The following is a 144,179-nucleotide window of genomic DNA, read 5'->3' on the forward strand; positions in this document are numbered from 1 at the left end:
ATACCACGGGAAGGAACACTCAGGTGCAAAACCCTTCAGACACTAAAAAGGATGCCTGGGATGGGGATGGGGGGTAGGAACTGGAGGGTCGGTGTCCAGCGTTACAGGCAATTCCAGGCCTGGGTTGGTCCAGTATAGCTCGATTTGCTCAGTGATGTTCATAGATTTTCCAGTGCTCTCGATAGGTAGAGAGACAGGTAGGTAGGTGGGTAGATAGGTAGATAGATAGACAAATATATATAGCTATTTTAGATAGGAAATCTAATTATTAGACAATAATTATAATTACCATACACTGTCTAGCTCTTTACTGCCTTTTTCCCATGGAAATGATTGATCTTGACACGTAATTTCTGAAAACGACAATGTTCCCAGGAACCTCACAGTCAAGCAGTAATAAGGTGATTCCTTTCAGGAAGCCATACGGTGGCTGTTCAAGCCTCTCTATCTCATGAAGGCTTAGCATTTTCTTCTTGAGTCCTCTAGAACTTTCCAGTTCAAATAATCACAGTACTTACGGTCTGTGACACCTAGTCCTTGCAGCCCCAGAAGTCCAAGGTAGAAACAGCTGGGCTAAGAGGTGGTTTCTCTCCTGACTCACGCATCTAAGTGACTCAGTCCCAGGAAGTTTGGCACAAAACTTGGTCAACGCAAATCATCCCAGCATACGTTCTTCCTTTAGTCCCCTCAGTGTTTTAGGGAGAAACCCACGGCCCCTCAGGGAGGTCACTGACACTGTGGCCTGAAGTGAGTACCATCCAGATGAGTTGGTGCATGGATTACAGGATTGCCACGAAATCTTGGGGTTTCAGAGCACACCTGAGGGTTTGATAACAGAAAAGGAAAGTGAACAGCACTGGGAGATAGCCAAGGGGCTGGAAATTCCATGAGCAAAACCAGGGGAGACCAGGTGGTGGTGAGTGGTTTTTATGGGACTCCGGGATGGGGCTGAGTTCATACCTGGGTCACTGTATCCCACATAACAGCACGGGGTTTGCTCAGGAACTACGAAGAAAGGATGTTGATAAAGGGAAGCAGACGGATGGGTTTGGGGAGCAGAGGACAGAGAAGCCTCTGCAAAACTCCAGAACCTTGGGGGCGGGAGCACCTGTCACAGCTACTAGGAGTGGCTTCCTGCAGCCAGATGTGCACCATCTGCCCTCGTGTCTGCCCGTGACGAGTGCAGCAGAGTAAGGACTTCACCGCCTCTTCCACCTCCAGGCCTCCCGTAGGCATCCTGGCTCCTCACAGTGGCCTCGCTTACGTGGCCCCACTTGGAAACAGCTGGAGGCTGAGCAAAGACAAGAGGGGGTGGTGAAGATGCTGAATTGTCACCAGTCCACACAGAGGGCACAGTGAGGTGACCCACAAATTGGAGAAACAGAGAGGGAGTTTGGAGCAAGATGACACAAGACAGCACCCACACCCCCCTTGCCCCCTGGGGATCTGCGGAAATTTCAAGTGCAGGGTGATGCTCATCTAGATCTTACCATGCAGGAAGTCTGCAGCTAGGGAAGCCCATTGCAAGGGTTAGCTAATGATTCTTCCACTGTTGAAGAGTTGTGTAAACTTACCCACATTTCCAGTCGATGAGACTATCTTCTTGGTCTATGGAATAGCACACAGGGAGTAAAATATTCTTGCTTAAATGAAAAACAGGCACAAATATGAACGCAAGACAAATGAAAGAACACGAGTGGCACTAACTAGCTTCCAAACACCTATGTGATGTGATTCCCCAGATCATGATCTAGCATGTCTGGGTTCTGGAAGGCCATGGAATACAGCCCCACAAGGCAGCATACCTGAATGTAAGACTAGAGATGGATCCATTAACTCCAGAGACAAGGCAACAGATTTCACACCACAGTATTCGAGCGAAAGCAGTGGAAATTTATGAACATGCAGCTATTTACAGATATTCACAGATTTTACTGAATGTAAATGTTTCTAAATTTCCTATTTCATAATATACCACAGAATAGGAAGAAATATTTTTAGCTGAAGGAGAAATTTTTAATTGAGATGGTTGTTATATGACCAAGAAAGCAACACGCAGACTAACTCAGTGAATCTAATTCGAAGAAATTGCACAAAGGCCTCTGTTTTTTGAAAGATGCGCATAGAAAGGAAGGGTCCAGAAACTGCCTGGTGCAACGTACTAACGTACATTTATCCTGCCTCTGTCTCAGCATCTACTAGGCTAGGAAGAAAGGCTTGAACCAGGTGCAGGGGTTAGAAGCAGTGTGGTCTGAAAGTCCAGGCTGGTGAGGGTTGTGCTGGAGAGCAGTGTAGCCTGGGGTCAGCCCCCTCAGTCAGTGAGCCTCAGGGGTCTCAGCTATAGAAAGAGGGGCGGGACAAGATGCCACCAGAGAGATCTTCCACTGTTGACATTTTTGTAACTGCCTGTAGACTGAAGGCCCTGCCCTCTGAGCAACCCCTCCTCCCCATCCCAGTATCTCTTTCACTCAAGGACGTAAGATGGAGCAAAGCCAGAGGACGGCAAACAGGCAAGTCTGTCCTTAACCCCAGGCAAGAATTAATGATATGGTTTTAGGGGATTTTCTTTCAATTTAGCAAAAAAAAGACTCTCCCACAGCTTATGACTAATGAGACGCAAGCAATGTTTTTCAGAGTAGGGGAACCCTGGCTGGCCCTTGGAAGCAGAAAAGACAGTCACCTGGGAAGCTTTGTAAACCACGTGGGTATCTGCAGCATGCTGCTAACAGAGGCCTCTAGCCTGGGGAAACCCTCTTAGTAGCTGCCCCTCCAACCTCCCCTCTGCTTCCTTCCACTGGTGGTTGAAAACTGCAGATACCTCGGGGCACAGAGGTAACCAAGTCCTGTCCCCTCCTCCATAGCTTATTTGGAGAGAGCTAAGGCATTTTCTATAAAATGTGGTATGAAGATAGAGGAACCCAGATGAGCCCCCAACCCTGTATGCGAGGCAACAAAGTCTTCTGGTTTGGACCTCAAATTGGTCAATGGCCTTCCAACTTGACCCAGCCCCCAACATCCTGTCCTGACGTTGGCCTATTCCTGTCCCTCAGACTGAACTTTGACATGGCTTTCCTCAGAATCGACATGTCCATTCCTCTGACAATCCCTGCCTTGGCTCCACCTGCTCTGGCTTCAACTCGGAATCCCAGCTCCCATCCTCTCGCCGGTCTGCCCAGCAGGCACACTGGCCTCCCACCAAGTGAGTCTGTACATGGATTATCAGGCTGAGAGATGAGAGGCCAGCTCCTTCTGGCTTCCTCTGGGATGTCAGAGGATCCTGCGAGCTGGGATCACCATAAGCTATGAAGTTGGCTGGTTTCTACACAAAGCATGAGAAAGTGGCCTTACTCAAGTAAGATTAGGCTCTGGAGGGCTGAACCCAATGGACACTCCTGCTAGGGCCTGGCGTCCATGCCTCTTTGCTGCCCACAAGTTCATGCCTTCACTCCTCCATAAGACACTCAAGGGAGAAGCACAGATGTCAGCACCCATCAGGGAGATGATAATCTGAGGGTGTGTGTGTATGTGTGCATAACTATGGTTTCTTTAATTATGTCTGTTTATGGAACCATTTATATCTGTTTAAGTAGAACAAATGAATGTGGGGAATTATGAGTAAGTTAGGAACCATACTGCGACAGACATTAAGTAACTAGTACTCACCAGCATCTGGTTCTCCTCTTCTTCATGGACATCCAAAAGAATAGTCACACGAGGTGGGTCAATTTGACTACTTCCTACCAACAAGTGTAACTGGAAATGACATGTGCCACTTTTGGGCCAAAATCCTTAAGAGCCAGATGCATTTCTCAGCTCTTCCCTTGTCTTAACTCTGAGAAGGCTGAAATATTCTGTATGGTGAGAGCTACTCTCCACATTTTTTGAGAACCCATAAATACTGGGATTCATTTCTTAGATGATTCTAGCATGTCTGCTCAAGAGAAAACTGCCAAGAATACCCTCTCTGCTCCCTCCCACCTAACCACTAGTCCCAAACTATCAAGACAAAGCTTTCTCTGAGAATGCCCCATTTTTGTTTTTGTTGGCAACATTCTAATGTCTGTTCTCTCTCCTATATGAAAATTCATAGTGTGCAAATAAAGGTCTCTCAAGTAATTCTTCAGAGAAAAGCATACAAATTAGGAACAACTGAGACTAAAAGTAGCAACAGTTGCTCAGATACTGAGTTCTTAAAATGTTGATTCAAGTGGAATTTCTGTAACCTACCATTTTAATTTTAATCATAAGAAAAACCAGCTAAGGCTGGCTCACTTGGTGGAGCGTGTGACTCTTGATCTAGGGGTGAGTTCAAGCCCCACATCGAGTGTAGAGGCTGCTTAGAAAAATAAAATCTTTAAAAAGAGAAAGAAGAAAAACTAGCTAAGTGTGAAGGGGAAGCACATTCTCCCCGCCTAGCCAGCCACATCTTGTCTACGTTGTACACGCAGGAGCACATCCTTGGGGCAAGCATGCAGATGGAATACTGAGAGTCTACAGAGAAGCAGTCTGCTTCTAGATGCATGCCTTGTAAACGCATGGCCCTTCTGCAGAAGCAAATGCCACATGGGTTTTTGCCAAAATCTCACTGGAAACATTTCTATTTATTTTAATGCTTACATTTGAGGCTAAAGAGCAAAATTCAGGATGTGGAAATATGAAATCACTGAATGGATCTTGCCAGTGTGGTCCCACTGGCCATTCAGAGAGCAGAGGGCACATGGCAGAATCCAGACGGCAGGGAGTTTTCTTCTTCCTGTACTGGAAACCTGAAGCTGGAGCACCTTTATGTGAGTATCTTTCATCATTACTTAGTCTGGCAACTTTTGATACAGGTGTACATTCTCCAAACGTTGGGTGGAAATGGACTGTCCTTTATTTCTAAATCTAATTTCTGAAGACCTCTCAATAGTGGGAATTTCATATTTTCTCTATTTAAAGCAGGCTTCATGTTGGGCAGTTCTTCATTAGGGCAGAAATGTCCTCCTGTACAAGGTGACTGCTCACACTATGAGGATGCCTGGCACTGTCACACCAAGTACAAACTAATTTTAGACAGGAAACTGTGACATCTTAGGAGATGCTAAAAACCACTCCTCTGCTGCAGAGTAAAACTTGATGACAGAGCTTCTTTAAAAACCTGCATTTTTTAGCACAGTCACATCACCTGAATAGCCACAGTTGAAAGACTTTAAAAACTAATAGCCACTCCAGCCCGCACTGCTCTATTCTCTGAAACCCCAAACTAAAGTAAGCATCAAGAGCTAGGAAAACAAACCAAAAAACTTTATTTACAAAAGTAAATTTTAACTCACTTTTATATATCATATAATGTTAATGCCAACAGCAACAGAGCCTCTGGAACACTGAAAACACTTGAATTTTAAAATACACTAAGGTTTGTGCGGCTCATTTCCCCCTAGTTAGATTATAAAACTTATAAACATTTCATCAGCTTTGTTGTTTGGTCGTGTTTCTGAGCAGAAGTCACGTTTCGGGGTAGGTTTACCACCAGACACGATCACATAACCATTGGCTGTGGATTTCCAAGAAGCAAAGGAGCCAATCTTAGCAAAGCTCGCACTGGCATTTTCAGATGTTGAAACTTGAAGAGGAGTTCAGCAAAGCTTGTGCTCCCTAAAGAAATGGAAATGGGGGGAAAGTCACTCCACTAAATAAATTCAGCAGTATACCCTTTTGAGGAAGCTTCAGACACAATCACATTTAAAGCTGGCATTCTTCCCTTTGAAAATAAGTCCCCAAAGACACTAAGTTATGAATTTCCCAAATCAAAATATAATTTGATGTAACTTTGAATTTATCCATCCTGTATTTCAGAAAGTGACCTGAGCTACATTTGAAACTATTACTATTATTTAATTATATATTACTTAAATATAATTAATAAATAGGCCTATCTACTTTCAACTACCATAATCTATGTCCTCAGTATGTACCTGAAAAAAGAACACAGGCTTAAAAGGAGTCACAGAGAAGTTTGATTTAATGCCTCAACCTCCAAGAAGCAATGGTTCTCAACCTTGGCTTCACAGAGATTCCAACGTCATTCACGTGGAATGCAGCCTGAACATCTGGAGATTTGAAAGCTGCCCAGGTAATTTTGATGCACAGCCACGGTCAAGAACCACTGTTCTAAAGGAAGTAGGAAGTGAATTACCTAAAACTCCTATTAAGCATCATCTTCCTTGCTGCCTCTATCCCACCAAATGTAACTGTCCACTACTCTTCTCCTAGCCCCAGAATATACAAATATATGATCCCTGCAACTTGAGGCCACAGCAAGCAACCTAGCAGACAGCAGAGGGGACAGGATCACAGGATCTCATGAAGATGGACAGGGAAAAGTCTCACAATATGATCAAGAGGCTTTCTGACTAAAGACATGACTAACACAAGAAAGAGTTCTGCTACACAGGATATGAGAAAGGCAACTACTTCTCCTATTTACTTCGATTGATTGGCCTCTGCCAATCAGCTGAATTAAATGTTTTTAATAAAGCTCTACAGTAATTAAGGTAAATTTCCTATTTAATTGTTACTCTAGGGGCGCCTGGGTGGCTCAGTTGAGCATCCGACTTCAGCTCAGGTCATGATCTCACAGTTTGTGGGATCGGGCCCCATGTCAGGCTTTGTGCTGACAGCTAGCTCGGAGCCTGGAGCCTGCTTCTGATTCTGTGTCTCCCTCTCTCTCTGATCCTCTCACGCTGTCTCTATCTCTCTCAGAAATAAAATAATAATAATAATAATAATTGTTACTCTATGGTGTTCCCCACACTTTGCTAAAACCCAAGCACAGAGAGTAAAGACATAGAGGAAGATATGAAACAACTCCAAAATACTGATACACTATGGAATCTAACAGACCATTTACATTTATTGTGATATTGAAATGGTTGGGTTTAAACATATCATCTTGCTATGTGTTTTCTATTTGTTCCATCTCTTCTCTGTTCCCCACTGTCCTCTTTTGGATGGAGTATTTTCTATGATTTTTTTGATTCCATTATAGCTCCTTTGTTGCATTAAGTTCTGACTCTGTTTTCTTACATTAGTAATTGCTTTGTGACTTACAGCATATACCTTTAAATTATCAAAGATTACCTTCAAGTGAGATTATACCACTTCACATATCAGCCTTCCAAGAGTACGTTCATTTCTCCCTTCCCAGGCTTTGAGCCACTGTTGTCACACTTTTCATGTTTTATAAACCCCATAGTACATTGTTATTATTTTCATTTTGTTCTTTTAAAAAGTTTTAAAAGAAATAAACCTTGCCTATTTACCCATGTAGTTACCATTTCCAAAGTTCTGCATTCCTTTGTGTAGACCCCTATTTCCAGCTGATATTATTTTCCCTCAGCCCAAAGGACTTAGTAGACAACATGTCCAGTAGTGTGGATCTGCTGGATTCTTTCAGCTTTTGTATGTCTGAAAAAGCTTTATTTCATAGTCATTTTTTTTGAAAGATATTTTTGCTAGGTGTAAAATTCTAAGAAGACTTATTTTTTCCTGAGTCAGTTACTCCACTAATTTATCACTTACACTGCTTCCTACAAGAAATACATAGTCACTCTTATTTTATCTGTGTATAACATGTCTTTTTCCTTCTAGCTGCTGTTTAGACTGTTTTTTTAATTTTTTTTTTAAATGTTTATTTTTGAGAGAGACAGATAGAGTGTGAGTGGGGGAGAAGCAGAAAGAGAGGGAGACACAGAATTTGAAGCAGGCTCCAGGCTCTGAGCTGTCCACACAGAGTGTGACACGGGGCTCAAACCCACAAACCGTGAGATCATGAACTGAGCTGAAGTCAGACACTCAACTGACTGAGCCACCCAGGTGCCTCAAGACTTTTTCATCACCAGCCTTGGGCAATCTGGTTATGATGTACCTTAGTGTAATTTTATTCATATTTCTCATGCTTGGGATTCACTGAATTTCTTGAATCTGTGGATTTATAGTTTTCACCAATTTGGAAAATTTCCAGCTATTATTTCTGCAAATATTTTTTCTGTCACCCCGCCTCTGCAATTTCTCTCATCTTCAGGGACTCCAATCACATTTAAATTAGGCCTTAAGTTCCACAGTTTACTTCATATTTAATACTTTGTTTCTTCGTTTTCTTTTTTTTCTTCTTTTACGTTTGCATTTAATTTTGGACAGTTTCTACTGCTATGTCTTCAAGCTTGCTAATTTATTATATGGAATGTCTAATCTGCCCATTAAACCCATTCAATGTACTCTTCATCTTAAAAAGTTCAGTTACAGTCTTTTATATCTTCTATGTCTCTCAATGTTCTGAAATACAGAATAGTTATAAAAACTGTTCTAATGCCCTTGTTTGCTAATTAGAACATCTGGGTCAATTCTAGGTCAGTTGTAATTGATTTTTCATCTCATTATATAGGTCCTATTTTCCTGTTTCTTTGTATACCAGATATTGTGAATTTACCTTCTTGGGTACTGGTTATTTTTGCATTTCCATATTCTTGAGCCTTGCTTTAGAACTACATTTCTTCAAAAACAGTTTAATCCTTTTAAGATTTATTAGGTGGGACCAAATACAATCAGGTCTACTTAGTCTAGGGCTTCCCATTACTAGAGCAAGACCCTTCTGAGTATCTATGGCCCCTTAAATTATGAAGTTGTGGGAACAGGCACTGTTCCTGAACCTGTGTAAGCAACTGGTAATCCATGCAGACAATTCTTCTTCCAGTCTCAAATAATTTCTTCACATGCATGTGCTGACCAGTAAGTCCTCTTCTGAGAGTTGAGGGGGATCCTCTGCAGATATCTGGCACGCTTTGTGTAGCTCTCACCTCTCTAGCACTCCATCTTGTAAACTCTAGCTCCCTGGGTCTCCCTGTATTCTCAGATCTGTCACCTCACTTCTAGGCTCAGGGTGCCTGGGTGGCTCAGTGATTAAGGGTCCGACTCTTGATATTGGCCTGGGTCATGATCTCAAAATTTGTGAAATCAAGCCCCGTGTCGGTCTCTGCACTGACAGCGTGAAGACTGCTTGGGATTCTCTCATTCTCTCTCTCTTCTCTCTGCCCCTCCCCTGCTTGTTCTTGTGCTCGCTCACTGTCTCGCTCTCTCTCTCTCTCTCTCAAAATAAACATTTAAAAAAATTTTTTTAAAGAAGACTTCTAGGCTCCACCTGGGTTCTTGCTCCCTCCCCACAGTCTGGGACAATCATAGGGATTATTTCATTGTTTCTCATCTCTCAGGGATCACTGTTCTTGATTGCCTGATATACAAAGCACCAAAAGCCATTGCTTCATATGCACTGTCCAGGTTTTTGGTTCCTGCCTGCAGAGTAAATCAAATTCCTGTTATCCCATCCTGGCTGGAAACGAAAGTCTATGCTTCAAATCTTTTTCCTATTTTTAGTAGTTTGACTATTATGTGACGAGGTGTGGTCTTCTACATATCTGTCCTGCTTACAATTCACTGTAAGTTGATGTCCATTATCCATTTTTCAAAACCCTTAGCCTTAGTGTCTGCAGCTGTTGCTGAAATCTTTGTCCACATTTTTAGCCTCCTAGCTTCTTCCAGATTTCTTAAAAGTCTTATCCTGTGCACGTGCAGGTTAAGATTTGCTAAGTGTCTCAAGGAAAAGAGTACGTCCAGTTTTTGAGTTATTATTCCTGTTGTTCCCTCCTACCTGGGATTTAACTCCTCAAGTTCTAGGTTCTCATGCAATTGTTAACCCAAGCTCTGTCCTCTGCCCAGCAGCACTGCTGGGACTCTACTTCTTGTACTATGAACTGGCAAATGCCTTTCAGAGAAAGCCAGAGTAAACGCGCAGTTTCTTCATTTTGCTTCCCTTCTCTCGGGGACTGTGGCCCCTCAATCAAGTCTGGCCACCATGACTGCTACTAGTTCTTTTAAATAGCTATCTTAGGGGCACCTGGGTGGCTCAGTCGGTTAAGCATCTGACTTTGGCTCAGGCCACAATCTCAGTAAGTTAGAGCCCCACGCCGGGCTCTGTGCTGACAGCTCGGAGCCTGGAGCCTGCTTCAGATTCTGTGTCTCCCTCTCTATCTGCCTCTCCCCAGCTCACACTTTGTCTCTCTCTCTTTAAAATGAATAAACTTCAAAATAAAAAAATGTTTTTAATAAATAGCTGTTTTATATGGTCTGTCAAGTTTTATACTTGTTTCTGTGGGAAAATCAACCCAATATAAGCAATTCCCTCATGGCTATAACTAGAAGTCTCCAGACAGTACATTTTTATCTGAGGTCTTCAAAACAGCAATAAACTAGTAATGTTATTAACTTTTAAATGATTAAATGAAGCAATCTTTGCTCTTCTTAAAACAATTTTTAGGGTGTCTGGGTGGCTTCAGTTAACGGTTAAGTGTTCAACTTCAGCTCAGGTCATGATCTCACAGTTCGTGAGTTCAAACCCTGCATTGGGCCCTGTGCTGTCAGCTCAGAGCCTAGAGCCTACTTTGGATCCTGTGTCTCCCTCTTTCTCTCTGCCCCTCACCTGCTCTCTCTCTGTCTCAAAATGATAAATAAAACATTAAAAAAAATTTTAACAATTTTTGAATCCTCAATTAGTAAGCAGAAATTTGAAAGTAATATAAATAAAGGTACTCAGAATTAATTATATTTTATGATTCAGATTACTAGGAAAACTCTATATGTGATTACATATGCTAAAAAATACAGTGAGATGCCAATATCTTAAAACTCTGTACTATAAAAACATTAAAATTCATACAAAATCAGGTACCTGGTCATTTTAAAGCTTTATAATATTAGAAATAAATATTATGTAATTAAAAAGAAACATCCAAACTAAAAACCCAAAAAATAAGAAAAATAACTTTAATAAAATTCAAGTAAGAGAAAAATAATATATCCTTTTGATGATTTAGTAGTATATACTGGTGTTTGGGGCTCTTTGAAGAAGAATCCATCCTCTTCTAAATGTAAATAAAAGCTTATGCATGTGTAAAGTTCAGATATCTTTTTAGAAAAAGCTCCTAACACCAAACATGAATGAAGACCAAAGCCTAACTAGAGAAAGTAACTCACTAGAAATGCCTCCTACCAAGAAACTTAAAAACTAAATGAGTCACTAAGATAGGTACTGAAGGGGGGTTAGGTCTGCAATTACCTTCCAGTCCTACAGATGGCAGGTGCCATGGCGCTGGTACCGAGTGGTAGACGAGGAAACAGGCCAGCATGCTCAGCTGAGACTCCTCAAAGGGCTGCCCGTGGAGGTAAGCGTGCACACACACGTCACCCCCGGCTGTGAGAGAAGCACAAATGGAACTAAAGCAACTGATGGCAGAACTGAGAGGCTAAGGAGTGCCTTCCTTTTATTATTTTGTCATCCAGAACTCATGAAGCACTTACCATGCACTAGCTGGGCATTAGAGCTCCAGTGGTAAAGCAGTTAGAGGGCATGTCACCACAGAGTTTGGAGGGTTGTAAGGGACAGTGACATTTACACAAATAATGATACAAATAAATGTGCAATGAGAAATTGGGATGAGTGCTATAAAGATGTAGTGGTCACTGAGGTTGTCTCTCCAAACACCCATCTTACAGCCCTTCCCTCCAGAATACATTTGCGGGGACTGACTTCAGCTCCAGAACGGGTCAGATTTCTCAAACTCTGAATGCACCAGAATCACGTGGAGGGCTGATTAAAACGCAGATGAGTGGGCCTCATCCCCAAAGTTTCTTAGATGGGGTCAGAAAAATTACATTTCTAACAAGCTGTCAGGTGACGCTGCCACGGCTCCAGAGACCACACTTTGAGAACCACTGGTCTTGGTCCACAAGGCAATCCCACTCTTAACACAGTGATTGATTGGTTTAGGGACCAGCAGACCTAAGCTTTCCAGCAAGACACATTCTTTTCCACAGGGACTGACTGCGGAATGTGCATGAGCTCCAATTCAAGCCAGAGACCGAGGAGATGCTTGACAATATGTCTGCTAGAGGCTTTTGGGAAAGTGATTTCCTCATTGTTATGGCAAAGCTCCCAGAAGGAATTCTATTCCTCCTCTGTGCAAAATACTGACCTTGAGGCAAGAAACAGCCATTTTATTACTATAAGAAAAAGCACCCAGAGGATAAAGCCATGGCACAGAGTATAAATAATGGAACCTCAGAGAAATGGAGCTGAAGCACTAGCATTAGATGACCCTTAGCCCACCTTACTTGTGGATTTCCAATAACAAAAGCTTATATGTGTCCTTACTGTTTAAGCCAGGTTGAGTTAGGCCTTCTGTTACTTATAGACAAAGGCATTTTGATACATAAAGAAAAGGAGGAGGAAGAGGGGGGAAGGGAGGAAAGAACAGGGTGTGGGAGGGAGGGAGGAAAGGAGAGAGAAAAAGAGAGAGAAATAAAGATGGCAGGAAAGCTGCCTAAAGTAGTATGGTCTTAGAAGGCCTACGTGAAAGGGGCACTTATATTGAGGCTATAAGAATAAATGTAAGTTGAGTAGGCACAGAATAAAAGAAAGCAGCATATTTAACAGATCTATGCAAAAGAAAAAACCATAAGAGACTACTATGAGTAACTACATGCCAACAAATTAGACAACCTAGAAGAAATGGATAAAGGGCAAAGTCCTAGAAACATGGGTCTTTTAAGACTGAAACCTGAAGAAATAGAAAATCTGAATAGACTGATTATTGGTAAGGAGAATGAATCGGTAATCTAAAACCTCCCAGCAAGTAAAAGTTCAGGACCAGATGGCTTCCCTGGTGGATTTTACCAAACATTCAAACAAAATTCAACACATATTGTTCTCAAACCCTTCCAAAAAACTGGAGAAGGGAATGCTTCCAAACTCATTTTACATGGCCAGAATTAACTCAACATCAAAACCAAACAAGGACACCACAAAAAAAGAAAATTACAAACCAATTATCCCTAATGAACACAGATGCAAAAATCTGCAACAAAATATTAGCCAACTGAAGTCAACAATACATTAAAAGGGGTCCCCACCACACCTATGGCCAAAGTTTCAACAGACCTCACCAAAATGCTATCTCAAATGGAATATGCCATGGAAACCATGATGTTCAGGTTTCACAAGTTTGCTGGGGACAAAGGCAAAGGAGGACCTGAAAGTACTCATGGAAAACGAGTTCTCTGGATTTTTGGAAAATCAGAAAGACCTTCTGGTGATGGACAAATTAATGAAGGATGTGGACCAGTGTTGGGATGGTAAGGTAGGCTTCTAGGGCTTCTTTTCGCTGACTGCTGGGCTCACCATCACATGCAATGAGTATTCCATGGTATACGTGAAGCAGAAAGGAAAGAAGCAGGTAGCGTGAGCAGCCTGATGAGAGTTCTCTTAAAGGGTCTCTTAAGGAATCTGCCCCACAGCTTCCCCTTGTATAAGGGATTCCGTGAGCAGATCAGGACCCTCAGAAACTATACAAGCAAAATCCAACCCTCATTTGACAAGCAGTGAAAGAAAAGTCAGTGAAAGCTAGATAAGGTTTTGATTTTTATATTGTTTATGTACAATATATACAATCTTACCCTCAATAAACAAATTCCTTTTTAGTTCCTCAAACACAACAACGACAACAACAACAACAAAAACAAAATACAATACTTTGGAAGTATCACATATATACTTTATATATGATCCTTTGGAAGGATCATATACACCACAATCAAGTGGGATTTATTCCAGGAATGCAAGGATGGTCCAACATCTACAAATCAGAGTGATATAGCATATTAACAAAATAAAGGATAAAAATCACATGATCTCAATAGATGTCAAAAAAGCATTTAACAAAATTCAGCATCCATTTATGACAAAAACACTAAGTGGCTAAAAAGAAATGTACCTTAACATAATAAAGGCCATATATGACAAAGCCATAGTTAACACCATACTCAACACTGAAAAGCAAACAGCTTTTCATTTAAGATAAGGAACAAGACAAGGACGCCCACTCTTGCCACTTTTTATTCAACACAGTAGTAGAGGTTCTACCCATAGCAATTAGGCAAGAAGAAATAAAAGGCATCCAACCTGGAAAGGAAGATTTAAAACTATACTACAAAACTACAGCAATCTAATAGTTCGTATTAGATGCATAAAAGCACACAGATCAACAGAACTGAGAGCCCCAAAATAAACACATACATATAAGGTTAATTAATTTACAACAAGAGAGTCAAGAATATACAATGGAGGGGTGCCTGGGTGGCTTAGTCGGTTAAGTGTCCGACTTTGGCTCAGGTCATGATCTCACGGTTCATGGGTTCCAGCCCCACATCAGGCTCTGTGCTAACAGCCAGCTCAGAGCCTGGAGCCTGTTTCGGATTCTGTGTCTCCCTCTCTCTCTGACCCTCCCCTGCTCACGCTGTCTCTCTCTCTCTCCTAGAAATAAATAAAACATTAAAAAAAAATTTAAAAAAAAAAAAAAAAAAGAATATACAATGGAGTAAGGATCCTCTCTTCATTAAAGTGGTGATAGGGAAAATGGATAGCCACATGCCAAAAACCGAAAATGGACCATTTTACACTATAAACAAAAACTAACTCAAAATGTGTTAAAGACCTAAATGTGAGACCTGAAACTATAATACTCCTAGAAGAAAACATAGGTAGTAAGATCCTTGACATTATTCTTTGGTGTTGAATTTTTGGAATGACTCCAAAAACAAAGGCAACAAAAGCAAAAATAAACAAGTGGGACTATCTCAACTAAAAAACTTCTGCACAGCAAAGGAAACCATCAACAAAATGAAAAGGCAATTTCCTAAATGGAAAAACGTATCTGCAAATCATATACCCAATAAGGGGTTAATACCCAAAATATACGAAAAACAAAACATCCTCAACAGCAAAAAAAAAAAAAAAAAAAAAATCCAATTAATGTGCAGGGGATCTAAATAGACATTTTTTCCCAAGAACACATACAGAAGGCTAACAGATTCATGAAAGATGTTCAACATCACTATTAGAGATATGTAAACCACAATGAAGTATCACCCCACACCTGTTGGAATGGCCATTATGAAAAAGACAGGAAATAATAAATGTTGGAGAGAATATGGAAAACAGGGAACCCTCTTGTACTGTTGGTAGGAATGCAAACTGGTGCAGCCACTATGGAAAACAGTATGGAGGTTCCTCAAAACATTAAAAAAAGATCTATCATGTGATCCAGCAATCCCACCGTGGGTATTTATCCAAAGAAAACAGAACCACTAAACCAAAAAGACACTCAGTTCATTGCAGCATTATTTACCATAGCCAAGATATGGAGGCAACCTAAGAGTCCATCAACGGATAAAGATGTGGTATATATACACAAGGGAATATTACTCCGCCATACAAAAAAAAAAAAAAAAAGAAATCTTGCCATCTGCAACAACATGGATGGACCTTGAGGGTGTTATACGAAGTGAAATAAGTCGGATAAAGAAGGACAAATACACAGATTTCATGTATATGTGGAACCTAAAAAACAAAACAAAACTCGTATGCACAGAGAACAGAGTGGTGGTTATCACAGGGGAAGGGGGTTGTGAGATAGGTAAAAAGGGTGAAAGGTGTCAACTAGTACACTCGACTTACTATGGTGATCACTTTGCTGTATATACAAATATCTGATTATTATGCTGTACACCTGAAACTAATATAATGCATTCTATTGAAACCAATACAAAATTGGAATCAATTTTACCTCAATTTATAAAGTGACGGTTCTTCACTAAAAAAATAAATGCACATTTTTGGCAATCATAGTGGCAAGTCAAATTTGGTAAAGAACAGTGTTGTAAACCACCAAATGCCCTAAAAGAGCAATAAGAAAAAAAGGAATTCAGGGCACTATTTTAGAAAGTGCTCTAGTCACTGCCAAAGTTTCATTACTGACACAAAATGTGCAAATTAGACAATCTGAAAAGGTTAAAAGACATACTTCTTAGCAAGAGCAAAGGTCTGCTATGGGTGATCAAATGCTGAGCTGAATACAAAATGTCAAAACCTATATAATAATGTGTAATTTTCCCCCCAAAAATGAGATTTTTTAAAAGTTTAAAACTACATGACCTTTTGAATTCAGAGAGAACGTGATAGAACAATGTAGGTATTAAACAAACACTTGGAGTGTGAAATTGTCGTTTTCCATGTATATCCCTCACAATCTGGTTTACAAATTTTTTTCCAGAAATGTATTTCCAATATTACAGTAGATAGTTTGTATCTTAATTATATTCAAGCACAGTTAATATAACAACTGTCAAGATAGTAATCTACTGGTTACTAACAGCTTTAAAACATCAAGAATTGTTACTACTTATGTTACCACAGTTAGTATTTACCCAAAACTGGATGCTGTCAGATATGTATCAGAAGGTATCTGAATGAACTGAAAGAGTAAAAAAGACCAAGGAGTTGACTAAAAATCAATTTCAGACATCTATCACACACCAGACAGGTCTCCACAAATCAGAAGGCCATCACTTGCCTCATATGTGGTACAATTACTTCTACATTATTAGGAGTAACTTCACCATTCCCCTGCAGTCACAAGTCTGTACTTCTAAACCCAGTCACCTGATGTCCCAGGTTCCCACTGACTGACTCACAGAGCTGGTAAAACAAACATTCACTCTAAGCACATATCAAGTTTTCAGTGTACATACAGTGGAGGTACAAGAAAGGGAAGAAAACAGCTACTGATTTCACAAGTAGGTGACAGGCTACACCCCTAAGAAAGCAGAGAGAGGCGCTGGAAAAGAAACAAGATCTGATGCTAGAAAAGCTAAAACAAGTTTCTAAGTGTCAAGTGGTATTTAAAACACTATATATATATATATATCAATCACACACACATACATACACATGCACGTGCATGTGTAATATATATGTGTGTGTATAATAGACACGCACGTGTGTGTGTGTGTGTGTGTGTTTCCTCAATGGTGTATTAAGCAGAGTTAAATATACTTTTTAAAGAAGCTGCAGTAAATAATCAGAGTCCAATTCATGACTGAAAACATTAAATCTATAACCGTTCTAGCTTATACTCAGATTTATCTTACTTACCAACAAAAGAAAATGTCACAACAGAAAAGCCTGAGTCCAGATGTATCTTAAAAGCACAGGGCACAATGCTATTATTACCTTGTAGCCACTGGTCCAGAGTATTATCAATAGTGCACTTTACAACCGGGAGGAACTCAGAGTTCATAAAGAGCCCCCGCTTAGGGTGGTTCTGCAGCCGCTCCTGATGGCTCCTGGAGCTGAAAAACTCTAACACCAACTTTATCTGCCAAAGTTCAGATGTCTCAGACATCTCTCTTCTTCCTAGTCTTCTCATAGCCTTGAAGACACAAAAGGAAAAGCAGTCCACTTCTTGTAAGAAAGAGTGCAGGAGTCCTGCCTCTTCCTCAGAGTTGTATGACAGTATTTTTTAAATGTGGCTCCTAGATCAATAAGGGGTAGAGGGGAATCCATTTCATGCTTTGATGCCATCTGCCCCACAGAAGAGCCCTCCACTGGGTGCAGATACACGTCTACTCTCTTCAATACAATCCCCACATAAATAGCTTTCAGGTAAAAGCAACAATGGAAAATGAGCTCATTTTTGCCTCAATAGCTCTGAAAAATGAAAAGCCCCCAGGTCTGCTGCCAGTGGGTACAATGACTTGGCCAGGATCAGGTCAGGGATCCCAGGGCTCAGAAGGCAAACCCACTACTACGAATAATACTGCTCTTGGGACCCATCTGCAAAGCCACCATGGCTGCAAGCAGCAGAGATCTGTAGATACCTGCCCACGACTGTGAATGGATAACGGTTCAGAGCATAAAAAGGGAATGCACAACTCATTACTTGGCTGCTATACACAGAGGTGCTGTGAGAAAGCAGTGTCAGTGTGGGTATCATATAATCATACTTTTCAATTAAAAAATGTGGACAGACACCAGACAATAATGTCATTCTGGGCCCATCTGGTTATATTAGAAGGTGCCTTTTAATTAAGAATATTACTTAACAGAATGTGATTTGCAGGTTTTAGGGAATTATCCCCTGCCTAGATGTCAGTTTCCCTAAATGTATTTTGTCGTTACAGATTATTTCCTTTGGCTTTAAACACTGAGTCCCAAATACTTATCTGTGAATTCATCACATCATATTCACTTAAAGAATTGTTTAAAAACACAGACCTGGACCTCATCCCAGAAATTCTGATTCAGTAGATGACATAGAATGGGATTTGAAGATCTGTATTTTTAAGATTCCTCATATGAATTTAAGCCAAGTTAAAAAAAAAAAAAAAAAAAAAACTACTGGCTTAGCTTAACTGTAATTTTGGGTCTGAAAGTCATATGACATAAGTAACCTAAACTGATAAATTGGTCTGATCGTTTAGGGACATTATTAAGCATTGTTTTCTACATTACAACTTTTAGGCTCTTTTAAAACAGCAGTAACACAAAAGAAAGTTAAAAGTGAACTCCAGTTTCCTAAATTACTACATACTGATCCCATAACCTCTTGCAAGGTGAATCACCCAGGCATAATTTCACATTACTGCCATCACTAGGGCATTATTTGTTCACTTCCTGTTCACTGGCATATTCTTTCCATGAAGAGGCTTTGTGAGGAAGGAGGTAAGAGACCACCCAAGGATGCTGGGGGAGAAAGCGGGGAAATGTTCTCTTCCCCTGCTAATCAGGGGAAGAGGAAAAAAGGGAAGAACGAGGACCGAAGAGTAAGACAGCCCACTAAGGGGCATTTCTGTCATCAATTCTAAGCTTTGTTTGCTATATATAGAGCTTTCAAATTTTATAGGGCTTCCCTTTTGTGAATTTCTAAAAGCAAATGAGAAACCAAAAAGATGGGACACATAGGGAACCTTACCTCGTTCTTCAGTTATGTTACTTACAATACAGTATAAATCTCACCAGAATTAGAACGTATTTTGGCCATACCTGATCCATTGCTATGTATGCAGGCAACATCTCTGGGGTCTCCTGAGTGACACACTCATAGAGTACTGAAGAAAACAGATCCAGAATTTCCTGTTTCTGTGGAAAATCAGAAACGTTTTAGAGCACATCAAGGTACATTCCAAAATCAATTCAAGATTGTATCCCAACTACTATGGCCCATTCTTCAGCGCTGCAGTCAATGACATAGGATAAAAGAGCTATCTCTTTATAAAATCATAGTGAATGCAACACTAAACACCAATAAAATACAATAAAGTCCCAAAGGACAGTTATGGATATAAGTACTGTGAGGAGAGGAAGGATCAGCAGGGGTAAATGAGCAAACAGGAAACCATGGAGAGACGCCCTGGGTTAGGCTGGCAAGAGCAAGATCCAGAAAGAAAACCCAGCATCCACAGATGCAGCAGAAACACTGAGCAGAACAGGCATGGAACAAGCCACGGCCAAATCCACCCAGGCTCAAGGGCAAGCACAGACTTCCAGCAGAGTCCTGTGGCCTCGAGTGCATGCCCAGCCCTTCCTAGCTGTGTGGTCTCGGGCATGTGAGATCTCTGAGTGGGATTTCTTCATCTGTAAACCAGGAATGATAAAGTACCTACCCTCAGAGTCAGAAAAATGAGAAAGTTACATAAAGTACTGAGCAAAGTATCCAGTAAATAGTACAGACTCAATATGTTAAAGAGATTTAAGTTATCTCATTTGACCCTCAAATCAACAATGTAAGGTCGGTTCTACCATAATCCTACTTTTTGAAATGAGGAAACTGCATCTTGGAAGGTTAAAAATTTTCCCAGAGCCACATGCACTTATAGGCAACAGGCCACCAGTCCCAGATAGCAAATTCCTACATCCAAGCTTTGCCATCTGCAATGAAAGATTAAATAACATATCCACTGGGCACCTTTGAATTCCTAAGAGAACAACAGTTTTCTGACCAACAGAAAAACGTGTCATAAAATACAGAGGAATAATAAGAATATGTAAGAGAAAGGTAAGAAACACTGAAAATAGCAATCAGTACAAGAATGCACGTAAGAAAATATCACCTATTGAAATTACTGTCTTAGAAATTTTAAGTTGCTTTACTTACACACACACACACACACACACACACACACACACAGAGGAATATTATTCAGCCATCAAAAAGAATGAAGTCTTGCCATTTGCAATGACATGGATGGAGCTAATTGTACTATGCTAAGCGATATAAGTCAATCAAAGACAAATACCATATGATTTCACTCATATGTGGAATTTAAGAAACAAAACAGATGAACATATGGGAAAGGGGAGAAAAAAGAAGAAAAAGGAAACAAACACAAGACACCCTTAACAACAGAGAACAAACTGAGCGTTGATGGAGGGAGGTGGGTGGGAACAGGCGAGGAGGGTGATGGGTATTAAGGAGGGTACTGGTGATGATGTACGTAGTGATGAATCACTGAATTCTACTCCTGAAACTAATATTGCACTGTATGTTAACTAAAATTTAGATAGAAAATTTTTTTAAATAAAAGAAAATTAAAAAAGGAAAAAAAAGAAATTTTATGTTGTTTCTTCTATCAAGGTGGGAAATTACCGAATTTAATAGTTTTAGTCTATGAAAAAATGCGTATTTGCCAAGCAAAAATCATCCAACGTACCTGAGGTATATCATCAATCCCAAAGACAGGTCCAGATGTTACAGAGCTTTACAGTGGTGTCCTCAAACAGTGACAAATTACAGTCTAACAGCTAAGCAAAACATATGATACATACCTGACCCATGTTCACAGTTGGTTTGCAGAAATATTCAGCAAATGACAGAAGTGCTGGATCAGAAGTGAATGCTGAAATTGTTTCTGGCTAAAAAACAAACAGCAACAAATATAAGTGAGATATCAGAGGTTATTTTCCTTACTGCTCAAATTGTAATATATGCAGCTGTAAGAAATCTACCTCATTGTTTTCACACAATGTTCCCATAAAGCCCAAGGCTGTATAAACTTGATAGAGCTTCACCAACCTATTCTGCTAAGAAGTTACAAGAAGCTTTTCTGCACAAGCCAAATATGAGCTACTGATTTATCAAAGGCCAATAATAAATAAGTCTTTCTCACAAAATTTGCCCCAAAAAGGCTCTCCGCTCTCCTTCATTAACTAACTGAAAAACAAATAAGAAAGTAGAACTGTTACTGAAAAGGTAAGGACAAAAGACTACCACTCAAGCCACTTACAAATAGGTAAAGACTGGATACTTCCACTTATATGAGGATCCTAGAATAATCAAATTCGGAAACAGAAAGCAGAATGGCAGGTGCCTGGGGCCGGGAAGAAGGAACAAGGAGCTGGGGTTCAATGGGTACAGAGGTTCAGTTTACACAATCAGAGAGCCCTGCAGACAGATGGTAGTGGTGACTGCACGACAGAGTGAATGGACCGATACTACTGAACTATATACACTTTAAAAAAGGCTGTGATACAAATTTTATTTGTATTTTACCACAAAAAAAAAAATTGGACAAAAAAAGAATATCACTCCTGGTTCAAGACTGAAAATGGAATATAAAAGTATTAAGAAGTATTACCATTTCCCATTGAGGTTTATATTTTACTTCTGAATTCCCAGCAAGCAGGAAATTGAGATGTCTTTCAATATGTAATTTCCCAATTCAAAATCAAGTGTAAACTTATCTATTTTCTTTATAAATTAGAGTCTTTTAGATGGGCTCTAATTTATATAAACAATAGTGCTTAAGTTAAACAGCATTCAAAAATCCTTCAAAACTATTTCATAGACAACCCAGCAAATCCTGCCGAACAAAATACACTGATGTCAACTACATGTATTTAAACCCTAGGAACTATCATAAAGGCTCGGTCATAAGTAACTGGCTCAAAATGAACTGTGTGTTCAATTAAAATAAACACTATCTCCTTATGAGGGAACACAAAGAATGCTAATCCAGTCCTCAGATCACCACTCAGACAGTACGCCAGCCACATTTCTGCCTCTACAACTACCCTCCAGGGGTCCCAATTGCTTTAAACAGCCACTCGATAGATCTTCAGCAGGAACACATTTGCTCAGGGAATTCCTGAAAACTACAGTTAAGCTGAGACATTTATTTCACTGTTAGATGGCAGAGCACATTTCTAGCATGGGGAACTTATCTGAGGTCTGGAGTGTAGAGTAAAATATGCACTGACCACTAAGGCAATGAGATTAACTACTTTTTCATTCTAAATACACTTGAATTAGCAGTCAAGTACTATGAGAATCATAGAGCAAACTGATAAAATAAAGCTGTCATCACTTTATCGTCACCAAGATTTAAGCAACAAACAGGGGATGCGAGTTAAAAATGAAACTAGTGCTACCTTACAAAAAAATTTCTCTCTTTCTGCCATGAATTAGGCAAGTCTTAACAATGTGAAGATTAATAAGTAAAACTATTAAACTAAACATTTTTATAGTGTTGAGATATACTGTCCCTGCTGCTAAATGTAAAGCATCCTTAGAGTCCTGGCAGGTGGCCCACATTGTACCGCGGTTGCCACACGAAACAACAGACCCACGGCCGTTCAGTCTTGACAATCTGCAGCAACGAGACAGAGCAGATTCGCCTGAACGGTACCATAACTGTCATCACACTAGTACATGCTTTGGGTGGAGAAGTGGGATTTGTAATTATTCCCTCTCACGCTTGAGCTTTTAGGCAATCAATACTACCTTGAAGGCTCGAGCTTCAGAGTTCCTGTTAGCGACAGTCTGGGCCAACAAACTTTGCCACCCCATTGGATCTTCCTTATAGGAGAGCTGACCCGCTCTGAGCTTAACATACAGAACCCCATCCTTAGAAAGGATTGATCTGAAAGAAAACAAGAATAAATTTTATAGGACATATTATTTACAGTTCTCAGCTGGAAACACCATGTCTCCCCACACCATGGTCAGAGGAGAGGACGTCTTTATCATTTTCCAGTAAGGTATATGATTATTTACTGTGTCTAAGGCAAATGAGTCCCTACGAGAAAGCCAAAATAAAGTTCTACTTTTCTTTGGTGTTGAGGTTCATGGAACTTGTTCAGTAAGAAGGGGCTCTGCTCAAGCGTGAACTTCAAAGGCAGTATTTTATCTGACACCTCTTCATATTCCCTTTACTCTCTAGCACTATGAGTGGGGCACTGGAAGTACTAAGTATCTGTTGACTGGTTTGCAGCAGGAAAAAAAAATGCTGCAAACCTGAAAAGAACAATATAGAAAACAGCTAACATATTGATAGTTTAAGGGAAAAATAAGTTGGGCCCAAACCATAACAATTTTTATGGGCCTGTTAAACTTTCTGGAAGTTTAAACCCCTAACTTATATGCTACTTGATACACAATATTAACACTCTGTTCATTAAATTACTTACATATGACTATTTCCACCCAAAAGCAATCTATCATAATTTTAATTTTATGAGAACAATCCAACAAAAGAATGGTAAAAAGATGCAAAAGATGTGGTCTGACAAACATCAATGGCTATAAATTCCTTTTGTAGAAAATGACACACATGCCAGCCTTATTTTTTTTTCTAGCCTTACTTTCTTACACTGATTCCCTCTCATTACTGCTACAACGGACAATTCCATTACCGTACTAACTTACGTCACTTCAAGTTTCTCACTGAGTAAACATAACTGTTTTCTAAACTTCATCTCCTAATACAAACTCTGTTTCAAAGTTAGAGACCACTTTATTCAAAATATACTCTACATACTGTCCTGAACGAGATCAAAGGGTGACAAGGACCATTCCAGGAAATAATCTGCAATTTCTGCCTTCCCAGATACTTCTATTCACTTCACAGATACATCTAAGAAATTCAATATACTTACTTCAAGTGTTGTGTTCCCTTGCTTAAATCTATGAGCAGTTCCCAGTATCGTGGCCCTTTTACTTTAATCTGCCAAGACAAATGTGAACACAGTCAATCCAAAGCTAAAAAAGTGCCAGTTTGACAAAATGAAACCCATGTTTCTCAGAGGAGAGAAAACAACTAGGCTAGAAAGAGTCACTGAAAAGTTAACAAGATCCATGTCCAGACATAAGTGTCTGGGAATCCAGTTCTGAGGCCATCTAACCTAGCAGTAAAGACCTCCAAGTAAAGACTTTCTCTCTTCCTCATGACAACTCCTGGGGCTGCTTTCCGATTTCCTACAGAAGATGGAGAAAGCAGAGGCTTTTCTTAGCTACCTCTGATGCTCTACTGTTCTAGCTGAACTGATCCCTTGCATACATCTCCCTAAATCACATCGCACTTACCTGCTTTAAAAGGTGGAGTTCTGGAAGAAGGGTAGGGGCCATCAATTCTTCTTTGGTTTGTTCATACCACTGAGTACCCTTTACAAATGTAAAAGAACAGCTACAGTTCACTATGTAGTTATGGGAAGCTACAAAGAAACAGCATCTCCACTCTGTCCTTCTTCCCCACAGTTTGTACAGATTGTCAAATGGCATAAAATGCCGTAAGATATCAAGTCTTAAAGGGCTAAGTGTACAATCCTTTGCCGGACCTGTATCACCTTATATCAACCACTTCGAACTTTGCACTTTACATGCTAGCAGTGCACTTCTGAGGCCTCTGGGCTTTTGTACACGTTGTCTTCCCTACTGGGAACATGCCCCTGCTCAGGTGGCCCAAGCACTGTGTCTACCATGACAACTTCCCCAATCCTCAACAGCTGGATGGGTCATTTCTCCTCTGCTCCCCCTGCATTCTACACATACCCCCAATTACCACTCTCTATTCTTACTGCATCCATGCCTGGCCACCCAATGGGCAGAAGTTCCGGAAGGAATATGACAATTTAATTTTTGCACCCCAGAGCCTAGCATAGTTTTGATACACAGAAAGTACTTAATAATATCCTGAATGAAGGAAGGACAGATACATGACTTACTTATATAATCTGTGTATCTAAATCAAAGATCTCTCACCAACTATATGATCTTGGGCTTTAAAACACCCTGCAAACAAATCTAAGAATAGTTCTAATTAACTCTTCTTTAGAACACGGACATTTCCAAACGCCAGGCTGTACGGACAAAAGAGCAACTGATGACCTCTAAAATATCACTCTCTGAGACTATAAATAAGCCCAAATGGCCCGGCAGGATGTACACAAATTTTAGAAGCTTCAATTTTCATAAGAGGTTAATTCAGTACTGCCATCTTTCAAAGGACAACATATTTGAAATATTTTGAGTTGCAAAGCTGTATCAGTGGTAGCAAAATTACAAATAAATGCAAGGAGGAAGAATTACCTTATAGGTCACTTCTAAGAGGGCATAGCAGGGCATGTTTGTATCCACATCCACAGGCACCAGGAGCCTGGGTTCAGCAGCCAGCACGTACAGGTGCCGCAGAGCCTGGAGATGATACCTACCCACAGAAAGCACAGGGAGGAGGTAACAAGCAGGGGACAACAGTGTGAGCTCTACGACCTGCTGCTGTGACTCCCCCCCCACAAACCATAACAGAAGCTGGGGTACTATCTTCCCATGACAGCAATCCTAAAGGACGACAAGATTCAGTTAAAAAGTAAGGGACAGATTCTCTTTAAAAAATTACAAACACACGATCTTTGGTCCCAGAATTCCTTACATGCAGTTTCACAACTGAGACATTTTATAGATAAGGAGGTAAAAATTCTCTTAACATGAAAATAATTCATCACTTATAAAATGTCTCAAATAATCCTTTTCTGCCCCACACAGGCATCTTTTTACCTTCCAAGGGACTTATTTCTAGCTATTTGGTTTTCTGGCTTCAGGATTGGTAGAAGAGGGAGAAGGAAGGCTCTTCTACATACATATACTTGTACACAAATGCATACAGGAATCTAGGACACCAAAACTAACGGGTGAGATTACGATAATATTTCTCCTTCTGTGTGCTTTTCTGAGTTTTTAAAAATATTTTTTTAAACTTTAAAATTTATATTTCAGCATTCAGACAGAAAAAAGGTTTTAAGATGGCATTTTAAGATGCCGTAAAAGGATAAACTGAGACTTCAAATTTTTCTTTTTAAATTTTAGTTACAACAATAGCCTCCCTCTTCTCACCCAAACCTACACTTTCCTATAAATTGATAAGAATTGAAAGCAACTCAAAGCCAGAAAAAAATGATTATTTATCAGTTACATAAAAGCTCCTGGTGCTTATCACTAACTTGCTTTGTTTAAAATAGCTAAACTTAACATGGATGGAACTTGAGGGTGTTATGCTGAGCGAAGTAAGTCAGGCAGAGAAGGACAGATACCATATGTTTGCACATATAGGTGGATTAGGAGGAACTTAACAGAGGACCATGAGGGAGAAGAAGGGGAAAAACAGTTGGGGAGAGGGAGGGAGGCAAACCATGAGAGACTCTTGAATGCTGAGAACAAACTGAGGGCTGATGGGGGTGGGAAGGAGGGAGGATGATGGGCATGGGGGAGGGCACTTGTTGGGATGAGCAATAAGTTAGAAACCAACTTGACAATAAACTAAGAAATAAAATAAAATAATAAAATAAAATAAAATAAAATAGCTAAACCGGGGGTGCATGGGTAGCTCAGCTGGTTAAGCATCAGACTTCGGCTCAGGTCATGATCTCACAGTTCCTGAGTTCAAGCCCCACGTCAGGCTCTGTGCTAACAGCTCAGAGCCTGGAGCCTGCTTCTGATTCTGTGTCTCCCTCTCTCTCTGCCCCTCCTCTGCTCCCACTTTGTCTCTGTCTCTCTCCCCAAAATAAACATACATTAAAAAATTTTTTTGTTTAAATAGCTACACGAAATTATTCTCTGACCAGCAATATAGGAGGATAGCTCTCTGTTGTACCCTAACCAATAACTGGCTTTAACAATCCAAAAAGTCTTTCCTAAGTTGACCAGCAACTACTTGTCAGAGTTGCATTATTTTAACAAGAACATTCTTGTGCTCTACCTATCATCAAAGTTTGGACCTCAGATCAGCCCACTTATAAAATAGCTAACCTTCATTTATCACTGCAAACTACGTTACGCTATAGTTTGACTGTTTAGTTACTACAATTAATGTTCCATCTCTTGAAGCTTTTCTTGGCAGATGAGCTAAATACACTGGTCACTGCAGACGTCTCTGGAATATAAGGAGCTATTTTCTTCCCTTCCTCCATATCCAGTGGAAACCAGCTATGCCTGAAACTTCTGGGAAAAACTGAAGTGCTGTTGATGGTTCTTTGTCCTCTAAAATGCAGAACTTCTGTATTATCAGACCTTTTCTATGTGTGTGAGGTCCTACGTACGGCTCAATGCCACTTCTAATTTGTTTCTGATTCTTTGCTGCATTTTGCTTTTCATGTCCCTTCTATTTCATTCATACAAAACTTCTCAGCATGCAAGGTGCCTAGATGGACTAGTCAGTTAAGCGTCTGCCCCTGATTTCAGCTCAGGTCATGATCTCATGGTTCGTGAGAATGAACCCTGAGTCAGGCTCTGCACTGACAGCATGAAGCCTGCTTGGGATTCTTTCCCCCTCCCCTACACTTCTGCCCTTCTCCGCTTCCACTCACTGTCTCTGTCTCAAAATAAATAAAATTAAAAAAAAATTCTCAGCATTCATGTAAAAGAGGGAAAAAAAAGAGATTCATATAGACAGTGGACAGTGCCACTAAATCAGACCAATTGCTCTCTTGGAATTAAACAATTACAGCACAAGATAGCACAGGACAGAAGCCTTCAGCTTCTGTTGACTACTATCTTTTGCTTAATGAATTTTTCCCTAAAGATAAGTTTGTTTGGCCCACTTCTTGGTTTACAGCCATTCTACTGATTAAAGAATGGTGTAAGACTGATGGATCAGTCCAGCAGCTGTCCAAAGTTCTCTTTTGGTCTAATATTTACAGAAACTTTTAAAAAGATTTAGTCAGGAAGATAAAGAAGTTGAAAAAGAAAATAAAGTAATTTGGAAATGAGTCCATGGAACCAAAGCACAAATTATCCCTTGGAGAACTTTGGAAAGATCACAGTGAAGACAGAATCCCTAGACTCACCGGTTGTCAGTGCTGTGCGCTGGGAAGTGTGGGTAAAGGGCACAGAGGAGAGCAGCAATGGAAGAGTTTGATGTACTTAACGAGTACCTGCAAAACAAAGGCCAGAGTGAAGGACATTATTAATTATACTGTGCCAACTTCCAAGGCCTTCTTGAGAATCAGTACAGTAGAGCACCGTGGCCAGGCATGCTGACAAAATGCCTCGATAAATACAAGTGTGTCAATGCTCTGTACATCTCACTTTTCAGTTAGTCTTTAAGCCATTTCAAGACCATCTACTATTGAAAGCAAAAGCAACATCTCACAAATGTTAACTTTCAAAACCTGGATTAATAGGCATGGTTTCTGAACATAAAATACCACCGTACCAAGGACCATTAATGCAATCCTAGAGATTACAGACACTGAAAAAGTCACAAATGAAGGACACCACTTCTTCTCCAGTTCTACAATTACCTGCTTAAAGAATAATAAACATGATTTTTAAAAATACAGGGTCTCAAACTTTTTTTCTGTTTCTGTAAAGCCTGAGCATTTCCTTAGAATGAAAGACAAAATGAAAAAGGCAAAAGTTATCATAGGAAGTTACAATGAATAGTATAAACAAGTATTCCTCAAAGTACAAATAGCTTTTTTTCTTATCAATACTATAAACTTACTTTTATAAAGGCCACATACTCTTAAATTTTTTTGAAATTTTCCTTATATTATTTTACTGTTGCTCAAACTCTGCATGGCAAACAGGCAGATCAGCCTAAAGTTCTAAAGTTTTTCTTACAAATATTTTGAAATAAAGATGGTACATCGGACATCATATAAAACCACTGCTATGGATAGAACTAAAGGGTATCATGCTAAGTTAAATTTATCAGTCAGAGAAAGACAAGTATCATATGATTTCACTCATATGAGGGCTTTAAGATACGAAACAGATGAACATAAGGGAAGGGAAGCAAAAATAATATAAAAAAGGGAGGGGGACAAAAACATATGAGATTCATAAATATGGAGAACAAACAGAGGGTTACTAGAGGGGTTGTAGGATGGGGGATGGGCTAAATGGGTAAGGGGCATTAAGGAATCTACTCTTGAAATCACTGTTGCACTATATGCTAACTAATTTGGATGTAAATAAAAATATTAATTAAAAAAAAAGCAATGTTGGGGGCCTCTGGTTGGCTCAGTCAGTTGAGCATCAGACTTCGGCTCAGGTCATGATCTCTCAGTTTGAGTTCAAGCCCCACATCAGGCTCTATGCTGTGAGCTCAGAGCCTGAAGCCTGTTTCGGATTCTGTGCCTCCCTCTCTCTCTGCCCCTCTCTCAATCATGCTCTGTGACTCTCTCTCAAACATAAACATTAAAAAAAAATGCTGTTTCAGATAATATACATATATATTTTATTATGTGGCTCAGTCTGTTAAGCATCCAACTTCAGCTTAGGTTATGATCTCACAGTTTGCAAGTTTGAGTCCCAAACTGGGTTCTGTGTCATCGGCACAGAGTCAGCTTGGAGCTTACTTCAGATGCTTTGTCTCCCTCTCTCTCTGTCCCTCCCTTGGTAGCACACACATACACATGCTCTCCCTCTCTCCCAAAAATAAACATTTAAAAAAAGAGAGAATGAGGGGCACCTGGGTGGCTCAGTCAGTTGAGCATCCAACTTCGGCTCTGGTCATGATCTCACCACTAGTGGGTTCAAACCCCGCGTCGGGCTCTATGTTCACAGCTAGAGCCTGGAGCCTGCTTCGAATTCTGTGTCTCCCCCTCTCTCTGCCCCTCCCGTGCTCACACTCTGTCTCTCTCTGTTTCTCAATAATAAATACATGTTTAAAAAAATGTTTTTTTAAAAAGAAAGAATGAGAGATGCAGGGGGTTACTTTGGAAGGAAATTAAGTTTACAAAAACCATAAAATAAAAAGAATTTTCACAGTAATACGGGGGAAGGGAAAAACAAGGAACTGTTGTTTAAACGGGACAAGGCTTCAGTTCTGTGAGGTGAAAAAGCTCTGAAGATTGGTTATACAACAATGTGAATGCACTACTATTGAACTGTACATTCAGAAATGGGTAAAAAGATAAATTTTATGTTATGTGTATTTTACCACAAATAAAAATTTTAAAATAAATGCATAACCCAATATGAAAATGGGTAGAGGAGACTTAGACATCACAAAAGAGTTCCAGTTAGCCATTAAAGATATAAAGGGTGCTAAATACCATTATTCAGAGAAATGGAAATTAAAACCACAACTACTACCGGATGGCTAAAATTAAAAAGACTAACATTACCCAAGTGTTGGAAAGGATGGGGAGCTGGAACATCACACAACACTGACGGGTATATAAAATGGTACAACCACTTTGGAGCACTGACGGCATTATCTACCAAAGTTAAGCATATAAATACACTCATAGGTCTACTCACAGATCCATACACAGCAAAATCAAAGACATGTAAAACAATATTCCTAAGAGCCTCAAGCCAGAAACAACACATCCATCAAGAGCAGAGTAGATCAATAACTGCGGAATAATCATACAATGGAATTAAACAGCACAGAAACATGAATAAACCACTGCTACATGCAACACGGAAGAATCTCACAAACAATTTTGAGCTAAAGAGATACAGTTGATCCTTGAACGATATGAGGATTAGGGGTACCAACTCTCCCCACATAGTCAAAAATTCATAAATAACTTATAACTTCCCCAAAGCTTAACAAAGTGCCAACTGTTGACTAGAAGCCTTATTGATAACATAAACAGTCAATTAACACATATTTTATGTGTTATTCATATTGCATGCTGTAATCTTATAATAAAGTAAGCTACAGAAAAGAAAACATTAGGAAAACCATAAGGAAGAGAAAATACATCTATAGTACTGTACTGTATTTATCCAATAAATTTTGAATTTAAAAATTTTGAATTTCAAAAACAGGCAAAGCCAGTTTAAGGTGTTACAAGACTAAATAGTGATTATCTTTGGGTAGAAGTAAAGTAATAGTTAACAGGAAAGGCAGAGCAGGGCAGAAACAGGGATTCTGAGTTCTATCTTGATCTACATGGTAGTCTACGGGGAAGACTTATAAAAAGATGAGGAGGTCAGGAATGACAGATGCTGGAAAAGGAGCATGGAAGGTAAAAACTAAGAAAAAGAAACTCTAATAGGACTTGGTGACCGAACCGTTCCTGACCTTTCAGCTCAGGAGAAGGGTAAAGTCATTAAACAGTGGGGAACGGGAGGTGGCACACTGAAGAATTGAGTACCGACTCTCCTGAGAATGTAGAGTGAGGATGGTCACTACTGAGTAGGGCATAAAATGAGGACTACACTACAGAAGGGCCCTTTTAAAGTGTAATTATGCCCCAGGATAAGCTAACAGCTAGTCAGGATCCAAAATTTTCATGCATCTTCAAAACCAAAGTAAGTCACTCTAATTCTTGCTCACGAGATCTTTTCATTAAGGAAAAAATACATATTCATTTACCTTCCTCCTCCCAGAAAGAGAAGTCCAAGGGCCATGTGATGGGCTAAGTGGAAACCATAGTTCATTTCACCACCTGTTTTCATGTGCAGGAAGCGACAGAGCTGCAAAACTTTTAGGTTCCCCGAGCCGGCCATCACCATGGCGAGAGACAGCAGCACCACACTCAGGCAGGTCTCCAGGTTGTACGGCCCTGTCTGGGAATGCAAAACGACGGCATACTACAACCCTTGTGCTTACATGTCTTTATTATCAATCTAAATTGGCCATTGTTAAACAGACTACAAATATTTATTAGTTTAAAAAATCTGCAAAACCAAATTATTTTCTCTATGAAATTCAAGTTCAGGGTAGAAAATTCAAAAATTAAAGTATCAAAAAGGAAATAATAATCCCTTGGTCTGCTAAGAGCCAAAGAGAACTGCAATAAATATTTTGGCCTTTTCCCCAAATCTTTTCCTGTATCTATGGATTTTTTTCCAAATGAAATGGGGGTGTTACTATACATGATATTGACTTATAAAAAATTCTTAGAGAACATGAGTTTGACAGCTCCATCATACAACAACATACAGATACACCACAACGAAATTTACCTAACTACTTTTGGACTTTTTGATTTTCAAGTTTTCTCATATTATACATAATGTTGCATAAATCTGTGTGGCGTTTATCAGAAAATAAAATCTAAATCTTATTCTCTTCTGTTACTACAGAAACAATGTCTCGAAACCAAGTACATTTTTAATAAGCACTAATTTTTTAAAAAAATAGTTACCAATATTCAGTCCTGAGACAGGATGGCATAACATATAATAATCCGTGAAGGATATGGTTTTTGCGCTCACAAGAATATGATACCATGTACATCCTTCAAGGATCATCATACTTGTCCCTAATTAATATCCCAGAACACAAATACAAAGATGAGTCAAAACCTCAAATCCCTCATTCTAAACTCGAAGAAGTTGCAGAGATACTTGACAACACATAAGTAATTGAATTATCAGTGACTTTTCTTCAACTTCAATTTTATTCCCAAGGAGAATGATCACTTATGATAAAAAGACTTACTACAGAAGCATTAGGTGCAGACAAATAAGTCATAAAATCTTTTGCAAATTTATGCTGGAAAACAAAAGAAAAAATCTAAAGTTAAAAGAAGCATATCAACACATTGTTTAAAAAGAAAACAGAACAAAGTAAACTAAGATATTTCTTACCAAACAGTTAAACGCTGATAAGTTTTCAGAGCCCGCAAATCGAAAACCCAGAGACAAGCAGGCTCCTGCAATTATGTAGACATGTGCCTGCCTGGAAACAGATTACAAGAAATTTAATACTACCTTTATTTTGCTTTAAAATTCATTATATCTATTATCTTGGGGTAAAAATAATAAATATTCCTGCTCTCTAAACTAGTTTTCATTCTTCTGGGAACGCTCAATTGTGCCTCTACTCAATCAACAGATTTCTTTAACAGAAGGACCATATGGCCCTTACTGATTAAAGTGTGCCTCTTGTCTATGTATTTCTCACACAGCTAAGAAGATAAATTTTTAAAACAACTGCCAGATTTTTTTAATGTAAAGGGTAAAAGAGGAATAAGTTAAATCTCTGATGTTGTTTTTTGAGGGCAAGAGCTCTATACTTGAGAGACCTAAACAAACAACTAAGAAAAAATCAACTCTGAACATCTGATAAGTGACAGTTAGAAACATGGAGGATTCAGAATTATTCCAATCAAGGAGAACATGTCTCCTACACAGTATACTTCTATTTATTTATGAGATGCTAGGGGAGTTCGTTTGATTTACACATTTCATGACTTACGACAAAGTTTCCAAATTCAAGTCCTCTGAGCAAGGCAATTCAATTTCACTGAGAGAGATACTATTTTCTCTTATAATCTGTCAAGACAGAAAGCAAGAATACCTGTACATTAATATTCAAGTTACAAATATTAAATGATTTGAAAACTGACATACCAGCGCCTAAGTGGCTCAGCCAGTTGAGCATCCAACTTTGGCTCAGGTCATGATTTAGGAGTTCATGAGTTCAAGCCCCATATCAGGCTTTGTGCTGACAGCTCAGGGCCTGGAGCCTGTTTCATCTTCTGTGTCTCCCTCTCTCTCTGCCCCCCCATCCAACTCACTCACTTGCATGTACCCGCTCTCTCTCTCTCTCAAAAATAAACATTAAAAAAATGTTTTAATCTTCTGCTTATCAAAAATAACTAAGAAAATGAATAGACCACCACAGACTGGGAGGAATATTTGCAAAACATATTTTTGGGGGGGGGGGGGGGGGGGTTTCCAGAAAAACTTCTAGCAGTTCAATAAAAAGATCAGCACCACAAATTTTAAATGAGCAAATGATATGAAAAGACACTTCACAAAAAAAGATACACGAAGGAGCAATAAACAAATGAAAAGGTGCTATCATTATTAGCCAGCAGGGAAATGCAATATGAGAATAAGATATTATTACATATTTAACAATACAGCTAAAATTAAGAAAACTAATACCACCAAATACTGACAAGATATGCAGTAGCTAGATTTTTATAAATTGTTGGACAAAGTGTAAAATGGTACAAACTCTCTAGAAAAAGGTCTATCAGTTCTTATTAAACTAAATATATCATCTACTCTATACCTCAATAATTCCAAAAGAAATTAAAACAAGTCCACAAAAATATCTGTGTAAGAATATTTATAGTAGCTTGATTCATAATAGCTAAAACCTGAAACCAACCCAGGTATCCAACATAAGAGAACAGAAAAAGAAACAATGGACTACTCACAGAATGTAATACTACTTAACAATAAAAAGGATGAGCTACTGCTACACTCCAAATCAGGCTGAGTGAAAGAAGTCTCATACGAAAGGATATATACCGTACGTGATTCCACTAACATAAAATTCTACATCAAGCAAACTAATTTATTTTGAGAAAATATCAGAAAATTAGCTGCTCTGGGGGTAGGAGGTGAGTGTAGATTGAGGGGGCAGGGAAGGAGGGCACTTCTGGTCATTCTGAGAGAGATTTGTTTCCATGAACTTATGCATTAGTCAAACCTTATCAAATAGTATATTTAAGATTTATGGATTTCACATATAAAATTTTATCTTAAAAGGAAGAAAATGTAAACAAATACTGAATTCTAGTTAATGATACATATGCTGAAATATGTAAAGAAAAGTATACTACTGTCTGCAACTAACTTTGAAATTCATCAAAAAATGATGGATTTGATAGAGGATAAAGGCGATAGATGATTAAACAAGTTCATATAGTAAAATACTAACTGTAAAATCCAACTGGTGATATTGATGTTCTACAAAGTTCTTTGAACCTATATTTTGAAATTTTTCTTATTAAGATACTGGAAGAAACACTACAATGTTCTTGAAGATTAACAGATTTATTTTATAAATAAAAACAAACTGGGGCACCTGGGTAGCTCAGTCAGTTAAGCATCCAACTTTGACTTAGGTTATAATCTCATAGTTCGTGAGTTCAAGCTCCTGAGCCTACTTCAGATTCTGTGTCTCCATCTCTCTGCCCCACCCCCCACTTGCACTCTGTTGCTCACAAAAAAAAAAAATAAACATTAAAAAAATTTAAAAAAAAAAAAAGAAAGGAACTGAGATCATCAGACATGGACAGTTGATTAAAGGGCAATATTTAGTTACAGTACCTGATTTAGAATTTTAAAAAATATTTTTATAATGTATTTAGTAATTTACAACCAAGTTAGTTAGCATGTAGTACAATGATTTCAGGAGCAGATTCCTTAATGCCCCTTACCCATTTAGCCCATCCCCCCTCCCTCAATCCCTCCCCCCCCCAAATTTTTAATGTTTATTTTTAAGAAAGAGACAGAGTGCAAGTGGGGGAGGGACAAAGAGCAAGAGAGAGAGACACAGAATCTGAAACAGGCTCCAGGCTCTGAGCTGTCAGCACAGAGCCCAACGGAGGGCTCAAACTCATGAACTGTGAGATCACAACCTGAGCCAAAGCTGGACATTAACTGACTGAGCCACACAGGCACCCCTGATTTGGAATTCTAAATAGGAGTCTGCTTATTTTTAACTGTTTGGCTTATTAAATAAATATGCTATAAAGTAATTAAAACTAGTTATTATATACAATATCTAAATAAACTTGCCACAAAGTAAAACAGCATCTTAAATAAATGTGTGCTTAATTAGGGTAAAAATGTCAAAAGTACTTTCTTAGGTTTCTTTTGTATATTTCATTTTTAATACCATAATTTCTTGGGATCTAGGGCCACAGCTGGGGTCTATGGTCAGCACACAATCTTAAGCTGAAAGTTCCTGTTTTCAAAAATACTATAAATAATCATCAATATTGCTTTTATTTTAAAAAGTATTTTATAGGGTTTTGGAAAATCCCACAGGAAATCATAACTTATGCTATTAACAATGACAATATTTACTATATATATATATATATACTCACTTGAGGAACATTGCTGTCAACCCACTTGGAATTTGGTAAAATATCATCCCACAGAATCAGGCATCGAGCAAGTGTCTTAAAAATGTAACAGATAAAATTAATCAGAGTAGGCAAAGTTCATGGATTATATATAACAATGATAATATTAATGTAAAAATCAGTTCCCATTTGATGGCAATTTTGCAAAAAAGACAGTACTCAATATCAACTTAAGCTAAATTCATTAAAATAAATTGAAGATTTAGATTTTAACATAGAAAAAACTAAAACTGAGTTGATTATTATCAAAGTTTAGAGAACTTTTTAAAAAGCATGTTTTTAACTTGCTTCATAAAAGAAAAATCAGAAAGAAAAGAATCTTAGCACTTTCTATATAACTTAAAGGCTTTCATATGCTAAAAACATACACGTTTAAACATTAAAGAATAAAGGGAAAACTGTAAGCAATTATGTTAAACAGTTACAGTCATTAGTTTTACCCTTAACAGTAATGCTGCATCCTTAATAATAAAATATAAAATAAAACAGTAACGAAGCCCCAGTCACTTATTGCTTGTTGAATAATGTAAGAAACTGAAAATGTCAACTCTTAGTATAATATATCAACATGGTTGTGTTTCCTGGCATTCCTACAAGGTACATTTGGGAAATTACAAAAGAAAACTATCAATTACATATACATGATGGATTAACAGTAAACGGGCTCCCTTGTAGAAACATCTATATTCACAAGCTACACTTGAGAACCACAAATAGACTCCTCGTGTTAGCAGAAATAAAAAGTACAAAGTACCATACCCGAAGCAAGAGGAACTCGGGTTTCACGAAGTCCAGCAAATACATGGTGTCAGGAGCTCGAAGCCAATCTGCAATGGATCTGTGGGTGGCGGGGAGAAGAAGGCGTTACTGCTCACGTAGAGGGCAACATAACAGGAATCCCAAGACAGACTTCAAACCCTTCTCCGCACTCCTTCCACTACCCTATTTGTTTTCCATAGTACTTTATACCTTCTAATACAGTATTTGTTATGTATGTCTGTCCTACTATGAAATAAGCTTCACGAGAACATATTTGTAGTTTTGTTTTGTTCACTGAAATATCTTTAGTCCCAAGAAAGCACTGACTTCATCCAAATAGATGAATATGTATGTTTTTAAAAAAATTTTTTTACATTTATTTATTTTTTTTAATGTTTTTTATTTATTTCTGAGAGAGAGAGAGACAGTGTGAGCAGGGGAGGATCAGAGAGAGAGGGAGATACAGAATCCAAAGCAGGTTCCAAGCTCTGAGCTAACTGTCAGCACACAGCCCGACATGGGGCTTGAACCCACGAATTGTAGGATCATGACTTGAGCCAAAGTTGGACGCTCAACCAACTGAGCCACCCAGGCGCCCCAACATTTATTTATTTTTGAGAGACAGAGAGATGCAGAGCACAAGTGGGGGGGGGGGGGGCGGCGGGAAGAGAAAGGGAGACACAGATCCAAAGCAGGCTCTAGGCTCTGAGCTGTCAGCACAGATCCTGACACAGGGCTTGAACCCACAAACCACAAGATCATGACCTGAGCCAAAGTCCGACGCCCAACCAACTGAGCCACCCAGGAGCCCCTGAATGTGTATGTTTTTAACCACTTTGTTAATTTTGCATACATTCACTTTTTCTAACAGGAGAAATTTACAACTCTGAAAAATTTCTTGAATCTTAAGATATTTTTTAACTTTATTAAAAGACTTAAAATTTTAAATATGGTTTAATGTCTCCTACCCAACTTTCCTATGTAAAATGTAAAAAAATAAATGCTAACTGTCTACTTTCAACTATCAGCACTAATTACTGGGGGTGATGGAAAGGTAGATAGTATGATTATTAGGAAAGTTCTTGAAATAAACAGAAATCAGGCTTACAAATGGTAACCAAGAATAGAATAATGCTAAGGTTTTCTGGCTTAACCAATCCTCAAACAACATGCAAAATTAATGAAAAGGAATTTGGGCATCTGTTGACTAGTGACATCAACTATAAAACAAAAATAAAACTGGTAATTATGTTGCCCCAAGATTAAAATAGCAAAATATATTGATTCTAGATAAAAATCTACGTAACTTGTAGTACTGGAGAGAATTAAAATCAGGCAAATCTATACAAGGAAAATAAACTCATTAATCTAGTTTTACTACTGAGGTCAGAAAAGAAGTCACATCATGGCAAGGAATGGAGTCAGGGAATGTGATACCTGTTGTTGGTTTTTAAGTAGATCATGGCCAAAGCTAGAGTGGCACCTGGACAAGTTACATCAACATTTATGGTATCGCCTTCCTATCAAAAAAAAAAAATTATTCATGTAAAAGAGTTCTGAATTATTACAAATTCATTTTCTAGCTTATGCTTAAAATTAACAGATTTACATATGTTGGTAAGAAAAATACTATTTGCAAATTCACTTCTTAGCTTCCAGAATTTTGATCTGTTGCTTTAACATGGACTTACTTTGATTTGATAACTTGGAGATTTATGCTTCTCCCTGTGCATTCCTGCTTGAAAGCGCCTATGGCCTCCAACCATGTACTGATAAAGCTGCTCAGGAACATTGAGATCAGACATACCTATCAAATTACTGCCATGCTGGAAAAGGAAATAACAAACATGTGAGAAGAAATTTTATGGAGTAAGATCCATAACATATACTCATTGACAAATAAAAGAATGAACTAACTTCAAAGCAGTGTATTTTGGTTTTTTTTTAATTAAAATAATGACTACTCATAACTACTACTACTTAATATTCAATCAAGCTCTTAATTACTCAGATTAAGAATTACAATACTTAATATATTTAAGTTAATACTTTCATTTCACAAAATAAAGGCTTTAAAATACAGTTAATTATACTAACAATAAAAGAAAATATTAGGTATGTAAATGAAACCTGAATAATGAGCACCTGAGTCCTTTCATTATTGTGCTTATGACCTCTGACAGCAACAATAACTATAATAATAAACTACTGGATACTTTCTCTGTTCCAGGTACTATTCTGATGTTTAACATGGATTAAGTTAATACAACAATTCTACCAAAGAGCTACCATTTTATAGATGAGGAAAGTGAGGCACCAACATATTAAGCCCAAAGTTACACAGCTAGTAACTGGCAGGATTAGATATAAACAAGGATGTAAAACAATCCATGGAGTTGCTTAACCAAACAACAATACTCTAGTTAAATGACATAACTCACTGGTCAGGACCAAATCAAGATCCCAATTCCCAGTATGTTGCTTTTCCACTGTACCATCTGCCTCCTTAGTTCATGTGTCAAATGTGAAGAATCAAAAGCCTAATAGCGAACTTTTCTTTATATAATTTAGTTTCAGTATAACACTGTACTGGTGGTTCTTAAGGAACCCACATTCTAGATGACAGTCATTTGATGAAATGTTTCTGATAATTCTACACTGTGTCTCATGCATGTGGTTAAAGATGGATCAAAGTGATACTACATTGCCACAAAGCAAATACTATGGTGGCAACACTCTGAGATCCCAGTGAATACCAGGGTGCCAAAAGAAGGTCATGGTTTTCTCTAGCAACTACTATAGACTCTTAAAGCTTCCCATTACACACACACATTTCCACAATTTTCTTTTTTTCTGTCTGAGGGGGCTATCATTTCATTTTCTGTCCTAAATTCCTGGAGATATTTTATTCCCTTAGTTCATTCATGCACATTTACATCTAAGCCAGGGGGATAGAAACCTTAAAGCCCCACTTTTCAATACAATTTCTCTCCATTTCCAAATCTAGCACTTTGAAAAATATCCAGAAAGGAAAACAGAGCTAAGAATCAGGTCAAGTCAGAGTAAGGCAAAGTGGTAATCAGAGTTAAGTATCAAGATCATTTGTCACAACATGCAGATATTATAACTGAAGCATCTGAAGACATAGAGTGCTTACCCCCAAGCAAACCATGCCCAGGGCCAGGCCAGCAGCTAAGGAGTAGGACTCTCTGTCAGTGCAGTATTCCATTTCAGGGCCTGGGGGTCGTCCTGTAAAAGAAAATAACACGGTTCAAGCTGGCCTCTTAAAATTCTATCATAATTCTTAGAATTAACTTTCTAGTAAGCTGCATAAGAAGCATGAATTCAATATAACTTCACTCAAAAAGATACGACACTATCACAAATGGTATCCACAATTGTCAGTTCATTACAAAATAAAGCCCAAAATGGTTCTTTTAATATACCAATTTGAAAGCAATGACTTTCAGACACTGTGAAACCTTGGGTTTTACTTTTTTTTTTTTTTTATCAAGAAGTAGAAAAAGTTGGGGCACCTGGGTGGCTCAGTCGGTTAAATGCCCGACTTCGGCTCGGGTCATAATCTCACCGTTCGTGGGTTCGAGCCCCGCGTCAGGCTCTGTGCTGACAGCTAGCTCAGAGCCGGGAGCCTGTCTTCAGATTCTGTGTCTCCCTCTCTCTCTGACCCTACCCTGCTCATGCTATCTCTATCTCTCTCTCAAAAATAAATAAAACATTAAAATATATATATATATATTTTTTTTTTTTTAAAGTAGATAAAGTTCTTAAAGGGAAGGGTGCTCAAAAACATTTCATTTTTAATTTCTTGCGTTTTGTTTTTGTTTTGCTATTTCCAATCCACTCATTAGAAAGCTAAAAATGTGTTCAAATAATAATGATGGACAAGAGGACGCTATGTTTTGAAGCTAAATATTTGAGGGCACTGGGGTGGCTCAGTTGGTTGAGCATCTGACTTCAACTCAGGTCATGATCTCACAGTTTGTGAGTTCGAGCCCCATATCAAGGTTCTGTGCTGACAGTTCGAGCCCCATATCAAGGTTCTGTGCTGACAGTTCAGAGCCTGGAGCCTGCTTCAGATTCTGTGTGTCTCTCTATCTGCCCCTCCCTCTCTTGCATTCTCTCTCTTTCAAAGATAAATATTAAAAAAAATTGTTTATGTTTTTAAGCTAAATATCATATTTCTAGACACTTATTTTGATTCTATATGATAGTGAGCCCTACTGTGGTAGAAGTCCTGTGTATGGATCCTAAAAGTTTGGCTGGATCCAAAATTCATACTTTTAGGGGTGCCTGGGTGATTTGGTTAGTTAAATCAAGTTAACTCTTGATTTCAGCTCAGGTCATGATCTTTTGATTCATGAGTTTGAGCCCCAAGTCAGGCTCTGCACTGACAGTGTGGAGTCTGCTTGGGATTCTCTCTCCGACTCTCTCTGCATCTCCCCGACTCGTGCAAGCACACGCACGCACATTCTCTCTCAAAATAACTAAATAAACTTAAGACAAAAAGTACTAAGGGAAAAATAAAAGACTAAAGGTTGCCTCATTAAATATTTTCTGGAGCTCAACAATAGGCTGGCCAAATAAACATGAAAATTAATAATCTGTGCACTAATACCAGCCTTGGAAAATATTCCTTATTTTTTTTTATTACTTAGCATGAGAACATTCTATCTAACAAAAGCTACTATTTTTCCCTTAATTTTTATGATTTTACTGTCAGTTTTACTTTGGTTTCTGTGGAGTGGGCAATGTAGGCTTATGAAGACACAGCACTATTAATACTGTACCGATCTCAGCCAATAGGACTTCTGCAGTGTGCCTGTGAGCTGTCCCCTGATATACAAGGCCAATGCCAACCACTGCAGCCACTTGCACATTGTGAGGAACATCAAGTTCTGTCGACGTTGGGGGTAAAAGGGCAGGAATGTGAATGCTAAGAAGCCGAGTAATTGACATATCCATGGTGCCCAGTTTAGCAGCAGAAACACCAAGGAGCAGTCCAATGCTTGTCATTTCATGACCCTAAAGTAGAAAACAGAATGAAATTTAAGTGACTACCAAAACAAATATGTAGCCTTAAATACAGTACTGCCCGCCAGTACTTTCAGCAAGCACTCTGATTGACAGGCACAGTCAAAAGCGCCAAGAATACAACAGCAAACTAAACAGACACAGTTCTTTCTCTCATGATGCTAGCGCCCTAATGGAGGAAAAAAAGTGTTTAATTAAAATAACAAATATATTACTTAAAAAGCAGTATACTGAAAAGGTACAAAATAATATGAAATAGTATTTTTAAAAAGCCTAATTTAGATTAGGAGGAGCTGGAGAATTATTAGGGATCTCTGAAGAGGTGAAATTTACAATAGGACCAGATGGATTAGTACAAATTAGCCAGGAAAAGTGGTAGAAAGGGAGGCAGTTAGTTTTAGAAAGTAAGAGAAAATGAGGTCAGGCAAGAGAACATGTAAATGGTTCTGATGTGATCCAGAAAATAAAGCTTCACATCAACAGTCAAGTGACCACAGGATGCCATGACGATTCAATGAGAAACAAAAAGTCTTTTCAAAAAATGGTGATCATTGTAGACCACATGCAAAAGAATAAAGTTGGACCCCTTCCTTGTATCATTCACAAAAATTAACTTAACATGGATCACAAAACTAAATGTAAGAGCTAAAGCCATAAAACTCCTAGAGGAAAACACAGATATAAATGCATTAGGACCACAGGTTAGACAATGAAATATGATACCAAACCACAGCAACTAAAAAAATAGATGAGGGGCGCCTGGGTGGCTCAGTTGGTTAGGCATCCAACTTCTGCTCAGGTCATGATCTCACATGCGTGTGAATTCGAGCCCTGCCTCAGTCTTTGTGCTGACAGCTCAGAGCCTGGATCCTGTTTCAGATTCTGTATCTCCCGCTCTCTCTCTGCCCTTTCCCTGCTTGTACTCTCTCTCTCTCTCAAAAATTTAAAAAAAAAAAAATTCTTTAAGAGTTTTTTAAATAAAAAATTTAAAAACAGATGAACTGGGCTTTAAGAAGGGGGGAAAATAGTGGGTGAGAGGGAGGGAGGCAAACCATGAGAGACTCTTGAATGCTGAGAACAAACTGAGGACTGATGGGGGTGGGGGGGAGGGGATGGGGGGTGATGGGCATGGAGGAGGGCACTTGTGGGGATGAGCACTGGGTGTTATAAGGAAACCAACTTGACAATAAACTATTAAAAAAATAAAAATTAAAATTAAATAAAATGAAAAACTTTTGTGCTTCAAGGATATCATCAGAAAGTGAAAAGTCAGCCCACAGAATGGGAGAAAATTTTTGCAAAGCACTTAACTGTTAATGAACTTAGTATCTGGAATATATAAAGAATACAACTCAGTAAGACAACCCAATTTTAAAATAAATAAAAGATCTAAATAGACATTTCTCCAAAGAAGACTTACAAATGGTGTATAGGCACGTGAAAAGATGCTCTACGTCATTAGCCATCAGGGAAATACAAACCAAAACAATGAGATATTACTTCACACCTACTAGGATGACTATAATGAAAAAGACAGACAAGTGTTGGCAAGAAATGTGGAGAAACTAGAAACCTGACCTATTGCTGGTGGAATGGTAAAAAGGTACAGGCCTCTGGGAAACAGTTTGGTAGTTCCTCAGAAATTTAAACAAACATTTGCCATATGACCCACCAATTCTACTCCTAGAAATATATCCAAGAGAAATGAAAACATATGTCCACACAAAAACATGTATGTGTTTATAGCACCACTACTCCTAATAGTTAAAAAGTAGAAATAACACAAATGTCCACTAACTGATGAATGGATAAATACAGTACATCCATACATGGAATATCTATTGACCAATAAAAAGGAATAAAGTGCTAATACATGATACAACATGAACAAACCTTGAAAACATTATGGTAAGACAAAGAAGCCAGTCATACAAGACCACCTATTGTATGATTCCATTTATATGAAAGGTCCAGAATCAGTAAATCCATAGAGACAGAAAGTAGATCTGTGGTTGCCAGAGGTTAGAGGGAAATGGGAATGGGATTACTGCTATTGGCTATGAGGTTCCTTTATGGACTGATGAAAATGTTCCAAAATTAACAGCAGTAATGGATACACAATTCTTTGAATATACTAAAAACCACTGAATTCTATACTTTCAATGGATGAATTTTTATGACTTAAAAATGGAAGAGTTTAGGGGCACCTGGGTGGCTCAGTCGGTTAAGCGTCCGACTTCAGCTCAGGTCATGATCTCACGGTTCGTGGGTTTGTGCCCCGCGTCAGGCTCTGTGCTGACAGCTAGCTCAGAGCCTGGAGCCTGCTTCAGACTCTGTTATCTCCCTCTCTCTCTGACCCTCCCCTGCTCACACTGTCTCTCTCTCTGTCTCAGAAATAAATAAAACATTAAAAAAAAAATGGAAGAGTTTACACCAACATAAAGAGTTTGGTCTGCCAAACTCTGAAGTGAAAAAATTTGGTTTACCAAGAAGGTAAAGTGGTCAGTCCCTATGGTTGGAATGTGGAGAGCAAGGGAATGAATGATACAAAGCAAGGTTGCACAAGCAGGATCACACAGGCTCCTGGAATGTGTATCAAGAGCAATGGAAGATCTTTAAAGAGTGTTGACATGGGAAGTCTTTAGAAAGATCACTCTGCCAGCTATGAGATCAATAGATTTAGAAGAACAAGAATAAAGAAGGAAGAGCAAACAGAACAATTAGGACCTACTGAATGGCCTAGGAGCAGAGAGTCTCACCTTGGTCAAGTAGTCATGGATATTGAGAGTAGCCAGCTTGGTAAGGTGGCCATTCAGACCCAGGGCCATGAGGAAGCCAGCATATTCATTGGCTAACTCAGCATGCTTGGGCTTATTATAAACAATCCAAGCTGAGTCGATCTGGGACGCGGGGGCTATCTTCAGGCCAGCAGCCACACCATTATGGAAGCTGGCCCAGCTCGTCATGTTAGGAGGCACATCGATGTTTCCACTGTTAAGGTCTACTGTTGTGTTCCGAGGAGGGGCCCGTCCTATTCAGGCAAACAAATTTAAAATTGAGACAGTAATAATAATTCAAAAATCCACAATTAATCCATTTAGATTTTTGAAAACAGATAATACTTTTTCTACATTAGAAACCCTTAACCCCGTAATACTTAGAATGATATTAGGTTACTATGAGTACTTAAATTTTACATATGTACATCAAACCTTATTCAAGGTAGAAAAACACTAGTTGTCTAAAATAATTCATTATCTGAAACTGGACCACTTTTTTACATCATGTACAAAGATAGATGCCAAAGCATTAAAGACATAAATGTGAGATGTGAAACGAAAAAACTCCTAGAAGAGAACATAGGCAGTAATTTCTTTGATATCAGCCAAAGCAACATTATTCTAGATACATCACCTAAAGCAAGGGAAACAAAAGCAAAAATAAACTATTGGGACGACATCAAAATAAAATGCTCTGCACAGCAAAAGAGGAAACCATCAACAAAACAAACAGGCAACTTACTGAATGGGAGAAGATATTTGAAAATCATGTATATGATAAAAGGTTAATATTCAACTTATACAACTCAACATCAAAAAAAATCTAAGTAAAAACAGGCAGATAACCTGAATAGACATTTTTCCAAAGAAGACATATAGATGGTTAACAGATATATGAGAAGACACTCAACATTGCCAATCATCTGGGAAATGCAAATCAAACCCACAGTGAAATATCACTTTACACCTGTCAAAGTGGTTACAATCAAAAAGAATTAACAAATGTTATTAGCAAGGATGTGGAGAAAAAGGAACCCTTGTGCAGTGTTGGTGAGAATGTAAATGTGGAATACAGTATAGAGGTTCTTCAAAAATTTAAAAACAGAAACCCCATTTCATCCAATAATTCTACTACTGGGTATTTATTTACTACCCCTCAAAAACAAAAGCATTAATTTGAAAAGATACATTCACTTCTATGCTTACTGTAGTATTATGTACAATAGCCAAGATATGAAAGCAGCTCAAACATCCATCAACAGATGAATAAAGATGTAGCATGTGTGCCCGCGCGCGCGCGCGCGCACACACACACACACACACACACACAAAGAACATTGCTCAGCCATTAAAAGGTATGAGATTTTGCCATTTACAACAACATGAATGAACCTAGAAGGTATTATGCTAAGTGAAATAAGTCAAAAAGAGAAAGACAAATACCATATAATCTCACTTATATGTGGAATCTAAAAAACAAAAGAAATAAACAAAGAGCAGAATCAGACCTATAAATACAGAGAATAAAATGATGATTACTAGAGAGGAGAGTAGGGTGATGGGCAAAATGGGTAGAGAGTGGGAGGGAGATATAGGCTTCCAATTATGGAATGCATTAAGTGATGGAAATAAAACGTGCAGCATTGGGAATATATATAATCAATGGAATTATAACAACATTCTATGGTGACAGATGGTAGCTACACTTGTGGTGAGCATAACACAGTTATTGAATCACTATGCTGTACATGTGCAACTAATGTAACACTGTATGTCAACTACACTCAAAACAGTAAAATAATAATTTTAAAAATAAAATAATTCATCAACCTTTTGCTAAAATACATGATGCTATAATAAGATAACCGATGCCAATTTAACTTTATACAGATCTGATTAGGATACCTACTGCTTTGAAATCTTTCTTTCAAACAGAAAAGAGCTTAGTAGAAAATAAAACAAAGAGGCACCTTGGTGGCTCAGTCGGTTAAGGGTCCAACTCTTGATTTCAGCTCAGGTCACGATCTCATAGTTTTTGAGTTCGAGCCCTGTACTGAGCTCCATGCTGACCGTGCAGATCCAGTTTGGGATTGTTTCTCTCCCTCTCTCTCTCTGCCCCTTTACAACGTGCTTGCGGACACACATTCTCTTTCTCTCTCTCAAAATAAATAAGTTAAAAAAAGAAAAAGATCTAAAGGTACCTGGATGGCTCAGTTGGTTAAGCATCCAACTTCAGCTCAGGTCACAATCTCACGGTTCATAAGCTCAAACCCCGCGTACAGCTCTGTGTTGACAGCTCAGAGCCTGGAGCCTGCTTCAGATTCTGTGTCTCCCTCTCTCTCTGCCCCTCCCCTGCTCGCACTCTGTCTCTCTTTCTCAAACTAAACATTTAAAAAAAATAAATTTAAAAAGAATTCATGATGCTATGCTCTCTCTGAATTCCTTTTCTTGAGTCTTTTGGTTTTGATCTACACTGTGTACAGGCAAACACAAATTCTTTTTACACTTTTAACGTTCTGTATTGAGTCAGACCATGGATGAATGTTTAAAATTAGTATTCCAGATACTGCATAAAATTGCACAGTTCACTAAAAGTCTGAAAATATGGTTTTAAAGGAGTTCTAAAGTTATGTAAATTAAATTTTAAAAAGATGCACAATGTCTTAACTGGAGATGGCATATACATACACACAAAGTGAAATATACTTGTTTTTACCATTTGCTTTATGCACCTGAGAGCAAACTCAAATGCTGGTGCATGACAGCACCACACAGGGTGACAAGTTCATGAAAGGCAGAGAGACTAATAACGAAAAAACTCACTTTCTAAGACAACTGATTATATGCATAAGACACTATACACAAGAGAAAATGACAGGCAAAGGATAAAACAAATTTTCTTCAACAAGAATAACAATATACAAAAGTACAAACAGGGTATATCAGTGTGAGTTAAGGAGCTATTTATTCTAAGAATGTATCTTTTCCTAAATTAACTTATTATTAAAACAAGGTTTTTGGTGGGGGGAAGCTTGCCAAAATGGCTGAAAGAATGAAAGCTTGGATGAATATCAGAATTTGCAAGTCTGAATGTGCAAATTTAACTAAATGTATTCAGAAAACAAAAAAGACAACTCAGGTATTTATTTTTCAACACCCACCCAAGAATCACTGCCCAGATTTAATACATTTTAACATTTGCTAACTTTGCGTGTAATTATTTTCTTTTTAAACCAAATTCTTTATATGAAAACTTTCAAACAGTTGAAAGACTCATAGAATGAACACCTATATACCCTGCTCTCCATGAAGATTCAGTAATTATTCAAATTTTGTCATATTGCTTCATCTCTAAGAGAGAGAGAACAATTCAAATACTGAAGGTAATTCTGCTCACTATGTCTCTAAATAAGATTAGGGCTCCAGAACCGGTATAATAAGATGAAAATGTGTTCTTCACTCAGCTAATCTCATTTTCTGTATGCTATTAAAAGTATAAGATCTTCACATATCTAAGTGGGATTCTGTATTTTATTAAATTGTGCAACTTAAAACATTGTGGAATTATATTTGTATATATTATATACATTACTACATGTATGATATATACATTTTGTAGAGGTCTCATGAAACCACACATATTATACTTCAGGAATTTTCAATGTTATTTTCGACGTACACAATCGTCACCTTTAGAACATATTCAAACTAGCATTAGGTGAATGCGCACTATAAAACCTACTGTAACCAATAATATTGAGAAATGAACACACTGCCATCTTACAGAAGTAAAAATCCACACAACCCAACAAAATGATAATTCAATGTTACATCGAAGCCTTAAAATCTTACTGTCCTAGGAATTCTACTTTTAAAGCAATTAACAACTAAATAAATGACTATACCCTGACAACATGTTTATAAGAGCAAAAAAATAATTTCCAACAGAATCAGGTTATTTACATAAACTATATTCCATTAAATAAACTACTCTGGAGCAAATAAAAATAAAGTTGTTGATTAAAACTATGTGTATAGAATACCTATCTACCTACACATATATACAATATAACTGTACACCTATGTTTGGTAGATATGAAAGGATGCACACTCTACAGTAAATTTTAAAACAATTTCTAAAACAGATTCAAATTTGCTGATAATTAAGCACGTATAAAATTATAAAATAGAAAAATTGGAAACCATTCATACCAAAATGTTAACACTAGTGAACTCTACCAAATGAGTCTACTATACTTGAGCATTTACATATTCTACTTCAAGATTATTTAAAGTTCAATAACCTCACCATTATCAGTATCTTTCTAAACTTTCCCAAGTGCCTTTTTATATTATGAAATGGTCTCATTAAAAGCAAAACTTAGTTAACAGGCTACATGCCACGTCAATGTTTACTGTGCTTTGCTATTTGAGCTTTGACAACCACTAGAGTAGCTATTAATAATATATGAAATCACTGGGGATAGAAAGAGCATTTCTTTGTTTTTAACTAAAACAATTCAATAACTCCACTAAAGGGGCGCCTGGGTGGCTTAGTCGGTTGAGCTTCCGACTTTCACTTAGGTCATGATCTCGCGGTTCGTGGGTTCGGGCCCCGCGTCGGGCTCTGTGCTGACTGCCAGCTCAGAGCCTGGAGCCTGTTTCAGTCTGTGACTCCCTCTCTCTCTGACCCTCCCCTGCTCACGCTGTCTCTCTCTCTCCTAGAAATAAATTTAAAAAAAAAAAAAAAATTAAAAAAAATATATAAAAAAAATAACTCCACTAAAAATGTACTTAATCATTTTCCTTTCTCGCTCAACCCAGAATTTAACATACCAGTCAAATTCAATTTAGGAATAGGCAGTGGTTCCGTTGGAACAGGATGGTATGAAAACAAGGTAAACATTCCCCGTCCTACGGGAAGGGCCATAGTTCGCTGACACAACTGGAGCAATCTATAATTAAAATCAAAACCAAAATGTGAGAAATCTTTAAGCACAAAGAAACTGGAGTGTAATCTGTAGGAAATTATTCCAAAAGAAGAAGTTCTGGTAAGATGAAATCACATCAAAGTAAATCCAAACAAAGCTGTGGATGAATCATCCAAACATGGTTATTCTCATTTTAATACTCTTGTTCCCCTTAGAAATTCTAAGAGAGAGATACATTTCCTTTCTTTTCATATTTGCTTTGAGTAAAAACCAGCTGGTCTATAAACCAAGCCAACCCTCCCTGGGCATCCACAAAGAGAAATCTAAAATTCTATGCTGGTGCTAACCTGTTCATAGGAATATGTTACTATATGTTTTGGGTTTCTTCATTTTGTCATTTTCAGACTAGCTGCCTTTAGTATGCCTGGGATCCTCCTCCCAGCCTTTCAGCCACCATAGCCTCAGAAGTGCTACCTCTGTGGCCTATACACAGGAAAGGAAAGAAATTCCCTATATTGGAAGCCAGTGGATTTCACGGTGTCTCCAGGGCAAAAAGAATTAGTTTCACTTACACAATGGCTAAGATTTATAGGATTAATGGCACTATAAATCAATTATATTCAAAGTTAAAATGGCTTCAGTGAGTTCTATTTTGAAACTAATACACTACTCTTAACTTGTTTCTATATTAAATCACGTTCCATATAGCCCCTTAAAAAAAAAATCAAACAGAAATTGTGGCAGTAGGGACATTTATAATCAGGAAACAAACACTTAACCTAAGTTATATCTGAAGACACAAAAACATCCCTTCAGAGGCTAACATTTTCTCTGCAGACAAAAGCAGAGAAGTGCTATTCATGAGCACGTTCTCTATCTGTATACACATACGGCTGCTTTTCTCGTTTTTGGTGAGGAAAATTTGCAGTCCTAAGATTCGTTAGGAATACTGCCCTACACTAATTTAGAATCAGAAAAATTCAAGGCAATCCCATAGAACTTTTTTAGCAGAAATCTTAAATATAATACACAAAACTGTAATAATAGAAACAATAATACTATAATCCTTTCTATTTGTCACTGATTATAATGAGATACTAAGAAAAAATATTGCCAACTAAACTATAACACCTATTGTGTTATATTCTGATTTCAGAGATATTAAAAGGTAAAGAAAAAAAAACTAGCATCATAGTATCAATGAACTCAGTTAATAATCATGGCTGACTGCATTGAGGTTTACTACATACTGGCATACTGGGAAGTGTTCTAAGCACTATGTAGAAATAACTCGCTGTACACCCAGAGCAACCTTGTGAGGAACAAATGCTACAATTATGCCCATTCTTATAGTTGAGGCAACAAGAAGTTAAGTAGTTCATCCAAAGATACCCAGAGGATAGTGGCCAAGCTAGGCTTCCACACAACATCTCTGTCACTCAATCTCCTCAGATCTAGGTGACTATTACCTAGGTATATATGGAGAGGAAACTGTGAGAGGAAGATTATGACTAATTCAGGTCTTCAACACCCTGCAGCTAAGTGTGGTTGGTCCTTCCCTTTAAAGCAGTTCCACGGTAAGCAAAACAAGGAGAACCAGAAAATCGTAGTGGAAAAATTATAGGGGATGGATACAAGGCAGGTTAACAGTACAGGAAAGAATTTTAAAATAGAAGTTGAACTGTTCCAAGGCAATGACCCTGAAATGTCACAGAATGGGTACTAATGAGTCTTACAATTACTGGGGATATGATATATGTTAGAGAGTGGCAGCCCAGAAGTTTGATAGAGTATTATCTAGCAGATCAGGAAAAAAAAAAAAAAAAAAAACACTGGTATAAGTTTAAACTATACTAAAACTTATAAATATATTTATATAATACATACAAATTTTCTCATCAAGATATAAAAGAATGAGTTCAGTGTTTTGCTTTGTAAACTCTTAAGGTTAACTAAGCAAAATGATTTAGGGTCACCTTTGCTAAACAGCACACAGCTGTTCGAGAGGAGGGTCACTTATGTCATCAGATACTCTTATGTTATCAAATGCCAAACACTCTGAAAAACTGTTACAGTTTACCAAGTTTGAGCAGATACTTAAAACACATGGCACTTTTAACTCTGAAGTATCTTTTCAGGGTTTTAAAGCATAAAAAACACTGGCAAGAGGGGTGCCTTGGTGGTTCAGTCCATTAAGTGTCCGACTCTTGATCTCGGCTCAGGTCATGATTTCTTAACTCATGGGATCGAGCCCCGTGTCATGCTCTGCTCTGACAATGCGAAGCCTGCTGGGGATTCTTTCTCCCCCTCTCTCTCTGCCTCTCCCCTACGTGCACACTCTTTCTCTCACAAAATAAATAAACTCTAAAAAAAAAAAAAATACTGACAAGAGATAATGACATGTTTCCTTTACCTGTTTTCTTTTTCCTCAATAAACTCGTGGTCACTGAGCTCTGGATACTGTACTACATTGACACGGACAGGGTGCGCACTTTGAAGAAGCCTTCGTACGTCCTGTACTCTTAAATCTTCACTCCATATTAATGACATAACCTCCTGATTCATGTCATTCATGCCATCATCTTCCTCCTCAGTTTCTGTTCCTGAAGGAACATCTGATGAGAGCACCTGAGTAACAGACTTGATTGTAATAATAATTTAAAAACCAACCACCATGCACTCACTGAACACAAAGATATATAGGATGATGCACCATAACTCTATCAGTACAGAGAAAATATGTATTCCACAGCAAAGCTGGTTTGGGTACCCAGTATATACTGGGACTTCAATCTAGAAGTCTTTTTGAAAAGTACAATCATACTGCCCACTTGGGAAAATTATTTATTGAGCCCAGGGAAAAAACATTAGATTTAGGACAACAGTTAGGAAGCTGATTCCGTTAGAGAAACATTCAAATTACTAAAAGTGGAATATGAAACTCACTCACTATTACCAAAGAAGCACACTAACTTAAATAATATCTTTGATTAACATAAGCAGAAGAAAACAACCTGCAACGACATACAGCAAGGACTAGAGGAAGTTAACAGTACTTTCTTACTTTAGTACTTAAATGGATCATAACTGATTTTCACTTTTTTATAAGGATGTTTCTTAACTTTCTTAATCGGACTGCAGCAAAACAAACGAGGAAGGTTAATCCCTTGATTATCATTCTTTCTCAGAAGCTCAGCATGTGCTTTCATATGAGCCTTCCCCGTCTAAATCAATCACACTTCAACCTAGATGTGAACAGCATGAAATGTTCTCAATTTTCTCTCAAGAATTTTATACTCCTTTAACAAAAAATTAATTCCATTTAAAATGCTAAAGTTTCACAACATTTAATGTGCAAGCAACATTAGCCTGAAAATAAATAATAGCAGATATGACCAACTAATCCCTCTTACTTAGTTCATAAATATTCATTATGGCTCCTATGGAACAACTAATTTTAAAAGAAACTATATTCTAATGGGTGAGTTAGCTATAAAATATAGACCCAAATGGCAAATAAACTGAAAATAGATTAGTTATAAAAGGTAGCCTCAGGTAACTGAACAAATTGAATTTAGACAGAATTACTTAAGATCATACTGAATACAAATCAAAGATTATCAATATCATTTGGTTTTAGTGCTAATGATGTTAAACTGCTCTCACTAATAGTAGCAAAACAGGTCTAAATGCTAAAATTTATCTTGGGAGGGGCACCTGGGTAGCTCGGTTGAGCGTCCGACTTCGGCTCAGGTCATGATCTCACGGTTCGTGGGTTGGAGCCCAGCGTTGGGCTCTGTGCTGACAGTCAGCTCAGAGCCTGGAGCCTGTTTCAGATTCTGTGTCTCCTTCTCTCTCTGACCCTCCCCTGCCCTCTCTCTCTCTCTCTCTCTTTCTCTCTAAGAAATAAAGCATTTTTTAAAAATAAATAAATAAATAAATAATAAAAATAAAATAAAATTTATCTTGGGAAAGGATCACCATATTATTAGCAAAAAAAAAAAAAAAAAAGATTGGTTTTCTGTTTAGAACAGGACAAATAGTAATTCAACTAAGAAATGTTACACAAGTATAGATAAAAAGCCAGATATGCTGGGCCAGCGCTGCTGGAGAAGGGATCCCATGGGAACAGCTTCTGTCATAGACCCAGCAGGCAAGTTGTGACACAGACTCTGAAGCTCCAAAGAAGCATTAATAGCTTAAGACCTAATGTGGATTATAAATAGTTACATTTTCATTAATATGTTCAAAAGCTAGTAAGTGATGAGGCACATTTGTGCTATTCTCTTAGGGATATAAACAAAGTAGAAGAGTCACCTGGAGTGGAAAAACCATCCCAGAATCCTTTCTGGGTACCCTCGGGGTAACGCAATGCTGTTTGTTTGTTTGTTTTTTTTAAGCTAAATAGAATTCTAGAAGAAGTAGCAGAAATTCCATTTTTAAGTTCTAAAAGAGACTGAATTTAAAAAGAGAGATCATTAGAGAGCAATGATATATTTCATTTTCTGTTGGTAGTCTTCTCAGAACCCATTCTTTATAAAAGCAAACTAGGGGCGCCTGGGTGGCTCAGCTGGTTAAGCGTTCAACTCTAGGATTTGGCCCAGGTCATGATCACACAGTTCCGTTGGTGAGTTCAAGACCCGCGTTAGGGTCCACGCTAACAGCACAGAGCCTGCTTGATTCTTTGTCTCTCCCTCTGTCTCTGCCCCTCCCTCACATGCAGGTGTACGTGCGTACACTTTCTCTCTAAAAGTAAATATATAAAATTTATTTAAATAAAGTAAAAGCAGATTGGAAGACTGACAAAGGACAGAATTCCAGGAAGGATAATCTAAGACATCTTCTAAACAACTTTAGTGTCTCCTATCCCAGCACCCAAAAAACCCTTTCCTGGTGCTTCAGTTTTATGGGATTAAACAGATGTATTTATATCTATTTAAAAGGTTAAATTCAAGAAATTCAACACATCAAAAAAAGTAGAAAAGAGAAAATAGTTACATATTCATATTGAGGCTATTAACTAACAAAGTAGTTAATTACCAATTTCTCTCCCAACAAGTAGAGAAGAGGCACAGTACTGGATGTACACGCTCACCGCTTATCCTAACTCAAAGCAAAGTCAGGCAAAACACGGTCTTCACAAAATCTCTGTTCCCATGTCAATTTATAAATAAGAATACCTGCCCAATTATAAACCCCATGGCATAAAACATAAAAGACAAACTGATATATACACTTAGAAAAAGACTTAAGAGAAAAATGAAGATTTCTACTTTGATTCTGAGACTAAACCTGAACTTTTAACTTTCTATATTGATACTCACAGATTTCCCTTTGGGTAAGTTTCCTTCGCAGGCCTGCTTGGACAGATCCTGCCTTCCAATCAAGAGACAGACAGCTTCTGGCCAGTCGGAAGCAGGCTGTTCACGACAATGGTAAATTGCATCTCTGATGGGAAGAGCAATTCCAAAGGGAAGAGTTTCCAAGTCTCTTAAAGTGAAACCTTGTGATGAAAGGAAAGGAGAACATTTTTCAATCAGACCTGCCACTGTCCCAATTATCCTCTGACTGAAGTTAATCAATATCTATCCTGACAAATAAAAGAGAAATCGATTTCATTCACCTTACTACCAGACTAGTGTCTTAACATCAGGTATTAGTATAAAAGGTCTCTTTAAAAGAACTAAAAACCTTCAGAAAAAGAGAAACAACCCAACAGAAAGGAAGAACAAAAAGACATTTCTCAAAAAATAAACACAAACGGTCAATAAACATATGAAAGATGTTCTATTTCCTGAGTGATCAGGAAAAGTTCAAATTAAAACTACTAAATATATAGTTTCACACTCACTTGAGAGACAAATATTAAAGTAAATCAACACCAAGTGTTGGCAACTATGTAGAATAATAGTAATTCCCATCCACAGCTGGTAGTGGTACAATCACTTTGGAAAACACGCAGCATATACACATAGGTCCACCCTTTATGGTCCATTAAGAACTATACAGAAATTTGCGTACATGTGCACCAGGACACAAGTATTAAAATATTGATTAGCAACACTATTCACTCACTATCATGAAAAAAGGATAGGGAGGGAACAGCCCAACTGCTATCAACAGAATAAACTGGGATATATTCAAACAAGAGAGTATATAGCAGTGAAAATGAATGATCTACTGCTACCTGAGTTAATACGGATGAATTGAGTGAAAAAATAATTTATATCTATATTCATTTATATGAAGTTCAAAGACCTATAACACCAAGCAATAGATAAAGATGATAAAACTATTAAAGTAATGAGGGAATGAGGCACCTAGGTGGCTCAGTCAGTTAAGCAACCGACTTTGGCTCAGGTCATGATCTTGCAGTTCATGAGTTTGAGCCCCACATCACACCTTGTGCTGACAGCTCAGGGCCTGGAGTCTGCTTCAGATGCTGTGTCTTCCTCTCTCTCTGCCCCTTCCCCCTTCTCTCTCTCTCAAAAATAAATATTAAAAAAAAAAAAAAAAAAGAATGAGGGGAAGAAATGAAAAACTTAGGTAGGGCCGTGGTTACCTGCACAGTAGGCTGTGTGAGAGAAAGATACCACATGAAGCAGACATGCAAACCTCTTCTACTACACTAGCAATGCTCTACTTATAATGGTAGGTGACCAGCGCACAACAATGTTCACTTTATTATTATTCTCTAAACATACACATTTTATATATTCTTTTATAAATAGTTCATATTTAAAATTTTAAAGTCCTCAGTATTATTAAAATTTATATTTTCTATAAAGATTTTCTAACTTTTATACTATTATATATTATTTATATTGGAAGTTGATTAACTATTGAGGTAAAAATGTTTCCTTCTATGAGAATAACGCTTTTATTAAATAACATATGACATACAAATGGACGGAACTAACTCATCTAATATTTTTCAGCACAGGCATCTTATCTGTAATACTATACAATAATATTGTAATTTTCAAGGGAGCATTAAAAAACAGTAAAAAACTAAGTCCTTCAGAATATTCTTTAAGAACTCAGATATCCTGTAATTTTCATTACACCATTATTTATATTACCCTATAACACTGTCATAATTTAAAATTTTTTTAGTTCTTCATTTTCAAAAAAAATAGTCTTTAGTATTTTACTCCATTTAAACCCTAAGAGCACTGGCTTCAGGAAAAGAACAGGAAACTCCTTTCCTCCCCTTCCCTCTTTCCAGCTATCTCCTCATCTTGGAGCCTAAGTCACTAACCTATACTCTTCAAAAGCACACCCTGAAATGTTTGTACAATTACTTTTACAACTGGGCACAAATACTCCCTTCTGATATCGGAGTATTACAATGGCTTCAAGTCTGTATGTGTAATGATTACAGTTCTCCATTCTGAGCCCAGTCCACATAGCCACAGCTTCAAGTGACCTAAGGTGAATGGCAAACAAACATTTCTTACCCATCAAGAGAGAAAGAGCTGGTATTATTATATGAAAGGTATGACATGGTCAGGGAAAGGAAGTGAGGCTTGATGGGCCATAACACTCGTCCTGCAGGACCCTTTCACAGAGCGAGAGCCCCTCTCTTCTCCTGCTTCCCAGGTCTAGCTCGCTGTGAAGTGGCACGGCCTACTGAGGAAGGAGGTGTCTGGGGAAAGCAGGGGGTTCTCACCAGCATCTCAAAGACACATAAAAAGTAACAGAGATTACCTTACCTACATCAGTCATCCAGACAACTAATCGTTCAGCTAGACTAGAAACTGATGTAGAATGCCTAAAACTAAACCTGTAAGAGAATAAAACACAAAATTATTAAAAAGAATAGTAAAACACAATAGTGTTTTATATTTTTAATATGAGAGCATTATCTGAATAAAAGTCACCTGCTTTCTTCTTGTTCTGCTTGTGACTTCTGGGGAGCTAAAAGGCAATGAAAAGGAAATTTTATTTTGAAAGTTATCCTGATAAAGAGAACATATAACAGGTAGAAGACATGTGGAAATAAAAATTCAAACAACTTCACAAAAAAAGTCAGTAGTCCTCTGGCAGGCTGGAAAGTATAATAATTTCCCTGAGGCTAAAATAGTCCTTTTCATATACATTGAAAAAAATGTAAAATTTGTTAGGTCTGAAGTACTCTGGGTCTCTGAATATTAGCTGTGAACCACAGACAAGAACAGTGCAAAAGGCCACCACTAAAATGAGGTAAGATGTGGCCTCTAGAACAAATACTTAGGACATTTTTAATTTTTTAATCTCAATTCTGATATCAACATTGGTAAAAAAGTGTTTTGGAGAAAAAAATTCGTTTTGGAAGCCTAACATTACACTGACTTACCTATAGTTATTCTGGATAAATACTGTGAGGATTCATCAGAAACAGAACTCTCATTACCAAGGATGTAGAGTGCAATACTCTGCATAAGGAGAAAATTAACATTATTCTTGGAAACGAATGACATATAATTACACACAGGAAAATGCATCCATTTTAGGTGTACAGCTTTGAGTGTTGACCACATACAATAATATAATCACCACTACAATCATGATATGGAACACTTGTATCACATCGAAAAGCTCCCTTGTACCCTCTGTAATCAACCCACTCCTACACTCAGTGCGGGAAACAACTCCTGTTGTCTTTCCCTATAGTTTTGCCTATTCAAAAATATCACAGATGGGGCGCCTGGGTGGCTTAGTCGGTTAAGCGTCCGACTTTCGCTTAGGTCATGATCTCGCGGTTCGTGAGTTCGAGCCCCGCATCGGGCTCTGTGCTGACAGCTAGCTCAGAGCCTGGAGCCTGTTTCAGAGTCTGTGACTCCCTCTCTCTCTGACCCTCCCCTGCTCACACTGTCTCTCTCTCTCTCCTAGAAATAAAACATTAAAAAAAAAATTTAAAAAAAAATCACAGAAATGGAATCTTAGAATATGTAAACTTCTGTGCCCCACTTCTTTAACTTAGCATGCCTCTGAGATTCATTCACAGTATTGCATGCATCAGTAGTTTGTTTCTTTTTATTGCTGAGTAGTATTCTGTTATACAGATGAACTAAGCTTTCTCCATTTGTAAACTGATGGGCACTTGGGTTGTTTCTGGTTAGGTGAACCCTAACCCACACCGTTCTCCACTGTGGCCTTCAGAGTTCTCATGTGAATATTTGCTACTTGCTACTACACCAATACCTATACCTGCACTAAGCTTTTTTTTTCTTTTCAAAGAAAGTAGCATGATTCCATTAAAATTTTATTACAATAGGGGGAGGGGAGATGGGCATGGAGGAGGGCACTCATGGGGATGAGCACTGGGTGTTATGTGGAAACTAATTTGACAATAAACTATTTGTAAAAAAAAAAAAAAAAAAAATTTACTACAATGAAAGAGAATCTTAAAATCTTTATTATAAACCAATATAAGCACTGCAAATGACACAGTCCTGAACCTAAGTGACATCATATCTAACAAAGAAAAGTCATAATACAAGTATCCACAAAGTTGACTAACAATTTAAGTTGGAGGCTGACCAACTTGGTATATTTGTAATTCTCTGGCTCCCCTTTGTGGCTAGATACACATCAAGTCTCCCTCCACCCAGCAGAGTTGGACGGTACCAACATATTTGGTGGTTTCACTTAAATGTTTCCACATAAGCATCAAGGGATGAAAAAGTTCTGGAATTAACCTGCTCTTAATATTCTGAAGGGGGATGTCTGGGTGGTTCAGCTGGTTGAGCATCCAACTTCAGCTTAGGTCATGATCTCACGGTTCGTGGGTTCGAGTCCCGCATCGGGCTCTGTGCTGACATCTAGCTCAGAGCCTGGAGCCTGCTTCAGATTCTGTATCTCCCTCTCTCTCTCTGACCCTCCCCCGCTCACGCTGTCTCTCTCTCTCTCTCTCAGAAATAATTTTTTTAAAAAACATTAAAAAAAGTTAAAATATTATAAATACATATATAAAAGTAAATACATATATAAATATGTGGTGTATATCTGACTTTTTTTTTTTAAAAAAAAGCAGAGTCACTCTTCTGCATGTCTGTTTCAGAGCCACAGCGGGCTCTGAAGCCTTTTTCCACATGAAGCAAAGCAGGATATAGAATAAAAGAAAAGATGAGCAGGATATATAGACATTTATAGTCCAGAGATATTTGTGGAAGAGACAAAAGCATGGAATTCTCCTATAAGCCTGGGAAGGCCCCATCTCTGGAAAGGTCCACAAAAGACCTGAAAGCAGTCTGTTCCAGCAAGAAGGACCAGAGAATGGGAACGTGAAGGAACTCACCTTTACCAAAGTCCTTCATTTCATCTAAAGGTTTGAACTCAGACATGAACTAACTGAATAAAGGATACTGGATGGGAGGTGGGCAGGGGGATGGGTTAAAAGGGGGATGGGTATTAAGGAGGGCATCTGTTGATGAGCACTGGGTGTTGTATGTAAGTGATGAATCACTAAATTCTACTTCTGAAACCAATATTACACTGTATGTTAACTAGAATTTAAATAAAAACTTGAAAGATACATACATACAATAAAACAAGTTTGAAAAAGAAGAAGAATGAAAGGAAAAGTCACACTAAGCAATTTTAAGACTTACGATACAGCTACAGCAACCAAGGCAGTGTGGACAGCAACACAGATCAACAAACTACAACAGAAAGCACAGAAACAGACCCACAAAAATGCAGCAAACTAATTTTTGACAAAAGTGCAACAACTGAGAAAGGACAGTCTTCTCAACAAATGGTGTTAAAAGAATTGGACATCCAAATGGAATAAAAACCTCAACCTAAATCTCACATCCTATTAAAAAAAAATTATCAGGGGCCCCTGGGTAGCTTGGGTGGCTCAGTTAGTTGAGCGTCCGACTTCGACTCAGGTCATGATTTCACGGTTCATGGGTTTGAGCCCTGCGTCGGGCTCTGTGCTGACTGCTTACTCACAGCCTGGAGGCTGCTTCAGATTCTGTGTCTCCTTCTCTCTCTGCCCCTCCCCTGCTCACACTCTGTCTCACTCTGTCTCTCAAAAATAAATGTAAAAAAAATAAAATATCAGAATGGATTCTAGATCTAAGTGTAAAGCAAAAAACTATGAAACATCTGTGAAAAAACACAGGAGAAAGTAACTGTGACCTGAAGTTAAATAATGAAATCTTGGGACACTAAAAGCACTATCCATAAAAGAAAAACTGGATAAACTATATGCAACAAAATTAAACATTTTGCTCTGCAAAAGAAACAAGAAAATGATGAGACAGGACAGCTACAAACCAGAACAATATTTACAATCCATACAGCTAACAAAACCTCCTATCTAGAACTCTCAAAACATCATTAGCCATTAAGGAAATACAAATTAAAACCCAAATGAGATACTCCTACACGTCTATCAGAATGGCAAAAATTAAAAATCATAACCAGGGGTGCCTCGGTGACTTAGTCAGTTAAGGGTCCAACTCTGGATTTTGACTCAAGTCATGATCTCACAGTTCGTGAGTTTGAGCCCCCCATCCAGGTCTGCACTGATAGTGCAGAGCCTGTTTGGGATTCTCTTTCTCTCTCTCCCTTTCTCTGCCCCTCCCCTGCTCATGTGCATGCTCACGCTCACACACACACACTCTCTCTCCCTCAAAACAATAAATAAACTCCAAAAAAAACTAAAATAAATAAAAATCATGACCATACCAATCACTGACAAGAATGTAGAGAAAATGGAACTCTCACAATTGATGGTGAGAATGGAAAATGGTATGGCTGCTCTGAAAAATACTGTATGACCATCGATCCCACCCTTGGGTATCTATCCTTGAGAAATGAAAACTTATGTTCACACTAAAACCTAGGCATGAATGTTTACAGGGGTTGTATTCATAATTTCCAAAGACTGGAACCAACCCAAATATCTTCATTGGGGGAATGGGTAACACATGATGGACTAGCACTCAGCAATTAAATGCAATGAACTGCTGACACAGACAACAACTTGGATGAATCTCAAAAGCGTGTGGGAACTTTGCAGGGTGATGGAACTATTCTGTGTCCTAATTATGTTGGTGAATCTATACATATGCTGAAATTCACAGACATGTACACAAAAATGAAAAACAGCTGAATTTTTTGTATAATTGTAAACATTAAGTTTAAAAAGAAAAAAATAAACAAGTAAGGCAATACATACCAAGACTACAAGTCTACTTCTTTCACAGATTCCAGGGAGGTAAGGATAGGGCGGCATTGCTTCACCCTTCAGACAAGAACTCACCGACTGATAAATACTTGGTGGCTCAGAAGCAAAAAATGATGGATGATGCATAAATCCTGTCTGACCTTCAGAATTAAATAAATGTTGATAAAGACACAAGACTACATGAAGACAATGCCATTTTGTTCTACAGGGAAAATGATCAACAGAATCTGTCATTTGGAAACAATCAGAATGTCTTCCCATATTCTCCAAAACGCCTCATGTTTTCTACCACAGTAAATACGTAGATTCTATATGACTACTACTTTATCCCATCCTTGAAATTTAGCAAATCCGTGTTCTCAAGGCACATAAAGATTCTAATCAAAAATTTCTGCCCTAATCCTAAAGGTGAGAAAACAAGAAACACTGAGGATTCCACGCTAATACCTGGGCCCCAATCTTAAGTCTCTGTAGCTCAAGGTTTAGGATAAAAGAGTGGTAATGGAAATGTTCTATACTTATACTATCCAATATGGCATCCTCTAGTCTGATGTAGCTACTGAAATGTGGCTAGTGCAACTAAAGAACTGAATGTTCAGTATGAATTAATTTAAATAACATGGTTAGTGGCTACTAATTAGACAGGTCTGGGGTAAAGCCGCCTTAGCATTTAGGGATGGGTAAAATTTTTCCCACACACGAAAAAGTTAATGTTATCTCTTACTACCAGTCAGAGATCAAATAGTACAAACTGAAATCTACCTAGTGGAAAGATATCACCTCTAAGAGACTAATGGTAAAAAATATATCTTCGGCTATTCACCAAGAAAGACACAAGCAAATGTCACTCACTGCTTAAAAAATCTTTAATGACACAAACACTTACCTTGATCAATTGTGCACACTTGTCCAGTAGTTCTGACAAGTGTTGGGTAATCTCTATAGTAATGATCTACATAAGGCTCCAATTTTAAGTCCCTAAAATAATAACAGCATATAAAAAAGAAATCACAAGAAAGGTATTAACATATTTTCCCCCACAGAGTTAGGATTCATTGGTTCAACTTTTTGATTTAAAAACTCATGACAAAGAAGATCATCAAATCTAGAGTCTTTTTATTTCTGGACCTTAAAGTGCCCAATATGACATATGCAACCCAAACTCCTTTTGCTAGATAAAGTTTATATGGGTAAAACTAGTTTCTCCTTGATTATTCACTAGTTTTGTGATCTTCAGCAAGTTATCTCTATGAACCTCAGTAATTTCTTCTAGAAAGTAGGGAAGTCCCCACTCAGAAGTTTTAAAGATCAAATAATATATGTATGTAAAAAACATCTTTTGTAAAATGTAAAACATTATTTATTTCAGAAAGTCATGATTATGGTTTGGAAATCGTTTCATTACAAAAAAGAATTTCCATGACAGTAATGATTTGTCCTAAGAGAAAGCAACCATCAAAACTGCCACATCTCAGAAGAGAATTTCAGAATTTTGAGGGGGATCAGAGAAATTAGAAAATGTACTATAATCTTAACTCAGAGGTTGACATTTCAATTCAAATTCAACTTTATATTATCACCAAGGGTCACAATGGCTGTAACAACACCTAAATATGACCTTTAGAATTCAGTGCCAAACACAATCTTATTGTGGATACATTACAAGAGTCCCAAAGACAGGCACAACCACAGACTGAGACAACAAAAACACAGCAAAAAGAGCCCACACCAGCAAACAACATTCATGTTCTTAGAGACAATTCTGGATAAGTTTCCTTATCAAGATCATAATACCTACAATTTATGTATGTTAACTACAATTGTGTTAACTGTATCTCCAACTTGATTGTAGGTATTATTACAAAACAGCCAGGTGTTATTACAGAACCTCCACCACAGTGTAGCCAGTCATCTTGTCAAAACAAAGAGCTGAGCAAATCATATCTGTTGTTTAACACAACTTCTGTGACCTCCCACCAATCTTAAGATGAAGACTAGGAACCCCATTAACGGGCCACAAGGCCTTTTCAGAGCCAGTACCTTTAAACACTTCTGTGGTTTATACAAAAAGTTCTGGTTTTCAAAAAGGTAGATTTCAGAAATTTATTTTCAAGGTTCCTATACGATATTCATGGCTGAGATGAAATTCTCTAAGGACCTCTTAGAATTTTCTAAGCTACAAACAGTATTTACCTTGCCAATTGAACAAGAAGGCCGACAAGTGAACGAATTCCTTCTCCCATTAGAGTATTCAACTTCAGCTCCTCGTAGACAAGGTGAAGAACAAAAAAAATTGCAGGTATATGAGTAAACAGAAGTGTAGAGGAATCCAGAATGAGATTCTGTGAAAAATCTTCATCCTTCATCTGTGAAACTTCCAAAGGATTCAAACATAAAGATCTATTCAAAAGATGAGACTCAACATTCTGGTGGTAGTCTGAATTCAGTAAATACTCCCAATCCTGAGAAAAATAAAGAAAATATTAATTTTTTAAATAACACCTCCTTGTAATGTCATCATTAAAACAATTTGAGTTCCATTTTCACATTAAGTTGGAAAAAAAAAATCACAATACTTAAAAATTAGGACCCACATCAAAACAGCTAAGCAACTTCCGGATGCCAGCAACAGACATTAAGACAAGCCACTTCAAAACACATTTGAAAAAATTTAATCATGCCCTTTCAGGAAAGGGACTACAGAGGAAGAATTCCACTACTTATACAGAGACTGACAAAGATGATTATCTTGGGTGATTTCCTATGAAGCAAAAAGAATGAAAAGCAGGAAGTGTAGACAGGCAAGTTTAATGACCACTACACTGATCTGTGTTTTTGGTAAGGGTTCAAGAGGTCTACTTACATCCCGTTAGTTTATTTTTCTATGTTTATAAAAGGCTGGGGCTAGCATTACAGCCTAATAAACTTAATTTTATATTCAGACTGATTGTACTACATTTTCCAAGTACCGAGTCTGTTGTGGTTTCTACTTTGATTTACTGTATTGGGTTGACAGAATACAGTTAACGCTATTTTCAGGTCTTAGAATTTCCTGATGCTTTTCTAAGGTTTAATACAGTGTGTTATTCTAATTTAAAAACTCTTGAACCAGGGTACCTGGGTGGCTCAGTTGTTAAGTATCTGACTTTCAGCTCAAGTCACGATCTCACAGTTCATGAGTTTGAGTCCCACATCGGGTGAGCTCGAGCCCCGCTTTGGGTGAGCACACCCCACCTTGGATAAAGCACAAGCCCCAGATGAGCCCCACTTCTCTCTCTCTCTCTCTGCCCAAAATGGGATTTTCTCTCTCTCTGCTCCTTGAGAACCTATACCCTCTCTCAAAAAAACTAAACTAAACTCCTGGATGAGATAAAGAACAAACCATAGAAGTAAAACATGGAGGGGCTCCTGGAAGGCTCAGTTGGTTAAGCGTCTGACTTTGGCTCAGGTCATGATTTCGCAGCTCGTGGGTGTGAGCCTCACCTAGGGCTCTGTGCTGACAGCTCAGAGCCTCGAGCCTGCTTTGGGTTCTGTGTCTCCCTCTCTCTCCGCCCCTCCCCAACTCAAGCTCTGTCTCTCAAAAATCAATAAACACTAAACAGAAAACTTTTTTTAAAAAGTAAAAAAAATTGATAAAAGGAATAACTAATATTTTTTTTAATCTGCTCATCCAAAGACACTATTAAGGCACATATTTAGAGAAAATATTCCCCAAATGAACATGACAAAGAACTCATATCCAGAATATATAAAGAACTCTATAGCTCAATAAATATTTTTAAAAATCCAATTAAAATATACGTCAAAGATTTGAGGAGAAAACTTGACAAAGAGATGTGTCAGTAACTGATAAGCACATAAAGAGGTGTTTGACATCATTAGTCATCAGGAAAAGACAAATGAAAACCTAAGAGAAATGACTTTATACACACTCAAATGGTTAAAATGTTTTCAGTTAGCAATAATCGTGCCTTGGATAAACCTCATTGGCTACGATACTGCCACTGCGCAAAGCTTCAGATGATTAAAATGAAAGAGACAACTACAAATGTTAGCCAAGATGAAGAACAAGAGGAACTCTCATATATTACTGGTCAGAGTGTAACGCAGGACAATGAGTTTGGGAACCAGCAATGACCCAACAATTTCACTATGGTATTTATCCATAAGAAATGAAAATATATATGCGTCCACAATCACTTGTCACTAAATGCTGGTGGCAGCTTTATTCCTAATAGTCAAATCACAGAAATAGCCCAGGTATCCATCATCAGGAAAACAGATAAGCTATGGTATATTCATGCTATTCATCAATAAAAAGGCACAAACTGCTAATCTTGGCAACAATAGGAAATGAATCTCAAAAACATCATGCTGAGTGAAAACTTAAACCAAAGATTATGTACCACATTATTTCATTTATATCAAGTTCTAGAACAGGCAAAAATAACACATACTGGTTGTTTCTAGAGGAAGGGAATAATTAAAAATGGCCCACAAAAACTGTATGGAATAATGGAAATGTTTTGTGTTTTGAGAGGGGAGTGGGTTATGTAAGTGTGCATTTGATCAAACTGTAAACTTAAGATCTGGGCATTTCATTTATGTAAATTATACCTCAATTAAAAAAATTTTTTTGAACCACTAAGAATAACCATGGACTCTAATATGACTGAGAACCTAAATTAGAGAATTAGTAGTAACACATCTATAAATCCAAACTCAAATCATGCAGCATTATGCATGCTCAGTAATTTTTAAAAGATCATTAATGAATAACCACAGAAAACAGAACATATCCTGCCCTTCAAAATAACAGTTGTTCAGTATTAAAGCAAAAGATGTGAGCAATACACACAAATCAGTAAGAATGCCACTTCTGTACAGTACAAATACCCACAAACTAATGTTTATTAGCAAATAATAATAGTAATAATGCTTACATCATCAGATCCTGTCTCAGAAGGCCTTGCTTTTTTGGGTGCAATGACTGGGGAAAGTGATCCTTCAAAGTCAAACTGAAAGATAACCCCAAAAGAGAGACAAATTCATAAAAAGTTATCACTGTCAACTGATCAACTTAAAGAATTTAGAAATCAGTTCCACCAATTATGGAAACTAATCTTGCATAATTAAACAGAATAGATATTTAGACTAAGTCCTTTAACTCTAAGTCACCCTCAAATCAAACCTTCCTCTCCACAGACCAAGCAATTTGTGGTGAAAACAGTCTGAGCTACGGAGAAGAAGCCATGAATCAGAAGACACAGTCTAGACCCAGTTTTGAGCAAATCACGAGTCTGTGATTTCTTTGTGATTGTTTCTACATTAATAAAACCAACATCATTACTACTAATCCTAGCATAACTTGCAATCATTTTACAAACATGAAATGAGAAATCAGAGTCAAACATGCTTTACCATGTTATAAAAACTTAGTAATTATAATTACTAGTAAAATGTTGTCATTAAATACTAAGTGACATTCGATTTACCATATAGTAGACAGACACAATAAGCATTAGTATTATTCTGTTTTGTTGAATAAAGTATACCTATTAGTAAACTGATCTGCTATATACTCTAAATATTGTATCACCAATTTTGCAAAAATTACATTGGTAATAACAGAAGAACTCAGGAAAAAAAAAAAAAAACAATTACATGTACTTACATTTCGGGTCCATGCTAAGCGGTCTGTGTTATAACCCATCAAGTTCATGAGACAAGTCACAAATAAATTCCACTCAGAGTGATAACTGGGTCCTCCTGGAGCGCTGTGGACACTGTACCACTTGACAAGCATCTGAACAGCTATTTCTTTTGGCAGGATAAACTTAATTGCTTGCAAACAGGTTTGTACTATTAAAAGTAGAGATTAATTTTAGTATGCTTCTCATGTGGGCATTCCTTTTTCCCTTTGAGTAAGAAAGTGTTTTTTAACTACTTCTGTGTAAGGGCCAATTACTCTGAAAAGAGAACTCTCACTAAACAGCCAGAGGGAGCAAACATTACTTTGCCCATATCTGAAATTTAAACTGACGAGTGAATTCAACAGGGCTTCCAAGAGCTATCAGGGCAGCTTTCGCTCACTAATTGTGGACCAGAAATAAGCCAACCAACAGTCCAGCTTACCTGAGACAGAACTGATCTATAGCCACTGCCCCAGCAATTATTAATAGCTCTCCATTTTGATCTCAAAATATTCTAGTTTTGGGGCATCTGGGTGGCTCAATCAGTTAAGCATCTGAATCTGGCCCAGGTCATGATCTCATAGTTCGTGAGTTTGAGCCCTGCATCGGGCTCTCAGCACAGAGCTTGCTTTGGATTCTCTATCTCCCCCTCTCTCAGCCCCTCCCCTACTTGTGCTCTCTATCAAAAATAATAAATTTTTTAAAAAATATAATCTAGTTTGGACAATAAAGACATTCTATCAAAAGCACATAATTTCTACACGAATAAGTTCATACAGAATGCTGCTTACATACTTCCATAAATGTGTAATATTCAATATATGCAACCTCAAATAGCAATGTTTAACTCTCACTGAACAGTGTCCTGCACGAATTAACATTCTTGTTAACCAAAACTTTGTAACTTTTAATTATTTCTGACACCATTCAATTTATAAACATTCTACATGCTCTTGTCTTAAACAGATCAGTTAATACTATATAATTTCATAATTTCTACCTTTCTTAATGACTCCACGCCACTGGTGAAATATCAGTTACAGTGCTATGCTCTCATACTACTGCTGTGAAGAGACCTCGGTCTGCTTTTTGTACTAAGTGGCCCCAAACTACAATGGTTTTATATTCTCACATCAAAAGAAGATTCTTTCTTCTTTTCCCACTGCCACCAGGCCCATCCTTCTTCTCATCCATCTACCATGTGTGTATACATACAGCAAAGATTAGACTCAAATAGAATAAATGTCAGAAAACCAAATAACCCAGTTTGTCATGGGTCAATCCAAAGTTAAATGTAAACCAGATACTGCCTGAGGGGCTGAGGACACTTATAAATAAAGTACAAAAACTTATGTGACTTCTGCTTGGCTCTAAGAGAGTAAGATTTTACTCTGTTTCCATTTTTTTCATTTAATCCATTATTTGTTTCTATATATTTTGTTTACGCTTAAACTTATACTTCTAAGGTACATAACCTTGAAATTACTGGCTAAATACCTTTCAGAAAAGCAAGGTATCACTATATCTATTCATAGTATCATTTTACCACACCAATGAAAGATATTTCCTAAAATGAAAAAGTCATTCTAGCCTACTTACCAAATTCCAGAAATCACACAACCTGCCAATGCTTTGCTTGGCACTTAGATTTTGATGTTGTGAATTTTCTTGTACATTCTTTTCTTAACTTACAATTATTGACAAATTCTTTCAATTCTAAAGTTTTCTATTCTGTGTTCTGAAATACTCTCTAGTATTTTCAGTATTTTCCAAATTGCATTTCAATAATAATTTAAGAAGACTCCAATTTTATTAAAATACATCTGACTATATTTTGACTACAATATTAAGTCTTATTCAATTAAGGCAATTATGTTAGTTTCTCAATTTATGTAACAACTGAGAGATTTATTTTATGATTAAAAGCCATCACATATGCCAAAAACTATTTTAGTTGCTTAGGTTTCCCTGTTTCTCAGATTTTCTTACAAGAGGCATGTCCATATATTACAATCTCACTGCATGGGATTCTTCAACATAAGAAATCTCAAGAGACACAGAACTAGTGTACCCCTAGCTTTAGAGCACACATTAGTGGACATTGAGTAGTGCTCCCTAGCTCTTCCCAGCTTCCCTGCAAAATAAAAACTCAATCCCATAGCTTCAAAAATAGCAAAAATTTTAAAATCCCAATTACTATTGTACATCCACAAATATCACAAATCTTACCCATCAAACTAAGAATACATGGAAATGAGGTGTGACCTCAATCATACCTAATTCAGATGTGGCAATTTCAGGAATAGTGATCCTAACCATGGAGCCATTACTCAATTCCTAGGGGAAAGAATGGAAATAAATAGGAGCAAGTAAGTAGAATTTGTGCATTCTACGTCTTTGAATGTCTTAAAAATGCTATGCTTTACAAGACTGCCTATCAAAGCAAAATTCAATAAAGTAAATGAAAAACAAATTATTTTTTAAACAGAACTGAACACTTCCAAATTTCAGAAACTTATATAACTATGCTTATTTTAAAAATATTTCCGGGGCTCCTGGGTGGCTCAGTAGGTTGAGCTTCCAACTTCAGCTCAGGTCATGATCTCTCAGTTCATTGAGTTTGAGCCCAAACAGGGGTCACTGCTGTCAGCACACAGCCCACTTCGGATCCTCTGTCCCCCCCAGTCCCTCCTCCCACCTCTCTCGCTCTTGCTCTCCCTCTTGCTCTCAGTCTCTCAAAAATAAACACTTAGAAAATATTTCCAAAAGTTGTTTTAATGAAATGTCTAATTTTTATACAGACACAAGAGTCACCATCACTGAAAGAAAATTAATTTTTAATGAAAAGACAAAAGTCAATCGAAAATTCAACTGCTGTGTACAAGACTTGTTTTCAATAATTTTTAATAAAGAAACTTTAGAAAAACTGAGAATTACTTTAAAGTAAAAAAGTACAAAAATAACACATAGCAAGGGATTTTCAAAATCATGAAAAAATGTTTTTGTTTTTCAGATACAATTCTGCATTCTGACAAATCTGAAAGATAGTCATATTTCTTAAAGAGTTACCTAATCTTGTAAAAAGTAAATACACTTACCAGAGTTACTCTGTTACAGACAGGGTCTCTTATAGAATGAATGTAAGTTCCAAGCTGCTGGAAAGTACAATCCTCATTATAGAGAGAGTCATGAAGTTTTGAAGAATCCCTCAGTTCTGCAACTGGGGAGAACAGAACCACCTGTAAAAAATCATAAATACAACACATATGGAGTAGTTTTTGAGGAATGAAGGATGAAGACACTTTTTTTGCACATGGTTTACTCAACAATTTTATGCAATGATTTTAAATCATTCTGCTCTGGATACAAAGAAGTGCCTCACAGCAGGCGAAGCTCCTCATCCAAAGCAATGAGAAAAAGTCAGCGAAAAAGCAAAACATCTGATCACTAGCACTGGAGGACTATGGAGACAACCTAGACTGTGGGGCCAAAATCTAGGAGAGAAGGGAGTCACAGGGAGGTAGCCAGAATTTCTTACACTGCTCTTCCTGGTCTTAGCATTTGCAATATCTGGTGAGGATTTGGTAGGGAGTATGGGTACTCTGAGTGTGCACTGAAGGCCGCTGCTAAGAGGAAGAGGAGGCAGCAGCACTTCCGACAACCTTACAGGGCTAGACACACAGATGTAAACTTGAGGCAGCCAGGACAGAGAGGACTCGAGAATCTAAGACCCCAGAGAGAAAGGAGAACAATGAGAAAGCAAAGAAACAGGTACACAGTGGTACTTCCTCCACAGACAAATATTTGTTTTGAAAATATGAGAACATTTACTTGTTCAATTGCAGATATTCAAACAAAAAACTTAATTGATCTTACTTACTAATTACATTCAGTCCTAACTACTGACCCTTCCCTATATCCCTATAATTCAATTTATAAGACATCTCTAAATGAATACATCTTGTCAGCACTGACAGCCAATCAAGTATATTTATTAAATACAGCTTCTAGTCCCACAGCTGCCACAAAAACTGAGTTCCAATGGTACTGAATCTAAGTCGAGCTGCACAACCATCCAAAGATGTGGAAATCCATTGGCCAATGTGTAATATTGTGACCTCATGACTACCACAAAGGCACTAACCACCACAGCTTAATGGAATTCTAAGAAAGTTGGGAACAATTTTACATTATAGAAGACAAAAATTCTTCCAAATCATACAGAACTGACTCTTTTCCTACTCCCTTTTGAAAGTTCCATAAATGTCCTGGCTTTAAAGGGAAAGAGCTCCACACTACACATATTTAGAAAATAAAACCAGGGCCTAGACATTAACTGATACAATTAACTGCTTGTACCACACTTCACTTTGAACTTTCCCTAAACATCTGCACCCAGATACAGATCTCCTTTCTCCAGGCTGCTTGGTAGCCTAGATGGGTATCCACCTCGCTTGCTCAGAGAACTCAGGAGTCTTGTTCCCCAGCACCTCTCCCCAGCACAGCACAAAACCAACTAGCCGACAGACTCTGCCAGTTTCTCTGCTCTAGATCTCTCAGGTCACTCTCCTCCTTTCCAATATGCTGCACAACTCCAATCCTCTTCCCACTTCTTGAATTAACAGAGAAAGTAACACTTGGAATTTCACTGGTCTACCTTCAGTTCAAAGACAAACATCTAAAACACAGATTCTGCCTGGGATGCCTGGGTGACTCAGTCAGTTAAGTGTCCAACTTCAGCTTCACGTCATGATCTCACAGTTCATGAGCTCAAGCCCCACATTGTCACTCTGCTGTCAGCACAGAGCCCACTTTAGATCCTCTTTGCCCCCAGAACTCTCTCATGTGCTCTCTCAGAAATAAACATTTAATTAATTAACTAAATTAAATTAAATGTAGATCCTAACATTCATAATTCCATCCTCAAAAACCTATAATGTTCTGGCAACAGCATTCAGAATAAAAACCTTTTCATCCTCTCTGCCTTTAAAAGCATGGTGGTAAGAGTATAAATCCAGCTATAACACTTACTGGGTATGTGAGTTTAGACAGGTAACCTCCTTATCCCTCTATGTACTCATTTGCAAAATGGGGACCAAAATATTCCCAACAAACCCACCCTAAGGGATTAAATGAGTTAATACATATAAAACACTTAGAACAGTGCCTATCACATAGAAAACACTCAAAAACAAGTTATTATTACCCCCTCCCTACTCTGCCCCAGCCAACAAGCTACTTGTCCTTTTTTTTTTTTTCGGTACATGAACTGTTTATGGGGCGCCTGGGTGGCTTAGTTGGTTAAGTGTCCGACTTCAGCTCAGGTCATGATCTCATAGTTCATTGGTTCAAACCCCACATCAGGCTGTCTGCTGTCAGCATAGAGCCTGCTTTGGCTCTTCTCTCTCTCTCTCAAAAATAAACATTAAAAAAATAATAATAATAAATAAACTATTTTTGAGAGAGGGAGAATGAGAGTAGGGGAGGGTCAGAGAGAGGAGGAGACAAGGGATCTGAAGCAGGCTCTGCACTGAGCCCAATGTGGAGCTCGAACTCACAAAATCAGAGTCAGATGCTTAACCAACTGAGCCACCCAGGCTACCTGTACTTTTATAAGCATTCATTCATTCCACAGACTTGAGTCTTGTATTCTACAAGACAGAAATATGAATATGCATAAAAAATGTTCCACACTTACCTGTCTCCACACCCATGCCTGTATGATTCCTCTTTGCCCCAAATGCCCCTTTCCATCCACAAATATCCTGCTTATCTTCAAGGTCCACACCAAGTCAGACAGGCCTCTCAGATAGAAGCCACTGGTTCTGCCACATAAACCCATCAGGATAGATCTTCCCATCAGCAAACCCGCTGTGGTACTCTCTGTTCCTCATTCGTAAGTTTCAATAGTCTACCTTAAATTATAATTTCTGGGGCACCTGGGTGGCTCAGTCAGTTAAGTGTCTGACTTCAGCTCAGGTCATGATCTCACGGTTCATGGGTTCAAGCTCCACATCCGGCTCTGTGTTGACAGCTCAGAGCCTGGAGCCTGCTTCAGATTCTGTGTCTCCTTCTCTCTCTGCCCCTCCCCTGCTCACTCCCTGTCTCTCAAAAATGAAAAAAATAAAAATAAAGAAAAATAATAAATAAAATAAAACACCATTAATTTTTGACAACACCTAGTTCAGTACTTACCTCATCCAAGGATCCAAGCAGTTTACTAAGAGGCTTAGGAGTACTGACACTGTCAAGTGGAGTGCTGGGCCGAGGCATTGTGTTAGACACTGTCAGGGAAGGAGCTGGAAGTCCAGGAATAAAAACCTTTCCCACCTGTAAGCAATAAAAAGATGTGGGGGGAAAAAATTGGCTTTAATGTATCATATCCTTAAAAAAAATGTTTTGGCATGCAAGCATATATTTCTTCCCAAATAAATTTCTTCCCAAACTTTACACACCAAACACAGCTAAAAAAGAATTAAAATCTTAATAATATATTAAATTCCACCATCCAACTATAAAGATCTTGGTATAATTTCTCTTGGTCTGATTCCTTCTCTTCATTACTAAAGACTTCTTTCTGGCAGGAAAGAAGGTGAATGAATGCAGTCAGAATGTTGTACAAAATTCCATATACTATACACTTTCCTACCACGTTGGTGGTAGAGACACTAGGGACACTAAGCTTTCAGACACCGTAAGCAGTAATCTTATTAACCAAGTCTCCAGGCAGAGACTAAAAAATTAGGCTGAGTGCTGCTCCAGAAATTAAATCCAATGTAATCCAAACTGTGCTCTTGAGCTCATAATCTGCCTTCCCTCATAAACTCTCAAATATTTCTTTCCCAAAAAACTTTACCTTACCTACCCATGGGATTCTCAGAAAATTCACATCCACACAGGCTGAAATCTCCCAACAAGTCTCAAAGGAAATATTCAGAATTCAAGTGAAATTCTAACAATATCCATATTTATGTCAACATACTACTCAAAAGCTAAAAAAATTATAAAAGTCACCCAAGCAAAATCTTCAGGATTAAAAACCAAAATCAGAGTGAAAATCAGTATATACAAAGTTTTTAAAAAGCTATAGGGGGTGGGGGGCAGCATGCCTGGGTGGCTCAGTCAGTTGAGTGTCCAACTCTTGATTATTTTGGCCCAGGTCATGATCTCATGGCTTGTGGGTTTAAGGCCCACTTTGGGCTCCAAACTGACAGCACAGAGCCTGCTTGGAATTCTCTCTCTCCCTCTCTCTCTCCCCGTCCCCTGCTCACACGCTCTCTCAAAATAAATAAATAAACGTTTTTAAGAAAACTTTTAAAATGTTATCAGAGACCTCCAGTTAATGAAAATATGGAGTAAGCACATTCCATGCTATTTCTCCCACTAATTACAACAGAATCTGCACAAAATTGTTAATACAGTGGAAGACACTGGCTAGGGACCAAAGAACCAGGAATAACCTAGGATGATTCCCTAGGCATTTTTTTGTTTCCTTCACTCTTTCCATAAGCAGGTCTTAAGCTCGCAAGGGGCCTGCAACCCAGAAATGGCCACAGGTGTAAACCAAGAGGCCCCAGGTAAACCTTGCTCTTTTTAGACAAAGTGTCAAGAAAAGACTGACCAAGCAAGATGAAATAGCTTCACCATACAAGCAAGATGAAACAGCTTCACCATACCTGCCCCACTCCAGGAAAACACTAGGAAAAAAGCCATGGCCCTCAATCTCCTTATCAGGAGCTGTGGTCTGGAGACTATGGGCAGATTTCTATCGTTCTTCTGCACGAAGTAGGTGGCGCCCTCCCCCAACATAGGGACAGTGGCCCACGTCTATCTTGCATGGCTGCTCTGCTATAACTAGGTGGTATCTCCTCCCCTCCTCAGACACTGAAGGTGCAGAGACTGTGGACAGAGTGCTGCTTTCACCACCAAGAGGCAGCCCATCTGCCCCAGCCCATCGTGTGCAAAAGCTATGAAGGGGGAGAGCACTGGCTTTCATCCTTATTCTACATTAATAAGGCAGCATACTTCTCTCCTTCCCTCGTCCACAGAAATTGTGGGTGAGGCTCTTACACTGTTGGTGGGAATGTAAACTGGTACAGCTCCTCTGGAAAACAGTGTGGAGGTTCCTCAAAAAATTAACAACAGAACTCCCCTATGACCCAGCAATAGCACTGCTAGGAATTTACCCAAGGGATATAGAAATGCTGAGGCATAGGAGCACATGTACCCCAATGTTCATAGCAGTACTCTCAACAATAGCTAAAACATGGAAAGAGCCTAAGTGTCCATCAACGGACGAATGGATCAAGAAGATGTGGTTTATCTATACCATGGAATACTACATGGCAATGAGAAACAATGAAATCTGGCCATGTGTAGCAACATGGATGGACCTTGAGGGTGTTATGCTGAGTGAAATAAGTCAGGCAGAGAAGGACAAATATCATATGTTTGCACGTATAGGAGGATTAGGAGGAACTTAACTGAGGAACAAGGGGGAGAAGAAGAGGGGAAATGGTGGGGGAAAGAGAGAGAGGCAAACCATGAGAGACTCTTGAATGCTGATAAAAACTGAGAACTGATGGATGTGGAGGGGGATGGGCATGGAGGAGGGTACTCGTGGGGATAAGCACTGGGTGTTATGTGGAAACTAATTTGACAATAAACTATTTGTAAAAAAAAATAAATAAATAAATTAAATAAATAGGAAAAAAAAAAAAGAAATTGTGGGTGAGGCACTACGTTCCATCCCCACCCTGCAATAACAAGGCAGTAACTCCTCTCTGTCCCAACTAGGAAGTGTGAGAGGAAAAATGGAAAGGAAGGAATCAGAAAAAAGGATTTTTTTTTTTTTTTCTGAGAGAGAGAGAGAGAGTGAGCAGGGAAGGGGCAGAGAGAGAGAGACACAGAATCTGAAGCAGGCTCCAGGCTCTGAGCTGGCTGTCAGCACAGAGACCAACGCGGGGCTCAAACCCACGAGCCGTGAGATCATGACCTGAGCCGAAGTCGGATGCTCAACCGACTGAGCCACCCAGACGCTCCAAAAAAAGATTTCTTAAACATGTGTATGAAATCCCAGGTGGCCTCCAAGTGAGCCGTGTGTAAAACTGACCAACAACGACACCATAAAGAATATGAGAACTAAACACAGATCTATAACACCACTCAGTTCTCGGGTTGGCCTCTGAGTAGCACAGAAGTTGAGGCAGACCACAATCTCATTAAGAGAACAGATAAAAGAAAAAAAATACAGGCCCCATAAATACTGTTCTTGCTGGCCCAAGAGTCAGGAAAGGAATAGCCTAACAAGATTGAAAACTTTTAGACAATAACCAACCTATTCCAGACAAACACCATGGGAAAAACTGTGCCCACCCCCATCCCTGTCAGCAAAGGCCATGAGAGGTACCTAGACTTCCATTCTTACCTAGCTGTAACGAGACATAAATTTGGAGAAAAATTAAAAAAACAAAGAAAAAATACAAACAAAACTACAGATTCACAAGAATGTAAAGCAGCATTCAGAATGCTCATACACCACTGGAGGCACGGGGGAAAGGGAGACACAACTGGTACAACTTAAACCTTGAAAGACAATTTGGCACCACATGGCCAAGTTGAATATGCATATACTCTGAAAGTTAAGAGATGTGTTTAAGGATTTTTTTTAAACATTATTAGAGGCAACATGAGAAGAAACATAAACAACACTAGTGACAATAAAATATAAAAGTTTTGATAAAACCATACAAAGGACCACTATGTAACAGTGAGTGAGTAAACAACAGTTACACATCGACATAGATAAACTTAAAAATAGTAATAATGTTAAGCAAAATAATGCAGTCCAGGGGCGCCTGGGTGGCTTAGTCGGTTAAGAGTCTGACTTTCGCTTAGGTCATGATCTCACGGTTCGTGGGTTCGAGCCCCGCGTCGGGCTCTGTGCTGACTGCCAGCTGAGAGCCTGGAGCCTGTTTCAGCCTGTGACTCCCTCTCTCTCTGACCCTCCCCTGCTCACGCTCTCTCTCTCTCTAGAAATAAATAAAAAAAACCTTAAAAAAAAAAATTAAAAAAAAAAAATAATGCAGTCCAGAGAAGACTATATGGTATGATATCCTGTATATAAAAATTCCAATTTAAGGAAAACTAAATAATTTACTCCTTAGTGACATGTACATAATTGCAAAAAAGCTAGTAATAAAAACAAGGGACCGATTTATTACAAAAGGCAGGATGGTATCTGTCCAGGGGGAGGCAGGGAGGGAAGGCAGCAACAAGGAAACACCCTGCAGACTATAAAGATATTGGCACCATTCTAGTTCTTAACCTGCGTAGTGGTTACGTGAAGGGTCACTTCATTATTCTTCAAGTTGTGTATATGCATTTAAGTTTCAGAATTTAACTTGTGAAATTTATATTATTCTGTATGTAAATGTCACAACTGTTACTTTTTTAAACATATTATACATTTAATGAAATTTTACAAAAACTTTTGAGACTTAACAAAGCTACCCATACGTCAATTTCAAAACTACATTCTTTATAAAACCCTTAACTTGGGTTTTTTAAAATTATCTATCTATACTTATTAAAGGTTCCCTATCTGCCAGGTACACCAATCCATCTAATGGCAGTGAGTCCTAGGCCTCCAAATTGGAACCAACCTAAATGGGAGACCTTGTTTTCAACTCTTAGAAAAATTTTCTGCCAAATCCTACAGCCAGGGGGTAACTAATATTAAATATTAAACAAATTAACATTAAAAAATAATGATCAAGGACGTAGTCCTACAAAAGGAGGAAATGCTATTTATTACTAACCCGAACCACTCCTGTGTACAGCACCAGGTTTCCACTGCCTTCGAGGACCAGCATGGTATCTATCTTCTGTAAAAAAGACAAAAAGTTTATTTTCCAACCTGTGCAAGTTATAAAACATAAAGATTTTCAACTCAAGAAATGTGTCTGCATTTACCTCCACTGGAGCTGCATCCTTTGCGTGTATGTTGGTGATGGAGCCAAAGATGAGCTGAGTTTTATCATTACTCTCTTGAAACTTTACGCAGCTAAATGTTAAAATAAAAGGAGGAACAAACTACTGATTCGTGCAACAAACTGTACCAATCTCAAAGGTATTATGCTGACAGAAAAAAGCCAATTTCTAAAGGTTGCATATTGTATGATTCCATTTACAAAACATTTTCAAATGACAGAATTATAGAGATGGAGAACAGATTAGTGGTCACTAGGGGCAGGGACAGGGGTGGGTAGGTATGTTGTACAGGACTATAAGGAGTAGCATAAGGGACACATTTGAATTAATAAAGAAGCTCTGTATTTTGACTATAGTGTTTGCACAAACCATGTGGGAAAACTTCATGGAATCATACAAACACACACAAATGAGTACTGTGTAAACTGATGAAATCTGAATAAGGTCTGTGGATTGTACTAATGTCGATTTTCTTGTTTTGATAATGTACTATAGTTATGAAGAGGTTACCTTTGGTGAATAAAGAGTGCAGAGTATGCAGGACACCCCCCCTACTATTTTACAACTGCCTGTGTTTCATAATTATTTCAAAATAAAAAGGTAAATAAGTGGACAAAAGATCTGAATACGCATTTTACCTAAGAACACAAATAAATGGCTAATAAGCACATGAGAAGATGTTCAACATCGTAAGTCATTAGACAAATACAAATTAAAAACACTCACACCCACTAGAATGGCTACAAAGAGACTGACAATATCTGATGTTGTCCACAATAAAGAGACTAGAACTCTCATAGACTGCCAGCAGGAATACAAAATAGCACAGCCTACTTGGAAAGCAGTGGCAATATCTTTAAACATAAATTTACTGTTCAACCCAACGATTCCACTCCTAGGTATCTTCTCAAGAAAAAAGAAATCTGGATGTCCACACAAAGACTTCTGCTCCAATGTTCATTGGGCCACAGTTCACAATGGTCATAAAGTAGAAACAAACCAAATGTCCATGAACCGATGAATGGATAAACATAATGTGGTATGTCCACGCAAAGGACTACTACACAGCGAGAGGAATAAAGAACTCATATGTGTTACAACATGGTAGACCATAAAAATCATTATGCTAAGTGAAAGAAGTCAGCCACAAAAAAAAATACATTGTATATGATTCTATAAAATCTCCAGAAAAGGCAGACCTATTAGACAGAAATCCTATAAAGTAGTTATTTGAGGTTGGGAGTGAGAAGACAGACTACAAATCAAACACAAGGGATATTTTTAAGGTGACAGAAATTATAAAACTAGATTACAGTGATGGCTCCATTAGCCCTGTAAATTTACTAAAAATCATTTAACTGTAGATGAGCACTGAATGTTATGTGGAAACTAATTTGACAATAAACTATTTGTTAAAAAAATAAAAATAAAAAAAATTAAAAAATTAAAAAAAATCATTTAACTGTACACTTAAGACATGTTAATTCTTTGGTATGTTAATTATTTCAATAAAGCTACTTGAGAAGAAAGAAAGAAAGAAAGAAAAGAAAGAAGAGAAGAGAAGAGAAGAAAAGAAAAGAAAAGAAAAGAAAAGAAAAAAGAGCAGCCCAAATTTACTTACACAGAATCAATGGGAAATCTACACACTTACCGTAACTGGAACTCGGACTCCACTAAAAAGCACAAGAACTTCTGCCCACATAGGTCAGACGTAATAAACACTTTTGAGGCCTGTGAATTTTTCTCTCTGCAGTAGATACATTAATAAAGTAACTGTCAACATTGGCTCCAAAATCTACCATGGTAACTATTAATGAAAATATTCTGCAAGAAATCTTAAAACCACCTGGGCTGAGCAGTTACAGTGAAGGCCCAAAAAAATACTTCTAAGATTGGAACTTTATGATCTCTAGGATTCTTTTCAGCTCTTTGATTCTGAGTCCATTCCACAACTTTTTGTGGAATTATAATAAATTTAATTAATGTCAGTGACCTTTTTAATTCCATATTATAAAAGTTACTTACTGCAAAGCAATATAAACTTGAATCTCTAGCCCTTATAGGCCATCAGGGGTCAGACTTATACCATGACCTCTCCTACCTATTCTCTCTCTCAGATTAGGCTCTACTTCATCCCTCTTTTTAAAACCATACCTCTAAGTCTCAATGATTTCTTTCTGGAGTGGTACTGAAGACCATTATTCTGCAAAATAAGGATCTGCAATATTTACCAATTTACCAATAGATATTTAAAGACAAACGATTTCTTAATGTAAGAAATTTTTATTTATAAAGAACAAAAACAGAAAAGCTATTTCAACACTGTATTCACAGCTTTACCTTTCTCCAGCTATACACATTTCCTAACCCTTATCTAAAAAAATGCATTTGTCTTCTGTTTCACTGAGAAAATGTGGCCGTAAGGCTTGAGTCCAACCTCCTGCCCTGATGTATCTGATAACCATCACTGTCTTTCATCTTCCCCCCAAAGACTAATCTCTCCTCCACTTGTGCTCCTTTCGGGTTCCTTGTTCCATTCGTCATTTCCATGCATCATTTCCTCTCTCCTGTATTTTTTCAATGCTTTCCATACTTTAGGTATAGTCCTTACAGCCTACTTTCTCACATTAAGATAAAAATCTTGAAATACGAAGATGGGCTGAATATTAAACCATATAAAGGACTTACTATTGGGTAATTGGCTGGGTATAAAAATGGCACTGGGGTTAGGTAAAATGTCCTTACATTTCAGGGATATGCACAGAGATATTCAGTCATGAAGACTAATATTCTCTAATGTAACTCAGCAACAACAAAACTCTCCCTTGACCCTGAGACTCCCTCTAGTTTTGTTTCCTCATCCCCATTCAAAGGCAATCCTTAAAATAATCTGTATGTCAACGTTCACTTCATCGGTCCACATTTACTTCTTCCACTGCATTCCACTCCACAGCCCCTCTCCAAGAGCTCTGGCCAAGGTCACGAGTGAACTCTCTGCCATCCAGGTACCTCCCTCTCTGAGCTCATCTCTTAGTGCCACACTTCCCCAGCACGTGGCAATACTAGCAGCTTTCTTCCTGAAAGGTTCTTTTTCTCATGTCCCATGACACTTCTGCTGCTTCTCCCACTTGAGCTCTTTCGCTTTGTCTCTCTGTAGCAGCTTTGTCTCTTTTCTCTTTTCACTTTCAAAAGCTTAAGTTTCCAAGACTTCAGTCCCTAGCCCTCTTCTGACTCTATACCACCTGATTGACTATTTATTTGGAGGTATGAGACCCCTTATGAGCATATGCTGAATGTTTAAACCTTCTCCTTAGGAAGAGGCCTATACACCACATGTGCCATGATTACTGCATGATGCCAGCTTCCCAGAACCACTGCAACTGCAAGCTCATCCACAGGCCCTCCAGGAACCCAATGTCCACATCCTCCTTAACTGCCAATCCACCTCCCTTGCCTCAGTCACCACTTATAGGCCACCAACTCCCACATTTATTGCTCTGCTCTTGCCCCTGAGTTTATGACGCACATATGAAGCACCTTCTTAACAGCCCTCATCAAACAGAACATCTGTAAAGGGTAATCTCTCCCCCCCACCCTCAAGCCACCCCTTTCTCAGCACTTGCCCTTCCTTCCTGCACAAGCAAAGCGAAAGTATTTATACATATCACATATTCACACTTCTGATTCCCCTGCCTACGTGTCCTTCTTCCCTTCCCACCCAGCAAACACCTGTTCATCCTCCCAAAGCCCTACTAGCACCGCCTTTGTGTCACCATCCTTTAGCTGTCTCCTTTTAAACAGGGACTGTGAGCAAGTTGCTGTTAACCCACAGCCACTAGCACACACACTGGAGTGGGCTGAATTAATGAATGATTAAAGAAAACATAAAAAGAGAAAGACCACACAGAACAGAGGTCTGAGTTGTGTTTCATAAAAACAAAAGCTGACACTCAACCAACATAAACATAAAACTTTAGAAAAGTGCTATAAAATCCCAAGTTTCTTAATCTACAGAAACATCATTAACCTCTCTAAAACATCAAACACCTCAAATCTGAGAGATTGCTGCTGCTGCTGCTGCTGCTGTTACTGCTACTACTACTACTACTACTACTACTAAGAAACAGGAAATGGTAAAAGAATATTTTTATAATCACTTTAATATCATTAATATCCTCTATCGAAACTGACACAGCCTTAGTATTTACCTCTGTATTTTTACATTATTAATAACCAATTACATCAAAAAATTAAAAGGAAACTTCAGGCAAAATACCAAGTATTTTCTAAGACTTTCATCAACATTTTTCTTTGAATATAAAAACATATACTCCAAACCTTATATTAGTAATTGTTTCTGTCCATAAATGGTCAATACAAAGTTCAGGAACAATTGGCTCTGTTTCTGGTGCAAGGAAGGAGCCGTTAGAATTACTATTCGGAGAATGAGAAATACTGTGTCTCTTTGGAGACTGATTATGGCTTGAAAGGTTGAACCTCTGCACTCCTGAAAAAGAGTGCACTCCTAAGGCGGGAGAATGAGCACGACTGTGGAATAAAGAGAGAGAGGGTGTCACAGTTAACAAGGCAGGCAGACAGAACACGCTTTCCATTCTTACTTTCCAAAACTATGTACCGAGTCCATTTATGGCTTAATCCCAATCAGAAAAACAGTTTTTAAAGGAATAACTACTTAAATGGTTCACATTAACATGTTTCACTATATTCTAAAGATTTAAAATTCTTGTTAGAATTCATCCTTTTAAAAACTGAAGATGGAGTTCATTTTCTGCCTCAGAAAATGAATTGTTTATATTACTCAAGAAAGATCCAAACTACATTCCCATATATTCAGACATATTCATACCAACAAAACTTTGTCCCTATATTACCAGATAGATATTAACAACAAAAAAGGTAATGCAAATTAAGACCAAAAAAAAAAAAAACCCCCAAATAATTTTACAATTAATATTCATCAAATTGCTGCCACTCAGTGGTAGAAATGAGGCAACCAATCTTATGACAAGCATAGGCAGCTTCTAAATAGGACTTATTTTACAAAACTGCCAGCAGACCTAGATGTCTAAGCAAAAGTAACACAACTGGGATAATAGCTATTTTCCCTAAAAAATACCCAAGAGTTGTCAACAGAAATTTTAAATCCTTCAAAACATTAAGAGAAAGTTTGAGAAGAAGGTATCTCTTTCTTGGGATATCTTGTTTAAAACAAGGAAACACTTCCACACTTAATTCCCACCTTAGAGCTGCCATGTTGGAAATAGAAGGTGAACGAGAGTGTAGACTGGGTGAGGAGGTCGAGCGACTCTGACTGTGAATGGAGGAGTAATTCTGGAAAGGTGAAGCCACGGGGGAATCTCCTTTGGAGAGGCTTCTGAGGTGTGCTGTGAGGGAGCTACTAGTGGCCACATTCTGTGGGGTTCCCCCCTGTTCAGAGAACTTTAAGACAACATTCTCTTCCTTAAGTCAAAATGATGAGAAGGAGGGGGGAAAAAAAGGCAATAATTAGATTAAAAGGGTAATTTCCTGGTGAGAATTCAGGGTAGAAGTTAGTTATTAAAGACACAATATTTTTTTTCCTAAGAAACTCAATCCACTTCACAAATGATTCTTCCAAATATATGTGCAAGTTCTCAGTATTAACTATCGTTTCATATTAACAAGGGACTTGCCTCTATCCTTACCTCTGTTTTGACTCTCCGGAGAGCCCACACAGAATGCAAACTTTGAACAGTGTCATAGGTCATTATAATGGAGGGGTCAGTGTTGAGAAAAACAATTTTCATTGAATGATCTACAACATATTGCACTCTTGATGAACCAAAAAGACCTTAAAGATAAAATAGAACAACCAATGAACTTCACAAGACACTTCTTTGTGAAGAGACTTCATGCAATTCCTAAAGAGAAACCAAGCCAATTAAGACAGAAAATCCATGAATATATTACATAATTACCCTGAATTTTTAATAAATTACTTTGGGCATCAACTTCCTCAAAATACATTAAAGATAAGAGTGTTACCAGTATCAATTCCACATACATGCAATCCAATGATGAAGATTTGTGCTGACTCACCACTAATTCAGCCACAGGAAGGTCTGTGACTACCCGACAGCTAACTGACTTGTAAATTGCAATCAACTATTCTGCCAAGTTTCAGTTCTTTACTGTTCTTCTGTATGAAGTCTGTCCTCTATAATAACTATTCTAACAGAGCCGAACAGTACACTACTATTTACTGAGTGCATATGCAAAACAAGGTTTTCCCTAGGGAGTTTAGCTTTTACTTCTACAGTACCCCAAATTGATTTCTAAATGTTTTTTTAGAAACATTCTTCTTTGCCTGCTTCCTATATGTTTCCCTCTCAGTTAAAATATTGTTTAAATTTTAAATAATTATTTTATAAAAATAAGAGGCATTTTATAAAGAAATGAATAAAATCACTTATAATTTCACCATCTCAGAATATCTACTATTAACATATTAGGGAGTATTCCTCCTAGTGTTTTTCCCTATATATGTTATATATAACAACTTTTTATGCTTTTACAAAATTAGAATCATACTGTACTCAGTTTTATATTCTATTTAACACTGTGAGTAAGCAATTCCTGAAATCATTAAATATTATTCAAAAATATGATCAATAATGGCTTCACACCATTCAGTCACAGGCTCTAACATATTTACTTAGGCTGTCTGTAATTGTTATCAATATAGTACAGAATTACCAACACACTTCTGTAAAAAAAACAGAATAAATAGCTTAGGCTTTGTGGACCCATGCTGATTGCTGCATAATGTTTTCTTCTACAACCCTTTAAAAATATAAAAACCATGGGGCGCCTGGGTGGCTTAGTTGGTTAAGCGTCCGACTTTCACTTAGGTCGTGATCTCACGGTTCGTGGGTTTGAGCCCCACGTCGGGCTCTGTGCTGACTGCCAGCTCAGAGCCTGGAGCCTGTTTCGGAGTCTGTAACTCCCTCTCTCTCTGACCCTCCCCTGCTCACGCTGTCTCTCTCTCTCTCTCCTAGAAATAAATAAAACATTAAAAAAAAAATTAAAAAAAAAAAATAAAAACCATGCTTGGCTCATAAGTCTTACAGGAACAAGCTACTGGCTGGATTTAGCCCATGCACTCTAGTTTGCCAACCCCTGACACAAAAGATTAAAACTTCAATAAAATTTCATATTGTGGGCTTGGGATCAAGTCCCAGATTGGTCAAAAAATATAAACATTTTTGGGTGTGTGGGTGGCTCAGTTGGTTAAGCACCCAACTTCAACTCAGGTCATGATCTAAGGGCTCATGAGTTTGAGCCCTGTGTGCTGAGAGCTCAGAGCCTGGAGCCTACTATGAATTCTGTGTCTTCCCCTCTCTCTGCTCCTACCCTGCTTGTGCACTGTCTCTCTTTCTCTCAAAAATAAATAAAAAATGTTTTAAAAAAAGTTTTTAGGGTGCCTAGGTGGCTCAGTTGGTTAAGCGTCCGACTTCGGCTCAGGTCATGATCTTGCAGTTTGTGAGTTCGGGCCCTACGTTGGGCTCAAAGCCTGGAGCCTGCTGCAGATTCTGCATCTCCCCCTCTCTGCCTCTCCCATGCTCATGCTCTGTCTCTCTCTCTCAATAATAAATAAACATTTTTAAAAATTTTAATAAAAATTTAAATAAAGTTTTTAATATATATACGATTTTTCAGTTTTCAAGTCCTCATTATTTATAATCACCTATCACATTTGGCCACATTTAAATTTTTAAAATAAGCATTTAGAAATACCTGTTAGAAGTATTAAAATTTCTGCATTTCAGCCAATTGTTTCATTATGCACAGAGAAAATGAATCATTAAATTTATACAGTACAGGCATAAGAACCTACAATTTTTTCTTCAACAACAATTTAAATTTATCAAAGTATTGTTTATTTACTTATTAATTACTGAGGAACAGAGTCCAGAGCCATCTACAGATAAGTTAGCAAGTACTGTTAAAACACTGAATACCATGGTATTCAAGAAATCTTGCTTTAATATAAATCTCACAATAAAGATGTTTAAACTATTTCTATAAAACAAGCCCAATTTTCATAAAGCTCCTTCGATTTCCTCCCATCCCCCAAACGCAAAAAAAAAAAACAAAAAAAAAAAAAAACAGCTTATGTGAAAGAATTTATAAAAATATACTTACTTCCAGATTTACAAACAAGTGGGGTTATTTCATCTAATGGATGCAGCATGCTGAACATAGTGGGTAAAGGTTCTCTAGTAATAAACAAATAATAAATCAATCACCAACACAAAATGATTCCATTTGTATGCAAACTTGACACTTTGCTTGCAAAGAAAAAGCCTTCTCCAGATTACACAAGCCAACTAGAAACCTGTCACCTCAAAAACGCAATCCTCAGGGGTACCTGGGTGGTTCAGTCAGTTAAGTGTCTGACTTCAGCTCAGGTCATGACCTCACGGTTCATGAGTTCAAGCCCCGCATCAGGCTCTGTGCTGACAGCTCAGGGCTTGGAGCCTGCTTTGGATTCTGTGTCTACCGCTCTCTGTCCCTCCCCTGTTCACACTCTGTCTCTCTCTCTCCAAAATAAACAAACATTAAATTTTTTTTTTTTTTAAACGCAACCCTCTTAACTTTTTACGTACTAATTTTCACAGTTATCTTCTATTTCCTTCCTAGAAATCTCTCCTCTTAGGGGCGCCTGGGTGGCTCAGTCGGTTAAGTGTCCAACTTCAGCTCAGGTCATGATCTCATAGTTTGTGGGTTCGAGCCCTGTATTAGGCTCTGTGCTGAACGTTTGCTCACAGCCTGGAGCTGCTTCGAATTCTGTGTCTCCTCCTCTCTCTGCCCCTCCTCCCATCACACTCTTACTCTGTCTCTCAAAAATAAATAAATGTAAAAAAAAAAAAAAACTCCTCTTATACACTCTTATACATGGTAATTCTATGCATGCATGCATACACACACACAGCCCAGGGAATATCTACCAACAGTAATCATCACATTACAGAACAAACAGAGTAATGAATAAACACAAGGCAGCCTTTTTTTTTAACCTCTCTTAGTGGCAGTGTGTCTTTGACAGTTAAGAAAGATATTTAGTGTCCTATGTCCACTTACAAAGAAGTACACTGAAAAAAAAAGGGGAAGGAAAACTTCAAATGAATAAAAAGGCTGCACTGTTTTAAGGAGTGATTTTAAAAACAGGGGGAAAAAAGCCTTCTATCTAAACACAGCAAGATTAAAATCTTTAAGCAATTTTTTTAAAACTGTCAATAAACATTTAAAGAAGGGAGGGAGGGGGTGCCTGGGTGGCTCCGTTGGGTAAGCGTCCAACTTCCACTCAGTTCATGATCTCACAGTTTGTGGGTTCAAGCTCCACATCAGGCTCTGCACTATAAGGACTAAAGCTGATAGCACAGAGCCTGCTTCAGATCCAATGTCTGTCTCTCTCTCAAAAATAAACATTTATAAATACATACATACATACACAGTGTCTATTACTTGCACCAGGCTATGACACGCACTGTATGCTCCTGCCCTTCAGGAAGCTCACAATTTATTAGGGAGACAAGATAAAGATGCTACTAATAAGCACTTACCATTTACTGTGCACCTAATACGTACTAAGTCCTACTTCAAAGATTACAAACATTAGCTCATTCAATCTTCGCATAAATCCTAAGAGTAAATGATCGTACTTCTGTAACAGGTAAGGAAACTAAAGCTAAGAAAGCTCTAACGACTTGCCCAAAGTAACACAAAGAAAAAGTGACAATGCTAAGAACTGAGTCTTTTTATCCATAGTGTGTGGTTGTTTAATTTTAGTATGGGGTAAGGTGGGTGGGAGGAAGCCGAAGATAATTCAGTGCCACGTCAAAAGTAGAGCTCATGGAAATTATCATCATCCCAAACTTTTAGGTGAAAAATTTTACCTCAAAACATCAAAAAAGCCCAAATATTAATATACTGAACTGAGTAAAGTGAATACCTGGGTGGACCTGGAGGTACCTCATGTGTAGAACTGCTTCGTTCAAACAACAATCCATATTTGGTGGGCCAAACATTTGCAACCTATGAGGTAAAAGTATAGGAAAAAACAAAAGTAAAAGAAACTACTCTCTAGAATATGTGCTTAGGAAACCACAGAACATTAGAGTTTCTCCCAATTTAATAGAAGCTTTACCAAACAACGTGATCATTAACTATATATTTTTTAAGTCCAAGACAAAATCAAATCTAAGAAAAAGCTCAATCAGAAATTCCTGTCACTGGCTAATCCTAGTACCAAAATGACAACATGATAAAATTTTAACAATAGCACTAGGTATGATAAAGATGATGAGAAACAGGAAAAAGACTACTATTGCTCATGTGCTTTAATATTCCAAAATGATTTCTTTTTAAAATTTAAACTGAAAAAAAAATCACTCAGGAAAAAAAAACCTGTAATTCAATTTACATCATTAAAGAATTTATTTTTTTATGTAAAGGATGGAAAAATGGGAACAATTAAAGCTGTTAAAATTTGGTTACTTTACATGAATAATAATAATATTCTTGATTACTACAGGATGTAAGAATGGTAATACTTCTACAACCAATTAATTCAAGAATATTCTCCAAGAAAATACAAAAACAGTGAAACACTCAATTTACCTGAAAAGGTAAAGAAGCTATGTAATCCTTTCCTTCTACGCTATGCATGTTAATACATGAGCTTTGCAATATACATATGCATTTTTCTACTTCATCACTACCTGAAAAGAAAGGGTACAACAAAATTTATTCATTTAATAAAAAAATCCCAATAATCAGAAATTGTAATTCCCAACAGCACAAATTCTTTAATGTACTATATAAAAATGCTTAGGCTAAACAATTATTATTAATGACTACATATTTTGAACAACAATAAAACAAGCAGATAAACATTTAAAGATTAAATAAAATTTCAAAAAGAAACTTACTGTAGGCCTTCTCAGATTTATCCTGTGATATAATGAAGTCACACCATAATGCCTAGAACCAAAACAAAATGCTTACCTGAGAAAACTGTATCTAAATGATAACCTATTCACTAATGTCATCTGACTAACAGCAATGACACCTACATCATATCTGTCCCTCCTCATCAGCTCAATATATACACCATGGGAACAAAAAAGAAGATAAAATTAGACTAATCAATGATAGATATTATAAGGAAAGACAAACTATGTTTGCAAATAAGCTTTAGGAAAAGAGAAGGGAAGACAAAAAACTTACTAGACAGAAGCCCTGCAGCAGAAGTCAATGCAAATAATGGCTCACCCTGTATTACAGGTATACTACATTAGTACAGCTTACTATACAAAACTAAAGGGTTGTCAAGGGTTGCCAAGCTATTTTATAATCTCCAGACTTACATAATGATCTCCTCATTCTTAGACTGTCCTAGACTCACTTCAGAAAAAATCTTTAGAGGCGCCTGGGTGGCTCAGTTGGCTAAGCGTCCGACTTCAGCTCAGGTCATGATCTCATGGTTCATGGGTTCAAGCCCAGTGTTGGGCTCTGTGCTGACAGCTCAGAGCCTGGAGCCTACTTCAGATTCTGTGTCTCCCTCTCTCTCTGCCTCTCCCCGCTCTCACTCTGTCTCTCTCTCAAAAATAAATAATGAATACTGGGGCGCCTGGGTGGCTTAGTCGGTTAAGCGTCCGACTTTCGCTTAGGTCATGATCTCGCGGTTCGTGGGTTCGAGCCCCGCGTCGGGCTCTGTGCTGACTGCCAGCTCAGAGCCTGGAACCTATTTCAGTCTGTGACTCCCTCTCTCTCTGACCCTCCCCTGCTCACGCTGTCTGTCTGTCTCTCTCTCCCTCCTAGAAATAAAAATAAAACATTAAAAAAAAACAATAAATAAATAAATAAATAAATAATGAATATTAAAAAAGAATTTTTTTAAAGAAAAAAATCTTTAGAAAAATTAATATTTTCCTTAAAGGCCCTGCTTATAAAATACAAACTATGAAAAGCCATTAGACTTCAACTGGCATGCTTAACAATCACTTATTGAAATTATTTAATGTTTTTATAATTGTAGCAAGATCTACGTTAACATACAATTTACCACTTTAACAACTTTAAGTGTACAAATTCAGTGGCATTAAACACATTCATAATGTCATACAACCTTATCACTATCCATTTCTGGAACTTTTTCATCATCCTAATCAGAAACTGCACGTATTCAATACTGACTCCCCAGTTCTCCCTCCTCCCTGCCCATGGTAACCTTTATACTACTTTCTGTGTCTGAATTTGCCTATTCTAAGTGCCTCATGAAACTGGAATCACACAGGATTTGTCCTTTTGTGTCTGCTCTACTATACTTTCAATGTTTTTGAGGTTCAGCCATGTTGCAGTATCCAAATTTCCTATATTTTTAAGGATGAATAACAATCCTCTATATGTATATACCACACATTGCTTCTCCATTCATCTATTTTTGGAAACCTGGACTGGTTCTACCTTCTGGCTACTGTGAAGAGCACTGCTATGAATACTGGTATGCAAGTATCAGTCTGAGTCTCTGCTTTCAATTTTTTTTAATAAATTTATTTATTTTGAGAGAGAGAGAAACCTAAGCAGGGTCTGCACTGTCAGCACAGACTCCAACACAGGGCTTGAACCCACAAACCATGAGATGACCTGAGCCGAAATCAAGAGTCAGACACTTAAACAACTGAGCTACCCAGGCACCCCTCCTTGCTTTCAATTCTTTTGGATATATACCTACAAGTGGAATTCCTAGATCATATGGTAATCCTATATTTACCTTTTTGAGGAACCACCAAACTGTTTTCCACAGTGGCTACTTTCCATTCCCACCAGCAATGCACAGCATTCCAATTTCTCAACATCTTCACCAACACTTGTTATTTTTGTTTTTGTTAATAATCATCATCCTAGTAGGTGTGAAGTGGTATCTTACTGTGGTTTTGATTTGCATTTGCCTGATAACTAACAATGTTGAGCATCCTTTCATGTGCTTATTGGCCATTTGTAGATCTTTAGGGAAATGCCTACATAAGTCCTTTGCCCATGTTTTAACTGGACTCCTTGCTCTGCTGTTGTTGAGTTACAGGGGTTTTTAACGGCATTTTAGCAAATAAAAGTTCAGAGAAAAACAGGCACCGGAGCTGCACTCCAATCTGAAATGTCCAAAGTCTGCACTGCACCTCAGTCTCAACTTCCTTTTATGAAACCCCACCCTCCCAGGCTCTAAAACTTCCTTCTCCTTCACCCCTAATATCTAAGAAGTCACTCGTCCCTTCTCTATTTCCATCAGCCTTCTCTCTCCCCTCTGTCCTTGTCTTCAATGTGCCGATCTCTTTCACCTGAACCACCACCAAACAGTATCCCTGACAAAAGCTTCTCCAGTCAGTCCTCTATGCTCCCACCAAACTAATAATTTCTCAAAATACAAAACTGATCATGTACTTTCCATTTTCAAAGTAAGGAGTAAGCTGTCTTCTGCACACAGTTTAAAGTACAAATTCCTTGGTTCACATACAAGTGTAAGCTCGGATCTATCCAATACCTGCTAGCATCTACCCACAGCCATACGCTGCATACAGCCATTCTGAACCTAGACAAAGTCATGTTTTTCCATCACTCTCTTTACACCAAACATCTGTCTCATCTAAATCTAAGTTATTAATAGTTTGCCATATCTGTTTATATACATACATTTGTGGTCACATGGGGCTGAGGGGGCACTATTTGAATTACACATATGATACTTTACCCCTAAACACTTCATTATACACTTCCTATAAATAAAGATGTTTTCCTATATAACCACAGAACCATTATCCTGCCTAAGAAAAAAAATGATTTTTGAACCTCACTTAATAACCATTCCATTTGCAACTTTTTCAGATTCTCCCCAAACTTTTTTTTTTAGCTGATTTTATAGAACCAGGATTCAAAGATCATTGAGCAAGTTTCAAAAAATACTGCATTTGTCCCTTTAGTCTCTTTTTAATCTAGAGCAGTTTCTACCTTCTTTTCTTCCTGACTTTCTGAAGGCTTTCAGACTGTTCCCCCAATTGTTTTCTCATGGTGTTTTTTCTTTAAACTTTTTATTATGAGAAATTTCAAACATGTATCAAGTAAAAAGAATAACACAATGAAGTCCAATCAGCCAGCTTCAATAATTATCAATCTTTGGCCATTCTGGTTTCATCTACATCTCCAACCTATTTCTCATCTCATGTTAGTTTAAAAATTGATCCTCTAGGGGCACCTGGGTGGCTTAGTCGGTTAAGCGTCCGACTTTCGCTTAGGTCATGATCTCATGGTTCGTGGGTTCGAGCCCCGCGGCGGGCTGTGTGCTGACTGCCAGCTCAGAGCCTGGAGCCTGTTTCGCAGTCTGTGACTCCCTCTCTCTCTGACCCTCCCCTGTTCACTCCGTCTCTCTCTCTCTCTCTCCTGGAAATAAATAAAACATTAAAAAAAATTTAAAAAAAAAAATTGATCCTCTAGTCCCCATATTTCCTATAATTGAAAGTTAGGTCTAGATATTCAAGTTAAGTATTTCTGGGAAGAAAAGATAGTAGGTGACATCACCATATCTTGTGCTGTTATAGATGGAGATGTGTATCACTCCTTTGTCCCACTATTAACGATGACAAACTCAATCATTTGGTTCAGGTGGAGAACAACAGATACCTCCAAAGTAGAGATACGTTGTTTCTTCACATTATAAGTAATCCAGAGGGTGACACTTTGGTGCCATGGTCATATCCCTTTACCCAAAAATCTTAGCATCCATTTACAATCTTTGTCTGAATCGGCTATTACCTTGGACATTAAAAAATGGTGATTTTTCTAATTCTATCATCCCCTTTTTATTTATCCAGTGGCATTCTACAAATATGGGTTTTCCTTCTTTAACTGGAGATAAAATGCATGTCTTCCAAAAAGCCAGGGCAAATGTTTAATTCTTTCTTTTTCGTTATCAATTTGAGAACAGAATTAGTTTTAATAGCCAACTACAATGATAGCAAACTAGGGATTTCCTTTCCCTTACTCTTTTAGTATTACTATGAGCCCAATCTGTTTTATTCCATATTCTGCAGTCAATTATAGTCATATGTTAAATGTTAAATACTTTTGTACCCTGAATTCTTATAAATTTTTACTTAACAATAAATCAAATTATTCAAGGACAATGTTTAAAGAGTATCATTAAACTGACCAAAGATAGTATAAAAAAGGTGATGAGAAAGAAAATAAATGAAATTTTTATTTTTCTATTATCTTCACTACATGTTAAAATATACATCCAGCTAGCTTCTGCACAGCAAAGGAAACAACCCAGAAAATTAATAGGCAACCAACGGAATGGGAAAAGATAGTTGCAAATGACATATCAGATAAAGGGTTAATATCCAGAATCTATAAGGAACTCACCAAACTACACGCCCGAAAAACAAACAACCCAGTGAAGAAATGGGCAGAAGATATGAACAGATACTTCTCCAAAGAGGACATCCAGATGGCCAACAGACACATGAAACGATGCTCAGCATCCCTCCTCATCAGGGAAATACAAATCAAAACCACACTGAGATACCACCTCACGCCAGTCAGAGTGGCTAAAATGAGCAAATCAGAGAACTCTAGATGCTGGTGAAGATGTGGAGAAACGGGCACCCTCCTACACTGTTGGTGGGAATGTAAACTGGTACAGCCCCTCTGGAAAACAGTGTGGAGGTTCCTCAGGAAACTAACAATAGAACTCCCCTAGGACCCAGCAATAGCACTGCTAGGAATTTACCCAAGGGATACAGAAATGCTGAGGCACAGGAGCACATGGACCCCAATGTTCATAGCAGCACTCTCCACAATAGCTAAAACATGGAAAGAGCCTAAGTGTCCATCAACAGATGAATGGATCAAGAAGATGTGGTTTATCTATACCATGGAATACTACATGGCAATGAGAAACAATGAAATCTGGCCATGTGTAGCAACATGGATGGACCTTGAGGGTGTTATGCTGAGCGAAATAAGTCAGGCAGAGAAGGACAAATATCATATGTGTGCACGTATAGGAGGACTAGGAGGAACTTAACAGAGGACCAACCGGGAGAAGAAGGGGGGAAATGGTGGGGCAAAGGGAGAGAGGCAAACCATGAGAGACTCTTGAATGCTGACAAAAACTGAGGACTGATGGATGTGGGGGGGGAGGAGGGATGGGCATGGAGGAGGGCACTTGTGGGGATGAGCACTGGGTGTTATGTGGAAACTAATTTGACAATAAACTATTTGTAAAAAAATAAAATAAATAAAAATATAAAAAAAAATTAAATAAACATTAAAAAAACAAAAAAAATAAATAAAAAAATAAAAATATATACATCCAGCTGCTAGGATTGTTATGCTATGTTTTTATCATTTCTGTTAAATTTTAAGACAAAAGTTTGTTGCTGTTGTTATTTAAGTGTTAAATAATCAACCAAATGCTAAAACTCACCTGTTGAACAGGACTGTCAACTGTAAATGCTTTATAAACAGCCAATGCCTGGCTTTTACTTCCTTTGCTCCAAATCACCATATTTCCAGCCACATAGAGTTCCTCATCATAATCCACTTCTTCTCCAATTTCGCTGACACCTTTCCTTAACTGCCAGCTTTCCTTAAAAATTAACACATGTACGACAGGTTAAAGCACTCTCTTTCTCAATTGTATGGGACAAACTTATTAAATCAAACAGTCATCCAAACAGAAGTCTCCTACTGTCTCTCTGCCTGTGGAGTAAGACACAATCCAAACCCAACTCTTAGAAGGTTTGATGCCATCAATTAATGTTTTATTTATTCCTGAGAGAGAGAGAGAGAGAGAGAACGTGAGCAGGGGAGGGTCAGAGAGAGAGGAAGACACAGAATCCAAAACAGGCTCCAGGCTCTGAGATGGCTGTTAGCACAGAGCCCAATGTGGGGCTCAAACCCACGAACCGAGAGATCATGACCTGAGCCAAAGTTGGATGCTTAATCGACTGAGCCACCCAGGCACCCCTATCTTACAGAATATTGTGAACAAGAATTTACTCAAAAATTCTATTAACTGCCTTATACTACTATATCATCCTGCCAAAAATACAAACAAAAATTATACCTTATCTATAGACCTAAAAATGAAACCAACATACTTGGGACACTAAAAAGGTATTACATTAAGCATATGCAGGGGTTATGGAAGGGAGCAGTGAAGTACACATGGGAATTACTGGTGGAATTTATGCACAATGCACATTTCCCAGTTTCACAACTAGATATACATACACCTTCCTCCTCTTGTCCATCAAAATGAATGGGAGCAAGAAAGATTTGGATTTCTAACTACATAAGCCTCCTCTCCCTGAGATTTTGTATCCCAAAGGGATAAGAAAATGGAATAAGGTAGGAAAGACTGATTTTCTGACACACACTTGCATCTCATTCCCCTATTTAAGAATTACTACTCTAACTACTTGTATGGCATTTGTTTCCTCTAGAAATGTTTAGGTCTTGGGCGCCTGGTGGCTCAGTCAATTGAGCTTCCAACTCTGGATTTCGCCTCAGGTTGTGATCCCAGGGTCATGGGATCTAGCCCTGTGTCAGGCTCCACACTGAACATGGAGCCTGCTTAAGATTCTCTCCCTCTCTTGGGGCGCCTGGGTGGCTCAGTCGGTTAAGCGTCCAACTTCAGCTCAGGTCATGATCCCATGGTTCATGGGTTCCAGCCCCGCGTCGGGCTCTGTGCTGACAGCCAGCTCAGATCAGGAGGCTGTTTCAGATTCTGTATCTCCCTCTCTCTCTGACCCTCCCCTGTTCATGCTCTCTCTCTCAGAAATAAATTTTAATAAAGTAAAATAAAATAAAGAAGATCCTCTCCCTCTCTCCCTCTGCCTCTCTCCCCAACTCAAGCTCTCTCTCTCTCTAAAATGATATTTTAAAAAAAAAAAAAAAAAAAAAAGATGGGTGCCTGGGTAGCTCAGTCGGTTAAGCATCTAACTTCGGCTCAGGTCATGATCTCACGGTTTGTGAGTTCAAGCCTCGCGTTGGGCTCTGTGCTGACAGCTCAGAGTCTGGAACTTCTTTCAGATTTTGTGTCTCCCCTTCTCTCTGACCCCCACCCCATGCTCATGCTCTGTACTCTCAGTCTCTCAATAATAAATAAAAATGTCAAAAAAAAAAAGAAAAAGAAAAAAAGAAACGTCCAGGTCTCCTATGGCAGGGACCATTTCTAACTCTACCAGCTACTCATCAAATAACATGAAATCTGATCCCCACATACTAACTAAAGAGAAAAGAGGTTCAAAATAGACCATAATCAGACCTGGTGGCTCATCGGTTAAGCAACCGACTGTTGATTTCAGCTCAGGTCATGATCTCATGGTTTGTGAGTTTGAGCCCCTTATCAGGCATCAGGCTCCGCACAGCACAAGATTTCCACTTGGGATTCTCTCTCTCTCTCTCTCTCTCTCCTCTGCCCCTCCCCTTCTCGGAGGCACACTCTCCCGAAATAAATAAATAAATGTTATAAAAAATAAAAATAAAACAGACCATAACCATACTACTGAATTTGACTCTCATTATGAAATCATGAGTTATACACATCTAAATAAACAGCTATGACACCATAGTACAATAATGACATTACTCTAGCCTCAACTGTAATTACCAAATCAGAATCTCTACCCTACAAGTATCATCATACTCATTCCTCAGTTGCTTCTGAGTAACCTTAAGTTCTAAGTACAACACATCATTCTATGTTTCAAAAATATAATGGGAAACTTAATGGAACCTTTTGTTTCTCGTGGATTGTAACCTCCTGAAGGGATCCCACCAAGCCAGCAGCACCATCAGAAGACCATAACTCAGAAGCTGGCTGCAGCTGGCGAAGCTGAAGGTTCAGAGCATTAGGGTGGTGCTTGCAGTGGTCTCGACCAAAAGGAACAAATTCCTGCAAATCCCCGGCTGCAATCATTGTTGCCCTTTCTTCATAGAAGTTCGACATGGGTTCCAAATATCAACATTATTTCTGCATGAATTCAAACACATTCTGGTCAGCTTCTAGAGTCAAAACCATAATAGAAAGATCATAAAAGTAAACAGAAGAGTCATTAATCCTTAGATGAGTGTCAAATAATCCTATCATATCGTAGACGTATGTACAAGCAATCATAGTATCAAAGGTCATTCCAGACTCCACAAAAGGCACACCTAAAGGATCACTGGCATATTGGAAGGAAACAAACAAAAAAACATGTTACTTCTAACTCATCAGAAGTTGAACTACAGCTTTTAGTAAACCAGTCCGCAAAAGACCTAATAAACTATCAAATCAAATGTGATCAGCAGTTTTGACATGCAAATTCACTTAAACATGTAACTACAACCAATTCCAATTTTTGGTCAAACCAGAACCAAGGCATGAATGAATAACCCTGGCTGTGGAACAGTCATGCATGTAGCAAATTTAAGAGTGCTAGCTTTCAATTAACACAACCTATGATAGTACAGTTCGTTACTACAAAGATATAGATGAGCTGTAACCAAAAAAACACTCCCTTACCTCCAAAACACTGCTACATACAGTAATTGACAACTAATAAAATTTTGATACTCTATAAGGTGGCATATCAGATGGATGCCAGTTCTGTCTCTGAGACAACACCTATATTAGAAATGGGTTTTGTGGCATCACATTTAAACTGCAATCCTCGAACACAGAAATCAAAACAAACGTGATGCCAGCACTATAGGTAACTTTTAACATCTGAAAAGCACTCATGATTAAGAGTGTAATTAAATTTGACACAGATTTCTCATCTGAGGTTTTTCTGGCATCACTAGTTTTCTTTGCTGCACTATCTCAAAGCCTCTGTAGTTCCTATGCAGCAGAGGCAAAGCTAGTTTGCTCTGAATCAACATTATTCCTGAGATAACTGTATGTCACAATCACGGCACTTTATTTCCTCCTGCTAAAATTCAGAACTGAGAACACTTGAACTTGGGACATAACTAATAGTGTGCCTGAAAAAACTTACAAGAAAACAACAAAACTCAGCTGGTCTTCCTATTTCCTAGTCAACAGGATAGTCAGCATTAAACTTGTGTCTTTGTCCAGCTTCAGTGGTGCAATTTCAGAACGTTATTCTATTAAATCTTCAAGAAAATTACATCATTACAGAATTACTTTAACAGTACAATATCTTTTTGTACAATTAAAACAACATATTTAATACTCTTATAGTACCCCAGGTTCTTACGCGTTTACTCATTAGGGCAACAAGAAAGCTACAAATAAAAGTGCTATGTTACATTAATAAGCTATAAATCAAGATGTCAGCATTGTTTACTAGGAACAAAAACTACTCTGCCAAAGGGAACCACAAAACTGCCTTAAGGGGAGACCCAAATGCACAGGAAAGGCATCTTGGGTAGAGTCTCCGCAAAGGCACAGCTTCCTCGGCCCTCCTTAGGGTTAGGTGAAACCAACAAGCTAAGCCCCTGGACCTCAGAAAATCCTGTCCGAGAAGCAAGGAGCCGTACAGAAGCTGAGGCCCACATGGGACACCGCGTCCAGCTCAGGAAGGAAGTCAGCGAGGAGTGGAGCGGGGAGGTGCACCCCGGAAAGCCCAGCCCTCAGGCCGAGGACCGCTAGGCGCAAACGCGCGCTTAGGGCCTGCCCCTGGGCTCCCAGCCCTCAGGTCACCGGACGCAAGTCAACCTCGGGGCGGGTGCGAGGATCATACGACATGCGGTGATTCACCGGACGCTGCGGGCCCGAGCCCGCACCTGTGTAACTCGGGACGCGTCAGGCGCGGTGAGCCCCGGCTGCTCCCCGGAGGCGCGGGGGCCGAGGGGGCCCGAGGGCAGCGGTGGGCTCGGTCACGGTGACTCCTCGGCCGCTGCAACTTCTCATTCCCTCTCCCTCCCCTATTCCGGAGGAAGAATGGGCAGCAGCTTCGGACGCGACTACGAATGACAAGCAGGCGTGCAGGGAAGCCACTCAGGCGAGATGTTCAAACGGACGCTTCCATCTTTGCTTTCCCGTCCTGCCTCGCGCGGGGGCGGGGCGGGGCGTCGCGGGAGGCGCGCGGCGGTACTTTGGTCCTAGCGCCTGCGCGATTGCCAAAAGAGAAAGATTTGCGGGGTTTTTCAACCTCCTTCAGCGAGCGCGGCGATGCTGTACAAATCCCGAATTCCTCAGCTGGAACCTGTACCTTGATGGGGCCCTCCTGGCGTCCACATCTTCTCCAGGTCATGTCATTACAAGCTTGAACTGCTCTAAACTCTGAATTAGGAGATACTCTAGCTAGTTTCACTCCAATCTCCAGACCCCCAAATGGGAGGTTTTGTATTTCAGGCTTGGGGCAGAAAGGAACATGCTGATTTTCTCTCTTTGCCAGTGCACTTTAACTTTTTGGGGTCTGGACCCTTTGAAAAGTTGATGAAAGTTACGGAGGCCCGGACAAAAGCAGCGTGCAATTTTTTAGATTCTTAGACCAAGGTTAAGAACTCCAGTTTTATACCTCCCTCTCTGTGGATTTAACTGTAGGATACCACACTTACAGAAACTAGAAAACTTTCTTGAGCTCTAATCTCCCATTGCGTGGTATCTCTCGGTTGAAAGTATCGATAGGCGTCCTATCGATATGTTTTTGCCTAAAAAACAAAGTTCAAGTTCTTTATCCAGAAATGTAAAATTGGCTGAAACTTTATGTGCACTAGGGATTCCCCAAATACATTTTGCATTTCGTGGCCCTGAGTATCATAGTTCATTCTCCTCCTTTTATTTAGAATGTTAGCCTTCAGGGTTTGGCTCAATGCCTTTTCTCAGAAGCCAAGACGAAAGACGCTGCTGAGGACTGAATTTTTGTGTCCTGCCAAAATTCGTATGTTGAAACCTAATGCCCTACGTGATGGTATTAGGAAATGGGACCTTTAGGAGGTGCCTAGATCACAAGGTTGGAGCCCTCATGGATGGTACTATAAGAGAGACCGCACAGTATTTCCTGGCCCCTGCTGCCGAGTGGGGACGCAGCAAAAGATGGCAATCAATGAAACAGACAGCAGGTGTCACCAGACACTGAATCTGCCAGCGCCATGATCTCCGACATCTGAGCCTCCAGAACTGTGAGAAATAAATGTTTGTTGTTTATAAAGCCAGGCAGTTTATGGTATTTTTGTGATAGCAGCCCAAATGGACTAAAACAGAGACTCTCTTAGAAGTTTGAGTAGACCTGCCTTTCCCTGTAGTCATTTGCTTGAAAACAAAATATCTCCAGACTTCCCCGGCCTGGTACAGGGAGCAAATTTTGATTAAGGCAAATTGACCAGTAGGAAGAAGGCAGGAAGGAGCCACACAAATAAATTCCTTCTTCCCCTCCCTCAGATGGACGACTGACTGTAAGGCATGGTTTCTCTGCATCACCTGTCAGATGTGTGTGGCTGAGTGGGCCACCTGGCAAGCAGACTTACGTTTAGGCAGCCTGTTGTGAAACAGCATCCATGCAGTACTTCTTAGGCTTCCCTGCCCCTTCCCTTCATTCTCTCCAGCTTGGAGGGAAAGCATCGGCACCCATCCCACTTGCCTCTGGCTCTGTCTTTTAGGGAACACAAGCAGCACAATCCATAAAAGAGTTCCTTATGCTGCTAACTATCCAGTCTGTAAAGCAAGTCGCTGAAAGGTTTCACTCAGCTCTCCCTCCTGGGTGTCCCCTTGCTACTCGCAGATTCTCTCAAGATGTTTCCCTGTGGCCTCAGCTGATGATGTCCTCTGTGAGGACACCAAGGTCGATGCGGACATTTCCCCTCCAGAACTCCCAAAGACCATCCTTCCTCAGGTGCCTCAGTGGGGCTGTGCTCCCTGTGGAGTAGCAGAGACATCATTCTGCCCGCCCCCCCCACCCCAGCAGCACTCCAGTGTCAATGACAGCATGGCTTGGACTAATGGTCTGACAAAGTCTCCTAAGGAAAGCACATCTTCTACCTTCTGCCACTAATCTCTGCACATGGGGGTCCAAACCACAAATCCAGGCATTGTAAAGAATGGTCATCTCCTGTTACCTCCATCATCCTCCCATTTTCTTCCAGCATTTGAGGCATCTACTTGGCTCAGAACACATAAGCCCTGGTATAGACTCCTACAGGCAAGCAACTCACCACACGTCTGCCATGTCATCCAAACAAGCATGGATTACCTGGAGGGCTCCTGAGATTGTATTTTTGATACAGATACAGATATGCCCAGTATTATAAATTTTTTAAATTTTTTTAAAAATGTTTTTATTTATTTCTAGGAGAGAGAGAGAGGCAGCGTGAGCAGGGGAGGGTCAGAGAGAGAGGGAGTCACAGACTGAAACAGGCTCCAGGCTCTGAGCTGGCAGTCAGCACAGAGCCCGATGCGGGGCTCGAACCCACGAACCGCAAGATCATGACCTTAGAGAAAGTTGGACGCTTAACCGACTAAGCCACCCAGGCGCCCCTTTAATTTTTTTTTTATTACTGACAGACAGTGAGAGACAGAGCATGAACAGGGGAGGGCCAGAGAGAGAGGGAGACAGAATTTGAAGCAGGCTCCAGGCTCTGAGCTTTCAGCACAGAGTCTGACGCGGGGCTTGAACTCACAAACCAGAGATCATGACCTGAGCCAAAGTCGGACGCTTAACCGACTGAGCCACCCAGGAGCCCCTGCCCAGTATTATAAAGTAGACCTCTTCTGTGGGTGTACTTCCCCAGTAATTAGCAAAACTCCCCGTATATAGTTGGCATGCCAAAAAAATTGAATAAAATCCCCATTCCTCGCTTTTAATCTATTTGTGACAAAATATGCAAGTCTATGCATTAGTAGCTATTGCTACATAACAATATAACTACAAAATATATGGGTTAAAATAACATGTATTTATTACATCACAATTTCTGTGAGTCGGGAGTGCAGGCCTAGATGAGCCTTCCACTTGGGATCTCACAAGGCTGTGATAAAGGTGTTGCTTGGAGTATGGCCTCATCCAAGGGTCTGCTGGGGAAAGTTTTGCTTCCAGGCTCATTCAGAATTCAGTGTCTTGTAGTTCTAGGACCAATGGCTTCAGCATTTTACTGGCTGTCAGCAAGAGGCTGTTCTCAGTAACTGGGGCCACCCACAGTTCTTTGCTGCATGGGGTTCCCCAGTATCATCAAAGCATGCAAGCCAAGAAGGCAGTAGCATTTACTAGCAAGAGATCACAACCTTAGATAGTCGAATCACAAAAGTGACATCTAATCAACTTTAAGGGTTAGAAGGAATCACACTCGGGTGGGGGAGGATTACATAAGGAAGCAGGGATCACTGGCGGCTTTCTCAGAAGCAGCCCACTTCAGTCTCCAATATCTGTCTGGTAAGTATCAGGCCTTAGATTACCCATTTTGGCTGAGAAGGAAATGTATGCCAGGTTCTCCCTCTCTTCTGAGCCCTTACAGGGCCTCCCCTCTGTCCTGCCTTTCTGGGCCTGCACAGGGCCCTAGATCTGCCTCTCTACCAGGCCCGCTCTGGGCTCACTGCTGATGCCATCTCAGCCTATAGATCCCCACAACCTCATAGTCTCAGAAAGTACAAAAGGACTTTGGTTTAAGCCAAGTTTTAACTATTGCAGAGGAGACACAGGAAAAACAAGCTGCTTCTCAAACACCTGAAATTGAAATCATACTTGATTTTTATACAGGTGAAGAAGGACCCAGAAAGTCAGGGGACAGTTACCAGTTTATTTACATGGTTAAGTGAATAATGAGATGTAATTAAAGTGCTATCAGGTAATGTTTCCTGAATGTATTCAGTTTTCCTATACGTGGTTCACAAACTTGAAGATAATCCAAGCATAGGGCTGAGGATTCATATTTGAGGTAGGGTAACCAATCATCCCAATTTTCCCAGAACTGGGGCTTTCCAGGATTCAAGACTTTGAGTTTTAAAATCAGACATCCCGGGGCGCCTGGGTGGCTTAGTTGGTTAAGCGTCTGACTTTCACTTAGGTCATGATCTCGCGATTCGTTGGTCTGAGCCCCGCATCGGGCTCTGTGCTGACTGCCAGCTCGGAGCCTGGAGCCTGTTTCAGTCTGTGACTCCCTCTCTCTCCGACCCTCCCCTGCTCGCGCTCTCTCTCTCTCTCTCTCTCCTAGAAATAAATAAAACATTAAAAAAAAATAAAACCAGACATCCCACTCCAACTGAGGCTACTGGTCACCCTAATTTGAAATGACAAAAGGCAGGCTTTATACACATGTGAGTAAACCCTTACCTTCAAGACCTTGGGTTTTCGGACAATTCAGGGAAATGAACCCCACAGCACATAAAACACAATGTCTTCTCCATTTGAAACGTATAGCTAACCTGGCTCGTCCAACTTTAGTCTCACAACGTAGTATTTGCAAAAACCAATTTCAAGATCAGGAACAATTTTCAGCAATGCACTGAACAAACAGGAAGCCTAAAAATCTAGGAAATCAGGGGGATTATTCATTTAATCAAAACTTGTCCCATCTTAAAGAGAAAGTTCATATTTCTAATCTGAAATTTTCTCTATCAAACAGAAGGTTTACAATTGATTCCACAATTTAAATGCTACTTTTTCAAATAATAACCTGTTTTCCCCAAGAAAAAGACAACAATTTTAGAGAACTGTAATTAGAGATTAAGTTGAGAGTAGGTATGGGCACCAGAGTGGCTCAGTCAGTTAAGCATCTGACTTCAGCTCAGATCATGGTCTCACAGTTCATGGGTTCAAGCCCCCTGACCCCAAAACGGCCATCAGGCTCTGTGCTGACAGCTCAGAGCTCAGAGCCTGCTTCAGATTCTGTGTCTCCCTCTCTCTCTCCCCCTTCCTCACTCATACTCTGTCTCTCTTTCAAAGACAAACATTTAAAAAAATTGAGAGTAGGTGGCATGTGGAAACTAAATCATTAAAGATTGGATTCAACCATCTTTTTTTTTTTTTCCAAGGGCAACTCAGGTTAGCGTGCTTAGTACCTTTTATATCAAGTCTTTCCTTCCCAATTCTGATTTTAACCAGCAATACTTTACTATTTTAAGTCTCTGGGTCTCTTTGCTGTAACTATAATTGCTAAGTTAGTAGGCCACCAACCTTGAAATGGTGACAGTAAAAAATGTCCTCATAGTACAGTAAATATGTTATTGTGTGGTACTGAATGGGGACCTTGAATACAAATAGCACCAAGCCATCTGTGGATGGGATGACAGCCCCAGTAAGGTAACAAGCAACAATTAAGGTAGTGCTTTCAAAAATCCCTCCATGGTAAAGGTATTCTAGCCATTGTTCATGCCTAACTGATCTCACATTTACCAAGTGAGGGTGAGTAGTTGAGATTAGTAGAGAAGGAATGTCACCACATGCTGAGAAAGAAGAACTACAAAGCTTAAATTCTCACTTGCCTCCTTAATAGGTTTCAGGGGTAATTTTCAATAGTATTTACATTTCCACCTCTGCAAAAAAAAAAAAAAAAAAATTCTTTTTGATTTCCACAGGTAAATGTGTGTTCTACATCATTCTCTGTAGCCTTTTTTTAAATGTTTATTTTATTTTTGAGAGAGAAAGAATGGGGGAAGGGGGAGACAGAGGATCAAACAGGCTCTTTGCTGGCAGCGGAGAGCCCGATGGGGGGCTTGAACCCACAAACGATGAGATCATGACCCAAGCTGAAGTCAGACACGTAACCAGCTGAGCCAGCCAGGTGCCCCTTCTGTAGCTTTTCAAGAACTCTGAGGGGCCTGCGGTTTTACTCTATCTGCCTGCCGCAGTTCCATGAATGCTGGTAGAAGCCAGAAAACCACTGGGTCAGAAATGAAGGATAATTTCTTACAGCATCAGCCACAGCAGAGTATCAGCATTATTGTGCCTGTGCCCTGACCCCCAGTTTCCACCTAATGATGTGAAGAAGGCCCGATGACATCGCATACACATTGGGTTGTATCAGAGGGAAGCCACAGTGAGGTTAGGAAAACCTTTAGTAATGGGCACAAAGAATGTTTGCCGATTGCTCTGAAGGAGACATGATCTCTGTCTTCAAAGGCTGTAAATAAACATGCCCTTTGCTCCAGAGATAGACACTACCTCTATCTTCCAAGGTTTCCTAACAAAGGAACAAGGTCAAGCTATCCCCTTGTAAGATAAGCAGAACTGTCTCCCAGCATAGCGAAGTATAACTCTCTCCAATATCAAAAAGTTTCTTCCATACCAGTAAATTGTGTGCAGAATCTGGGTCACCTGGGTGGCTTAGCTGGTTAAGCATCTGACTCTTAATTGTGGTTCAAATCATGATCTCACAGTTGTGGGATCAAGCCCCCCATAAGACTTTGTGCCAGGGTTTGTGCTGAGTGTGGAGCCTGTTTGAGATTTTCTCTCCCACTCTCCCTCCTGTCCCTCTTTCTCTCTCAAAATAAAAAATGAAAAAACAACACAATCTAATTTCACAATGGTTACGTATCAGTTCCTTCTCACTGTGTAGCAGCATTACAACAAACCTAGTCTAGTAGCAATTCACATTATCTCACAGTTTCTCTAGTCAGAAATCTGAGTGTGGCTTAAGTGCCTCCACTGATTAGGATTGCACACAAGACTGCAGTCAAGATTTGGCCAAGATTGTGGTCTCGTCCCAGATTCTACTAGGGAAGGATATGTTTCCAATTTCATTCAGGTTGTTGGCAGAATTCAGTTGTTTATGGTTGTAAGATTGGGAGATTTAGTTTCTTGCTGGCTGTGGGTTGGAGATGCCCTCAGCTCCAAGAGGCCTTACCACATGGGGTTCCTCAACATGGCCACTTGGTCCCTCAAAGCCAGCTAGGGAGAGAGCAAACAATTTCAGCAAAATAGGCACTAGAGTCTTTATGAATCACATAATCATGTATATCCCATCACATTTGACTTATTCTATTGGTTTGTGTCTTCAGATGTATTTATAGAGGGGAGAGCTGGCTGTTGACTACTTCAGATAATTTATCTGAAAGAGTGTGGAAAAGTCTTTCAGAGGAGAGGATCTTTTAGTTGAGAACTCAGATGATGAGGAGTCAACAGTGCAAAGATGAGATGTGAGGGTAAGGAGCATTCTGGGAAGAAGGAACAGAAAATGGAAAATGTAGCTATACCCACAGACAGAAAAATTACCATACCATTATAACATTGTAGTTTATTTGTTTCTGCATCTGTTTTCTCCAGCACCCAGTGAACTGTACAAATTATCTCAGAATCTTCATTACCTATTACACAGTAGACAGCAAATTTGTTTAATAAACGGATGGACTTACTCATTTAGGAATTATTTTATTATGCTTCTGTGTACTTGAGAGATACAAAATGGCTATGTGGGAGCACCTGGGTGGCTCAGTCAGTTAAGTGTCTGACTTCGGCTCAGGTTATGATCTCACAGTTCATGGGTTCAACCCCACTTGGGCTCTGTGCTGACAGCTCAGAGCCTGGAACCTGCCTTGGATTCTGTGTCTCCCTCTCTCTCTGTCCCTCCCCGCTTGCACTCTGTCTCTCTTGCAAAAACAAATAAACATCAAAAAAATTTAGAAAAAACAAAAATCAAAGTGGCTATGTGAAGTCCTGTGCCATCAACGAACTCACAGTTGTGGGGAGCAGAGTTACAAACAATTATCAATAGAAGGTGGTCAGTGCTATTGGGGCTACTACAGCATTGGAAGAAAGAATTGAGTCTCAGTCTATGAGGGAGGATTTAGGAAAACTACATAAAGGCGGAGACATTGGCACTGAGTCTTGAAGGGTACCTAAATTAGTTGGGGGCATAAGTAGGAAAAAGCATTTTATGTATTTAAAAAAAATTTTAATGTTTCTTTTTAAGAGACAGACAGACAGACAGAGACAGAGCATGAGTGGAGCAGGGGCAGAGAGAGAGGGAGACAAACTCATGAACCATGACCTGAGCTAAAGTTGGACACTTAACCAACTGAACCACCCAGGCGCCCCAGGAAAAGGCATTTTAGCCAAAGGAATCAGTTTGAGCAAAGGCTTGGAGATGACAAAGAGTATGGCTGGTTTGCAAAAGCCTCAAGAAGGTTAGGAATGGAGAAAGTAAAACCAGGAGTCTGTGCAGAAGGAGGAATAGCTCCAGGCTGCTTATTCAAGAAGCCTCTATAGATCGCCTCAAAAGAACAAGGAAGCTCACTCTAAGGTATGCCCCTAGCCTGGTGGGATAATCTGAAATAACGATCATAACAGGCTAAAACACACCAGATATATAAAAATGTGTGCATCTGTTATGTTGCTAAACAAACAAAACCTTACCGGTTGACACTGGAGATGGGCTAGTGCGTCAACCCACTTCTCTGAAATTTCATAGAGTGAAAGAATCCAGCATTTATCCAGTCCTTCCTCTGTGATCTCTGTATTTCAGAAGAATTAATGGGTTGGCGAGAGAAAGTTCTTTTTATAGAGGAATCCCAGGTAATAAAGAGAATTTCTGAAAGTATTAGAAATTCACTGTTCTAGGGGTGCCTGGGTGGCTCATTCGATTAAGCGTCCTACTTCAGCTCAGGTCATGATCTCACGGTTCGTGGGTTCAAGCCCAGCGTCGGGCTCTGTGCTGAGAGCTAGCTCAGAGCCTGGAGCCTGCTTCAGATTCTGTGTCTCCCTCTCTCTCTGACCCTCCCCTGTTCATGCTGTCTCTCTCTCTCTCTCTCAGAAATAAATAAAACATTTTTTAAAAAAAGGAAATTTGCTGTTCTAGGATAAAAAACTTAAGAGACAAACCAAAATACAATGTGAGAACTTTTTAAATTTAATTGTATTTATTTTTTTAACATTTATTTATTTTTGAGAGAGAGAGTGAGCGGATTAGAGGCAGACAGAGAGTGGGACAGATCCTAAGTAGGCTCTGTGCTGACACCAGAAAACTCATGAATGCTGAGATCATGACCTGAGCCAAAGTCACACGCTTAACTGACTGAGCCACCCAGGCACCCCAAAGGCTTTTTTGTCTTTTTGATCTTTTGACCCCAACAAACCAATATTAACTGACATCTGGGATTCGACCAGGGAAATTTGAATAAGTACTGATTACTAGATGATTTGAAAGAATTATTAAGTTTGTTAGATGTGATCATTGTGGTTAAGCTTTAAAATCCTATCAGTTTAATGCAGATTAAAGGTGAAGTGATAGTCTGGGACTTGTTTTAAAGTACTCAAGCAAGAAGAGTGGAGGAGGCGATAGATGAAACCAGATTGGCAAAATGTTGATAATAGAGGATTCTTTTCTTTTTTAATTTTTTTAATGTTTATTCATTTTTGAGAGAGAAGAAACAGAGAACGAGCAGGGGAACGGCAGAGAGAGAGGGAGACACAGAATCCCAAGAAGGCTCCAGGCTCTGAGCTGTCAGCACAGAGACCAATGCGGGCCTCAGACTCACAAACTGTGAGATCATGACCTGAACCAAAGTCAGACGCTTAATGGACTGAGCCACTCAGGTGCCCGATAATAACAGATTCTTTTTTTTTAATGTTTTATTTATTTTTGAGAGAGAGAGAGAGACCGCATGAGCAGGGGAGGGACAGAGAGAGAGGGAGACACAGAATCCAAAGATAGGCTTCAGGCTCTGAGTTAGCTGTCAGCACAGAGCCGGACACGGGGCTCAAACCCACAAACCGTGAGATCATGACCTGAGCCGAAGTCAGACTCTCAACCACCGACTGAGCCACCCAGGCACCCCAATAACAGATTCTTAATGATAGGTACATAAGGATTCATTATTAAAAGTGGAATCACTCTTGCAAATGTTTAATATTTTCCATAATAGTTTTAAAAAGCAAAATAAGTAAATAAATAAACAAATGCTACCATTTTCAAAGAAAACTTCTCTGACCACCCTATCTAAACTTGGTACCACAAGTCCTTCTCTGTGATCCAGTTTACTCCTTTTATAAAACTTTTTGCAAACTTTTATTTATTTATTTATTTTAATATTTTTATTTATTTCTAGGAGAGAGAGAGACAGCATGAGCAGGGGAGGGTCAGAGAGAGAGGGAGACACAGACTCTGAAACAGGCTCCAGGCTCCGAGCTGGCAGTCAGCACAGAGCCTGACACGGGGCTCGAACCCACGAACCGCGAGATCATGACCTAAGTGAAAGTCGGACGCTTAACCGACTAAGCCACCCAGGCACCCCGAAACTTTTTGCAAACTTTTAAACCATTCTTCTTAAAAATGTATTTACTCTCTCTTAACCCCCCCTCTAGAATATAAACTCCACCTTATTTATGACAGTGGCACAGCACCTACCATTCAGCCTGGTGCATAGAGGACGAGCAATATGTGTTTTTTAAATGAATGAGTGAATGAATGAATAACAAAAGCAAATTTTGGTGAAGGTGGGAGTAATGAGCATTCCTGGGCACTGTCAGTGAGAGTGTAAACATGCATGTTTCTCTGGAAGAGATAAAGAGGAGGAGACAGAAATAGACTAGGCTATTTCTTTTTTTTTTTAATGTTTTATTTATTTTTGAGAGAGAGCTAGAGACAGCATGAGCAGGGGAGGGTCAGCGAGAGAGGGAGACACAGAATCTGAAGCAGGCTCCAGGCTCTGAGCTGGCAGTCAGCACAGAGCCGTATGCAGGGCTCGAACCCACGAACCGTGAGATCATGTCCTGAGCCGAAGTCGGATGCTCAACCGACTGAGCCACCCAGGCGCCCCATAGACTAGGCTATTTCTATCACAGGGAGGAAGTGGAAACAACCTACATGTTCAACAATAGGGGACTTCTATGTAAAATTAACACTCAATAGTGCTCCTTCCCAAAATGGTACTTAAATATAATAAAGGATTTTTATTTTTACCTAGAAACTTAGGAGGATTGGGTACATGGGAAAACACAATAGCTCCAATATTTTGGAAGCTGTAAAGCAGCAGAGTGATTTATTAAGTTATTTAAGAAAACTAAACATTACCAATGGGAGAAAGGTAAGAGTTAAACCAGATTGTACCATAAAACCTTAAAAGTCTCAGGACTTGGTAGCATCAGATACCACTAGATGTGGGTATGAACACAGAGATGACAGAGTGAGAAGGATGGCTTGAGGATCCATTTTTGTAGTCCCTTTGTATTTTGATTGTGGCCTCAGTCATACAGCTTACATTGGCCAAAGGGACAGTAGTAGTGAGAACACATTAAAAAAAAAGAAAAAAAAAAAAAAGAAAGGAAAATCATTGAGGTAATAGATGTGTTAATTAACTTGATGGAGAGAATCCTTTCACAATGTATACGTATATCAAATCATCATGTTGTATTGTTTAAATATATTACATTTGTAATTGTCAACTCTGCCTCTCAACAGAGCTGAAAACACAAAGAGAGTGGGTTATAGGAGAAAGGATACACACCCAGAGCCGCAAGAAACAGATACATATAAATAGAGGCAATTGATTTTTTTTTTTGGCAATTGATATTTTAAAATCAACTTTATTTTTCCAAACAGTTTAGCAGAATAAATTGGAAAGCTATTCAGAGAGTTCCCATAGTTCCCACACACAGTTTCTTCTATTATTAATATTTTACATTTATAAAATGTAAGGTGGGTACACCACACACAGTTTCTTCTATTATTAATATTTTACATTTATAAAATGTAAGGTGGGTACATTTATTAAAATTGATGAACCAGTATCAGTACATTATTAATATAAAACCATGCTTTATTCAGATTTCATTAGTTTTTAACTAATTACGTTTACTAAAAAGGCCTTCTTCTGTTAAAGAATCCAATTCAGGATATACTGTGTTTCCTTAAGCTTCTTTGTTGTTTTTAAAAACCTTGACGGTTTTGAGGAATGCTGATCAGGTATTTTGCAGCATATTCTTTACCTGGAATTTGTCTGATATTTTTCTCCTGATTAGACTGGGGATATGGATTTGGGGGAGGAAGCTTATAAAGATAAAGTGCTGTTTCATCCCATGATGTGTATACCAACCACATGACTTATCATTAGCCGTGGTCACCTGGCTAAGGTAGTGTTTGTAACTTATCTACTGTGTGTACTTTAAAATTACTGTTCTCGTTTTCCATATTGTACTCTTTAGAAGGAAGACAATATGTGAAGCCCTCATTTAAGGAGTGGGGCAAATTGATTTTTTTTTACAAAGTTGCAAAACAATTCAACAGAGGAAAGATAGTCTTTTTGACAATTAGTGCTAGAAGAATTGGATATCCATATGCAAGAAAGAGAGAAGAAAGAGGGAGGGAGGGGAAAGAGAGGGAAGAAGAAAGAGAAAGAAAAGGAAGGAAGGAAGGAAGGAAGGAAGGAAGGAAGGAAGGAAGGAAGGAAGGAAGGAAGAGAAAGAAAGAAAAGAAAGAGGAAGAGAGGAAGGGAGGAACTTGATTTATACCTCATACTAGTTACTCAAAATGATCAAAGACATAGATGTAAGATTAAACAGTAAAACATTTAGAAGAAAGCAACATAGGTATACATTTTTGTGACCTTGGACTAGACAATGATTTCTTAGATAATGGCACCAAAAGCCCAAGGAATCCAAAAAAAGGCAAATTTGGCTTCATAAACATTTTACGATTTTGTGTTTCAAAGGATGCTATCAAGAAATTGCAGGGTCACCTGGGTGGCTTAGTCAGTCAAGTGTCTGACTTCAGCTCAGGTTGTGATCTCATGGTTCGTGGGTTCAGGCCCTCCTGCATCGGGCTCTGTGCTAACAGCTCAGATCCTGGAGCCTGCTTTGGATTCTGTGTCTCCCTCCTTCTCTGCCCCTCTCCTGCTCATGCGCTGTCTCTCTCAGTCTCTCAAAAACAAATAAACGTTTAAAAAAAATTTTAAAAAGAAAGTGCAATGACAAGCCATAGAATGGGAAGAAATGTTTGAAGTCGTATATCTATATTTATTATCTAGGATTTATAAAGAATTCTTACACAAAAAGATGACCCAATTTAAATGGGGCAAAGGATTTGAATAGACATTTCTCCAAAGAAGATAAACAAATGGGCCAAAAAAATGGACATGAAAAGATGATCAGTATCATTAGTTATCAGGGAAATGCAAATCAAAACCACAGTGAGATACCACTTCACACCCACTAGGATGGCTGTAATCCAAAAGTTGTACAGTAACAAATGTTGATGGAAATATGGAAATATTGGAACCTTCCTCCATTGCTGGTGGGAATGCAAAATGGTGCAGCCACTTGGTAAAACAGTTTGATAGATCCTCAAAAAATTTAAATCTAGAGCTACTGTATGACCCAGCAATTGTACTTCTAGGTATATACCCAAGAGAATTGAGAGCATATGTTCACACAAACACTTCTACATGACTGTCCGTAGCAGCATTATGCAGAATAGCTAAGAAGTGGAAGTAACCCAAATGCCCTCAACTGAAGACTGGACAAACAAAATGTGGTATATGCATACAATGGAATATTATTCAGCGATAAAAGGGAATGAAGTATTGATATGTGCTACAACATGAATGAACCTTGAAAATACTATATCTACTGGGGCGCCTGGGTGGCTTAGTCGGTTAAGCGTCCGACTTTCGCTTAGGTCANGTTCAAAGCCCTCTTTAATTTGACGTTGCTGTACCTATTTGGCTCTACTATTCTCCACTCCTTTGTGTGAATTATCTCCTCCTCCTCTTTGGCTCCGTCGGACACACTGAACTCATTCAGAGCACTGGCCTTTCTCAATTCTTTCCCTATTTAAAATCTCCAGGGGCGCCTGGGTGGCTTAGTCGGTTAAGCGTCCGACTTTCGCTTAGGTCATGATCTCACGGTTCGTGGGTTCGAGCCCCGCGTCGGGCTCTGTGCTGACTGCCAGCTCAGAGCCTGGAGCCTATTTCAGAGTCTGTGTCTCCCTCTCTCTCTGACCCTCCCCTGCTCACGCTGTGTCTCTCTCTCAGAAATAAAATAAAAATATTTAAAAAAAAAATACTATATCTACTAAAGGAATGCAGTCACAAAAGCCACATATTTTATAACTCCATTTATGTGAAATGCCTGGAATAGACAAATCTATAGAGACAGAAGTAAATTAGTGATTGTGGGGGCCTAGAGGTTGGGGTAGAGGATGGGGATGGGGGAATAGAAAATGACAGCTAATAGGTATGGGGTTTCTTTGTGAGGTGATGAAATGCTCTAAAATAATGATGCAGGTTGCACAAGTTTGTGAATATAGGAAAATGGCTGAATTATCTACTTTAAAAGGGTGAATCTTAGGCTATGTGAATTATATCTGAATAAAGCTGTTTTTTAAAGTTCTTGGGCAATCACCAAAAGCATAATCCAAAAAAGAAAAAAACAATAATGAATTGAATCTCATCAAAACTAACATTTTTTGTTCTGATAAAGACATTGTCAAGAAAAAGAAAAGCCAAGCTGTAGACTTGAAAAAATATATATATTGCAACTCACATTCCTGACCAATGGCTTTTGTCCAGAATATATAAAGAATTCTGAAAACTCAACAAAAGGAAACCTAAGGCTTTGTTCCTTGATAAAGTTCTTATCATACGGAAGTAAGATCTTCATCCTGACCCTGGTTACAAATTGACTTATCCAATTACAACCTGGTGAAAAGGAAGACAGATTCGTATTGCAACATGCAAAAAATATAAATGTATACAGTTATGAAAGAAGAGAACTGGGTAAAGATACTTTATATAATATTTCACCAATACTACCATTATTCCAAGTGGTTTTGTAGGTAATACTAATCAATATATATCATTAGTCAAAACATAATCTTTACTATATGTTTTTCTTTGCTTGTTAGCTTAATATCTATGTTATACTCTTTTATGGGATTGCTTATTCTGAATTTTAAGGGGTCAGTTGGAAAAAGATCCTACTTAAAGGATGTCTTATTCCAGTTTGAATAAGTAATGGCAGTAAGATTGATGGCTAGCAATAAAGAAAAAGCTTTTTAATATGCTTATTAAAACGGACATTACCTATAATTAAATCAAAAGCAGTTTTTTGTGGCTGCCGGATCAAGCAGTGTACCTTCATGCATTTGTCTGCTTCGGGACTAAAGAGTCTGCAAATCCTACCCTAGTCCTTTAGTACAGGTTGACAGCAGTCTATATTGACAATGCCAGTTTATTCTGTATCTATCGTACAGTCCTCAAATGTGGTTCTTTTGATGTTTCATCCAGAAGACCAATTATTCTCGGACAAGCGGAGACCCTCAAGAGGAGCTAATAGCTGGACTGACTCCAGCTATTTTGCTACGTGCACTTAGCTGTAGCCCTTGTCTAGGTAAATTGTGGCTGAGGTTAGGGGCGTAGCTTTTAAGATTTAATAATACTTTACTGTTGCACATGGAGCTTTCCCCTCAAATTGAGACACAGAGAGATACAGAAGGAAGAGTTATTGACAAGCCATTGTACAAGATTACCACACTTTGCTTTTGTGAAAAAAAAGGCTTTTTCTCCCCTCTTTTACTCCCTTTTTCAGTTTTCACTCCTACAAAAATAACTACTAGCTTAGATTTTACAACTTCAGCCAAGGCTCAAAAGGAAGCATGGAACTCAGAAACACCAAGCCAACCGCTCCAGCACACATACACACATGTATGCATACACAGGCACACATACACACAATTTTTGCATTCCCAATGGCCACCAAACACATCAAAGAACACAAAGAATGCAAGGAGGTAACAGAAGTACAAGTGTCTAAACAGGCAATCAAAAGCTATTATCAGTCAGATTTTCTATTGTCTGCTACCTGGGAGATCGCCAAATGATCGCCAAGAAACTACCAGAACGAGACCTCTGTGATTTCAGTACATTGTTCAGCAAATGGAATCTCATCTGCTTACCATCCCCCATCCCACCAACAAACTATAAGAACTAGAAACTTCTTATTTCCAGAATGGTTTTGGCAAGCAAAATGGAGTCTTTTACATGCACTATCTCAATTCCCCTACAACTACAAAGGCAAAACACAGACTCCTAGTATTTTGTTGAAGAAGCTAAATGGAGTTGCTTACCAGCATCAGTTCAGTTTCTCACTAAACTACAAAATCTAGATCTCTATGCTTGTGATATGTTCTGTACCATGCTGAATAACCCCCTACATCCACCATCTCAATTTCTCCTAACCTTCAAGTGTTAGACACTCGTATTTCCAAAACGGTTTTATGCTGATCTGAGCGTCCACTAAGACCATCTCAGTGCTTCGGTGAACCCTAATGTCTGGATATTTGCACATCCCCGATGTTATTCAGCATGGTGAAAGAATATCTTATCAATATCATCTCAGCTTTCCAAAAGCTGCAAGGGCTAGACACTGATCCTTCCAGTTTGTCCTTCCCCCTTCCAGATGCCTGTCATTTACACGCTCCAATACTTGAACTTCCCATATGTTGTTGACCGTGGTGATTTGAGCCTTTTAAACACACAGTCTGAATTTGCCCTCCCTCCCCCCACCACACAAATGCCAACACATGTGAATACATAAGCCGGATAATTTCCAATGTGTTGTTCAGCACAGGGAATGGGGTATTTTATATCCTCCATTATCATGCCTCAGCAAATTCAAGAACTGGGCACTTGGCCTTCTGTTACATAGTTCAGCTTGCTGGCTGAATGAAGTGTCATACCAGAATTCTCTCAGTCCCATAAAAAGTTGCAAATACTGGGCAATAGTACTTCCATTTCTTTCCACCATGGCGAAAACAGACGCCATCCCATTTTTATAACAAATCGTAGCACTTAAATACTTGTATTTCTGCTCTTTCCAGGATACCCAATGGATTCTCTTAACATGCACAACATCACTTCCCCAACAATCTACAAAAGCCAACAATTGTTTTATACAACGTTCAATAGACGGAGGGGCATCTTTAAACAGTACTCTCCCCTTTTTGAGCTAGACAATTTTACTTCCAGTAAGTTTTTGGGTCCTGGTAAATCGATTTTCTTGCAGAAGGGTCCCCAGAAACCACAAAAGGAAATGCCTTTATTTCACCATGATACTCATTTCATTTTGCAACAACTACAAAAGCTATTGTGCTGTGAGGGTCTAGAATTAGGCTGAGCTATTTTGTTAAAGTTCCTGCATGGCACTGACTCCTGGTCAAGGCATGAAGCAAACCGATTAATAATGTTGCATTGTAATCATGGGTCTGTGGAGACAGAGGCTGGTTATGCATCAGAGATATGCCTAGGTGACCAGCAACATTTAAAAATCCCCAGCTGAGCCACTGTTTTTGTGCTCCCTGTCACCAAGGTATCCCAGGTGGTTCCTGATCCAAGAGAGAGAGTACACTTGGCCACATGCTTTGCAGAGGGAGGACAAAGGATCCTGTACCTGGCCTCTCTGGATCCCTTACCATGAAACAAACTTTAGCTATGATGCATAGACTTACTTTATTGTTGTTCCCATACTGTGTTCTCTTTTTGTAACAGACTGTAAGATTTTGATCTAGTGAGTTTTCTTTAGCAACGGATTTCTGTGTAGCTGCTACTTAGCAGTTATACAAGTGCATTGGTAGGCCTGTGTTGAAGTCAGTATTCCTAGTGAATTACCTTCCCTACAACATAGTCCCCCAAGAGCTATACACCTGTTGAGCTCACTGACTGGAGATCCTTCTATGCACCATCTATGTTGCCCAAGAAACTACAAGATGTTGTGTTTTCCTTAAGATTTGGAGTATTCTGAGTTGCCTTTTTTTTTTAATGTTTATTTTTGAGAGAGACAGAGTGTGAGCAGGGGAGGCACAGAGAGAGAGGGAGACACAGAACTAGAAGCAGACTCCAGGCTCCACGCTGTCAGCACAGAGCCCGACATGGGGCTCGGACTCACAAACTGTGAGATCATCACCTGAGCCGAAGTTGGATGCTTAATCGACTGAGCCACCCAGATGTCCCCTGAGTTTCCTCTTATTGGCACCATCTCAGTCCTCCTGCAAATTTCAAGAACTTGGCACTTACATTTACAACATGTTGCTCAGCACACTGAGTGGAGGACAAGAGGTCAAGGAGCTTAGAATATGTAGTGTTGGAATGTCATTATGTGGTACTGAAAGCACCAAGAATTATGACAGGGATAGTGTGGAAGGAGTGACCCTGGAGCAATTACTAAAATCTTCAAGGAGGGGCGCCTCGGTAGCTCGGTTGATTACGTGTTTGACTTTGGCTCAGGTCATGATCTCATGGTTGGTGAAAATTTGAGCCCTGCATCAAGCTCTATTCTGACAGTGTAGGGCCAGCTTTGGATCTTCTGTCTCCCTCTCTCACTGCCCCTCCTCTGAGTTCTCTCGCACATGCGCACACTCTCTCTCCCTCTCTCTCTCAAAAATAATTAATTAAAATTAAAATCTTCAAGGAATATGAGGAGAGGGAGGGAGGGAGAGAGAGATAGAGAGTGCGCTAGGGGTATGTACATACCTGCAGCAAACAGGGCTGGTAACGTAACATTCAAGCCACAGACTCTAAAGAGGAGGGGGAGGAAATGGTCTTAATGCAGCAAGAAGAACCCCACCTCCAGGCTTAGGGGCAAGAGGGAACATGAGTGTGAGAGCCATAGTTCTGCAAAGGAAAACCAGGGTGCTGTGACTGGAAGGCCATGGAAAGGCTGCCGGGTGAGTGAGTCCAGGCTGTGATAAGCACAAGGGCCACAGGATGGCTCCCTGTTGGAAGTGCTGTGCATTATGTCCCAGGCGTTGGTATTATACTTGGAATGGAGCATGAGCTCAGCTATTTCCGTGGAATGGTGAATGAATGAATGAATGAGTGAATGAATGGCTCTCCGGCACTGAAAGAGGGATGAGACCATTTCCCAACACACCCTCATTCAGAGTATGCTGAGGCTGAGCCAGCTGTGTAAATACTTGATTGGGTGGTCTGCACTATGTTAACGTGGACGGGGAAGGCCTGCATAGCATAGCAGGGGCCATGTGCTAGACTGGAGGTGAGGGGAAGTAAACCCACATTTGGGGACAAGGCTGAAAAGGTAAGAGGGGGTGGCTGGAGGACAAAGAGAAATAAGACTTGGGTTTCAAATGGGCTGGTTGAGAACAGAGTCTACACAGTTCATATAAGGAATTGAGCTGGAAGTCTTAAGTCTTCTCATTTGTTATGTTGAAAATGATCAGTTCACAGATTGTGATCACAATGCCACTAGATTTGGGGTGCAGCCCTTCCACACTTGAATAATTGGGGGTGGTAGTCTTCCCCAACCCCTGAATGAATGTTACTGCAGGCCCGTGACATTCCTTCTTTTTCTTAGGTTATAAACAACAGGGGCTCCTCACTGTAACACACAGGGTCTTAGTAAGTGCACAATACATAACGGGCGTTCAAGTAGGGTTCTCTGTTGCCCTGTTGAAGCTGCACAAATGTAGCCTTCTGGGGCAGAGGTCCTATAAGCATGGAAATAGTTGTTTCATATGGGGGTCTGGTTTTTTTTTTCTTTTTGGCTCACATTTCCCTTCACATATCTTGATCCCATGAAGACATTAAATTACAATGTCACTTAAGTGCATGGCATGTATGAAACTAATACAATAGAGCTGAGAGCCCACATTTTCACCAAGTTTTCCTATTTGTAGAAGTTTTAAAACATAGCTACAAATTCTTTGACACTTCCATGATCAAGAGTTGGTGGGGGAGGAGAATGGGGGGCGGGTCTATGGGTCTTCCCAGTTGTGACTGCTTCCATGGAAAGAGTCTGGCGAAATGGAGCCGGGTGACCTCTGAGGCTAGGTTATAAAAGGCCATACAGCTTCTACCTTGTTCGCTGGAGACCATGCCTGCTCTTGCCGGCCCAAGTCACCATGCCAGACTTCCAACTGCTCTGAGGCCACCATGGAGAAGCCTCACTGAGTGCTCTGGTCTGCTGCCCTAGTCTTTTGGTCATCCCAAGGCAAGCGCCAGGTATGTGAGGGTGCAAGCCTTTAGATCAGGGGTTGGCCAACTCTTTCCTTAAAGGGCCTTACAATCGCTGTCACAACCACTCAGCCCTGCTGTTATAGCACAAAAGCAGCCATAGATATTATACACACAAATGACTGTATTCCAATAACATTTATGTGCAAAAACAGATGATGGGCCAGGAGGCTGTTGTTTGCTGACCCCTGTTCTGGATGATTCTAATCCCCAGCCATTTGAGCCTAAGATCCCAGCAGAAATGGGAGAGCAAAGACAAACTATCTCCCTTGCTCTTGGTCCAAATCTCTGACCCACAGAATCCATGACTCTAATACAATGGCTCTTGTTTTATCCCCACTGTGTTTGGGGTCGTATGTCACACAGACATAGATAACTGGAGCAGTTTTATGTGAGGTAAACAAAGAGAGATTTGAGCAAACTTAAAGGAGCAGAGTTAACCAAGAGGGTGTGAGTCTGGGAGCAGAGCGTCCTGGGCAGAGGAACAGTGGGTACAATACCCCAGGGTGGCAGAGTGTCTAGTGTACGTGAGCCATAGCAAGACAATTGTAGAACAGCCCCACTGAGATGTCCCGCCACCTCGCACACCTCCACATAGGCTTGTAGGCAGGGCTTGACTGTAGTCTTACCCAAGTCTTGACAGACTGTGTATGGTTCCTTCTGGTACAAGAGGAGGTAAGCCTGGTGAGCAGCTGTTGGAAGGCAGCCTCATATCCCTATCTTGCGAGAGACTGCAGCAAGGTGTTTTTCTTCTTTCTCCATAGTTTTAGTTGAGCACAGGACTTTCCATCTCCCTGCCTCGATGCTTCCTCCTCCCCTGAAGGATACAACTGCAGGCTCCAGTGTCAGTCCATAAAACTGCCTGGTGGTAGTTTAGAGTTGGCTGCTCAGCGAGTGACCCACTGCTCCCTCTGGTTGCAACGAGCCGGCACAGTGCTGATCTTGCTTTTGCTGCCAGTATAAGTCATAACCTGTGTAAATCCATTCCATTTGGGTTCTCTCTGTACAGCCAAATCTACCCAAGGGGGCCAGCCAGCCTTAGGGTCAGGGATTATCTGACAGGAGACCAGCATAAATGGAAGTGGAGTAAGGAGATGAGGTCAGAGAGGATAGGGGATCAGGTCCCATAGGACCCTGTAGGCCTCTGGCCTTTTGCAGCAAGAAAGCAGGAAATACTGGAGCATTTTCAGAGTTCTGAGCAGAGAAACAACAATGGTCTGGCTCATGTGGTCAAAAAAAAGGGTGCCTGGGTGGCTCAGTCAGTTAAGCGTCTGGCTCAGGTCATGATCTCACGGTTCGTGGGTTTGAGCCCCATGTGGGCTCTGTGCTGACAGCTCAGAGCCTGGAGCCTGTTTCAGATTCTGTGTCTCCCTCTCTCTCTGACCCTCCCCTGCTCACGCTGTCTCTCTCTCTCTCTCAGAAGTAAATAAAACATTTAAAAAAATCACATTAAAATTAACCCTAAAAATGTTTCCTTTAGGAAGATATGTCAGTGTAAGTTACTGTTGTAATTATTAGTAAAAGTGGCTTCGATTTCTTTTATCATTAACTTCCTTTTTGCTGCTGTCCTCTGGGCCCCTCCACACTTGATAGCTACGGAGCTGCCTTTCCACTCCTGCTCTGCGCTTTTTCGTTGATGTTCACCTCCCACCCTGGGCGTCACCTCTCTCTGACTTGTCACGGGGGCTAAGCAAACAATTCATCCCCAGGAACCGCTGCCCAGGAGGCAGTGCGCTCCCCGCCGCCAGGGCTGGTCTCACATCGTTGACGAGGTACTCAGGGGGCGCTCAGTAGGGAGCGGTGCCAAGGTGGCCTTGGCCTCTGGGAGCGTTGCTGCCAGGGTTTTCTGTGTCTTGCACGTCTGGATTGCGGGATCGCCGCGGACTCCAAGGTGCAGTACCCTCCTTTTGGGTCTGGCCGCTGCCTCGGGAGCCCTCCACGCCTCTCCAACTTTTTCCACCTCTCAGTCTCCCTCCCTCCCACACGTGTTGGATTCTGGGCCCGCCCTGAGGCCAGGGCTCCTCTGTCCTCCACACCTCCAGCCGCGGCTCCCCTCTACGGGTATCTAACTCCCTCCCTTCCCTTGCAGTCCCCTCCCTTTCTCCCCACCCCCGCTCCCCATCGGGGGCCACCCAGGCTCGGCCAACGGCCCGCCCCTCCGCCCCTGTGCGGTCCAGCCCTGTCCCCTTCCTTCCCCCCCGGCGGCCCGCCCTCCTCCGCCCTCCTTCCCGCCCACTCCCCACCCTGACTGGCTCGGGTCCACTCGGACTCGGTCCCCGGCCCGCCCCTTCCAGCCCTAGGCGCCTCCTGCCCGCGGCTCGGCCCCGCCACTTCGGCGCTAGCTGCCCAGCGGCCGGGAGCGGGCTGCTTCGCTGGCGTGCTCGAGCGGGCACTGGGCAGGTTGGGGACGTCCATCGGTCCGTGGATCCGGGAGAGAATTTCAGACGCGCTGCCCGGGGATGGGGTGGGCCGCGCTACCGCTACTGCGGTGGTTCTTCCTCCCCGCGCTCTGGAGCAGAGGTGAGTGCGCGGGGCCCCGAGCCAGGCGCGGGGGGCCGGGGGCTCGCGGCCCGGCGGGAGCGCGCCCGGCTGCCGGGCAGGTTTGCAAACACGTCCGCACGTCCCAGCGGTGCCAGGGAGTGCAGCGCAGGGGCCGCCGCCAACCCACTGACAGAGCGCCACGGTTGGGTCGTGTGTGCGCGTCCAGATGGAGCCGGCCAGGGGTGGGCGCCCAGGGCTCCCCTATACTGCAGAGGGGGAAATGGAGCTCGGCCCGGCCCGCCGCAGGTCGCCAAGTTTTCAGCCCACGGTAGCGTTGGTCGCAGATCTAGTCGGGAACGCGCTGAAAACTTTGTCCTAGGCAGCGCTGCGTGGTTGCACCCCGGCTCCGTCAGTAGTCCTGGGAGCCGCGGGCCCCATCTCCCAAGGGACCGGTGCGGGGAGACGAGCTGCCTGAGGAGTTGGAGTCACATTCTTGGTGCTGCGGTCGACCCAGGACAGGAGTCCGCCGGGGAGGGACTGCCGTCCAGGCTGCTCCCACTGGGCCCTTATGGGCAGTGTTAGCACCCCTTTGCAGGGACACCCTGTGAGTGTGGGACACCCTGTGAGTGTGGGGGCCCTGGACAAAGGGGAAGCATACTCTTAACCCCTATTATTGCTGAACAGAATCTAATGTGCTTGGACAGCGTCTAAGTTTGTCCCGATAATGTCACATCCCCATATAAGATAGTGGATTGATAAGTAGAAGCCAAGTAGGGCAGGTTCCATTCTGCATCAACATTTGTTTGGAGACTAAGTTTTTAACAAGTTAGAAGTTTGATCGCTGATGGAATTTCTTGAGGAAGCTGGGAGAAGGTAACCAGGCTTTACCAAACAAGATGAAGAAATGGTGGGAGATGCCACATCCCTGGCATTTTTCCTTAAGCTAAAAGTTTTCTATTTCAATTCAGCGTGTGGTTTTTGTCTCTTTTGACCATGAACATGGCTGAATCACTTTTACCTAATTACAGTCAAAGAAATTTTTGTAAGAATACCTAGAAAGCCAATGAGAATTAGGCAATTTACTTAAAATTTTTTCCTTTGAGGTTTTCCTTTGAAAGGTCGGTTGCTCAACCAAAAATATTTTAAGCAGCGAACGCTCTTGTTTTATACATTAAATTGTATATGCAATTTATAATTTGGGGCCACATAGCGATTGGAAGCAAAAATCAAAAGCCAAAACCACTCAAAGAACTGGAACAATTCTGTTCTCTATTCCCACCAAAACCCTTCAGAATTTCTCAGCATTTCTGCCAGGTACCACCAGTCAGCTGCAGATCTCTTCTATTTTGTTAGTAGTGAGGACTGGCCATACATAGTCTTGGAGGTGGTGAACATGGTGGCAGTTGTAGGAAAAGTCACAGAAATGGTAGTTTTGGTGCTTGTAAGGTATTTAAAAATGAAGCGTTTCTCTAATTTTTTTAAAAAACCGTAGTCCAAACAACTCTTGTAGCAGATAATCAGCTTTAGTCTGATAATCATAAAACATCTGCTAAAACCCACCCAGCAGGAAGAATGAAAAATTTCTCCAGTTTTTCTTCTGCCTTTTGCTTTTTACCTTGAATTTACCTGTGAGATGTCTGACAGCGTTGTATATCACTTTGCAACAGCTTAAAGGATGGAATTCTTATCGACAGAATTAGAACAGAAGGAAAAATGCTATGGGAAGAGGGAAATTAGACTCTGTCCAGTTGTAAAATTTTAGACGGAGAGAGAGGGATAAGGTGAGGGATGTGTGTGTATAAAGGAGGAGAATAAACAAATAATTAAAATTTACACAGCACTTTTGCCCAGGACCACTCCCACCCCCATGCACACACATAAACACCATCCCACAAGAATTACCCACACACAAAAGTGAAACCGCTGAACCAGGGGCATCAGGCTTTCTCCAGTCTTTCCTTTCTGCTCCGTCTCTCATGAGGGAGCCAGTGAGCAGCGAAACCAGGCAAGGAGTGGCTCTCTAAAGGCCCAGGGACAGGATAGAAGAGGAAAAATAGAAAAGTGGATGAAAGTGAACAAATCAACCCCGGATAAAACTGTACGTGAGGCTGAACTCAATCCTTAGAACAAATTGGGCTTTTAAAACCCTTCAACACTGACATTTTTACCCCAAACTGATGCCATAACCCATATTACAATGTATTGTAAACATTTTCCTGGTGAGAACTTGAAGCTGTCCTGTTGCTTACAGGCTTTTTGACAATGGTCTTTTTGGAAGTAAGCAGGGCAGATTTTTAAATGATTTTTAAAAAGTCATTCAGGGGGCACCTGGGTGGCTCAGTCGGTTAAACCTTGGACTTTTGATTTTGGCTCAGGTCATGAACCAGGGTTGTGGGATCAAGCCCTGCATCGGGCTCCGTGCTGAGTGTGGAGCCTGCTTGGAGTTCTTTCTGTCTCCCTCTCTCCCTGTCTCTTTCTCTTTCTGTCTCTCCCTCTCCCTCCTCTCTCCCCCACTCCTCTTTCTCTCTCTCTTTCTTAAATGAAAAAGTAAAGAAGTAAAGTCATTCTGACCTACTTTCTTTAAAAAAAATTTTTTTAAGGTTTATTTTTGAGAGAGAAAGAGCACAAGTTGGGGAGGGACAGAGAGATAGAAGGAGACGCCAAATCTGATGTAGGCTCCAGGCTCCAAGTTGTCAGCACAGAGCCCAATGTGGAGCTCAAACCCACAAACTGAGATCATGACCTGAGCTGAAGTTGGATGCTTAACTGACTGAGCCACCAGATGCCCCCTGATCTACTTTCTTAAAATGATGACTGGAACACAGATATGTTTAAAATTAACAGTAACTATGTTTTTCAATTTTAATTTTAGAAATAATTTCCAGAGTGGGGCGCCTGGGTGGCTCAGTAGGTTAAGCGTCCCACTTTGGCTCAGGTCATGATCTCGCAGTTTGTGAGTTTGAGCCCTGAGTCAGGCTCTCTGCTGACAGCTCAGAGCCTGGAGCCTGCTTCAGATTCTGTGTCTTCCTCTCTCTCTGCTCCTACCCACTCACGCTCTGTCTCGGTCTCTGTCTCTCTCAAAATAATAAACATTAAAAAAATTTAAAAAAGAAAAAAAGAATGTCCATGTAAAACGAGGAGCAGGGCCAGTGAGTTACCAGTCAGAGCTGGTTATGAGTAGGTTGAATCTTAAGATACCGATGCATTGGGAACATGCTGCCACGTGGAAAAGCCGCGCCAGGATGTTGGTTTCCCCCTGGCCTGCAAATGGACACATATGTGTAACCGCTGCTTCCTATGTAATAGCCAGAATAAGCTTTTGAAGGTGGACTGTGTTGTCCCCTTGTTTAACATCCTCCAGTGGCTTCCCATTCCTTACCGGGGTTTGCAAGTTTGCCAGGAGCCCCCCACCCCAACTTCCCCTGCCTCATTTCTAGTGCTAATGTTCACTCTGCTCCAGCTGCAAGCGTCTGTCTAGCAGTTTTGCATTGGATGTTCCCTCTGGCTGGAATCCTTTCCTCAAGATCTTTCTGTGCCATCTCCTTCTTAGGATTTGGGTTCCAGCTGAGATGTCCCTCTTGAAGAGCCCTTTCCTCACTCCCACACACACCCACACACCATTGAATTTAATTTCCTGATAACACTTTCCCCCACCTGATGGTGAGATGGCACAATACCGCTCCACCCATTTCAGGTGCTCAGTGAGTACGTGTGGATGGTATCAGAGAACCAGTCCCTGTGGGTGTCACCATGTGCTCCTCTCCCTTCTGTCTGTCTGCTGGCTCACCCAGAAACAGAATTGCTGCAGCTTTCATGCCCTGGTGCTCGGTTGATAGAAAACAGCCTTATATTTTGCTGTGATGTCAAAGAATGATTTCTGTACTAGGAAACTTAGGACAGTTTGATAGAAAAATCTTCTTAGAAAAATCTATCAAAGAAGATAGATTTTTGTACAATATTAACCCAATATACACTATTCACATTTTATATTCTCTTTACTATTCCAGCTAGAGAAAAAAAAATCCAAAACTGATTTTTCAGTTTAAGAACAGAGTGTTAGCAGCTCCTTGCTGGGGGCAGCTTGCCTGACGGCCAGTTAGCTGTGATCCCGAGTGCCTTGACTTTGGCCCGTTGTCACTAGTTTAATGTTAACCCAAAGCACTTGGCCTTGGGTTGGTATGCATCTCAGCAGGAGGTTAATGGTTATAAAAACTGAAAAAGCAGGTTCACCCCCTGAGCCTCTAGGGACTGGGATGAAAATTTTAACAAGGTGGTGCTGGGTAGGCAGCGAGCTGGGCTCCATGTCCCACCTACCTGGCCTCTGGGCGCCGTTGGTAACTGTCAGGACCTCAGTTTCCACTCTGGTATTCGCAGAACTGGCGGAAGGATGAGATGAGCTCAGGGGACATGGGAAACGCTCCAAAAATGTTCGCCATCCCTGCCGATGGTTCCCCTCTATTGTTTTGAACTCAGATTCTGGAGAAGTGTTTTTCCTAAACCAAAGGTGTTGGGGGCAAGGTTCTTGTTTTCTCGCTGAAGTGTTTCCCAAATTACAACCTGAAATACGAGAACGGAGCTGTGAACCACCCTCCACCGTTCGGAGCACTTTGGTGCACGGGCTATGCGTGTCATCCTAGAGCCCTAGAATGGCCAGCTCCCTGTCCTCGCTAGGACTTTGTCCCCAGAAGTCCTGCCGGCAGAACCCTTGCTTGTCACTTGGCGCCTGAGGCAGGGCCTGCCTGCTGCCACGCCCTCCCGCCTCCCCACCTTCCCTTCCCTTCACTTGTGGAGTTCAGTCTTAACGTGGTACAGGAATAGCTTCCTGTCATGTGCCTCTCAGGAAGGTATAAAAACGAAGTCCAATTCCTGCTCAACCTTTCCTACAAAACTCTACTCCCAGGTGGGTGTGGTTTTGTTTTGTTTTTGCATTTGTTTTAGTTTTGTTTTTGAATGTAAACGTCCAGGTAATCCCTTTCCTTTTTATCATGGAAAGCTAGGTTTCCCAGTTGATACAGCATGGATACAACTTGAGGCTTAATTTCTTAGATTGAACGTGTCTGAGCACGTGTGCTCTGAGTGTGTGTGTGCGCGCGCGCACGCGGGTGGTCCTCCAGCAAATGGAACGGACAGGGAGCCCCCAGACACTTCTGTTTGGGGGCAAGTGTGAGCCAGCCCCCAGGCACTCTGACCCCCCTCTGCCCCCCGCACTCCGGACATTTGCTAACCTCTGATGGGGAAGTAACCCATTCTGTCTCTTCTACACCCGTTCCCTGTTCTAGTCCCTCTGCCTCCAGCTGAAGGCTGACCCGTGCAGCCTGGCAGGAGGTGAGAATTCCATCCGGATCTGCGGCCCCACTTGGACGGCAAAAGCACTGCAAGTACCTGATATTCTCTCCCCCGCCCCAGGCCTTTGTCTGACTTGTAACTGTTGCATGGTATACAAGTGGTATATAAGATTCTTTTTTTATTTTTTTAATTTGATACCCTTTTTTTTAGCATTCATTTTTGAGAGAGAGACTGCAAAGCACGAGTCGGGGAGGGGCAGAGAGAGAAGGAGACACAGAATCCAAAGCAGGCTCCAGGCTCTGGGGTCTGAGTTGTCAGCACAGAGTCCGAAGCGGGGCTTGAACTCATGAACCATGAGATCATGACCTGAGCCGAAGTCAGATGCTTAATCGACTGAGCCACCCAGACGCCCCATATACAAGATTCTTAACTGCAGAAAGGCCCAGGCCTTCCCCAGTTTTGTGAGACCTCTCAACTCGGCCGCAGCAGCACTTAGAGCAGCTGGGCGGCCCTCTCTTCTTGGCAGCATTGCTGTTTACCTACTCTGGTCCTCTGCCAGTCTGCAGGATCCAGCAGGCATGACCTATGACCTACCTTCTCAGTTCCTGGTGTCTGGGAATGAGACACCATTTTTTTTTTTAATGTTTACTTATTTTTGATAAAGAGAAACAGAGCCCAAGCAGCGGAGGATAGAGAGAGAGGGAGACACAGAATCCGAAGCAGGCTCCAGACACTGAGCTGTCAGCACAGAGCCTGACACAGGGATCAAACCCATAAACCTCGAGATCATGACCTGAGCCGAAGTTGGATGTTTAACCAACTGAGACACCCAGGCACCTCCCTTTTTTTTAAAGTTTTTTTTTTTTTTTTAATCTATTTTGAGAAACATACAAAGAGCAAGTGGAAAGGCCTGAGAGAGAGGAGACAGAATCCCAAGCAGGCTTCACATTGTCAGGGCAGAGCCCGATGAGGAGCTCAAACTCACAAACCATGAGATCATGACCTGAGTTGCAATCAAGAGTCAAATGTTCACCCAACTGAGCCATCCAGGCGCCAGTCAGTTCCTGGTGTTTTAAAGTGATAAATGAAGAAAGAGTGATTTAAAAAAAAAAAATGTTTATTTCCTTTTGAGAGAGAGAGGGACAGAGGAGCCGAAGCAGGTTCTGTGCTGACAGCAGAGAGCTGGGTAAGGGTCTCGAACTCACCAAACGTGAGATCATGACCTGAGCCAAAGTTGGGCTTAACCAACTGAACCACCCAAGTGCCCCAGGGTGATTCTGTTTTACACATTTCGTAGAGAAACCTACACTTAATCCTTTCACTTAATGGCAAAATGGATTTTCCATGAGTCTTGGGGGTGGTGGGGGAGTAGCAAGAGGGAAGAAAGAAAACCAGATGGGACAGATGTCGACTTTAGGTTTGAAGCAAGATCAAACAGGAGAAGTTTTACACTCAACGCTAAGCATGTTTGAAAGACGTATACTCGGAGAAAACCCATTGCATCATATACCTCAATGTAGAGGTTTTTGTGACAGCAAATTATGTGCCCCTGTACGTCTCCTTGTACCCAGTCATTAATGGTGTCTTCTGGACAGTTCTCGGCCGGTTTCTTCAAAGGGGCCGTCTGGCGTCTGCCAAGTCAGCCAAGGCCCCAGCCAGATCTGATGATTATGGCATTAGTGCGCTGCCCTAGCTCACTCCGGGTCTCAGGTTGGCATTTGCCGATCAGGCAAATGTTCTGGGACAGATCTCTTTTTGTGTAACCTGCTGTTTCTGGAGGGGTGGGGGAGCTCCAGTTACCTCAGCATTCAGGGACAGCAAACAACCTAGAATGTGCCTTAGCTGTGGTCTTGCCTCTCATTAGGCGCACAAAGGAAAGCCTTGTTTATCTTGGAGAAGTGATTGTTTTGCTATTTTAAGCTTCAGGGCGTATTAAAGCTACTAAGAGTAGACTGGCCTCATTATGGGTTTTGAAAATGACCTTTTTTTTTTTTTTTTTTTTTTTTTAACAAGTCAGAACAAGCTGTCCTGGTGGAGAATATTAGACCATAGACTCAAACTTGCTGCAAGTTGTTTTCTGTCCCGGTACTGCACTGCTTTGTGAATGCACAGCGAGGCGATAAATATTCATGGGCTCCCTAGCGCTGCCTGTTTTTGCTGGGCAGGCTGCCTCCACACAGGAAGTGAAACCCACTTTTAAGCCTTTTTACAGTTCTGGTTCATGATTTCAAGATTTGTTGATGGAAACAATATTCTTTGAAAGTTTTGGAGCAAAGCAAAAAGGAAGTTCATTAGATTTAGCATTACATCTAAAGCATCAGTTAAAAAACATAAATAACTGCTTTAGAAGCCCAGAGCTGTAAATTCTCATCCCTGATTTGGTATGATCTTGGAGAGACATTTGGGAGGTGGTGCTCCACCTTTCTGACCCTCCAAATCCCCACCAATCAAATGGAAGGGCAGATAAGGGGATTCTGGGGCCCCCCTCTGGGCAGAAAACAAATTCCATCTGAAGGGCATAGGTGAGGTGGGACTGTTTCTCACTGTGGTTCCAGACACAGGACCTTAGCATGGGTGTGAACCTCTCAGCCCTGCGCCAGATTCTGGCTGTGAGTGTCCTCAGTGTCCTCAGGCCCCAGCCCAGAAACCAGGCCAGAGGAAATAAAGAGTATTTCGTGAAAATGAGTCATGGCAGTGGGTTCTTTACTGTGGGCCGATGCCATTCCCTGCTGCCTTAGATTGTCTGTGCCCCCGTGCAATTCCCCCTCTAGCTCTATCTGGGTTGATAGAATAGTTTGGAAATGCAGATGTATATTTCTGAAATTACTGGAACTGTCCAAACAGATTATGGCTTCTTACTGTCAAATCTGCAGGGAGCATGGACTCTTGGATTCTGGAAGGCACGGGGTTAATTATGGAGTCTTTCCAGGCTGGGTAGAGTAGAGCATGTCTCCCCAGGATGCACAGCAGAATCCCTAGCATCCAGGGGGAGTTATATATCATTTTAAAAATTCTATTCACTTAATATCATGATGTCGTTTTCTATTTGGAAATTAAATAAGTATTTTATAATGTGAATTGTAGGATGTAAAGCTCCCAGGCATTTTGGCCAGGAGGATAAGGAGAAAGTCAGCTAGGAAGCTTTTTCAAAATACGGAAGCCCAGGCCCCACCTAGGTCATATAGACTCAATCTTTAGGGTACAATCCTATCCAGCAGAAGGCTGAGCTGTTCTGTGCACATCTCGTTACACTCCTCCAGAACAGTGCATCTAATTCTCTGGGAGGATTGGGGAGCCTCACACCGTTGCCCCATTGAAATCCCTCCCCGATTTCTCCCCAGTCCAGTCTCCTCCCCTCGCCTCATCTCCCACAAAGAAAATCACTCCCCCACACTGGGTGATTAATTCCCACGCACCTCTTTACCCTCTGACACCACTAATTGTGTTGGTAACACTTAACACTTAACTAATTGTGTTGGTCAAACACTTATGTTTGACCCCACGTCAGATAGAGTCTGCTTGTGGTTGTGTATAACAGAAAACCTCCCTTCAGTGGCTCAACCAAAAGGAAGGTGTTTCTCTCCTGCCACGAGCAGTCTGAGGCCAGGCTGTGGTTGGGACAGGCTCCGTGGTGTGGTCAGGAACCTGGCTCTTTATTCTGCCATCTTTAGTGTCTGGTTTTCAAACTCATTGTCTCCATTTGGATGGTGCCTCTGGACATTCCATTTGTATTCCAAGAAGACAGAGTCGGGAAGGACAAAATACAACCAGTTTCCTACTAGCCGAGTCTGCCCTTTTCAGGCCATAAGAAGGTAATAGCTTTATGCCAAGCCCCAAGCCATGGACTTCAGCTTGGCTTTTCCTGACTGCGGCGCCAACTATGAGGAAGAGCAACGTATTTACTCATGTGCTTTCTCATTTTGTGCTAAGTTTGCTGGTCTCCTCTGGGTTGATCAGTGTTGCCCCAGTTTATTCACCTTCTTAGGCAACTATGTGAATATACCTTAGTTTATTTACCTGGCCTCCTTTTATTGGGCATTTAGAGTTGTTTTCTTCTGTTACAAGCAGTGTCGCCATGACTGTGCTTATTTTAAATCTTTGTTTATAGAGGTTTAATTCCCTGTAGTAAAAACTAAGTTTTGAGTTTGATGCTTTTTAGCAAATATGTATCAAAACCACTACGCGGGTTAAATTAGCCAGGAACTTGTGTGGGTGTCCCACTGTGGACATGCGTGAGTCGTTAGGGGTGGAAATGATGAGTTGTGGGATAGATGCAATTTAGCCTCCTAACATGCTGCCAAGTTATTAGAATAGAGAAAAGCCTTCTTTGCACATCTTCTAGGCATGTTGTTGGCCATGGAGGATCTCGATTGAGGCATTTCTCCAATATCTTGAGAATACCTCTAGATAGGTCTAATAATCCTGCTCAGGGCTGGTAGTCAGGTTGCAAAGCAGGCTGAGACCACCTTGGCATCACCCGCTAGCCCTCCAGGCTCACCACCCAGCGCCCCACCCCCGGCCATACCTCTGGCACACTGGAGCCCTGTTCTGCCCAGCCCTCAGAAACAACCACGAATGGGGGCTCAGGTGCTGGGCCCTGAATGTGGCTGGCGAGGGGAGGGTGGTAGGCACCGGGAGAAGTCCCTTCATCTCTTCCTGTGTGTGCAGATCTGCGTGAGTTGTTTAGCATCTGAGCCTCAGGCTGCTCCTCCGAACTGGGGCCGACAATACTCCCTGCCCAGGATCAGAGAAGATTGTGTAAGTGGAAAGGCTGGCAAAGGGTGAGCGTAGGGAGATAATAATACAGGTCATGCAGCCTTTTTGCCTCTTACCCAATAGAAGATGCTAAACATAGTTGGATTTTTAAAATTAAGCTTTTAATTTTGAGATCAGTTTAGATTCTCCTGCTGTTTCTAATTAGAAATAATATAGAGAAACCACCATGTACCCATTGCTTAGTTTCCCCCAAAGAATAATGTCTTAGGAAACTGTGGTACAAGGTCACAAGCAAGGTGTTGGTGTGGTGTACTGCACCACCCAGGACCCCTCGTGTTGCCCGTTTAGAGCCTACGCAGATCCCTCTGCCCTCTCATCTCCCTAACCATTTCTGTAATTTTCATTCCACTAAATGGTTTTCCATTTCTGTAATTTTGTCATTTCAAAAATGCTATCCAAATGGATTCATACTGTATTCATTTTCCATTTGCTGCTCTGACCAATTACCACCAACTTAATTACACAAAACAACAAAATACTATATTATGTTACATTCAATAAGTGAGAAAGAAGCCTGACATGGGTCTCCCTGGGGCTCAAATCAGGGTGACAGCAGGGCTTGCTTCCTTTCTGGGGTCTGTAGGGAAAGTCCGTTTCCTTGCTTTTTCTCACTTCTAGAGGCCGCTCACAGTCCTTGGCTCCTGGCCCCTTGCTCCGTCCTCAAAGCCAGGAAGCGTGGGCTGGGTCCTCCTCGCATGGCACCACTGATGTGAACTCTTCTGCGTCCCTCTCTCCTTCTACGGGCCCTGGAGATTGTACATGCGCCACAGCCTTTGGTGATGTCACTGTTTTTAATTTTAGCCATCCTGACCTGTATGAAGTGATATCGCATTGTGGTCTTAATTTGCGTTTCCCTAATGGTTTACTACGTTGAACACTTTTTCATGAGCGTATCTGTCATCCATATATGCTCTTTGGTGAAACATTTTTTTCATCTCTTTGCCTGTTTTCTAGTTGGATTATTTGTTTCTTATTGAGTATTTGAAAGTTAATAATCTAGATACTAGTGCGTTGTCAGATATGTGGTTTGCAAATAATTTCTCCTACTTAACAGTGTCTTTTGCAGAAGAAATTCAATTTATCAGATTTTCTTTTTATGAATGATACTCTTGGTGTCAAGTGTAAGACTCTTTGCCTAGCTCTAGATCCTGGAAATTTTCTCCTCTGTCTTCTTTCTAAAAGTTTTAAAGGCTTATGTTTCACATTTAAATCTGTGACCCATTTTCAGTTAATTTTTGAATAAAGTATAAGACTTAGGTCAAGTTTAAATTTTTTTGCCTATACATAAAACCCATCTTTCCTCCATTGAATTGCTTTTGACCTTTGCCAAAAACCAGTTGGGTATATTTGTGTGAATCTATTTCTGATTCTCTTCTGTTCCGTTGATCTGTGTGTCTATATCTCTGCCAATAGTATCCAGTTTGATTATCGTAACTATGTAATAAGTTTTGAAATCGGAGAGACTGATTCTTCCCATCTTATTCGTCTTTTTCAAAATTGTTTTACCTATTCTAGATCTTTTGCCTTTCCACCCAAATTTTAGAACTATATTAGTTTTATCTACAAAAAAATCTTTTCTGGTTTTTTGTTTTGTTTTGTTTTTTTACTGACATCAAATATATTGTTTCGACAACAACAAATTCTCCAGTTCTTGACATCAGCCTCAACTGGGTGTCCTACAATTCAATTCAGTTCTGACACTAACTGCCTGGAGTTAGTGTAGACCTCACAGGTTAAGGGCTCAATTTCATAAGACCACCCCCCCAATGCAGACACCAACTCAAATGAAACTCTGCCCAGCTGACTATAGTGGATTCAGTGGTTCCCATGCCATTCTTGCCCCTTCAGGTTTCATAATTCCCTAGAATGACTCAGGAAAACATTCTTCTTATGATTACAGCTTTATTATAAATGATACAACTCAGGAAAAAAAAAAAAACAAATGGAAGAGATACACAGAGCAAGGTAGAGGGGAAGAGGTTCAGAATTTCAATACCTTCTCTGCGTGTACCACCCTCCCAGCACATCGATATGTTCACTAACTCAGAAGCTCCCTAAACCTTGCTGCTTAGGAGTTTTATATGGAGTTTCGTTACATGAGCATGATTGTTTTTGCCATTAGTGATTAAGCTCAGTTTCTAGTCCCTCTCTCCTACCCTGAGGTTGAGCACAGGGCAGAATATTCTAACCTTCTAATCCCTTGTTCTGTTGACCAGCCCCCATCCTGAAGCAGTCTAAGTGTCCCACCCTAATTAGCATGAGCTGGGTTGTGTTCCAAAGGTGCTCATTACGAATAACAAAAGACATTCCTATCATCCTGGAAATTCTAAGCATTTTAGGAGATCTGTGCCAGGAACTGGGACAAAGACCAGATATATGTATTTTTATTACACCACACTCTATATATCACTTTGAGGCGAATTGATATCTTTACCGTTTTGAGATTTCCACTTTATGAACGTAGCATGTCTCTCCATTTACTTAGATCTCTCATTTCTCCTATCAGTGCTTTACCTTTTTCAGGATATGGGTTCTGTATGTGCTTTGTTAGATTTATACCTGAGTATTTCATCACTTGTGAGTGATTGTAAAAGGTACTGTATTTTTCATTTTGATGTCTGTGTTCTCACTTAGTATATAGAAGTAAAATAACTTTTGTATATTTTATCTTGTATCCTGTGACATTGATGAAATTGGTTATTAGTTTCAAGGACCTTTTTTGCAGATTCTGTGGGATTTCATATGTAGAAAATCACACCTGCAAATGTGACTATTTTATTTCTTCTTTTCTGATCTTTCCTTTCCGATGCTTTTTATTTCTTTTTCTTGCTTTACTGTATTGGCTAGAACATTCAGCACTATGTTGACTAAGAATAGAGAAAGCAGACATCTTGCCTTGTTTCCAATCAAAGAGGGAAAGAATGAAGTTTTTCACCATAAAGTCAAATTATACCTATTGGTTTTTTGTAGGTGTTCTTTATTAAGTTGAGCGAGTTCTCTTCTATTTTCTTAAAAATCTTGAATGGGTATTGAATGGCTGTTAGACTTTGTTAAATGATTGATATGATTATGTTGTTTTTCTTCTTTAGCCTGTTGACATGGTGAATGTCATTGATTGATTTTCATATATTGAATCAACTTTCTATCCATGGAATAAATTCCACTTGGTCTTGGTGTATAAATCTTTCTATATATTGTTGGAGTCCATTTGCTAATATTGTGTTAAGGTATTTTTGCACCTAAATTCACAAAGGATGTTGATCTGTACTTTTTCCTGTACTGCATTTGTTTAGTTTTGATATCAGGATAACTATAGCTTTGTAAAATATATTGGCAGTGGTCCTCTCCTCTTCTAGTTTCTGGAAGATAGTGTGTGGAATTTGTGTTAATTCTTTAAGGATTTGGTGTAATTTTCCAGTGAAACCATGTGAGCCTGGAAATTTGTTTTTTGGGGAGTTTTTTAGATTATGGATATAATGTCCTTAATTAAAGAGCTATTCAAATGATCAGTTTCATTTTGGGTGAGTTATAGTAGTTTGTGTTTTTTGTGAAATTAGTCCATTTCCTCTATGTTGTCAAATTCGTGTGTAGAGTTGTTCGTAGTATTTAATTATTATCCTTTTGAGGTCTATATAGTCAATAGTAATATTCCTTATTTCATTCCTGATATTAGTAATTTGTGTCTTTTTTTTCTTTGTAAGTCTTAATAGAGATTTGTCAACTTTACTGATCTTTTCAAACAACCAGCTCTTTGTTTCACTATTTTTCTCTATTGCTTTTCTTTTTTCATATTCATTTCTTATGTCTATTACTTTTTGTTTTGCTCTACCTTGTCTGTGGTCTGAGCATAGATTACTGAATAAATTTCCCCCTCAGCCCTGTGGTGTGTCCCATAAATTTTGATATGTTGCATTTTCATTTTGCATTTTCAGATATATTCACTTCAGTATGTATTTGTTTCTTTCCCTTGAGACATCCTCTTTGATCCGTAGATTATTTAGAAGTTTTATTTGCAAGTATTTGGAGAATTTCCTATTACTTTTCTGTTATTTCTAATTATTCTGTTGTGGTCAGAGAGCTCAAACTCTATGATTTAAATCTTTTAAGTTTGTTGAGATTTGCTTTATGGCCCAAGATATGGTTTATATCCCAGCATCATTTGGAAAGAATGTGGAGTCTGCTGTTGTTGGGTGGAATGGTCTATAAATGTAGACTACATTCTTTTCATTGGCAATGTCGTCAGATTTTTCTGTGTCCTTGCTTATTTTCTACCTAGTTATTTGATCAGTTCTTGAGAAAAATGGTGAAGTCTGCAAATACAATTGTTGATTTGTTGATTTCTCCTTTCAATTATATCAGTTTTTGCTTCATATTTTCAGCTCTTTGCTTTAGTACGTATTTATTTAAGACTGGTATGTCTTCTTGGTAGATTGAGTCCTTTATCATTATATAGCGTTTCTTTCTGTCTCTGGTCATTTTCTTTGCTTTGAAATCTACTTTATCTGATATCAGTGTAGCCATCCTGCTTTCTTTTCATTAATGGTTGCATGATATATCTTTTTCTCTTTTCTGCGTTCAACTTGACTACGTCATTATATTTGCCATCAATTTCTTATAAAATGAATTTGATAAGCAGATGGTTGGGTAATGTTTTTTAATCTACTATATCAATCTTGGTCTTTTAATATATTTAAGTCATTTACATTTAATGTAATTATTGACATATTAGGTGTTGAAGTTTTACCAGTTCAAGGGAATTATAGAATCCCTACCTCCTTTTAAATTCCTTTGCTCCCCCATTTAAATCATCATTATCTTAGGGGCGCCTGGGTGGCTCAGTGGTTGGGCGTCCAACTTTGGCTCAGGTCACTATCTCACGGTCTGTGGGTTTGAGCCCCGCGTCGGGCTCTGTGCTGACAGCTCAGAGCTGGAGCCTGCTTCAGATTCTTTGTCTCCCTCTCTCTCTGCCCCTCCCCATCTCGCTCTCTGTCTCCGTTTCTCAAAATAAAATAAAGACATAAAAATTTTTTTAAAAACACACATAATTATTTTAAATATTTCTTCTTCATTTATATCAGATAGCATTACAATTTTTCTTCAACCATCAAGCATAATTTAGAAAACTCAGGAGGATGAAGGTTTGTTGGATTGACAAATATTTTTGCTTTATGTGTTTTTTTTTCTTCCTTCTGATGATTCAAGCTTCTGTCTTTTATTGTTTTCTTTCTGTTTGAGAATTTCCTTTAGCTATTATTTTTTAATTTTTAAAAAATGTTTTATTTATTTTTGAGTGTGAGATTATGGGCGGGGGAAGAGACAGAGGGAGAGAGGGCAACAGAAGATATGAAGTGGGCTCTCAGCTGACAGCAGCAAGCCCGATGCAGGGCTTGAACTAACAGACTGAGATCATGACCCCAGCCAATGTCAGACGCTCAACCAAATGAGCCACCCAGGCAACCCTCCTTTAGCTATTTTTTAAGAGCAGGTCTGCTGATGACAAATACTTAGTTTTCTTTCATCTGAGAATATTTTGGTTCCCTCTTCATTTCTGAAGAATTCTGAGTTGACAGTTCTTTTAGCACTTAGAAAACATTGTGCTATTTCCTTCTGACTTTAATGGTTTCTGATGTGAAATACACTGCCATTCGAGTTGTCTTTCCCCCTATAGACCAGGCATCATCGCCCTCTCTCATTTCTTTCAAAATGTTTTCTTTTTTTTTTGTCTTTACTCTTCAGAAGTTTTGACTATGATGTATCTTGGTGTGGATATTTTTGGGGAATTATCTTACGTTAAGTTCACTCAGATGTTTGATTTTGTAGGTTTATATTTTGTGTCGGGTTTAGGAAACTTTTCAGCATTATTTCTTCAAGTTCTAACACACCCAGGCGCCCCTAGAAATAGTCATGTTTTTAAAGGAAATAACTTTTTTCTTTAAAATAATGCCTTTTTATTAATAGGCATTCAGGTATTGGGGGACTGGAGCATGTGCGGAATTAAACTTGGAGACTGAGAGTCTCCCCTGTATCGTGTGAAAGCCGCATCTGATCCTTGGGGAGAACCATCCCCATGCCCCTGGGGGAAACTGCTTCACCACTCTGGCCAGAAAGTGTTCTTTCAGTCTTTCCATGATACTTGGTGTGCTGCCAAAGGGGAAAGAGAAGAAAAACCCTTAGTTAAGTAAACATATATTCACATTTCACTGCCAGAGGTTGAATGGTCTAAGTCAGCATAACTGGTCCCATATGTTCAGCACTGATGGTCCAGATGTGACTGGCTGCTCCTTGGAAACAAGGAAGATCAGAGGTTTCATGTTATGAACATCCTAATGGCCATTCATTGCATGAGTGTGCATGCCGGACACTGCCCAGAGCTTTCTGTAGAGTGTTGTGCTATTATCTCTGACAGAAGGAGGTGTTATGTGTCCTACTTTACAGATGATACAGATGAGGTGTTACGTGTCTTACTTTATAGGTGAGGAGACTGACTCTCACATGGACCAGTGACTTGCACAAGGTCATTTGGCCTCTGCAGGAGGTTGAGCTGGGTGGAGCTAACTCTTGCTTCTTTGACTCCAGAATTCAATTCTTTTCTTTTCTTTTTTCTTTTCTTTTCTTTTCTTTTCTTTTCTTTTCTTTTCTGAGAGAGTGAGAGAGAAAGAGAGAGAGAAAAAAGACAGAACATGGAAGGGGCAGAGAGGTGGGGGACAGAAGATCCAGAGCGGGCTCTGCGCTGACAGCAGAGAGCCCAGTTCAGAGCTTGAACCCACAAACCTTGAGATCATGACCTGAGCAGAAGTCAGACGCTTAACAGCCAGAGCCACCCAGGTGTCCCAGGGGAAAGGGTTTAAATTCTTCTCTTGTTAAGTATTGTTGTTACTCTTTATCAATTGAAAATCCTTCATGTTTACATAAAGTGACACAAAACTAAGGAACAAGTTTCTGCTTGTTCGTGGTTTGGCCTCAACCAGCCTTTGACGGGTGGAGAAGGAGCCCTTAAGCTAGATAGAGAAGCTGCCCAGGGACATGATTCAAATAGCAGCCAGAATGATTGTGGCGGGTAGGGGGTAGGGAGGGGGATGTCCAGATATGGCCCTTTCTCTTAGAGGGGGACACGGGGCACTGCAGGGAAGGGGACGGGGTGTGGGCTCCAAAACCCTTCCTGTAAACTGCAAACTCTCTCCTGAAGGAGGCCTTACTCCCAGCTTCCAGGGGCCTGCTTGATAGTAAAGCCCATAGAGGACAGCCAGGCCAGAAAGGAGGCAAAGGGCATCCTCTCCTCTGTATGTTGCTGCCTCCCTGCCCCCCACCCCCAGGCCATGTACGCCCTGCAGGTGAGAAGCAAAGAACCCCCAGGAGTTCAAGAGTAAGCCGTCACTCTTGCATCCTCCTCTGGGCCTCCAGATTGTGAGGCTGACCTTCCTTGATGCCTCGGTCCATTTTGTCATTTGAGGAAGAGTAGAAAGAGCAGAGCGGTGGGTCCAATAGGCTGGCGCTTAAGTCTTGCCCTTTATTCCAGCACTCGGGCCAAGGTGCTTCCCCTGTCGCTTTCCAGGCACCCAGGGTTGTAAAGCAGATGGATGGCACCTGACACCCAAGGCAGGGCTGAATAGGGCTCACCCACCCGTACTCTTCCCCCCGCAAGGCCGCTGCCCGCCCAGTCTTCTTCCCACGGTTTGGAGGGCGTCCAGCGCCTGGGGCGCCTGCTTTGCTGCCCCTGGACCTCTGAAATCCTACTGTAGGGCGGCTCAGTCAGCTAAGCATCCAACTCTTGGTTTCAGCTCAGGTCATAATCTCGCAGTTCATGAGTCTTGGGCTCTGTGCTGACTGCATGGAGCCCCCTTGGGATTCTCTCTCTGCCCCTCTCCTGCTTGTGTGCTCTCTCTCTCTCTGCCTCAAAATAAACAAGGAAAAAAAAAATAGAATCCCGTACATGCAGTCATGTCCTCCCACTGAGGCACGCTTACCCTTGAAGGGGAGCAGAGAGGCTAAGGAGGTTTTTGAGGTCATGTCTCAGGCGCCAAGGGACTTTGCTGGGGCACCACTGAACGGTACTGACCACCAGCCCACCTGCCGTCATGCACACTCTGTGGCAAGCACTGAGCCACTAGCCATGGATTTAAAAGTGGAATGTGCTAGTTGATCGCCCAGAACGTGGCCTATTTACTAACATCCCCTAACTGGCTTACAGACTGAGAGCCCTAAGTGTCTGGCTCACTGTGAGAGCCAACTGTGTGGTTGGTGGAAGAGGGGCTGCGTCAGAGGCACGCCAACGTCCCCCCTCAGTCCCACCCTCAGCCCTGGCAGTGTCCCTGCCTGGGCCACGTCTCTCCCCAGCTCCCCCTTCAGAACTCTGCCCACATCATCACACCCATTTATTCCGTGGATGTTCACTGCATATTCAGTCCACGTCACTCATCCTGCTGGGTTCAGAGGTTGTCACCTCCAGCTTTCGAGAAAGCTACAAATTTGTTCAGAAAAACAAGGCAAACCTGCATGAGTCAATGGACAGGATATCTAACCAATTTATTTGTTGGATGAATAAATGTTTGCTAATCGTGTCCCATAAGTCTATCCCTGTGCTTGGCACTGGAGGCTGATGACGGAGCCACAACCCCTGTCTGTACGAAGCTGATGCTGGAATCTGGTCAGGGGCCGAGTGGTGATTGGGGATGGGCAGGGATGCTCCATCATGCCTCTCCCTAGCCAGGTGGGGGGATGCAGCTGCTGGAACAGCTGGACAGCTGCTGTCCAACCTAGGTGTGAGGTCGTTTATCCAAGGCTGCTTAGTAGCCATTACTTATGTAAAGCTCACTTCCCACTTCAGTAGCTTAGCCAGTCCACAGAAGGAAACACGCTTCTGTGTGTGTGGGAGGGGAGGGGAGGGTGAAGTTACTTGTGACTTCCACACAAATTACAGCCAGGGGTGGTCGACTTTTCCAGGTGTGCTATGTAGAGAGTACCAAATTCTCATTCAGTCTCTGTGAGCTTTTTTTTTTTTAATGTTTATTTTTGAGAGAGAGAGAGAGAGCATGAGCAGGAGAGGGATAGAAAGTGGGAGACACAGAATCTGAAGCAAGGCTCCAGGTTCTGAGCTGTCAGCACAGAGCCCGACGTGGGCCTTGAACTCATGAACCGCAAGATCATGTCCTGAGCCGAAGTCAGATACTCAACCGACTGAGCCACCCAGGCGCCCTCAGTCTCTGTGGGCTTTTTTTTTTTCCTGTGGGCTTTTGATACACCTCTCACACTGACTAAACTTTGTCTCAAATGTTTATCCATCTACAGGAGCCCACCATGCTCCCTTTTGCCATCATAAAGATGAGTTAACAGGAGCATGTCAGTGAGAACTAGGTTTGTTGTATAAGCAAGCCTTGTCGGTCTGATCTCTTCCTCCTGCCATAACGCTCCCAAAAGAATTTTACAGCGTTCCACTCTGGAGATGCTTGGGTGGCTTAGTCCATCCAGTGTCCGGTTCTTGATATCGGTTCAGGTCATGATCCCAGGGTTGTGGGACTGAGCCCTGTGATGGCTCCGTGCTAACAGTGCAGAGTCTGCTTATGATCCTCTCCATCTGTCTCTCTCTCTGCCCTTCTCCCACATACACATGCCCTCTAACTATCTAACTAACTGAACGTTTTTTAAAAAATGTAATTTCCAGGAGTGCCTGATTGGCTCAGTTGGTTAAGCATCCAACTCTTGATTTTGGTTCAGGTCATATCACAATTAGTGAGATTGAGCCCGGCGTCTGAATAAATAAGTACATAAATAAGTAAGTAAATAAAGAAAATTATTAACAATTTTTTAAGTTATGAAAAAATATAATATCTGATTAGTCATTGTCCTGACCAAAACCTTGGATTGGTTTTTAGTTTGCCTTTTTCCCGTTATCTGAAATCACTCAGGGCTCCATGTATGCACTGTCGAGCTCTAAAACACCCTTTACACGGACTGCTGTATGAATGGCACCCACTCCAGCCTGCACCAAAGTTGTGCCGTGGGAACCTCACCTGCATCACCCTCCATGAGGAGGCATTCAGCTTTCTGTATCAACTCCTGTAAATCAGCCCTTCTCAAGTTTTGGGGCAGCAGGTGTTTACAGATACACAATAAAATGGGAAAATAATGGAAAATAGTAACAGCTAACAGTTACTGAGTGCTGACTATGAGCAAGGCGTAGTGATACCTTCTTTATTGCTAACAGCAGTACCTGGTGGGGCACCATTATTACCATCTCCCTTCTCCCCGTGAGAAAACCGAACCAGAAGCAGCCTCCTGGCCTGTATTCTTCCAACCAACAATGACCAGTATAATGACCACTCCTGAGAAGTCTCCTGTGTTCTGAGATTATATCCTTCCTAAATACTTGGTGTCAGAGTGACCTTTCTGTTGTGTGCTGATGGCTGTAGTGGGAACACGGTTGGGGAAAACCTTTCTTCGCTCTCCAACATCCTTCCTGCTCCCGGCCACTCTGGTAGTTAGGTCTTTGCCGTCTTCCCGGTGGGTTCCCCTCCTCCTGGCCTCCTCCTTCTGGCTCCTCGGGCTCCCCCTCAGCCGGATGTCAGCCCCACGCCAGGGTCAAATATGGCTCTGATCTTCTCCCTCCCCTGTTCAGAAACCTTCCAGGAATTCACCGCTGCCTCAGCCAGGACCCAGGACTCTCCAGGGTCAGCCTGTATCCACTTGCTCTATCACTTTGATGCTAGCACAGGAGCGCCACCCTGCAGCTACAGTCATGCTCCCAAACTATGAGGCCGTCTTCGTTCTCTTCAATTTCCCACCGCCCCGGCCCTGGAAACCCTGCCCTGCCCCCCCCCCCCATCCCTTCCCTAATTCATGCATTTACTCACTTATTCATTCAACACACCTATTTTGAGCATCTTCTATGACCTGGCTAGAGTGTGGATGGCTAGCCTTGCTGGGGCTCCCAGTCTAGCAGGAGAGAAAGAACTGAATGAGGAATCACAGATGTTACGAGGAGGAGGGCCCCGGCCCCCAAAGTGGAGGGCTACGTAGGCAGGTGGGGAGGGACCAAGGAAGGCCCCGCTCACACTGTCAGGACAGCCCCGTTGCCCCACTTTATTGTGTCCCTTCTTCCCTTAACTCCTAGGACCCTCTGCTCTCCTCGTCTGGGGCCAGTGCCTTTCTGTATCCTTGGACTGTCGCAGCAAATCTTAGACCCCGTAGGTGCGATGTGAGTACTCACTGGCAGTTGAATCATTCTGCCAACTCCTGGCAGTTCAGCTCGTGGAGCTTAACTGTCTCTTAAACCATCCATAGTGATTATAGGGTGGGCTTGCCGCTCCGACATCTGAGTGGGTGGCCTTGTCTCTAGTTTGCTCACTTAGCAGCTTGGCTCTGAGAAAACTGAAGACTAGACCCCAGCTGTAACCAGAGGTTATCCTGCAGGCTTGGGGTTACAAAACAGTTTCCCATTTTATATTTTCTGAGCTTCCATAAACATTTGAATTTTCCACTACCAACTTGGGTTACCTTTATAATTTGACATTTGAAATGTCTTTAAGTAAATTAAGCAAACCAAGGAATTATTTGCTTCTCCTACTCCACTTTTTTTTGCCTTTAAAGAAAAACAAGGTTATTTGGACAAACCCCCTGCCTTCCCAGTCTCGTGGATGTCTGTAAATAAGGGCTATTTTTTTTTTTTAATGTTTTATTTATTTCTAGGAGAGAGAGGGAGAGACGGCATGAGCAGGGGAGGGTCAGAGAGAGAGGGAGTCACAGACTGAAACAGGCTCCGGGCTCTGAGCTGGCAGTCAGCACAGAGCCCGACGCGGGGCTCGAACCCACGAACCGCGAGATCATGACCTAAGCGAAAGTCGGACGCTTAACCGACTAAGCCACCCAGGCGCCCCTGTAAATAAGGGCTATTGATAAATTTGCTGATCTGAGGGGCAAAGGTGAATTATAAGCGCTTCAACGCCTCAAGAGAAAGAGTGTGCTTGCGAAGGGCCTGCAGACTTCAGGTAAATAACCAGAGTATTCATAACTGCAGAAGGTATCCCTGAATTCAGAGGAAGATGATGGAGCTGGATGGGACCCAGGCAGAGCTTTGCCGTTTCCTGCTAAGAGCACAGGCCCACCCTTGTGCATAAGATTTGCCTGGTGTGGGGGCGACAAGAGAGGCAGGGGCCTCTCCCACAGAGCCACTCTGACCTCCACTCCCTGGAATAAATAAATGAATGCTTCCATCACAGCACACTCCTCTG

General features: G+C 40.1%; 2 protein-coding genes and 2 pseudogenes across 3 annotated transcripts in view; 2 read left to right on the forward strand and 2 right to left on the reverse strand.

The window, feature by feature from the left end:
• Positions 1-5,313: 5,313 nt before the first annotated feature.
• Positions 5,314-99,549, reverse strand: ANAPC1 (anaphase promoting complex subunit 1). Of its 2 annotated transcripts, XM_039231747.1 has the most exons (49): positions 99,306-99,549; positions 98,555-98,672; positions 97,309-97,545; positions 94,993-95,154; positions 89,441-89,492; positions 89,130-89,230; positions 88,462-88,544; positions 86,652-86,725; positions 84,152-84,297; positions 83,707-83,927; positions 82,785-82,994; positions 80,098-80,193; positions 78,429-78,519; positions 78,275-78,340; positions 73,650-73,784; positions 70,553-70,693; positions 69,731-69,791; positions 67,436-67,623; positions 66,705-66,779; positions 63,955-64,223; positions 62,648-62,739; positions 61,753-61,901; positions 57,916-57,994; positions 57,461-57,497; positions 57,293-57,363; positions 54,902-55,080; positions 51,991-52,205; positions 49,483-49,601; positions 44,626-44,897; positions 41,623-41,857; positions 39,972-40,063; positions 38,506-38,640; positions 38,252-38,334; positions 36,815-36,893; positions 36,017-36,091; positions 33,361-33,437; positions 32,751-32,841; positions 32,602-32,655; positions 31,531-31,724; positions 28,037-28,123; positions 25,287-25,404; positions 24,285-24,362; positions 23,858-23,925; positions 22,704-22,842; positions 20,750-20,836; positions 18,968-19,063; positions 17,156-17,354; positions 11,147-11,281; positions 5,314-5,634 (listed from the first exon to the last, which is right to left on the reverse strand). In XM_039231747.1, the coding sequence occupies exons 3-49, from the start codon at positions 97,519-97,521 to the stop codon at positions 5,519-5,521; spliced, it is 5,835 nt and encodes a 1,944-aa protein (XP_039087678.1). In that variant the 5' UTR covers positions 97,522-97,545; positions 98,555-98,672; positions 99,306-99,549; the 3' UTR covers positions 5,314-5,518. The 2 variants fall into 2 exon arrangements, with proteins under 2 accessions (XP_039087678.1, XP_039087677.1); XM_039231746.1 differs by lacking the exon at positions 98,555-98,672.
• LOC120231539 lies at positions 13,037-13,331 on the forward strand (annotated as a pseudogene).
• Positions 65,549-65,777, reverse strand: LOC120231614 (annotated as a pseudogene).
• A 22,263-nt stretch (positions 99,550-121,812) lies between the features above and the next one.
• The window catches only part of MERTK (MER proto-oncogene, tyrosine kinase), a 109,012-nt gene continuing 86,645 nt past the window's right edge, over positions 121,813-144,179 (forward strand). The window contains exon 1 of the mRNA XM_039231672.1: positions 121,813-121,932. Coding sequence (XP_039087603.1) covers positions 121,872-121,932 — 61 coding nt within the window. The 5' untranslated portion in view covers positions 121,813-121,871. The remainder of the gene's footprint in view (positions 121,933-144,179) is intronic.

The sequence above is a fragment of the Hyaena hyaena genome, unplaced genomic scaffold (genome assembly GCF_003009895.1).
Source record: "Hyaena hyaena isolate Hyena2069 unplaced genomic scaffold, ASM300989v1 scaffold_57, whole genome shotgun sequence".
NCBI lineage: Eukaryota > Metazoa > Chordata > Mammalia > Carnivora > Hyaenidae > Hyaena > Hyaena hyaena.

What these genes read in the sequence shown, in the direction of transcription:
- ANAPC1 (XM_039231746.1), bottom strand. Translation starts at nt 97,521, where the DNA reads ATGTCGAACTTCTATGAAGAAAGGGCAACAATGATTGCAGCCGGGGAT. An exon ending in TAGCTTCTTTACCTTTTCAG is followed by an intron (nt 88,545 to 89,129) that starts GTAAATTGAGTG and finishes TTTACCTCATAG; the next exon opens with GTTGCAAATGTTTGGCCCAC. An exon ending in TTTATCCAGAATAACTATAG is followed by an intron (nt 57,498 to 57,915) that starts GTAAGTCAGTGT and finishes ATTGCCTTTTAG; the next exon opens with CTCCCCAGAAGTCACAAGCA.